This window comes from Choloepus didactylus, chromosome 3 (genome assembly GCF_015220235.1).
Source record: "Choloepus didactylus isolate mChoDid1 chromosome 3, mChoDid1.pri, whole genome shotgun sequence".
Classification (NCBI taxonomy): domain Eukaryota; kingdom Metazoa; phylum Chordata; class Mammalia; order Pilosa; family Megalonychidae; genus Choloepus; species Choloepus didactylus.
Genome location: NC_051309.1, coordinates 48,945,933 through 49,090,111, shown reverse-complemented (window position 1 = coordinate 49,090,111; position 144,179 = coordinate 48,945,933). Strand labels below are relative to the sequence as shown.

Genomic DNA, 144,179 nt, shown 5'->3' with positions numbered 1-144,179 from the left:
ATTCACATGCTTATTCTTGAGACCTAAGCATATGAACTTGATTGCATCAAATACATGTAATAAGACCTTGCTATAGATGTTTAACATATAAATTTCACACATTCATCTTTTGACTTTCGTATTTATAAAAATTTTGAGCATGTTTTAGATATTTTTATTTGCCTTAAATCTAAAATATACTACTAAAAGTCTAATTCATTTAATTATAAATTATCCTTGAAGTTGCTCAGTGATGTATTAAAATAGGTAGATTCAGGTTTAATTTTTGAGACTTTTTAAAAATGTTGACAAAACATAGTCACTCTGCTTTGTCCCAGGTTTTGGACTTTGCAGTTGGTCTTATCTCTGCCTGTCTGTCATGTGTCTCATCATTGCTGGGTTATTCTCATTCAGATCCCCAGATGAAATAGCCACTTCCTCAGGTGCCTCAGATTACCCTGTTTAAAGCTTTATTTAGGTAAAAGTAAAATTGCTGAATCATAGATGTGTATTTAATTTTATCAGAAAATATCAAACCACATTCCAATGTGGCTATAATATTTTATGCTGCAAGCATAATGATTTGGATTATCAATTATTTCTAATTTTCCCCCAAAACTAGTATTATCAGTGTTTTTTTTTTTAATTTAAAACATTTTAGACAGTGTGAAATAATATCTCAAGGTTTTAATTAGGATTTTTGTGATGACAAATTATGTTAAATACATTTTCATGTGCTTTTGGAAAATTGCATATCTTCTTTTGGGAAATTTTGCTCAACATTTGTGGCCTATTTTTTAAAATTTAATTTTATTGAGATTGTTCACATACCATACAATCATCCAAATATGTGAAGTGCACAATCAGTTGCCCATGGAACCATCATACAGCTGTGCATCCATCAGCACAATTATTTTTGTTTTCAATTTTTGGGACATTTTCATTACTCCAGAAAAGAAATAAAGACAAAAAAAAAAAAAAAAAAAACTCAAATCATCCTGTACCCCTAACCACATACCCCCCTCCATTATTGACTCATGGTATTGGTATAGTACATTTGTTACTGTTGATAAAAGAATGTTACAATACTACTAACTGTGGTACATAGTTTGCATTAGGCGTATTTTTTCCCTATATACCCCTCTATTATTAATTTCTAGTTATAGTGTCATACATTTGTTCTAGTTCATGAAAGAGATTTCTAATATTTGTAAAGTTAATCACAGACATTGTCCCCCACAAGATTCATTGTTTTATACATTCCCATCTTTTAACATCCAACTTTCCTTCTGGTGACATGTGTGACTCTAAGCTTCCTCTTTCCACAACATTCCCACACCATTCAGCACTGTTAGCTCTTCTCACAATAACATGCTACCATCACCTCTGCCCATTTCCAAACACTTAAGTTCAAACTAGCTAAACTTTCTGCTCATAATAAGCAACTGCTCCCCATTCAGCCTCGTTCTGTATTGGCATAGCTTTGTTTGTTTTTTTTTTTCAAATTCAATTTTATTAAGATATTTTCACATACTATACAGTCATCCACAGTGTACAATCAATTGTTCATAGTACCATCATCTAGTTGTGCATTCATCACCCCAATCTATTTTTTGAACATTTTCCTTGTACCAGAGAAAAGTGAAAATAGGAATAAAAAATAAAAGTAGTGAATTATACCCAAATCACCCCACCACCACATTTTTCATTTAGTTTTTTTGTCCACATTTTTCTACTCATCCACCCATACACTGGATAAAGGGAGTGTGATCCATAAGGCTTTCACAGTCACACTGTCACCTCTTCTAAGCTACATTGCTATATACTCATCTTCAATAGTCAAGGCTACTGGGTTGCAGTTTGATATTTTCAAGTATTTACTTCTAGCTATTCCAATGCATTAAAACCTAAAAAAGGTTATCTATATAGTGCATAAAAATGTCCACCAGAGTGACCTCTCAACTTCATTTGGAATCTCTCAGCCACTGAAACTGTATTTCATTTCATTTTGCATCCCCTTTTGGTCAAGAAGATATTCTCCATCCCAAGATTTCAGGTCCAGATTCATCCTCAGGAATCATATCGTGCATTGCAGGGAGATTTACACCCATGGGAGTCAGATCTCATGCAGGAGAGAGGACAGTGAGTTCACCCACTGAGTTGTCTTAGCTACAGAGAGAGGGCCACATATGAGCAACAAAGTGGTACTCAGAGGGAGACTCTTAGGCACAATTATAAGCAAGTTTTGCCTTTCCTTTGCAGTAATGAGCTTCATAAGGGTAAGTCCCATGACAGAGGGCTCAGCAAATCAAACCACCAGTCCTCAATGTTTGTGAAAACATCAGAAACAATTCAGGTGAGGAAGCCCTACACCTCTGCATTTCCCCCCAACTTCTCAGGGAGGCCTTCCATATATGTTTTTATTGTTTGTCCAAATTACTTTGGTATGTGTCACTATTTCACAATAACCTTTGCAAACCTACCAGGTCTCACTTCCTATTAAAAGTTCTATGTAATATGGTATTTGAACAAAATGTGCAAGTTATATTGTTTAGAAAATATAGATCTTGCACCAACTAAACATCTCTTCCCTTGGTCTCACATGAAATTTGAAGTTTTAAAATGCAGTCAGTATTGCCTTTACCCTTTGGTCTGTGGCCTATTCTTAATTGGTTTTTTGCTTTTGTATTTTTATAATTGACTAGTAGGAATTCCTTGTGTATTATTTTGTGTGGAGTGCTATAAAGATTGAGATTAACTTTTACCATACACATGCCAATTATCTGGCACCATTAATTAGAAAGCTTTTCCATTCATTGTTGAATGTATCCCCATGATCAAAAATCTGAAAATCAACTGGCTTTATATGAGTGGGTCTATCACCAGACTCTATTTTCACTTTCCCAATTTCTTTGACCTGGACTTTGCATCAATCACTTCTTCAAGATACCTGGTCTCTTTTATTGGAGAGTTATGTTTAGATACCAAAATCTGGGTGCTAGATGGGCCCAGTGATAATGAAGTGTCATGGCTCCTAGGTCATCTCAGTGAATACAGCAAGGAAATACTCATAAAACTTTTATATTCATGTCTATGTCTACCTATCTGAATATATTTCAAAAGCTTGTGCTTATACTGATGTCTTACCCAAAGACAACACCACATACTTTATTCTAGCTTCTTCTCTTACCTTATTTTGACTTATTTCTCTGAAAATGCGAAACCTGACTCTTATTTTATACACACACACACACATATACATATACACATATATATGTATGCTCAATACTAAGATACACATAAATTATTTTAGAAATGCTAATCATTTAATAGCTAGACAACAGTATTTGTTATAGTGCTTTTTGTTTTCAGTTGTACAGTATCCTGTCAAAATTATATTTTCCAAAGTGTCTTGCATTAGTTCTTTGACTACCCATCTACTTTGATATGGTTAAGTTATTCATTTTTAACAGAGTTAAGTTCTATTGACTACCATTTGCATTCCATGTTGGAATCCCTCCATGTTCTGGTTGATTTCAGTTATATATTTATATTTTGGGTATGGGAGCCTCTACTATCATTCTGAGACTGAAAGTTATTAAAAATAATCAAGGAAAAGTTTCTTTGTCTTGATTCCTACTATTTTGTTCCCACCCCCATCACTCTTCTTGAACCTTTTAAACATATACTGAATTGAGGTAGGGGGCAAGTATAACAGTGATGAAGACCAAGGAATCAGGAACATGACCGTTTCAACCCCCCATAGATATAACACCTTGTTCAAGAACTTACACTTTGTCCCAGTTTTCTCATTTGTGAAATAAGCACAATAATAAAGAAGCACTTGTTTGATTTTGGAAGGAATTAAATTAGTTAATAAAGTCCTTTGATCTGTGCCACTAGAGCTGCCCCTGCCTAGCAAAGTAGTGAACCAGAAGCAATACCAGATTTCTGGAGGGATTGCAGAGATTAATGCCACTCTTAAGGACTTGAAGGATGCAGGGGTGGTGATTCCCACCACATCCCCATTCAACTCCTATTTGGCCTGTGCAGAAAACAGATGGGTCTTGGAGGATGACTGTGGATTATCGTAAGCTTACTCAGGTGGTGACTCCAATTGCAGCTGCTGTCCCAGATGTGGTATCATTGCTTGAGCAAATCAACACATCCCCTGGTACCTGGTATGCAGCTATTGACCTGGCAAATGCTTTTTTCTCAATTGCTATCAGCAAGGACCACCAGAAACAGTTTGCATTCAGCTGGCAAGGCCAGCAGTTTACATTCACTGTGCTACCTCAGGGTTATATCAACTCTCCAGCCCTATGTCATAATATCGTCTGCAGGGATCTTGATCATTTCTCCCTCCCACAAGACATCACACTGGTCCATTATATTGATGATATCATGTTGATTGGACCTAGTGAGCAAGAAGTAGCAACTACTTTAGATTTGTTGGTAAGGTATTCACATGGCAGAGGATGGGAGATAAATCCAACAAAAATACAGGGGCCTTCCACCTCAGTAAAATTTCTAGGTGTCCAGTGGTGTGGGGCCTGTCGAGATATTCCTTCTAAGGTGAAGGATAAGCTGCTGCATCTGGCCCCTCCTACAACCAAAAAAGAGGCACAACGCTTAGTTGGCCTCTTTGGGTTTTGGAGACAACATATTCCTCATTTAGGTGTGCTACTCCAGCCCATTTACCGAGTGACTAGAAAGCTTCTAGTTTTGAGTGGGGACTGGGGCAAGATGAGGCTCTGCAACAGGTCCAGGCTGCTGTGCAAGCTGCTCTGCCACTTGGACCATATGATCCAGCTGATCCAATGGTGCTGGAAGTGTCAGTGGCAAATAAAGATGCTGTTTGGAGCCTTTGACAGGCTCCTATAGGAGAATCACAACGCAGGCCCTTAGGATTTTGGAGTAAAGCTTTACCATCCTCTGCAGATAACTACTCTCCATTTGAGAAACAACTGTTGGCCTGCTACTGGGCCTTAGTAGAGACAGAACGCTTAACCATGGGCCACCAAGTTACCATGAGACCTGAGTTACCTATCATGAGCTGGGTGTTATCTGACCCACCAAGCCATAAAGTTGGGCATGCACAGCAGCACTCCATCATAAAATGGAAATGGTATATACGAGATAGAGCTCGAGCGGGTCCTGAAGGTACAAGTACATGAGGAAGTGGCCCAAATACCCATGGCCCCCACTCCTTTCACCTTACCTTCTCTTTCCCAGCCCACAGCTATGGCATCTTGGGGAGTTCCTTACAGTCAGTTGACTGAGGAAGAGAAGACTTGGGCCTGGTTTACAGATGGTTCTGCACGATATGCAGGCACCACCCAAAAGTGGACAGCTGCAGCACTGCAGCCCCTTTCTGGGATATCCCTGAAGGACAGTGGTGAGGGGAAATCCTCCCAGTGGGCAGAACTTCAAGCAGTGCACCGGGTTGTTCACTTTGCTTGGAAGGAGAACTGGCCAGAGGTGCGTCTGTATACTGATTCCTGGGCTGTTGCTAATGGTTTGGCTGAATGGTCAGGGACTTGGAAAGAACATGATTGGAAGATTGGTGACAAAGAAGTCTGGGGAAGGGGTATGTGGATAGACCTTTCTGAGTGGGCAAACAACATGAAGATATTTGTGTCCCATGTGAATGCTCACCAGAGGGTGACTTCAGCAGAAGAAGGTTTTAATAACCAAGTGGATAAAATGACCTGTTTGGTGGATACCAATCAGCCTCTTTTCCCAGAGACTCCTGTCATTGCCCAATGGGCTCATGAACAAAGTGGTCATGGTGGTAGGGATGGAGGTTATGCATGGGCTCAGCAACATGGACTTCCACTCACCAAGGCTGAACTGGCCACAGCCACTGCTGAGTGTCCAATTTGCCAGCAGCAGAGACCCACACTCAGTCCCCGATATGGCACCATTCCTCGGGGTGATCAGCCTGCTACCTGGTGGCAGGTTGATTACATCGGACCACTTCCATCATGGAAAGGGCAGTGATTTGTTCTCACTGGAATAGACACATACTCCGGATATGGGTTTGCCTTCCCTGCATGACATGCTTCTGCCAAAACTATGATACGTGGACTTACAGAATGCCTCATGCACTGTCATGGTATTCCACACAGCATTGCTTCGGACCAAGGAACCCACTTCACAGCAAATGAAGTGAGGGAATGGGCACATGCTCATGGAATTCTGTGTTCTTACCATGTTCCCCATCATCCAGAAGCAGCTGGGTTGATAGAACGGTGGAATGGCCTATTGAAGACTCAATTACGGTGCCAACTAGGTGGCAATACCTTGCAGGGTTGGGGCAGTGTTCTCCAGGAGGCTGTGTATGCTCTGAATCTGTCCACTCTATGGTGCTGTTTCTCCCATAGCCAGGATTCATGGGTCCAGGAATCAAGGGGTGGAAACAGGAGTAGCACCACTCAGTATTACTCCTAGTGATCCACTAGGGAAATTTTTGCTTCCTGTCCCTGCAAGTTTAAGCTCTGCTGGTCTATAAGTCTTGGTTCCAAAAGGAGGAGTGCTTCCACCAGGAAACACAACAATAATCCCATTGAACTGGAAGTTAAGACTGCCACCTGGCCACTTTGGGCTTCTTATGCCTCTGAATCAACAGGCAAGGAAGGGGATTACTGTACTGGCTGGGGTGATTGATCCTGACTATCAAGGGGAAATAGCACTGCAACTACACTTTGGAAGTAAAGAAGAGTTTTCCTGGAATACGGGAGATCCCCTAGGGTTTCTCTTAGTACTACCATGCCCCGTGATTCAAGTCAATGGAAAACTGCAACAACTCAATCCAGGCAGGACTACCAATGGCCAAGAAACTTCAGGAATGAAGGTTTGGGTCACCCCACCAGGCAAAGAACTACAGCCAGCTGAAGTGCTTGCCGAGGGTAAAGGGAACATGGAATGGGTAGTGGAAGAAGGTCGTGATAAATATGAACTATGGCCATGTGACCAGTTACAGAAATGAGGACTGTGATGACATGAATATTTCTTCCTCGTTTTGTTATGATTATGTTTGTATTTGTCTGTAAAGAAAATATTTTTGCTTTCTTCTCTGTCTTATCCCCTTATCATTTTGAAGGTATGGTTTTAGGTGATGTGTACAACTGCCAAGTTGACAAGGGTGGACTGTGATGGTTGGGTTCATTTGTCAACTTGGCTAGCTGGCCTAGCTGTCTGGTCAAGCGGGCACTGGCCTGACGATTGCTGTGAGGATATCTGAGGCTGGTTAATAAACCAATGGGCTGGTTTGTCGGATCATCAGTCAATTGACTGCAGCTGACTGATGACTCATCAAGGGGCGTGCTTCCACAGTGAGAGAATGCAATTGGCTGGATTTGGTGCGGGTGATCAGTTGGAGGCTTATAAGCCGGACGGTTAGAGAACCTTTTTTTTCTTCAGCTGCTCAGTGAAGCATTTCCTGGGGAGCTTGTCGAAGTTGTCGGTTTGTTTCCTGAGTTCGTCAAAGTTGTCAGTTTGTTTCCCGAGGAGTTCGTCGGACAACTTCCTTGGAGTAGACAGCTTGTTGACGGCTCTGCAGAATTTGGACTTGTGCGCTCCCGCAGTTGTGTGAGTCACTTTTACAATTTGATAATCAGAGACATCTCTCATTGATTCTGTTTCCAAGGAGAACCCTAACTAATACATTACGTATGTACTGCTCAACAAATTTTAGCCATTTTCTTCATGGGTTGCAGTTGGTACATATGTTAGACTATCTAGAAATCGACTATTATTTATGATGCTAATCCATTTTAAGCCTCTGTCCTATTTTACTAGATGTCACAGAACTTTAATAACCTAATGCTCATATTTTACAGGTATTTTATAATTTTTTTTAATTACTAGACCCCACTAGAAATCTTCTTGTGGAAGGAAACATCTTTGTCTAGAAAAATATTATTCTAGGCTCATGGGTTAAAGTGTAAATTTGATGGCATGGGACAACAGAAGGTAATTATCCAAAGGAATAGCTAAATCAATTTGCACTAAAGGTGTAATGAAATTTTGAAGGAAAAGAGAGGAAATAAAATAGATAACGTAGAGGCATAAGAGAAGGAAGCAGTTATGAAACTTGTTTTTTATAGGAGGTGGGGCAATTGCTAAAAAGTTCTGTGAGTGCCAAGATAGTTTTATGATCTGAAATATCTAATATGTTAGATTGCCAATTGTTATCTTGACACAGTGTAAAAACCTCCAAAGAAGCTTACCACTTCCAATTTTCAGGAAATTTAAAATCCAAAAAAAATCTCATGTGGGTACTATTTTGTTGAGAAGATAGTAAAGGCATGAGATGCTGTTCATTGTTGCATCTGTATGTTGTGGATCAGAGAGAACAGAGAGAATAGCAAGATGATTCAAAGTCTAGACAGTTTGAGAGTCAGAAGTTATCATGAGCACTTTATTCTTTCTTCTTCCTCCCCCAAATCTTCCGGATTAGAATCCATTGTGCTTTGAAATTCTACCAGGTGGAGAACAACAGCTGCAGCCAAACTTCATCAAGCAACAAGCTGACTCCAGCTGGTGTCTGTATTACATATACATGATTTCAAAATACTTTATTCTGCAACCCCTATTTTTCATACTTTATCCACTGAAAAATCTACTGCATACAGACAGGCATTATCATATGAAGAAAAAATTATCCAATAAGTATTACAGAGTCATAATGATTTGACACAATGAATGATTTGACACTTTGATTTCCATAGACTGTATTTACTATTGAAGAAGAAACATATAAAAAGGGGCAATTGATTATAGGAGATGAGTCTTTGCTTGATAGTCAGCTATATAAAATAGATTGAAAATTGTTAGCAGTTTCTAACAAAACAAATCCAACAATGTGTTTGAAATATTTGACAATATTCCTATTCTCTCAATAGTAGAAAATAAATAATTTTGCAACATGATTTCCTGGAATAATAAATATATTTCATATAGTTCTAGATAGCAGAATTTAAAGTTAAAATAATATACAATTATTAGTAATAGGAAATTAACTAAAAATATATTCTGCAAATGTAAACATTAGACAATTTAATTCAAGAACATAAGGCAAAAAGGTAAAATTATGTCTCACTATTTGAGAAAATAATCTTGAAGTAATAGTTTATTTCAATTACCAGATACTTAAAGAACAGATGTGTACTGAGTAAACAAATCTGTACTTCTTCCATTCTGGTGACTTCTAAAATGTTATTTTGAATTTTGGGGAAAATATGTCAAAGAATTTCAATTTCAGTTGAGTAGGAACATGTTCAGTGAGCACCTATTATGTGTCTGCTGTGGGAGAAAGCAGAAAAAAGAACAGAATCATAGAATCTGAAATATTATGAGGAAGACAAGTATCACAAACACCTCAAAAATAAAATGAATATTAACTTTTCTGAGGAGGAAGCAGAGCATACTGGTGTTGAAAGAATTTGAAAATATGATTGCGTTTCCCCCACACAAGGAAAGTTATGTTGAATAGTGGTCTTTATAAAGTTTGAGGACCATGTGCTGACAAATGAAACCTCATAAAACTGGGTTATATAGAAAGATATCTTTAGATGTGTGTGTGTGTTTGTGCACACATCTTTTTCCCCTTGCCTGCAAAAATTTCCACAAATTCTTTCAAGATATCTACTTAGCCAGACAGTTGTTTTTTTTGGAGAGTGTACAGAATCAATAATAGGCATGAAGTAACAAAATCTGAAATTTGCTAATTATCTATAACTAGAGTGCTTATCACAGCTTTAAAGGCAAAGCCTTCTTCATCCATTGTTATGTAAGGAAATTCTCCTGCTATTCTATATAATAAAGCCAATGTTTTATACTTTATACTTAATTATAGGTTATACTCTGTGAAATTAAGTTCATGTATTATCTTGGCTAGGTTATGGTGTCCATTTGTTTGGTCAAGTTATTTGGCATCCATTTCTTTGGTAAAGCAAGCACTGGCCTGTTTGTTACTGTGAGGATATTTTGTGGATTTAAATCTTCAGTAAGATGATTGCATCTATGGCTGACTACATCTACAATGAACTAAAGAGATGGCCTTCAACAATGAGAAAAGGCTCATACAATCAATTTAGGACTTAAAGGAAGAATTGATGATTTCAGCAGCCAGAAGGAAAAAATTCCATCTCTACTTCAGCCAACCAACATCACCAGGGGAATTCATTGAAAACCTTCCTTGGAGTTTCTAGTTTGCAACCTGCCCTATGGAGTTCAGACTCGTCCATCCCCACAGTCATGTGAACCAATTCCTATAATAAATCTCATTATATATAGTATAAAATTACCTTGTTGGTTCTGTTTTCTTGTAGAACTTTGACTAATACAGGCTAGAAATACACTATTTTATAATATTGGTTAAGAGCAGGCCCTTGGTAAGACACTGATCTGGTTTTAAATGCCGCTGATACAATCTTTGTGACCCTGGACAAGTTTTTAGCTTGTCTAAATCTCAATTTATTCTGTTCTAAAATGGGCATAGCTATAATAACTATTTTATTTTTAATAATAATTATGATAACATATGTTATGTTCTATAACAAAAAACAATTAGCATAGTTACTAAAAAATAGCAAGAATTCAGTAAATTCTAGGTATTTTCCATATTAATATAAAAACTAAAAACACTTAGTTCATGAATTACATGTATAAAATGAATGTGTTATTAACATAGAAATTGAAGAATAGATGACATTGCAAGAGCTTAGAAGAGACAAATTTTCTTATTATACAGCTTTTCTTATCCAGTGGTCCTCAAAGAGCTTATGAGTATATTGTCATAGTGAAAACCCAAATGATCCTCAAGTTACATAAATTGACCCATGAAATACCTGTAGCTATGGTATGATGCTGGCTGTGACATTTTACCTGTCTTTTTACAACCACTTTTCTAATTCTTTACAAAAAAATGGCATTTCTTTTACCAATCTCAAACTCCAGGGTGTCAAACTGGAAATTATTTAAAATTCTGGTGAAGTGAATTATTCCTTATTCAAGATGCTATATATCTACACTTGGGCTTTGTTTATTTTGCTTGCCTTTTATCTAATGCTTTTTATTTCCATTTTTTATAAGAGAAGTTGTAGGTTTACAGAAAAAATCATACATATATCCCTCTTTATTCACATCATTTTGCCTATTATTAATACTTAGATTTAGTGTGGTAATTTTGTAACAATTGATGAAAGAATGTTATTATAGTTGTACTATTAACATAACTCACAGTTTGCATTAGGGTTCACTGTGTTGTAGAGTCCTATGGTTGTTACCAGAATAAAAATTTTATCAATTGTTTTTAAAGTATAAGTATGATGTTAAAAATGGGGCCTTCAGGCATGTTGAGCTTCTGAATTGAAGGTTTTGGGGCATGACTGCAACAAGTTCTGATCAAATAAAACTCCTAATCAATCTTCCCAATTTTAGTTTCACCATTGTACCTCTCTTCCATTTCCTTTCTTTTCTTACCATACTGCCACTACCAGGTTCAAATTCTTACTTCTTTAAACTAAAATATCTTCCAAACATGAAAGGTGACCTATGTACCACACTGCTCAGGGCAATCCTGGTTAAGTTTGATTGCCACCCCCCCCAATATTGCTTATTGTCTATCATTTATTCCAGACAAAAGTGACTGGGATTATTAAAGCATCTGGTCACCCTAGTGAGGGAATTTGTGAAGATGATTTAAAGGAATATGGAGGAGAAAATTGGCTTTCAGGAGGGTGATTGGGGGAAGTAAATGGGAGGATTGAAAGATGACTGAGGGTTCAGCATGAGTTAAGGGACAGTGGTACTTTTGTTTGAGGTAAGACATGCAAGACATTGACTATTGGGAAACAGTAGAATGACGATTCTGCTTCTGGTCATGTTGAACCAGTTTCCTAAGGTAGACCCATATTGTCTTATCCAGAAAGGGAAGCATACGAAAGTCATAGGAAAGTAAGGATGAAAGAGTGGGTGTTTTGATAGTTGGGAAGATCAGCAGATCATAATTATCTCAATACTGGGAAAAAGGTTTTTCAATAATAACAGTGTAAATATTAGTGTTCTTGAATACATTGTATGCAAAAAGTATCTGTCTCATTTAATTTCCATGGTTATTTTATGAGCTAGGAACTTATTTTTTTTCATTTATAGTTAACAAATTATGAGCAAGTTAGGAAAAATATAATACTATCTGAAAATAATTTTAATACATTTGTTTTATATAATTTAAGACAAACAATATCTATTTTACAATTTCTAACTGTCAGCTTATAATTTTTTTTCCCTATAAATGTTTGCAGAGGCTTTCCATATATATTGGATTCTGAAGAGCAGGAAAGATCAGTAGTCAAAAAGAGTATACCATTTCCACTTCAAATCATGTCCTCAATTTTTATTAGAATTCATGGTTTATTACAACATGACTGGTAGGGATTATCCTGAGAATCCATGCAAAATGTTATGCCTAAATAAGCATATACAATTTTCCACATTGAGGATTAGGTTTAAGCATTTTTGCTTAAATTAAATGGCATATTTTACTCTCCTGCTCAGATAACCAGTATACTTTTCCAAAGATGATAAAAATAAATTACCCCTCTACATCCAATTTTTGCTTTATCTATTTACAGTCACACGAAATTTGCTTAAAAAGTTTCACTGAAATGATAGCAAATATTTTAGTAATCAAAATGAGTGCAATGCATTGTCCCTTTGAATCTTAAGTTTTAGTAAATATTTACAAAAAGAAGAACACAATTAGGAAAACAGTAATTAAGAGTATAGAACTCCATTGCCTAATATGGCAGCCACTAGCTTTATGAAGCCATTGTACAATTGAAGAGTGGCAAGTCTGAGTTAAGATATGCTGTTAGTGTAAAGTAAACACTGCTATGAAAAAAAGACTGAGAAACATCTCATTCATGAGTTTTGTATTTATATCATGTTTAAATGGCAGTATGTTGGTTATTTTGTTAAAAAAACTATAATATGAAAATTAATTTCACTTCATTTTTTATATTTCAATGTACTTACTAAAAATGTGAAATCACATATGTGGCTCACACTTGTGACTCACATTATATCTCTAATGGGCAGCACCAGTCTAAAGAGTAGCTGTAAATATAGAACACAACCCCAGGACAAATCCAGCCAAAGGCAAGGAACACATGGACTTAAAATAGCCCTCTGCATCCATTCACAAGGAAGATACAACAGTCATCTATCGGAAATTTTAGAAGAAGGATTTGATGTGACAGCTATTGTGAACATGCTGTGGAGAGGGACACTCAGCTTTACCCATAGAAAAAAGATGCCTGGAGTATCAGTTTCTCTGTAGCCCTTGGTCCCAATGAAAATATAGAGGGGGGGAAAGAAAAATTGTTAACATAGAGTATGATTTTGAAATATACTGATTATCCTAAAGTAGCTAGAACCACCATCCCTCATTCTTTGCCACCAAGCAATAGGTTCCAGATTTTAAATATATATATATTTTTTCATTCTTAATCTACTCAAACAAATCTACATATGCCAGTACATGAAGCATTAAGACATTTGGGCTAGTTTTAAATTAAGTGTAATCAAATGTTTTGAACATACAATGTAAATTTATTGGTTCTAAAAGTGATTTATTATTTCTGTATGAATTAAGTACTTATTGATCCAGTGTCAGTATGAAAGAAAATATTATTCCAAATTATAACACAAACATTAATGATTTTATTATTCAATAAATATGATTCAATGATGGTTCATGTTTATTTTTAATATTAAGATAGATGACTTGGAAAATATGGTCCAGCTTTATAGACTCTGGATTTGCACACAATACATAATAATACTAAGTGAACAGGTTTTAACAAAATTAAAATGAGAAAACATGGCCAGATGATGTTTTGAGATGTGATTTGAAGGATTTATTTATTGGATATTAATCGTCTAATTGTCCATAACAGCATATATTTCCTCCCTGGGGCCACTGTAACATATTTTATTTATAATTAATTATTAAAATTTGAAAATGTATAAATGACTACTTTTGGAAAGATATGGCCTTCTGAACATTACAAATTTTAATTGAGTTAATTTTAGTATGAATGTAATAGGTCATTGAAACACTGAACATTTTGTTGAGAATATTATACTCATCATGCATAGTAAGCAGCTTTTCTTTCAGGTGTAAATTTCAAAGAAACCCATCATACTCTAATGCTACCTGTAAGCACATAGTCTCACCTAGACATTCACATGCTAAAGAAAACAGCAAGTAGTTCACCTAGTATATGTTTAATCTCATTCATCATTTCTTATGCCCTTGTTGTTTGGATTTCCAGTCATGCAAAACAGTGACATCAACAATAGAAAAAGTCTCTGATAGCTAAGATATTCTCAGAGCAGAATGAGCTATCTGAAAAAGGGAATACAGAATGAAAGAAGGAAGGAAGGAAAGAGGGGAAAGAAAAAGATTTACTCCATGTGTTGAAATAAATAAGGAAACTTTCATTGGCTTTTAGAATGAACATTTTTAACTTTACAAATAATTTTTTTAAATTGCAGCCTTTAAGAACAAATTAAAAAGTTGACTTTTAAAATACAAAACATCTGGCAATCCTGTATATTAGAAAACAAAAGCATTCAGTTGAAAACACTAATTTCATAAGGGTGAAGTGCTACATTTCCAACAATAGTTTATTTTCCATTAATATTATTCATCATAGTCATAGTGCATAACTTTGGAGGGGAAATTTTTTCTGAACATAAAAGATCAGTAAAATAACATTAATTTTATATCTGGAATACTGTTTGCAGGCCATTAAAGTGTCAATGCTTTAGAAGCATATTTTTATTATACTTATTTTTTTAAGATCATAAAGTCTTCCATCTGAGCAATTTTGAAGTTTGACATAGATCTAAAAGGGGTGATGACCAAAACTAAAATTTTTCCAAATGTCTGAGAAAATTTCCTATCTTTTAAATTATCCAAGATTAATTTGCCTATGAAATTTGTCATCCATATTGATCCAGATTGATTACTAGGATGATACTCTACGGGGATAGACAAGTATGATCATAGCTATTGTTAAAATAGTAAATTATTTTATTAACTATCTTGTTCCACTCCTTCCACTTCCCAAATTACTTTGACCCATCCATAGGGTACAATATCTCAATGCAGAACCTATAGGTTTTCAAATATTTGGAAAAAAGTTCCAGGTTTGAATGATCTGGTTGGCTATGTGTCTGAATCATTCTTGACATCTCTTTAGGCCTATTTCCAGAAATGCCCACTTGCTTAAATGTCAATGTCTTCATATTAAAAGGGTACAGTTATTCTATAAAGTTAAATAATAATTATATTTGAAGAATAGTCACACTTAAAGAATAATACCTTCATTTATTCAAGTATTCACTTTGCATTTCTGTGCCAAATCCTGTATTTCATGTAAAATATAACATTTAATAATCAAGACTCCTTTCATTATATGACAGATAATATCTCTTGTCTCAATTCAAAGGCAGTTTTCCAAATCCCTGTAACTAGAAATGTTCAGCAGAAAGATAAACAAATTTTCTAACTAATGTTTTTTTTTCTTCTTCATATTCATTAACAGAATAATAGGAAATTATTTTCTGTCTTAAAATTAAAGTAACATTTTACAAATATATAAAAAGCAAATTCATGCCATGACTATCAGTGCCTTTTGATTATTGGAAATAGAGTCTTTAGTGTCTTTGAATCTAATCAGATTAGAGAAACAATTCTAAAAGCCTACAACCAATTAAGAAATATAATACTTAATATTTGTTTCTCAAGAACCACTTCTGGTGCCAAAGCTATATTAGTCAGGGTTTTCTAAGGAAACAGAATCAACAAGAAAAAAAAATTTATATATATATATATATGAATCTCATATGTAAATATTTTTGGACTTTTAAAAGAATTGCCTTACATGACTGTGGGGATAGGAAGACCAAATTCCACAGGGCTGGCCACAAGCTGGGAACTCTGATGGAGGTTTTCAATTAATTTCCCAGGAGAAGTTGGTTCACTGAAGTAGAGACAGGAATTTTCTCTTCTAACTGCTGAAATCATCTCTTCTCCCTTTAAGGTCTTCAGCTGTTTGCATGAGGCTTCTCTCATTATTAAAGGCAGTCTCCTCAATTGATTGTAGATGTAATCAGCTATAGATACAGACAACTTACTGATGATTTAAATGAATAAAATATGCTCACAGTAACAATCAGGCTAGTTCTTTTTGGACCACACAATTGGACACCATAACATAGCCAAGTTGACACATGAACTTAAACAACACATATGCTAAAGAAAAAAATGTCTCATTTTTCTTCTTAAAATACATTTCTACCTTCTAATTAAGCCCTCAATTTTTCAATTCATTGTCTTGGTAAATAAAATATTGTTGAATTTGTAGATGCAGTGCTTGTGTTTGTTACTTATCAGCAACTTAGTACAGTACTTCACTCACAGCGAATAATAAACAAAGGTTTATTGTAGTGGAATCTACTGAAAGATGGAATATATTCAAAACTCCAGAGTTACTCTGAAGGGCTATTTATTATTTAGTTTTTAATGTTATCATTGATGTAGAAAGGTAGAAACCATCAATCCATTTATAGAATCAGAAAACCAACATAACTTTGGGAATTTTTCTGGATTGTCCACATTGATCAAGAAAATGTATATATACAATATATATTCTGTCTACAGGAATCTTCATTTGAACTCATTTGGAAACAGTAATGACTTAAGGACTCACATATTTTAACAAAATTGAAATTGAGGTAGTATTATATTACTTCTAGATTTGGATTTGTTCCCTATCACTTTAATTTCTTCTTTCATATGTTCATCAAGCCAAGTATTTTCTGAATACCTAAAACATAATAAGAATTGCATTTGGGGAACTGCAGTGAGCAAAGAAAAGCTTCTCATTAATGGAAATTGTTTCCTAGTAGGAGAGTTGCACAGTAATCCATCCAATATAGCATGCAGTACCTAGTAAGACAGTAAGTCAAGGGAGGGATGGGACATGATATGCCAGATTTGTGAGAGGAATACCTTCCAGGTAGAGGAAATAGAAGGCACAAATGCCTTAAAGGAGATTGATGTCAGCAACAAAGCACTGCGGGAAAGATTAGAAGGCATGAAATCAGAAAGGCAAGTAGTAATGTTAAGGGCAAGCCACATATGCCCTTATGTTAAGGCACTGATTGATACTGAAATCTACTGAAGGGTAGAGATATGAAAGAGTAATAGTATGACACAATCTTCATTTTTCACAAGATCCTTCTAGATATTGTGTTGGAAACAGAAGTATGGGAGCAGAATGAGGGAGAAGAGGTAGAAGATAATTGGAATCATAATCTAGATGAGAAAAATTAGTGGATTTAATCACAACAGCATAAGTGGAGGTGCTGAGAAGTGGTAGGTCATGAATTCATTTTGAAAGTAGAACAACTATGTTGCTGATGGATTGAAAGTGGTGTGTAAGCAGAAGAGATGATTGAAGACTGACTCAAAGTTTTGGTGCAAGTAATTAGAATTATGGGGTTATTTAAAATTAGAACAGGAAAGACTGGGACAGGAGAAGTTTGGGAAAGATGAAAAGGAGTTTTGCCTTTCTAACATCTCTTAGACACATAAATGGAGCTTTTAAGATGATAATTGGAGTTTAAATAATAGTTCTTAGCTGAGGAGTTTATAACATACTTGGGGAGAAATTAATATTTATACATGAAACAAATGCAGAAAATATAAAATGACTTAAAGAACCTGATAAGTTAGGAGGGAATTATTTTAAAAACAATATATTTTCCCATAGCTCTTTCCTATGAATAAAATGAGTCACTTTCAATGCACTTGTTTTGTCATGTTGAAAATGAAAGTTTAACTTGAAAAAATTCCAGTTTGTGGAAAATTTTCAGATACAAAAAAAAATGGGAATATATTTTTCAACCATGTAAAGCAAATGTAATTTGTATCTATAAAACAATATTTGTAGGTTCAAAAATGTCAAAAAATGCTGAAGAATAGCCTTGGAAAACATATTTCCTCCAAGGGCAAATATTGAATTCATATTGGTTTTTACTTACCCTGGTATGCTCTTCCCACTAAATACTGATTTTAAAAATATAATTGATATGGCAATATTTCAAAACTTTCTCAATGTCTAATGCAGTTCACTCTCAACAAAGTATTTTGAGATATAAAAATTGAGAAAAATAATCAGTTGAATTTATAGCATTTGTGATGTCTAGATGAATGTGGAAAATATTGATGCTTGTCATCATATATATGTATATATATTTTTTATTTTGCAATATTGAAGGGTTATGAAAGTTCATTAGGTAGTTAATGTGTCATCATATTTACATTTTTTCTGCAATTTGACTAATGTTTAGGACTCTAGCCATCTCCTTCATCTCCTCAGTAAACTGCAAACAGAGTATGAGAAGTTACCTGCTCAAGTGCCAAAAATCTATCTGAAATTAATCTTTAGGCCCCAAACTCTATGACCATTATTATATATAACTTATTTATAAAAGCAGATTTCAAAAGAATTCTGGATTTGTTTTTCACTAGAATGCAAAGTCAATTTTACAGTGAAATATTTGTTATGCATGGAACAGATAAAAAGAATATACATTCAGTAATTATTATTTGTAATTGCTTGGAGAGATTTGGTTATCTCTTATACACATTCTATCAAATTCTCCCAGACCAAACTCATGGCAAAATAAAATATGGAGAGCTCAAATCATTTTGCTTAAAGAGATACTATCCATTTAGCGTCACACATGCTTGTTAATACATATAAGAAGATTTTGAGAAGGATTTGAGATAAAAAGAGTTTTAATTATTTAAATTCATTTCACTTTCTACCCCTTCCCTCTTCACAGCATAACACAGTGCCTGATCCATGGTTAATCATCAAAGAGCATTTGCTTTGTATCAGAACAAAGAGAGTTTTGTATCCAAACAGAAATTATGTGAAATCTCTACTAATTGTAAATGCCCCTACAAATTTGACCCAAAGCATGGTGTTCTAGTTTGCTAATGCTGCAGAATACAAAACACCAGAGATGGATAGGCTTTTATAAAACGGGGGTTTATTTCACTACACAGTTATAGTCTTAAGGCCACAAAGCGTCCAAGGTAACACCTCAGCAATCGGGTACCTTCACCGGAGGATGGCCAATGGTGTCCGGAAAACCGTTGTTAGCTGGGAAGGCAGCTGGCGTCTGCTCCAAAGCTCCGGCCTCAAAACGGCTTTCTCCCAGGACGTTCCTCTCTAGCAAGCTTGCTTCTCTTCAAAACATCACTCCCAGCTGCACTCTCTTTTCTCCCCCCAAGTTAGCTCATTTATATAGCTCCACCGATCAAGGCCCACCCCAAATGGGCGGGGCCACGCCTCCATGGGAACATCTCATCAGAATCATCTCCCACAGCTGGGTGGGGCACATTCCAAGCAAATCCAACCAGCACCAAAAACTTCTGCCCCACACAAGACCACAAAGATAATGGCATTTGGGGGACATAATACATTCAAACTGGCACACATGGGTATAGAATATTTTGCTTGTTGCAAGTTCTCAGAGACACAGAGGCATTAGATTCTTAAGGTAGGACAGATTGAGGTAAACTTCATTTCTCATTCATATCTTGCATAGACTCCAGTGAAGATGGCATTATTCCAAAGCAGATTCAAATTCAGAACACAACAGAACACACTGGTGCAACTGTGTTAGTCACATTATTTTATGCAATACTCTTATATGTACATATACACCACATATCAATTCTTAGGGTACTTAGATTAAGATTAGTTTATCTCACACCAGAATATTCTTTAAATATGCTAATACTTTTATAAAGCCAGGATAAAAGAAAACAAAATAAAAGAAGTGAAACAGAAAATTCTAAAAAGTTCCACACTCATACTTTATTTAGTACAGCTGTCTTAAATAAAACAAAAGTTTATTTAACCCAGCAATTGGTTAAGAGAATAAGTATTTAACAGTAAATCCTCCAAATAAGTTTCATTTGAATAGTATACTACTATAGAGTAAATTATATAATATTTAATGAGGTAGATAATGTACAGAAAATATAGTAATTAAGAATAAAAAGTAAATAGAATCCAGTAATAAAATAATGTAATAACAATAGTAGTAATTTTTAATCATTGCAAAAATGCAATAAGGGCCCAATACTAGAAAAATCTCTTAACATAATTCATCATTTTCATAGATGTATATATGATAGTCCATATGGTCATATCAATAAAAATACTAATTTTATAAAAGAACCCATAATAAAATAAAATTATCTAGATACATCCTTGACATGATTAAATAGTGGTGATATAGCCAAAGCATTCCCATCAAAGTTAAGAATAAGAATCTATCACCACCATTATTTAACATTAATTTGGTAGTACTAATTAGCACAGTAAGATGAAACACTATCATAAAGGAATAGTCAGAGTTATTATTAGGTATAGCTGATATTATTGTATGTTTGCAAAGTCTAAGCTATTAAACCAAACAATATAAAACTGGCATAGGAGAGAGGGAAGATGGGGACATAAAGAGGAGTGGAAGCTAAGCAGTCCTCCTGGAACAACTAAAAAATCCCAGAAGCAACTAGTAAATAATCTAGAATAACTGCAGGGGGACAAACGAGACCATCCACTCATCATACACCAACCTGAATTGGGAGGAATGCCTGAGATCACAGCATAAAATCCGTAAGTAAAACCTGCAGATTCAAGTCATAAGACCCCCTCCTCCATAGCCCGAACTGCAAAACCTCGTGGTGCCAGAGAGAATCTCTCTCCCAGCAAGCAAATATAGCTCAGCTGAGCTCCAACTGGGGTTTAAGTAGTGAGTGTGAACTGCTCACTACAGGTACAAATCCCCAAAAAACAGACAGTCTTTGGGTGATGACTGACATTGGGGAGCCGGAGGGTAGCCTTGGACTAGGTCTGAAGGGGACTATCTGTTTCTTTTTCAGCTCAGTGGAGAAAGCCCCAGCCATTTTCAGTTCCCAGGGCTGTGAATCAGAGAAGGGTGGAGATAGCACAAGCAGAGAGAGAGACCATTGAAATGCCAATGACCTCCCCTTAGGGGTTCTATCTTCTCTAAGAGAAAAGGGGTGGGGCCCTTTCCATTCAGAACCAGACCCCAGAGCCTGGGGGAACATGGCCATACCTCCTCACATCAGTCAAGAATTATAGGCTAACAGGTACCACCTGCTGGGCAGAAAAGCACAGTGACCTGAAGCATCAGAGTGTGTACCAATTTTCTAAGACACACCCGCAGGGAAACCAGATACTGAATATTTCTTCCCTCTGGGACCTGAGCTTGTTCTGGTCTGGGAAAACCTCATTGGGGTAGCTAAGGAAAACATGCCTAGACAACAGAAAATTACAACCTACACTAAGAAAAATGAAGTTATGGCCCAGTCAAAGGAACAAACATACACTTCAACTGAGATACAGGAATTTAACAACTAATGCTAAATCAATTCAAAAAGTTTAGAGAAGATTTCACAAAAGAGATAGAGGCTGTAAAGAAAACACTGGGCATACATAAGGCAGAAATTGAAAGTTCAGAAAAACAACTAGCAGAATCTATGGAAATGAAAGGCACAACACAAGAGACAAAAGACACAATGGAAACATACAACAGCAGATATCAAGAGGCAGAAGAAAACACTCAGGAACTGAAGAACAAAATACCTGAAAGCCTGCACACAAAGGAGCAGATGGAGAAAAGAATCAAAAAGTATGAGCAACATCTCTGGGAAGGATGAAACAAAGTACAAGAATGTACATATCATTGGTGTCCCAGAAGGAGAAGAGAACGGAAAAGGGGCAGAAGCAATAATAGAGGAAATAATTAATGAAAATTTCCCATCTCTTATGAAAGACATAAAATTACAGATCCAAGAAGTGCAGCATACTCCAAATAGAATAGATCTGAATAGGCCTATGCCAAGACACTTAATAATCAGATTACCAAATGTCAAAGACAAAGAGAGAATCCTGAAAGCAGCAAGAGAAAAGCAATCTATCACATACAAAGGAAGCTTAATAAGACTATGTGCAGATTTCTCAGCAGAAACCATGGAGGCAAGAAGGAAGTGGGGTGATATATTTAAGATAATGAATGAGGAAAACTGCCAACCAAGAATCCTATATCCAGCAAAGCTGTCCTTCAAATATGAGGGAAAGCTCAAAATATTTTCTGACAACAGACAATGAGAGACTTTGTGAACAAGACACCCGCCCTACAGGAAATACTAAAGGGAGCACAACAGAGTGATCGAAGACAGGAGTGCGTAGTTTGGAACACAACTTTGGGAGACGGTAGCACAACAATTTAAGTACACTGAACAAAGATAACTATGAATACGGTTGAGAGAGGAAGGTTGGGAGCATGTGAGACACCAGAAGAAAGGAGGAAAGATAAAGAATGGGACTGTGTAACTCGGTGAAATCTAGAGTGTTCAACAATTGTGATAAAATGTACAAATATGTTCTTTTACGAGGGAGAACAAGCAAATGTCAACCTTGCAAGGTGTTAACAATGGGGAGGCATTGGGGGAGGGATGCAATCAACGTAAACTAGAGACTGTAACTAACAGAATTATTGTATTATGCTTCCTTTAACGTAACAAAGACAATATAGAAAGGTAAATGCAGATAAGAGGGGGGAATAGGGGAGGCAAGTTAGACACTTGACATTGGTGGTGTTGTCTGACTCTTTACTCTACTTTGATTTAAGGTTATTTTCCTTTTGGTGCTTCCCAGCTGTCATTTTTTTTTCCTCCTTCTTTTGCCTCTCTACCTTCTTTGACTCTCCCTCCTGCCTTGTGGAAGAAATGTAGATGCCCTTATATAGATAGTGGTGAAGGGGTGAACACATAAATATATGACCGTACAGAGAACCATCTATTATTTACTTAAGATGGAATGTATGGTGTGTGAACAAAACCATATTTAAAAAAAAAAAATGGGTTGATGACAAAACCTCAAGGGCAATATACTGAGTGAAATAAGACAGATACATAAGGACAAGTATTGAAGGATCTCACTGATAGGAACTAATTATAATATGTAAACTCATAGACATGAAATATAAGGTACCAAGATATAGGATGAGGCTTAAGAATGGGTAGCAGTTGCTTAGTATGAGCAGAATGTTTGGAAATGAACAGAGGTGTCAGAAGCAAGATGTGAGAATAACTAACAGTGCCAAATGGTGTGTGAATGAGGTGAAAAGGAGAAGTTCAGAGTCATATATGTCACCAGAAGGAAAGTTGGAGATCAAAAGATGGTTATGTATAAAAATGAATCCTATGGTGGGCAATGTCCATGATTAACTGTACAAATATTAGAAATCTCTTCCATGAACCAGAACAAATGTATGACAATACAATTAGAAGTTAATAATAGAGGAGCATATAGGGAAGAAATATATACCTGTTGCAAACTATATACTACAGTTAGTAGTATTTCAACATTTTTTCATAAACAGTAATGAATGTACTCTACCAATACTACAAGTCAACAACTGAGGGGGGTTGGTTAGGGATATGGTAGGATTCGAGTTTCCTTTCCTTTTTTTTTTTTTTTTTCCATCTTTCACTTTATTTCTTGTCTGGAGTAATGAAAAGTTTCTAAAAATTGAACAAAAATTAAGTGTAGTGATGGATGCACAGCTGTCTGTGGGTACTGGGGGCAATGGATTGTACACTTTGGATCTTTGGATAATTGTATGGTATCTGAACAATCCCAATAAAAATTGAAAAGGAAAGAAAAAAATGTCTATTAAAATTTTTCAAATAATTCAGCACTAACCTTTAAACAATGTAGTGTATCATTTTTTGTGAACACCTTAAACTTGGTTAGTTCTCCTATGAAGTGAATGGTTTTATTCTTTGTTTCAATACTTATCTGGTCCTTTTTTCATACCTGCAAATTTAGAAGAAAAAGTCACTCTCAGATAATTAGCAATTTGAAATCTCTGTGATAATATTAATTATTATTTTAATGTTTGAATTCACCCAAATATTTTAATAAATCAGCTATAATTTATTACTATACTTAATTATTTTAAGCAAGTTAAGGCAAAATACACTCTGTAGAACACCAATTCCAGGATGTGCTCTGCAAAACGGTTCTACAGTCAAATAATTTGGAGATCTGTTACATTTTATCAGGCTTAAAGAGACTTTGAAATAAAGAAAACTGTTTAACTTAAAAAAAAAAAAAACTGGCATAGGAATAAAGTGACCATTATCAGTTTAGCAGCAGATACTACATTATTTGATTAACAGTGGTTTAAATGATAATGATATCTGTTATTTACTTAAAATGTCTGGAAGTGGGCTGATTCTGGCTTTTTCCTCCCCATTGTAAGATACCTACCATGACACCAAACATCACATCCTTGACTCCAGCAGACCAGGAAGAAAGGAAAGGGTGGCTGGAAAGAAGGTTTCCTTTCTGTGATGCTCTCTCTTGTGTCAGGAGATGATCTTCAACAGAATCCCGAAGATTTCTTCCAGGGTATCATTTACAGAAGTAGGTCACATGCTTGCCTCTAGTCCAAACACTCACAAAACACTGGGATTGTAGTGATAAATGTAGGCCTATGGAGATTCATCCCTGGATCCTTCCTCACACAATCTTCCTTGTGTAACTCTTGTTCCTAAGGGGGAAAGGCCATAACCCTCTCAGAAGGAAGATGGCATAGTAAAAAAGTTAAACAAGGATCTGGTGTAAGGTCTGAGGGGGCCCATGAAAAAGTGTTTTAAATTAACATGGGAAAGGCAGCCAAGTTTCCAAAACTGTAGTCTCTTTCAGGTCCCAGTAATGATTTGAGCTTTCTTCCCAATATATGGGTAAGCTTTGAAGGGTTCTAAATGATGGTATGTTTGTGCTTTTTAAAAATTACTATGGCTGCACTGTGGAGAAAAGACTAGGGCGGGTTGCATAGTAGTTATGGAAAGACTAATCAATAGCTATTTCCTTTTTTGTGGACTATATTCCTCAAAACACTCCTTGAATCAGCTTTACTTTCATGCTATTTCCCACACAATTTAATGAGCTGAATAAAACAGTGATACATGTTCAATCTATATTACATAAGAGTCATGCTTTTTACGTTTTTGAAAATTATACTGCTGCAGTTTTGGAGGTCTCATCAGAAAGCCAAGGACTCACTGATCGAACTGCCTTGCCTGAGAAGTGCAACTCATGAGCCGAAGTCCAGGCACTTTTTTTTTTTTTTTTTTTTTAATTTCCCTGTCCCTGAATTGAATTCTTACAGGCAATAGAAGATTAGTTCCTCAGGCTCAGTTCCTCTTCTTATTTTTTTTTTCCTGAATTTTTGTGTGTTTGGTTTTTTGTATTTCTTATTCTTAGCCAAGTTAGGTTCTGGCTTGTTTATTGCCAGTTAATTATTTGACATTGGTGACAGCAGTGACAAGGTATCAGGATGTATGGTTTAACCATTTGGTGATTTCTGTCAGGTGGATAATAGGAAACTATTCTATTGTATGAGAAAGAATGAAGGATCTAGTTTGTTAGCATTTTTAGTTTCCTTGATAGGCAGAGTTCTAAGATGGCATCAGTGACCTTTTCCCCCTGGTGTTATGCTGTGATCTTGTTACACTACATGGTGAAAGGAACTTTAAATATGTAATTAAGTTCAATCAGTTACCTTTAAAATAGGAAGATTATCTGAGTGAGCCTAACATAGTCTCTTGAGTCCTTTAGAAACAGAGAGTTTTCTCCTGCTGGTGGAAAAGATAGGTCAGAGAGAATCAAAGCTTGAAAATTATTTGACACTAGAGAAATATTTTGTTGCTAACATTGAAGAGGCTCGAGGACTTGGTAGAAAGTAATGGAGAGCAGCCTCTAAGAGCTGAGAGAAGCCACTGGCTAACAGCCATCGATAAATTAGGGAACTCAGTTCTACAGCAGCAAGGAAACTGATTCTGCCAACTCAAGTGAGCTTGGGAACAGAAGCTTCTGCAGAGCCTCCAGATAAAATTCCAGCCCAGCTGACACCTTGATTTTAGCTTTGTGAGACCCTAAGGAGAGAAACACATTGAGTCAGCCTAGACTTCTCACCTACTGTGAAATAATAAATAGGTTCTTTTTTAAGTGAGAAAGTTTGTGGTGATTTGTTACATAGAAACATTATAGAATAGAAAATTAATACAATTTGTCTATTTAACTATTTGTGGCACAAATCAATTAAGAAAATGCTTTGTGCTTATTGGAAAGGAGAGCAGCTTGACAATATCAGAACCGATATTTTCTGTTTCCTCTCAAGCCTGCCTGAAGCCTCTTGCTATAAACTTCAAGGCATAGAGTGGATATTTGACAAAATACAGTCGGGAGCCTACTAGAAATACGTATCTAGTACTGTAATCATTGGTTCTTCAAAGAATAAAATCTTGGATACAGTTTTCCAAACTAATGACTCTTAGAGAACTTTTCATCTCTATCAGAGAACTGAGTCAGAATTTCCAGGAATCTTTGTAGCCCGGAAGCAACTGTCATGAAAGCAGACTGCTAACTTAAGATTCAGTGACACAAGACATTTTTACATAAGAATGAAGGAATTGAGAAGGATAACTTAATAGTAGATATAATAGTATGTGCTTTGGAATATTATTGGTTTTTTTAAAATCTTCTCTTTTCTGATGAATATATGAGGAAAACTTTCTACTTTCTCCTTGATAAATCTCTAATGATTAATTTGGTAAACTGGGTATTTGTTAACTGAAATGAAACTCTTGAATGGTATATGATTTTCAGTGACCCGTCAAATTTTAGAAACAAGTTATTTTGCTAAGTATGCTTAGTTTTCATGACAATAGTGTAATTTGTTTATGTTCAATATGTTCAATCATATCAGAACATATGAATTGTGCAACTAAGGCCATACCTTATATTTGAGAGTAATTTTTATATAATAAGGTATGACAAGCCATTCATTAAAGAACAAAGGTTGTATTTTAAAAGTAGATTCAATGTTTATAAAGCCTCCTTAGGAAAGCAGAGCTGGTACCTGTTCTATGGATGTAGGGTCCCAGCTTCAGAAGGCAAGAAAGATCCTTTTCAGGCAGGCCAAAAAGCATCAAAATCTGATAAGGATTGCAAAGAGAAAATAATTTATCAAAATCTATAAGATAGGGAGTGAAATCTCAAGGGTAGAGATTATTGAGATTGGTTTCCTAGTTTTAGGATATAAGAGCACATAGGATATGGATAACCCAAGACCAAGCACCCAAATCAAAAGATCAGAAGAGACACAGCACCTAGAGCAGCTACTCAAAGAACTAAAGATGAACAATGAGACCATAGTAAGGGATACAAAGGAGATCAAGAAGACCCTAGAAGACCATAAAGAAGACATTGCAAGACTAAATAAAAAACTAGATGATCTTATGGAAATTAAAGAAACTGTTGACCAAATTAAAAAGATTCTGGATACTCATAGTACAAGACTAGACGAAGTTGAACAACAAATCAGTGACCTGGAAGATGACAGAATGGAAAATGAAAGCATAAAAGAAAGAATGGAGAAAAAAATTGAAAAAATCAAAATGGACCTCAGGGATATGATAGATAATATAAAACATACTAATATAAGACTCATTGGTGTTCCAGAAGGGGAAGAAAAGGGTCCAGGAAGAGTATTCAAAGAAATTGTTGGGGAAAACTTCCCAAATCTTCTAAACAACATAAATACCCAGCGAACTCCAAATAGAATAAATCCAAATAAACCCACTCCGAGATATCTTCTGATCACACTGTCAAACACAGAAGAGAAGGAGCAAGTTCTGAAAGCAGCAAGAGAAAAGCAATTCACCACATACAAAGGAAACAGCATAAGAATAAGTAGTGACTACTCAGCAGCCACCATGGAGGCGAGAAGGCAGTGGCACGATATATTTAAAATTCTGAGTGAGAAAAATTTCCAACCAAGAATACTTTATCCAGCAAAACTCCCCTTCAAATATGAGGGAGAGCTTAAATTTTTCACAGACAAACAAATGCCGAGAGAATTTGCTAACAAGAGACCTGCCCTACTGGAGATACTACAGAGAGCCCTACAGACAGAGAAACAAAGAAAGGACAGAGAGTCTTGGAGAAAGGTTCAGTACAAAAGAGATTCGGTATGGGTACAATAAAGGATATTAATAGAGAGAAGGGAAAAATATATATGACAAACATAAACCAAAGGATAAGATGGCTGATTCAAGAAATGCCTTCACAGTTATAACGTTGAATGGAAATGGATTAAACTCCACAATTAAAAGATATAGATTCACAGAATGTATCAAAAAAAAATGAACCATCAATATGTTGCATACAAGAGACTCATCTTAGACACAGGGACACAAAGAAATTGAAAGTGAAAGGATGGAAAAAAATATTTCATGCAAGCTACAGCCAAAAGAAAGCAGGTATAGCAATATTAATCTCAGATAAAATAGACTTTAAATGCAGGGATGTTTTGAGAGACAAAGAAGGCCACTACATACTAATAAAAGGGGCAATTCAACAAGAAGAAATAACAATCGTAAATGTCTATGCACCCAATCAAGGTGCCACAAAATACATGAGAGAAACACTGGCAAAACTAAAGGAAACAATTGATGTTTCCACAATAATTGTGGGAGACTTCAACACATAACTCTCTCCTATAGATAGATCGACCAGACAGAAGACCAATAAGGAAATTGAAAACCTAAACAATCTGATAAATGAATTAGATTTAACAGACATATACAGAACATTACATCCCAAATCACCAGGATACACATACTTTTCTAGTGCTCATGGAACTTTCTCCAGAATAGATCATATGCTGGGACATAAAACAAGCCTCAATAAATTTAAAAAGATTGAAATTATTCAAAGCACGTTCTCTGACCACAATGGAATAAAATTAGAAGTCTATAACCATCAGAGACTTAGAAACTTCACAAATACCTGGAGGTTAAACAACACACTCCTAAACAATCAGTGGGTTAAAGAAGAAATAGCAAGAGAAATTGCTAAATATATAGAGACGAATGAAAATGAGAACACAACATACCAAAACCTATGGGATGCAGAAAAATCAGTACTGAGGGGGAAATGTATAGCACTAAATGCATATATTAAAAAGGAAGAAAGAGCCAAAATCAAAGAACTAATGGATCAACTGAAGAAGCTAGAAAATGAACAGCCAACCAATCCTAAACCAAGTAGAAGAAAAGAAATAACAAGGATTAAAGCAGAAATAAATGACATAGAGAACAGAAAAACAATAGAGAGGATAAATATCACCAAAAGTTGGTTCTTTGAGAAGATCAACAAGATTGACAAGCCCCTAGCTAGACTGACAAAATCAAAAAGAGAGAAGACCCATATTAACAAAATAATGAATGAAAAAGGTGACATAACTGCAGATCCTGAAGAAATTAAAAAAATTATAAGAGGATATTATGAACAACTGTATGGCAACAAACTGGATAATGTAGAAGAAATGGACAATTTCCTGGAAACATATGAACAACCTAGACTGACCAGAGAAGAAACAGAAGACCTCAATCAACCCATCATAAGCAAAGAGATCCAATCAGTCATCAAAAATCTTCCCATAAATAAATGCCCAGGGCCAGATGGCTTCACAGGGGAATTCTACCAAACTTTCCAGAAAGAACTGACACCAATCTTACTCAAACTCTTTCAAAACATTGAAGAAAATGGAACACTACCTAACTCATTTTATGAAGCTAACATCAATCTAATACCAAAACCAGGCAAAGATGCTACAAAAAAGGAGAACTGCTGGCCAATCTCCCTAATGAATATAGATGCAAAAATCCTCAACAAAATACTTGCAAATCGAATCCAAAGACACATTAAGAAAATCATACACCATGACCAAGTGGGGTTCATTCCAGGCATGCAAGGATGGTTCAACATAAGAAAATCAATCAATGTATTACAACACATTAACAATTCGAAAGGGAAAAATCAAATGATCATCTCAATAGATGCTGAAAAATCATTTGACAAAATCCAACATCTGTTTTTGATAAAAACACTTCAAAAGGTACGAATTGAAGGAAACTTCCTCAATATGATAAAGAGCATATATGAAAAACCCACAGCCAGCATAGTACTCAATGGTGAGAGACTGAAAGCCTTCCCTCTAAGATCAGGAACAAGACAAGGATGCCCACTGTCACCACTGTTATTCAACATTGTGCTGGAAGTGCTAGCCAGGGCACTCTGGCAAGACAAAGAAATAAAAGGCATCCAAATTGGAAAAGAAGAAGTAAAACTGTCATTGTTTGCAGATGATATGATCTTATATCTGGAAAACCCTGAGAAATCAACGATACAGCTACTAGAGCTAATAAACAAATTTAGCAAAGTAGCGGGATACAAGATTAATGCACATAATTCAGTAATGTTTCTAGATGCTAGAAATGAACAAACTGAAGAGACACTCAAGAAAAAGACACCATTTTCAATAGCAACTAAAAAAATCAAGTACCTAGGAATAAACTTAACCAAAGATGTAAAAGACCTATACAAAGAAAACTACATAACTCTACTAAAAGAAATAGAAGGGGACCTTAAAAGATGGAAAAACATTCCATGTACATGGATAGGAAGGCTAAATGTCATTAAGATGTCAATTCTACCCAAACTCATGTACAGATTCAATGCAATCCCAATCAAAATTCCAACAACCTACTTTGCAGACTCGGAAAAGCTAGTTATCAAATTTATTTGGAAAGGGAAGATGCCTCAAATTGCTAAAGACACTCTAAAAAAGAAAAACGAAGTGGGAGGACTTGCACTCCCTGACTTTGAAGCTTATTATAAAGCCACAGTTGTCAAAACAGCATGGTACTGGCACAAAGATAGACATAGAGATCAATGGAATCGAATTGAGAATTCGGAGACAGACCCCCAGATCTATGGCCGACTGATCTTTGATAAGGCCCCCAAAGTCACTGAACTGAGTCATAATGGTCTTTTCAACAAATGGGGCTGGGAGAGTTGGATATCCATATCCAAAAGAATGAAAGAGGACCCCTACCTCACACCCTACATAAAAATTAACTCAAAATGGATGAAAGATCTCAATATAAAGAAAGTACCATAAAACTCCTAGAAGATAATGTAGGAAAACATCTTCAAGACCTTGTATTAGGCGGACACTTCCTAGATTATGCACCCAAAGCACAAGCAACAAAAGAAAAAATAGATAAATGGGAACTCCTCAAGCTTAGAAGTTTCTGCACCTCAAAGGAATTTCTCAAAAAGGTAAAGAGGCAGCCAACTCAATGGGAAAAAATTTTTGGAAACCATGTATCTGACAAAAGACTGATATCTTGCATATATAAAGAAATCCTACAACTCAATGAAAATAGTACAGACAGCCCAATTATAAAATGGGCAAAAGATATGAAAAGACAGTTCTCTGAAGAGGAAATACAAATGGCCAAGAAACACATGAAAAAATGTTCAGCTTCACTAGCTATTAGAGAGATGCAAATTAAGACCACAATGAGATACCATCTAACACCGGTTAGAATGGCTGCCATTAAACAAACAGGAAACTACAAATGCTGGAGGGGATGTGGAGAAATTGGAACTCTTATTCATTGTTGGTGGGACTGTATAATGGTTCAGCCACTCTGGAAGTCAGTCTGGCATTTCCTTAGAAAACTAGATATACAGTTACCATTCGATCCAGTGATTGCACTTCTCGGTATATACCCGGAAGATCAGAAAGCAGTGACACGAACAGATATCTGCATACCAATGTTCATAGCAGCATTATTCACAATTGCCAAAAGATGGAAACAACCCAAATGTCCTTCAACAGATGAGTGGATAAATAAAATGTGGTATATACACACGATGAAATACTACACGGCAGTAAGAAGGAACGATCTCGTGAAACATATGACAACATGGATGAACCTTGAAGACATAATGCTGAGTGAAATAAGCCAGGCACAAAAAGAGAAATATTATATGCTACCACTAATGTGAACTTTGAAAAATGTAGAACAAATGGTTTATAATGTAGAATGTAGGGGAACTAGCGATAGAGAGCAATTAAGGAAGGGGGAACAATAATCCAAGAAAAACAGATAAGCTATTTAATGTTCTGGGGATGCCCAGGAATGACTATGGTCTGTTAATTTCTGATGGGTATAGTAGGAACAAGTTCACAGAAATGTTGCTATATTAGGTAACTTTCTTGGGGTAAAGTAGGAACATGTTGGAAGTAAAGCAGTTATCTTAGGTTAGTTGTCTTTTTCTTACTCCCTTGTTATGGTCTCTTTGAAATGTTCTTTTATTGTATGTTGTTGTTTTTATTAATTTTTTTAATTTTTTTTATTTTTCATACAGTTGATTTAAGAAAAAAAAGTTAAAAAAAAAAAAAAAAAAAAACAAGAAAAAAAATATGTAGAGCCCCCTTGAGGAGCCTGTGGAGAATGCAGGGGCATTGGCCTACCCCACCTTGATGGTTGCTGGTGTGCTCACAGACATAGGGGACTGGTGGTTTGATGGGTTGAGCCCTCTACCATAGGATTTACCCTTGGGAAGATGGTTGCTGTAAAGGAGAGGCTAGGCCTCCCTATAATTGTGCCTAAGAGCCTCCTCCAGAATGCCTCTTTGTTGCTCAGATGTGGCCCTCTCTCTCTAGCTAAGCCAACTTGAAAGGTGAAATCACTGCCCTCCCCACTACATGGGATCAGACATCTAGGGGAGTGAATCTCCCTGGCAACGTGGAATATGACTCCCGGGGAGGAATGTAGACCCGGCATCGTGGGATGGAGAACATCTTCTTGACCAAAAGGGGGATGTGAAAGGAAATGAAATAAGCTTCAGTGGGAGAGAGATTCCAAAAGGAGCCGAGAGGTCACTCTGGTGGGCACTCTTATGTACAATTTAGACAACCCTTTTTAGGTTCTAAAGAATTGGGGTAGCTGGTGGTAGATACCTGAAACTATCAAACTACAACCCAGAACCCATGAATCTCGAAGACAATTGTATAAAAATGTAGCTTATGAGGGGTGACAATGCGATTAGGAAAGCCATAAGGACCACACTCCACTTTGTCTAGTTTATGGATGGATGAGTAGAAAAATAGGGGAAGGAAACAAACAAACAGACAAAGGTACCCAGTGTTCTTTTTTACTTCAATTGCTCTTTTTCACTTTAATTATTATTCTTGTTATTTTTGTGTGTGTGCTAATGAAGGTGTCATGGACTGATTTAGGTGATGAATGTACAACTATGTAATGGTACTGTGAACAATCGAATGTACGATTTATTTTGTATGACTGCGTAGTATGTGAATATATCTCAATAAAATGAAGATTTAAAAAAAAAAAAGAGGACATAGGTGCTTTCTAAAGGTCCAACCCTATATTGCTGAATGAAATTTTCAGACACAAGTTCATTCTCTGCTATCATAGTTGTCCAATATTGTTAGAAATTCATATGACTAACCAACACCTCTTGCTTCAGTTACATAGATTATCAAGTCAAAACATAATGAGATCAGCTTTTAGTGAGAATAATTCTTGGACATTATTTTTGACCAAAAATAAGCAAAATATTAGGAAATATTAAAAATTGATAGTAAAGCATAAAAGGTGGACTCACACCAGGATAATTTAATTAAGGGTTATACTTATGTTGACTTTATATTTACTACTAAGGAATCACATGTAAACTTGTAACTTTCTGTTTACTAGACCACATAACTTCAAAGCTTGCAGTTCTATAACCTTGTAGGATATAAATCAGTTTTATCTGTAACTCAGCAAACCTGCTTCAAAATGCCTTTTTTAGTGAACTCTAAATTCTTATTCCTTAAAAAGCTCTTTGAACAATATTTGACTTCTTACTAGTTCCCTCAATAAATAATGAGCTGACTAAATATTTAACATTTGCTCATTTTATATTTATATGAGAGTATGGTGTTAATGTTTATGAAAAGTATAATATACTGATTTGGTGTGACTGGAGTTGGAGAGAAGCAGATAGGTACAATGACAATTGAGAAGGTAAAATTCAGAGGAATTAATGTTTTATTTGATATGGGGCTTCATGTTGAAGGTGATGCCAAGATGATACTTACATTTGTATAAATGAATGGAAATGAATTCTATTTGGTGAGCTAGGGTCCATTGGAAAATAGGAATAGGGTATGGTTTTGTGGGGATAGTGATAGTGGGAACAGTAGGAATAGGGAAATATGGAAGGAAAAAATTCTTGTCACAGAAATGTTTGGGTTTCAAATGCAATGAAATATTCAAAGATGATAAATATGTAGTTGGCTATGCATCGTTGGTGCTCAATGTAGAGAGCTGGGATGCACGTATAAATTTGCTAGTCATCAGTATCTATGTCTTAATTGAAATTGTGGTCTTTGGTCCGAAAGAGAAGAATGAATCTGGAATATTTCATCCATAGTCTCTCTCTATCATGATACTCTAGTTGAAAGTAAAAAAGGACATTTGTCTGACTTAAGCAAAAAAAAAAAGGGGGGAATTATTTGGATCCAGTGAATTGAATATTCAAAAAAAGAACTGTTTGCGGGAAGGGATTAATTCATACAGTCACATAATATCAGAAATCTATTTTTCAGCTCTGACTTAAACTTTGTTGGCTTTATCTCAAATAGGCATTGTGCATTTGTTGATGAAGATAGCCCTCAGTGGTTCTAGCATTACCTGTGAAATGAAGAAATATGTCCCTTCTTCAACCAAGAATTGGCATTGGAAATATAACTGTGTTTGAGGGTATGGGATAATCAGTCTTGGTCATCTCACAACCCCTGATAGTGGGGCATTCATGACCTCTTCATTGAAAACTCGACCAGATAAATGATGGGAAGTTACTCAGAGAAAAATTGGCTTGTCTTTCCAAAAATAGCAGAAGATACGCTGGGCAGGTAAAAACAGACATACATCATGGATTAATTGAGAATGTCAGAATTCTATGGGATTATATGTTTGGGGGGACAAATGGGAAGCAATTAGGCAAACAGATGTGAAAAAAAAAAACCTCAGCAATTTCAAACACTAAAAATAAAAATTACTTAAAACCAATTGGTATAAATATTGCTATAAATATCTTTGCATTAATAATTTTACTGAGCAAAAAGAAAATTAACCTAATATATTGTAAGTGGATGATTTAAAAGCTAATTTTAATGAATACATATTTTAACTTTTTAAAATATCAGGAACTGCTATTTTTATCTAACTAAATTAAGCAGTCCTATGCTAAAGTTATTAATCACAATTCAGCCTAAAAATGAGGGTGATATATTTATATCATATATATACTGAATAATACAAAAAGTTCCCTTTTCAGTCTATTTCTGAATTTTAGAGAAAGTAAAAATCTGCACATGAAGATGTCAAAGAAAGGTAATTTAAAATCAGAGTGGTAAATTTAATTTAGGATCTGAACTAGCCGAAAATGGTTGAATATACTAGGATAAAAACAAGCCTGAGGCTTCACAGGAACTGTGCAGGAGTGACCAGTCATTTGGCCCATACAAGGATAGGCAGAGGGAATTAGGACTGAGATTCCCCACTGTGGTGGTTTGGAACTTTACATACCCCAGAAAGTCATGTTCTTCAATCTAATACATTCCTGTGGGTGTAAACCCATGGTAAGTAGGAAATTTTGATGAGGTTACTTCAGTTAAGCCATGCCCCAGGGCATCTTAATCCTCTTACTGGAGTCCTTTATAAATGGATTGAATACAGAGAGAAAAGCCACAGAAGCAAGCAGTTGAAAGCAGGGAAATCTGGAAGAGAAGGAAGAGATCAGATACCGCCATGTCCCTTACCATATGGCAGAAGACTCAAGGCTTGCCAGCAGCTGGTGTTTAGGGAGAAAGCATTGTCTGGATGATGCCCTGATTTGGATATTCCCATGGCCAAATACTGTAAGCTAATAAATCCCCGTTGTTTAAAGCCAAATCATTTTATGATATCTCCTTTGAGAAGCCTAGCAAACTAAAACACCTACTTACACAGAAACTCCCTGAAGGGCTAGAGCTTCAGTGAAAGGGTGCAGATACACACACATACACATATTAGTTCACAGGCAAAGAGAGATTACAAACTTATGATACATTTTCTTCCTAAATTCCAGGTGATAAAAAACAAACAAATTAAAATAAAAACAGATTATGACAAAAAAATTAAAACCACAGTCTTGTCTTCATGCAGTTTGTGATATGCATTTGAGACATGCATTTGCAGTACCTAAGAAGTCTGGGGAATCTTAAACTGAAAAATCACTTAAAGGAGCCTGTGTTAAGGGGCTCCTAGGACTCCTGACAGAAATAAGGGAATGGAATAGCAGAATGTATTCTAAATCCAGTAACGAAGTATTTCCAAAGATTGCATTTACTCAAGAAGTTGCTTTGCAGGCTCTCTGGCTTCTTTAAGCCTTAATTGTTCTCTTACTTAATCTCTCTACCCTTTTGTATGTTGTCTATCACCTTGATAATTTATGTGCAATGTAAAACAACTAGGTATGTATCTACGATATAGGACAATAATTGAATATATATTCTATAGGAAATAAACATTCTTCAGCTATTCCCTAATATCCTATGTACTCATGATACTCAACCACAGAGACATGGCTGTGTCTATTTCCTTTCCATTCAAATTTCCTTTCTTACAAAGTAATTGCTTTTGAAGAGAAATTCTGCCAATTTGTATACTAAAAAAAAAAAAAAAAAAAAAGGGTTAAAGCAGAACATCACATTTCTTCTAACTCTAAATTGTCTTTGTTATGGACATCAAAAAAATAACAGGGAAAGTTATAACGACTAGCTAAAATGACAATAATTTTAAAAAGGAGCTGCAGGGTTATTTAATGAAAATTGGTATATTATACCATTTATTTTGATACCCACCTATTGTAAATGCATTAGTACTAACTCAAGTGAAACTGCATTGCTCTTTTTTTAGCTTCAAATGATGGATAAGAAAAATAGCATCATTCAAATCCATAATAGCTGAAATTATAACAGTATGTTCTTCCCTTATATGTGAACTGAAATAATAGAAACGTTGCAGATTTATGACATGGATTTTTCTAAATTAATTTTGCTGTAATATAATTTGAAAAAGTCATGGATTTTTTAGTCAGCAATTAAAGTTTTAATCTCAAATATATGCCAAACACTGTGCTAATGTGCAAGAGATATTCTTCTTTAAGTAAACTATTACTTGTTTCTTCACATTTCTTTCAGTAAGTATACAATTATGAAATGCCAGCAAGGTTGTTTGAGGTATTAGCTCAGAATCTTTATAGGGTTGGGAAAATTAGGTGTTCATCATCATGCATTAGTGCATATTCAAATATCAGTAGAAAGGTTGCAGTGTGGAAAGCAAGTGTATGCTTACTGGGTGTATATTAAATAGAGATATTATTTCTATGGCATAGTGAGATGCAGTTTCATGGGTTAGTAACTTTCACTGGCCATTACGAAGGTTGAATGCAGTTGACACATGAGGAGACTTTGGGGGACTTCATTTGATAACATATTCAAAATAAATCTAGGATGTATAACCTAAGAGTATTCCAAATTATTGAGTTGAGACAGAAGGCACAGTTGGACATTATGAGGGTGTCTCTGGCTCTAGTTAGGCTTATTAGTTTCCCATTGTTGCTGTAACAAAATTAGTGGCTTAAGATAGCACCCAGTGTTGGCTTAAGTGTATATTTATTTGTACTTACATAAATGGTATTCTGCTGTAGTTTTCAATTATCTTGCTTACTTTTTTTTAATACAACACCATTTTCTTAGAGAGCTTTGCCAGAAGTGAAATCTCTGAAATGATATGGCCAGTGTTTGTAATAGCTCCACCATTTAATAGTGATATGAACTTGGGGAAATTACATAACCTCTGTGTGCCTAGGTTATCACATTTGACTGGATATTCAACATTTTACTCTCAACTCTGTTTTGTCATAAACAGTACTATATAAACCTACTTGTACATGTCCTGTTGTGGTCTTGTTCTTGAAATATTCTTTGAGAATAATAAAAAGATTGGGATTCTGGTCCTTATTTTATGTGCATACTTAATTTCAATAACTGATGCTAGTTGGTCTTCAATAGTTTGCTTTCATAGCTAATACAAGAATTCACTGACTCCTTAAGTCCTCATTAACTCTTGAGTCTAAAATACTTTATCCTAGGTCAAACTGATGTGTATATATTGTTGAAATATCATCATTTTTAATTTGTACTTACTCCTAGGCAGTTTAAGTGTTTAGTCAAGTGCATGTTAGCAAGTCAGGGGTTCCTTTATGAGATTTATTTTTGGTAATTTCTTTTTTGGGTTTCTTTCCTGATAGGTGTTTTGTATATTTGGCATCCATTTTGAGAAGTCCTTTCCCACCCTAAGGCCACAAAATGATACACCTACAGTTTCTTCCACTGACTTCACAGTTTTATTCTTCACATTCTGATCTTCATTCTTAGTAAATTGTAGGAAGTAGAACTATGGTTATATTTCTGTATCCATATAGACATAAGCTTTTCTCAACCCTATCTAACAAATATTCTATCTTTCCCCAACTGTTAGGTAATGCCACCTCTACTCTACAGCAATGTCCATTATAGTCATGGTTAGATTTTTTATCTTTTCCTATTATTTTCCATTGGTAAATTTGTTGTCACTGTCTTGGTATATTTCTCAAATTATTTTCATTATTACTGTATCTTTGTAGAAAGTCTCCTTATCTGATAGGGTATGTTTGCTTTTTTTGGTTCTTTTCCAAATGTCTTTTGCAATTCATGAATATTTATTTTTCCAATTAGAATTTTTATTAGAATGGCATTGAATTCAAGATTGATTAAGCAAGAATTAATATGCTTATAATTAAACATCTTTTGGTGATCTTAGGCCTGAAAAAAGTATATTTTCTCATGTATTCAAATTTATTTTACATACTGAAATAGTTTTACATATTTTTGCACCATGATATTAGGAATTTCTCATTAGATTAAAATCAGGCACTCTATTTTATTGCTTATGGGAAAGGTATATTATTTATATTACATTTTCTTGTGTAGAGAAATGCAATTTATTTGTTTAGGTTGGATCAAAGATTTTTATGAACAAATTACTCTGTTAGTAGTTTTCTCATGTATTTTGTTCAGTATTCTGTCTTTCAACTGCAGTAACACTTTTTCTATTCCTTGGAATATTGTTTTGATAAGTTCCCCTTGCAGTATTAGATTTTACCTGATTCCAATCTTAAAGAAATATTCCTGAAAGTCTTCTCATAAGAATATTAGCCATAGGATTTTAGGAAGTTATATTATATTCTTTTATATTCATTTTTGTCATTTAATCCCTGGAATTTTAATCTTAATTTATTAAGTGATTACTCTCAAGAGGTCCACTGATAAACTAAATTACATAATTTTTAACAGTGATATGCTCTGCATTTATCTATAATGAGATTATTTAATGATTATTTAAATATTATTTAAAAATAATGTACATTATGTTAGTTAATAATTTAATTGGGAATTTTGTGTATGTTCATAAGTAAAATTTGACTCACCTTTTATTATTGTGTCCAGTCTTTATCCAGTTGAGGTCCTGGGGATCCACTAACCTTTTTGAGCATGTTTTCTTGTATTTTCTTTCCACTTTGTATGTTTTATGCATACAAAACTAGGATTTAATGACATTCTGGCAAGTTTAGAAACACTTTACTGAAGACAGTGAAACAAGCTAAGCAGTACCAAAAATTCACTCTAAAATAAACAAATATATATCCCGAAAGTGATAAAAATTGAGCTAAGATTCAGTTAGGGCCAGGAAAGCCTGAGGAAAACACTCAGGGCTTCTTTTCCCTGAGATGTTTGCCAATCTGGAAGCAGAGCCTCAGAGGATGAGAGGGTGTACAACAATTTTTATAGCTCTTCAGGGTCTATGAAGATAAAAGTCATATTTTGGTGCTAAGGAATAGGACCAGGGAAAACCTCACTCAATATTGGACCATGAACCCAAAATACTGCAATCAAAGATCAATGTAACAAGAAGAAATCAATCCATTATTTGAATGCATTGAGTTGGGCATAAAAAAATCTGTCATGGGGTGACTTCTTGTCTCTGGGATCCTTATAGAAGCAAATGAAAATCCTTCTTAAAGAAAGATAGCATTATTCTAGGCCTCACATTTTATTAGTAATAACTTTTATCATATAATATTCAGCATAGACTAGTAATATATGGCACAATAACCAGAACCCAACAAGAGAAAAGAACAAGCAATATGAATCAGAGAAAATAACTGAATAGGGTGGGAGCAATTCACTTAATAGAATGATCAGGCATAGTGCTGAAAGGAAATAACTGCTCAATAGCTTCCATAAGCAGCTGAACTATCCTACAAAAATAAAGTTGAAATCAAGCCATTAATAAACATTTTCAGAACTTATTTTCCTCTGAACAGTTGTGATGTTTTGCTATACAATATACTACCTCACTAAAGAAGAATCTTTCTATAGCATTATCATTCAACAGTTTGAGTGTATTATTTTTCAGGTTTTTAAAATAAACAAAAAAATTAGAGTACTTTTAGATTTAAAGAAATGTGGTAAAGATAGTACAGAGAGTTCCCATATACCTCTCACCAAGTTTCCTACATTGTCAATATCGAAACAAAGAAACTGACATTGATATTTTGCCATTAACTAAACAGAAGACTTTATTTGGTTTTACCTGTTTTTCCTTAATGTCCTCTTTTTTTTTTTTTTTTACTTTTTTTTTTTTAATCTTCATTTATTGAGATATATTCACATACCACGCAGTCATACAAAACAAATCGTACTTTCGATTGTTTACAGTACCATTACATAGTGATACATTCATCACCCAAATCAATCCCTGACACCTTCATTAGCATACACACAAAAATAACAAGAATAATAATTAGAGTGAAAAAGAGCAATTGAAGTAAAAAAGAACACTGGGTACCTTTGTCTGTTTCCTTCCCCTATTTTTCTACTCATCCATCCATAAACTAGACAAAGTGGAGCGTGGTCCTTATGGCTTTCCCAATCCCACTGTCACCCCTCATAAGCTACACACTTACACAACTGTCTTCGAGACCCATGGGCTCCTTGCCGTAGCCCGACAGTTTCAGGTATCCACCACCAGCTACCCCAATTCCTTAGAACCCAAAAAGGGTTGTCTAAAGTGTGCATAAGAGTGCCCACCAGAGTGACCTCTCGGCTCCTTTTGGAATCTCTCTGCCACTGAAGCTTATTTCATTTCCTTTCACATCCCCCTTTTGGTCAAGAAGATGTTCTCCGTCCCATAATGCCAGGTCTACATCCTTCACCGGGAGTCGTATTCCACATTGCCAGGGAGATTCACTCCCCTGGGTGTCTGATCCCACGTAGGGGGGAGGGCAGTGATTTCACCTTTCAAGTTGGCTTAGCTAGAGAGACAGGGCCACTCCTTAATGTCCTCTTTCTGTGTTCTGGAATCCAATCAAAGGTACCACATGAAATTAATTATCATATACCCCTACTCTCCTCTCTTGGCAGTTTTTTAGTCTTTGCTTGTTCTTTATGACCTTGAGAGTTGTTTAGACATACTGGTCAGTATGCTGTAGAATGTCCACAATCTGGGTTTGTCTCTTTTTTTCATGGTTAGATCAGGGTTAGGGATTTTTGGAAAGAATACAACACACACAAAGTACTCTTCCAGTCACATTGTTTCTGGGGTGTATGATACCCACATGACATCACTGATAATGCTAACCTTCATAAACTGGGGAAGGTAGTATATACCAAGTAGCCCCATTTCAAAGTTAATAATTTCCCCTTTCTCTAATAAATTATCTCCTATATTCTTTAAGTGATCCTTTGAACTTAGAACTCATGATAAACCTGAAGTTAGGAACTCATTATTCCTGGGAAATGATGAGCAATTAGGCATGTAAAGGTTAAATAGCATGGTCATGCCAAGATTATGGAGTAGAGAAGCAGAAGAGATAGAAAAAATTATTACAGTCATGACAAGGTTATAGAGATATAGAAAAACCAACATTGCCATTCCATCACCAATCCTACATTATAAAAATCTCTCACTTCTGAATTTTAAGATATGACGTTCATTCCATAATGAATGTGGCTCTGCATAGTCGCCATGATTTGATTGGCTACTGCACTAACCAGTGAAGTGTAGCATGGGTTTTCCATTGAGGGTCCATCAGGTAACACATAGAGAGATCCATCATCCCATCATCCACAACAAGCAGCATTTAATCTTTGAAATTTATGAACTGCATTTTTCTTCTTTTGTAGGTTTTAATTTTTATATGTGTGTCAAAATTGTGGCTTCTCATAAAATCAAAAGCTTTTTCCATATTATCAAGGTTAATCTTTTTCATATCATCGACATGAGTTTTTAAGGAGCAAACAGTCAATTATAAAGCACCATCAACAAGTAACAACAAAGAAAAATGAATCAGTTTTTAGTCTATGAAAAATTAATGCAAGGGTAAGGAACAGCGGTCTATCTTACTTTCATATAAAATGTATGTAGTGCAGAAACAAAAAAATACATTAGAAAATACCTGCCTCATTATTTCCATGTAATATAATAAGACATTCATTATTTCCATTAATTAAGAAGATGCTGTTTGGGGAGTCAAAAGATTTTAGGGATTGCATTAAAATGACAGTCATGATTGTCCAATGTAAAAACCTCATCAAGAGTAATGAGTAGAACTGCTGCTGCAGAAAATGCAATTAGAAATTCATAGACACCCTTGAGAAAGACTTCAAAACACAAAAAAATAAAATGGAGATGTTCTCAAAGGAGAGAATGCCAGAAATAAATAAAGTAAAAGTAAAAGGCACATATCTGGGGGAAAATACAAAGTAAATTCAGAGGATGACTATCCTATTATCAGGGAAATTTCACAAAAAAAATATATACATATATATGTACATATATATTTTATGCATACATTTACATTTATATGGACAAAAATAGTTTCTTAATTGAAAAAGAATTCTGAAAATACTGAAAGCAAAATCCAAAGGTACATTTCAAAGAAAGAAACACCAGATTTTTCTCTTCACTTTTTTGTAATATTAGTAGAAAACTTTGAAAAATATTTACAACTTTTAGAGGATATTTTATATCTCTATTAAGACTCAGAAGTAAGAATATTGTGGCTTAGAATTATTTTAAATACTACCAGAATAACCATTCATGAAATATATGGACTATAATTTATAAACAACAAAAATAGTGGGTGGAACCCAACTAATTTAAATGAAGTAGCCAACCTAATCATAACACATAACTAGAAAAAGTGTATGAAATATACAGGCAAATTTTCCCAATGGATTTGGGTGGAAAACTCTGTAATACTATAAAATGGGATTCAGAAGTATATTAAAACATAAAATCACTGTGGCAGAAAACTGTTCATAGACATGTTATTAATAAAATGTATAACATCATTACATCAAATAAGTAAAACAGTCCATATATGTGACACAGCTCACAAATCATTTCTTATAAAATAATTAAAAACTTAGACACAGATGGATTATTAATATGAGAAAATATTGAATTTAATAAACATCTAATAAAAACTAGACATATAAAAAGTATGTCTCAATGAATATAATATTTTTTCAAGGAGTTCTAAATGAAGAATACAAGAATGAGTTAAAACACTTTGAACAGGAGGCAACACAATCAACTCATCATTTAAGAGATGAATTTTGATTTGAAGTTGTGCCTTTAAAAATGTGTTCAAATTCTAGCTTCTATACCTATGCTCTGCGTATCCTAAACCAATACATAGACAATTAGAAAACTTCAGAATGTTGGCTGGATTCTTAATATCATTTTTGACGTGTTAAGTTCAAATTAGCAAATATATCAGAAAACAAGTTCCTTTGATAGCTTATGTTTGATAATACCATCAACAATTATAAAATGCTTATTATTATTGATATATCAATTATACAATACATCACAATCTTACTAAACTGACATAAATTGTAACTGAATGGAAATGCTCACCATATTACTAAGCATTAAGGCTGATTATATATTTCATTAATTCTTTCCATTTAAACACTTAATGGGAAAGTTTTCTTCTTGCATTTTTATTTTGATGGTTTACTTAGTAACAAGTTTCTAAAGCTCATTTGTTAGAATAAAAAGCCAAAAACAAGAGAAAATTTAGGAAATGAGAAAGAAGTATGTAAGGAATGAATTTTCTTGTGGGATGTTAAGTTTTCAAGATTGATAAAAATTATTTGAGACATAATATTCTGTTTTAATACTCAGGAATATTGCAAACAAAATAATAAAATAAGAAGTCATGAACAGCCCAAGACAGAATATTAACAATAACATTGAGGTTCCTTGTGAGCACCTCAATTCCAGACTCTTACCTTATCCCAAAGTTAGAATTAATAACTACTCTAAAATTCATTTTCATATTCCTTTTTTCTTCAAAAAATGAGCACATGGAATGTTAAAATTATCTAATTTAAAATGTATAATACATGGTATTTTCCACTAAGAAATGCTTCTGTGACTTTTTTCCCACTAAACATTGTTTCTAAGATTCATCAAATTTGATGTGGGTAGCCATAGTTGAATAACTGCTGTAATAAGTTTATACTTGATGATGTCATCACAATTTATTTGTCCAGTTTCCTGTAGATGGACATTTGCAATTAGTAATAATGATACACCTGCCTTTTGTTATAAATATGGAAGAGTTAATGAATGTGAAATACTTAGGAATGAATTGCTGGGCTGTACAGTTTGCTGGGTTTGTGTTGTGTGCATGTGTAGGGGAGGTGAACATCTTTAAATTGTTTTCCAAAATTGTTGTATCACTTTACATCACCACCAATGTTATTTTCTGAATTCCTCTTGCTTCATGTCCATAACAATGCTAGATAACCCTAGGCTTTTAAATTTTTGTCATTCTGAAGGGTTTGAAAGTGTATCTCATTATGATTCTATTTTTTTGTTTTGTTTTTGTTTTGTGTATTTTCCTAATTGTGTCTAAAGCTGAACTTCTTTCTTGTTTAATTATTATTTGTGTTCCCTTTTCTGGGAAATACCTATTTGAGGATTTTGCTCATTTTTTTTCCTATTTGATTCTTTCAATGTTCTTATTCATTGTAGAATTCCTTTTTATATTCTACAACCAAATTTTAAACCATTTATTTCAATGACTATCTTTTCCAAGTTTGTGACTAAATGGTTCACTAGATTGCATCATATTTTGAAGAAAAAAGGAATTTTTTCCCTATCCCAAGGAGTAAAGTTTTTCCTTTCTCACATGTCTTTTTATACCTGAATTAAAATTCATATTTAATTTGAGGAAAGGGCTCAACATTTTTTGTTATTGTAATGGCACCGTTTATGTAATAGCTGTATTTACTACACTGAGTATCATGCCATACCAATTAAATACTTTTATATGTACTAGCTGGTTCCTGATGCTTTATCTTGTTACATAAGTCTGTCCATTCCTGGACACAAATCATGCAGTTTTAATTAATGTACTAATTCTGGGACTCTCTGTAGGGCAAGTTGCCCTTCTCCTCCTTCTCCCACTTTATTTCAATTGTGCATTGGATATACATGACATTTTGCTCTTCCCTATAATTAAATATATATATATATAAAATCTTGTCAAGTTCCATAAAAATTGCTGTTGAAAACTAGATGGGAATTGCATTGATTTTTTACTACTATTAAGAGAGACTTGATGTCTTTTTTTATCAACTCACTGTCAATGAACCTTTTAATCTCTCTATGCTTACATGAGTTTAAAAATGTTTATCAATGAGATTTGATAACTTTCTTCATAGAGTTATTGCATATATCTCAGATTTATATTTGGATATTCTTATTCCACTATACATGGCAAGTTTCTTACAAAATTTTATTTTCTTGACCTTTGTTACTCAAATAGAAAGCAATTAATTTTTGAAAGCAATTATTTTTTAATCTTTATATTTAGCAAAATTTCTAATGTATTTTATTAATTCTAAATGATATTTTAGATTATGTGATATAAGTTCATGCTTCAAATAATTACCATTTTAAATTTACATTACAATGAATTGGACATTGAATAATTTGAAAAAAATTATTTTCAGTTTGCATATGCTATTATATTAACATGCTGATAAACATTTATAATGTTTTTGTTACTTGTTAGCAGCCCTTACTTTTATAACATAAACACAACTCTGTTATAATATGCTGAAATTATATTATCTTATACCAAGTTGGGGTAATCTGACTAAAAATTTGTTTAACAATTTTTCATCTGTGTACTGAATGAAATTTGTCTCTAACTTTCTATTCAAATAATATATTTGATTTTTTTGGTTACATGCATATTTGAAGGTTAGAATAAATGAAATGTATTACTGAAGCAACAAGTTGCATTAATGGAATAGGTTTAAATGGGACTTTAATACATATAAATGTTTCATTCATACTTACAGAGTTTTTACAAAATTAAAGAAAAAAAAATTCATTAAATAGTGTTAAGTTATTTACTTTGTGAAATATTGGGATGGGGTGTTTTAGATAGAAAAATTACTATAAATCTTATCTAAAACTAAAATTAATTATGTAAGGTTAAAGAATAAAAAAGAAAAAAACTACAAAGAAGAAAATATAAATAGATATTTATTGGCTCTTTTGAGAGGAGAGATGGGTATATGAGTTTGATTCAAACTACTTCTATTCAACATGGTTAAGCTAACATTCCTCACATTTATTAAAAAACTAACATGACACTATAAATGGTACTCTAGCCCTCATACAAGGTTCAAAACATCCGTCTTCAACCACGTGAGATCTACATCTTTCTGAATATCACTGTTTTCTCTATTGTCCAGCTATTTTGTTATTATGTAGAACTTTATAACATTCCTTAGAGATGATTTACAACTCTTTGTCCTAATTTTGATTTCTCTCATCAACCACAACTAATACTCTTCTTCTGACTGTAAGTATCTTGGGAAAATAAAATCACTCATTCCAGCTTAACTTCAAGTATTATAGGATCTCTCAGCACTTACTGCTATAGAAAACACATTTTTACCAGCCTTTTGAATGAGAGAGGATTATTTGACCATTTATATGATGATGCTAGAGGCAGTTCTTACTGATCATTGAATTTGGCAACTATCATTCAGTCATTACAGTGATCAATATGATAGTAAAGGAGAAATCACAACTTTTGCTGAACCATTAGTGATGAAAATGAAAACAGTCACTATTAATTATGTTCATCCTGATCAGTTTTCAGGGGTTGCAGCTCAGTTTTATGACATTATCAGGCAATTTTTGTTCTACAAATTTTACGAAGTTTTTACGTGAATCTTAAGGGACGAGGCAATGCTAACAAATAAAGCAATGGCAATATATATAATCTCTCTCTCAAATTCAAGTAAGTTTGCATATTTTCCAATGATAAACTTTGTTAACCAATCCTACCCATGGTAGCGTAAGTTAACTGTTAGAATTCAGTGCTAAGACAATTTGTGACAACATAATGTAAATTAATGCTTGCTCCAGGAAATTCTTGCACAGGAAGATAAAAAACCAATTAAAAATTATATAACGGGATTATTGCAAACCATTTCTCCAAGCAAAAAAATTGCTCACTTGAGCAAATAACAGTTTTACTAAGACATTGTTTTCTCTTCTGGACAAAAAAAATTAATAAATAAAGTAAAATAAAAATAAAGTTTATCATAATAAAAAAAAGTTGTTCATCAAAACTCACCTCAAAATCCTCTCCTTGTTTTCACAAACAATCTTAAACATTGTGTTAAAAAAATTGCCCAAACCCAAACACTTTCCTGCCTTAGAAGATATGCTGATTTGGAGCTATTATGTACCCCAGAAAAGACTATGCTTTTTTATCCATTCTTGTGGGGGCAGACCTATTATCGGGTGGGACCTTTCGATTAGGTTGTTTCCATGGAGATGTAACGCACCCAATTTAAAGTGGCTCTTAATCCTTTACTGGGGTCCTTTAAGAGAGCTCACAGAGAGAGGGGAAAACACCCCAGGAGAAAAAAGCAAGGACCCACAGGAGCAGTGAGAGAAATGCCCCAACCCATTTGGAGACAGTCATTGAAACCAGAACCCAGGAGAAGAAGGACCAGCAGACATCACCATGTTCCTCCCCAAGTGACAGAGGACCCCCCCAGATGCCATCAGCCTGACCTCAGAGAAGGTATCTACCTCCTGATGCTTTAATTTGGATATTTTCAGGGCCATAGAACTATAAATTTGCAACATAATGAATCCCCATTGAAAAAGAAAACCCACTTTTGGTATATTGTATTCCAGCAGCTTTGCAAACTGAAATGGAAAACCTGGTTTATAGCACTTTTCTCAGAACCCCAAGTCATAAGTAATCTCTGTTAACTTCCTTCATTTGAGATGCTACTAATATTCGGTGCATATGGTGTTTGTCTCCGTTGCTGTAGAAAGTTTAATAAACTTTACAGCATCTAAGATTCATTCACCTTGCAATCTGAAGAGTTGTTTCTTTTATACATTTGGGGAAATTGTTATTCTTTATCACTACAAATATTGCCTCTTTCTAACTCACTCTCTTTTGCTTTATAAAATTTCTGTGTTTTATTTTTGCTAGCTTTTTCATTATATCATCCATATCTTTTAATCATTTTTAAATATTTTCCTTCCCATTTTATAAATTTTTTTTTCTTTAGTAATTTGTAATTTCCTTAGAATTGTATTCCATATACAATGTACTTTTTATCCATGAATTTATATATCAATATTTATTTATCTATAGGTATAGACAGAGACAGACTCTATGTGTCTGCATGTTTGTGTATAATAGTGTACATTTTTATATAGTAGAACCTTTAAAAACTTTTGTTTTGAACTCTATTTCTTTTTTAATAGTTTCTCTTTTTCCATCCTTATTGTAGGAATATTTTCTTAATTTTTAAATAATTTAAAAATACTTTTTTATAGTTTCATGTTTTTATATATTATTTCATTTCAAACTTTGAGAGTGTTAACAGTATGTTTTATTCATGTTTTTCATTCTTAAAACCAGCTGTTAACTCATTTGAAATCCATGGAGGATCTGATATATTTCTCCTTAAAGAAGAGTTGCAATCAATGCCCTTTCTCAAGAAATGGAAAAATTCTTGTTTTTAGACAGCACAGAATACAGTGTGTATACCTTCAGAGGACAAGGAAATTGTCAGTTTTGCCTGGTCTGTATGCTTTGGGGACACACAAATGCCGTGAACCATTATTCCTATAATCCTAATAGCAGACAGCTATCGTGATGTTTTAGGAGGAGACTGCAATTTAATTAAAAACATTTTGGCCAAAATTAATATCTCAACTTAACTGAAACGAATAAATTCCACAGGTAAAGAGAAAGGAAAATAGATACAAAGTAGGAAAAAAGCAGAAAAAGAAAGCAAAGAATGGGGGGAAATGCAGTAGGCAGTTATCGTTTTAATAAGGGGAGAATCTTTTCTGAAAATCAATCTAAGGCCTTGTAGGTAGGGGGTCTCTATCTCTTGTCTGGACCACCATTGCTCCCTGCTGTTTTTCTCAAGAAAGAGACATTGTGATTTCCAGTGTAATTTCAAAGCTTGTGATATGAGGTCAGAAGTCAGGCCTTCTAGCGTGCTGGCAGATATCACACCTGAATGAAAGGCAGTATCACCTCTGTTTTGAGGTGATGTTATAAGATACACTTTCTCAAGGAAGGATAATACAAAGTCTTACAAACACAAAGCATTGAAAGGTGCTTATTGCATCTTAACTTCACACAATTTTACTGTGTTATGCATAGATAGCAAAGGATGATTAGGAAAAATATCAGAAAATTCGTCAAATTTAATAAAATTAACTGCTAAATAATTTAAAAGAGCTGTCCATATGAATGATAAGGAGGAAGGGTAAATATTGAATGATTGTTTTGAAATTAATAACAGAACAAATTTAATAATCAGTCTCTGAATCTAAGAAAATTAGATTCTTCAGATCTGAACACTGAAAACCAGGAGTTTAGCAATTAGGGGACTCCAATTCACTGAAAGACAGTTTTAAAAAGCTATTTTAAAAGTAAGATTAAAGAATAGTTGTGTCTACTTGTGAATTTGTTCAGACAGCATTGACCCACCAGCTTTTGATATGTCAATTTTAAAAATCAGATTATGGAGAAATTATTTTAATAATTCAAATTTCCTACGCTCCAAAATTCCTCTCCCAAAGTATCCCTAAAAAATCATTTAGATTTTAAGGGTTTACATTTCTTAAATAGAAGCAGTTTATCCAAACTTTTCCTTAGTTTTGTTAGTAAAGAAAGAGTATAATATTATATCTGCTTTATGGGAAATGTATGTTTGGATTGGACAGGAGCTTGCTGTTTAATAAATTTTTAGCTTTGCTTCATTTAATCCAAATATGAATTTCAGGAGTTACTAGCATCTTCATTTTACTAATGAGAGCGTAGAGTCTCACAAAGCAGATGGACTTGTTCAAAGACATAGAACAAATTAAAAGAACCCCAGCAAGTACCCACAGGAATTGATCCCAATAATTTACTAAGTCAGGATTTCCCATCAAACCATAGTTACTCAAGATTTAATGGATGTTCAAGAATAAAATTGGTTTGAAAACCTATCAAACTTGTGAAACTTTGTGTAAATTTTTGTTTCTTAAGTTTTCTAAGCACCTTTAATTTATCAATATATATTATAACTATACCAAATTATTTGATCATGTAGCTCTTTGCTTCCCCCTTGAAGTGTCTTGTCAGTCTGGTATTCAATAAAACATAATCTAGGAAATGTTGAGTATAAGCAATTCATTGATTTATCTAAATTTTATTGAGCACTCACTATGTACCAAGTACAGTGCCAGGCACTAGGAAATCAGTTTCATAAGGAATAGTCCTGGATTTCAAAGAGGTCACAAGCTAGAATTGAAGACTATAAACTCAGTGCTGTAATAATGACAGAAATAAATTCAGGGACCCTAAACCAGCTTGGGGAAATTTAGTGAAGTCTTTATGCAGGAGGTGATGCTTAAGAAAAATCTTAAAGAATAAGCAAAAATGAAGACTCCAGTTACTATATACTTGGTGTAACTAATTTATAAGTATTTCTACTTGGATTTTGATCTTACTGATAATGAATATCACATTAATATTACATGAAAGAGGGAGGCCCAAGTTTGTGCTTACTATATCTTTTTGTTTTCCCATGAATGGAGATGTGAATTTCATAGATATACATAATTTTTCATAAGTAAAATGACTAGTCATCATGATATGCAGTATGAAGTGCTCTTTGTATTATCTTTAATTAATCTATATTATTTTGATACAATGAAATTGTACAAAAGCTCCTATTCATTGCATTCTATGTCACCAAGAACCCTAACAAAAATAAAGCAATTTAGAAGTGAAATTTTGAGCCAGACATATAATGTATAGCATCTATTCATTTCCTTTAATTTATGTTGAAATTTACAATTCTCTTTAAGGGCAGATTATAGTGACCATAGTGGAGTAAAGAGATTCATATATCCTGTCTCCTAACCAACCAAATTGCTGGATATAATTGACAAAAACAACCATTTCAGGGCTCAGGAAATCAGTAAGTGTCAAATAAATTGAGAAGAGTTTATTCTTGCAAAATTCCTTAACTTCTAGGAAGAGCAGTGGGAGGCTGCGGTGCTTTTGCCTTGGGCTTCTCCCATTCCCCACCCCAGTTCAGTGGGTGGAGTTCTACCAGAGTGGGGTTGTCCAGTAAAAGCAAACACTTAGCTAACATAGGGCCTGATTTGATTTTGAGTGTTGAGCAGAAAACTGACACCCAGCAGCAAAAAGAGAAAGTCTGGTGTTCTCCTTCCCTGAAGTTGGGGGGTCTGAGTCAGGGCAAGTGGCTGTGACCTCTTTGAAATCTAGGGCTATGTCTCCTCTAGAGGGAGAAATATTGAATTTAAGTGTTCTATTTCTTTTCAATTCATTTATAATCAGTGATTAAGAAGAGACATGACTCACCTATGTGGTGATATTAGTAAGTGTTTCAGTTTGCTAAAGCTGCCAGAATGCAATATACCAGAAATAGGTTGGCTTTTACAATCCAAATTTGTTAGCTTATAAATTTACAGTTCTAAGGCTGTGAAAATGCCCAAATTAGGGCATCAACAGGACTGATAGCATCTCTGAAGTAAGGCTGCTGGCATCCAGGGTTCCTCTGTCAGACAGCAAGGCCCGTGGCTGGTGTCTGCTGGTGCTTCACTCCAAGGTTCCATTGCTTTCAGCTTCTGGTTCCAGTGGCCACCTCTCTAAGCTTCTTTGGGTCCTCCCTTAGCACCTCAGGGGCCTTTCTCTCCAAGTTCTCTGGGTGTTTCTGTCTCTGTGAGGTCTCTCCAGGTGTTTCTCTCTGAGCTCTCGGGGCTTTTCCTGTCTATTATCCTCATAAAGGACACCAGTAAAGGATTAAGACCCACCTTGAATTGGGTGGGTCCCATCTCAATTGAAACAACCTAATCTAAAGGTCTCACCCACAATAGGTCTGGGCCCAAAGGAATGGATTAAAAAACATGGCATTTTCTGAGGTACATAGTTTCAAATCAGCACAGTGAGAGACTAAATCCACTGAGCCATGTACCTGCTTACTGCATCAAGACTGGGCGATATTGAACCAGTGCAGATTTTTTTTTCTTAGACATATACTCCCCAAGGAGAGCATGAGTCCCTTTCCATTTTGTTCCTTTTTTTTTTTTGTAGTGAGATCTCCCAGGAAAAGCTCCTCATCCACCTCCTATAAAGGAGGATAAACATTTTCAAAATATATGCCTATAAATAGAGAAATTCAAATCAAGGGGCAAATGGTTGGAGGCTTAACTGCATTTTCTAAGTTAAAATTACCAATAACGCAGACATACGTACAACCGCTGATCCTTTATCTGAGTCCTTTAGGCATTTCTCTTTATGTCAGAACCCATCTGGGAGAAAATAGTGAATTTTTGGTATCATCAAACTGCCAGGAATTGGGTACATAAAAAAAAAAATATTAAAATTTGCTTTACTACATCTAATAGTGTTGATAAGCCATTTTTAAATCAAGAAGACAATTACAAAAGGAATAAAGCATTCTATATTTTGCCATAAACTTTTTTTTCCAAACAATTGAAATTGCATTTGTCAATAAATTTCTCAAAGAATGATATATGCTGTAAGGAAATACAAGTAACAATATTCCAATAGAGAGGTGGTATAATATGCACCAAACCTGAGAACTAATTGGTGACACAGTCAGAAACCTCACACAAAATCACTGGCTCTACTTTTCCATATTTATCCATAAAATTAGAATTATTTTCTAAACATAGTCTGCATCCATTTACCCTTCTTCTCCATTAACATATGCTTGATACCACTGCTTTACAATGTGCTATCATTTGAGAACACAAATAGCTCCCCTAAACCTGAACGATTTTAAAACTGATCATCAAAATAAAGCAAAATCTATTTTAGAACAAAATGTATTTTTCACAGTCAAAGGAGATCATGACTGTATCTATGCCATTTTAAAGCAGGGTTTGAGGGTAGAATACAATCAATCTCCAAATTAACCAAACATTTATGAAACTTTTCCATAGCACAGTTTTGCTTTATCTCTGAATGCCATTACTAATTTACCTCTGTTTTCATTTGCTTTTTTTATACAGATTTTTTTAAAAGTTACCTATGTGAATTAATTATCTGAAAATTGAAAAAGAAAAAAAAGAAATAAAAATCATTCCCAATCTCACCACCTAGACTTGTTACAATTATAATTAACATTTTAGATTAAATTGAGATGGTTTTATTAGACCCTCAAGATGTAAGTAAGCCTGGCTTTAACAGCCAATGTCTGTGAATTCTTCCAGAATAGGGTTATATTCCCATGGTTTCCTCTGCCTCTGGGCCCTGTTTCCATACGTCACTTGCTATTTTTGTTCTGCAATCAAGTTTGCAATCTATCAACGCAGATTTGAAAAGTCAATCTTCCCCGCAAAAATTCACTCATGAGGGACATTTTGAGTCCTTTAGACTCAAAGAGTTTGTGCATGTTGGGGACAGCTGGTTTGTAGAATAAGTGGCTTAAGTTATTTTTATATTTTAACAATGCAAATGAATATGATTTCAGTATTATACATTTCCTTTTATTACAGCTCTTTGGAAGATAACGGATAGTGTCATGCATGTTTTACTTTTTTTTTTTTTTTTTTTGCATGTTTTAATTTTATTCTGGTTATGCCATCCCTAGAATGTAGTTCTTCATTTTGATGTTGAGGTACAGTTTTCCCATGATTAATCATGCATTGTGAATTAGTTATTGATAATAATTCATTGTATGTAGGTTCTGAAATATTTATTAGTAAAGTAAACTGGAAAAAGTACAAATGTTGAGTTGAAAATTTATTTGGAAGTTAAATGACCAAGAATAGCCAAGATACTTTGAAGAAGGACAAAGTGGGAGAATTTGTCCTTCAATAAAACATTATTTATTACAAAGCTATTTGTAGTGGGGTTTTGATGCAGACAAAGACAGAAAACCAATGACATACAATGGAAACAGTTCTTTGTACATATGGACTCTTGATATGGGACAAAGATGGTAAACGATCCTTATTAAATGCTGGTAGGGCTAATGGACATTGTTTTGGTTGCCTTCAGTAAAATATTTCACGTTAATAATTTGTTTTATCATGACAGTGATGGTATTTCCATAATCCTTCATTCCACTAAACCTGGAAAGTTTGCTTTTAAAGAATAGATAATATAAATTAGGTGTTATGCTCATTCCGAAACCATCCATGTATAAAGAAGCCATTTTGAGGGGAAGGCAAACAACTTATTACATTTGGAACTTTTAAATGTATACTAATTATCTAAATGTTGCTCTTATATGCACAATTTGTAATTGTAAACAATTTCTACAGTTAAGCATATTATCCCAGCTGAGTTGAGAATTGAAATTAATTTTGAGCCTATAGTTCGGTCATGAGCCAGACAAATTGGTTACCTTCAGAAAAACTTCACCCACCACTATTGTCAAATCATTCTAATTATGATTTCCTTACCATGATCGCTGAGTATGCCTGAATGGCACCAGACACTTTCAATTTGTTTTTTTGACAGTTTTACATTGTGCTCTACCTATGTTTCCCTGATTAAAAAGAAGAGTTGATTTTGGCTTAAATCCTGAAATAGAACTTGTATTTTTCAGATCCTGTTACTCTAGAGTCTAGGGTGTTACATGTAAAAGATAGAGAAATAGCTCCTGGATTTCTATGGTCTGTACAAAAGGGAAGGTGTATTTATTTTGTGTTAATGTAGATAGGCCTATAAGTTCAAGTTCAGTTTATGTTTATATGACTGTCATGATACCACTAATTCCAACCACAAATAATGAATAAATTAGTTTTACCTAATATAGTCTTAAGAGAGTCAATTTGTGGTGATGGGTGAAATTTTTAGAATACCTGAAATGATACCTCCTAATGCACATATTAAAATGTTTTCATTGATGGCAAGTAAAAATAAAAGTATTAAAAGGTATAAACTTAAAGTATAGTTTGAGCTGTAAGGCTTAAAATGGCCCTGAACAAAACAAATTGCCGTGAATATCAAGGAGAGGAACAGAATGCAATGAGAGTTCTTTTCAGTGTCCATACTCATAGTGCTGTCAGGGATATGAGAGATTTTCTTGCCTGGTTCAAAAATATTACTATATAACACAGGTCCTTAGTTACTATATTAATCAGAACCAGAATATGAGTCTGCCAATCTTAATTTATAGCTTTCTTTACAGTATGCTGTTGAAGATCATTTTTATTATGTTATGAATATGTAGTTATTTTCCAGGATTAAAATATATTTTTTTCTAAGCCTGTTTTGTTCTTTTATTGAGAGTTTGTCCCCTCACCTCCACCCTTGGATACAATATGAATTGAAATATCATTTTATCATGCTATAAAATGTTATATAAATGAGTCTTGTCACAACCAAAGATTCTATTCTGAACTCAGACATGATAGTCATACAGAAATAGCATGATGACTCATCACCAGTGGCTCTCCCGAAATGAAGGGAGCTTGTTTAAAAGTTAATAATTTTTTTCACATTATCCTCATTAGTCTTGATTGACAGTCTCCAGCACAATTTCACACAGACTAAAATAGAATGGTGGAAATTTTAAAGGCTGCATGACTAAAGGTAAAACTTGCCAATAAATGCAGAAAGCAAAACCAACCTAGAATAAGGAATGAGATCTTGTAATTCTGTAGAGGTTAATGTAATTTACTGATGCATCCCAGAGTATTTTGGGCAGAAAATAAAAAAAAAAATATGTCTATCTATCTTTCCATAGATCTATCTATATCTATATCTATCTATCACCTATCTGCAAAGTCCACTTGAGGGATGGGGAAAAATGTGGAAATATTAAACTTACCCACCTGGGGAAGCATTAGGAACTCCCAATTTAATAAGTCAAGCCCTTGATCTTGACGTTTGTCCTTATGAAACTTATTCCTCCAAAGAAGCTAAGGCTACTTATAAGTATGCCTAAGAGTTGCCCCCAGAAAACCTCTTTGGTTGCCCAGATGTGGTCTCTCTGTCTCAGTTAACTCTGCAAATAAATTCACTACCCTCCCTGCTATGTGCAACATGACTCTCAGGGGTGTAAGTCTTCCCAGCAATGTGAGACATGACTCCCGGGGATGAGCCTTGCCTTACCACCTTGGGATTGAGAAAGGTTTATTGACCAAAAGGGGGGAAAGAAAGTAACAAAATGAAGTTTCAGCAGCTAAGAGATTTCAAATAGAGTTGAGAGGTCATTCTGGAGGTTATGCTTATGCATTGTATAGATATTCCTTTTTAGTCTCTAATGAATTAGAATAGCTAGAAGGAAACACCTGAATTTGTTGAACTGTAATTCAGTAGACTTTATTCTTGAGAATGACTGTATAAACTATGTAGCTTTTATTATGTGACCATGTTATTGTGAAAACCTTGTGACTGACGTTCCCTTTATCCAGTGTATGGGCAGATAACTAATAAAATAAAGACAAAAATATATAAATAATAGGGAGAGATAAGATGTGTAGGATATTTGGGTGTTATTTTTATTTTCATTTTTTTTCTTTATTTTGGAGTAATGAAAATGTTTGAAAATTGGTTATGGCGATGAATGCACAACTATTTGATGATACTGTGAGCCACTGATTGTATACTTTGGATGGATTACATGGTGTGTGAATATATCTCAATGAAATTGCATTAAAAAAAAAAAAAAAAAAAGAACGCCAAGCCTGCTAGCTTGCAGTATTTATTGAGTGCCTTCTATTGGACAGGTTTTTAAACCCATGAAAATGATGAATGAAATAATTTGGTCCTCAAAGAAAAAAGTTACTAACTAGCATCTGTTGAACTCGTAAAAATTTACTAAGTGGCATAATATGTATCATCTTATTTCATGCTCACTTGTTATATATCTTTATTCCCACTTTACTGATGAGGTAATTGAGGTTCAGAGGATTTAATTAAATTGCCCAAATCAATTAGCTATTATAATTTTTTTTTTTTTTTAGTTTGTTTAGTCCTCACATGTGCAAGGTAGTTAAATATAAAATTGTAATCAGCTCTGCAGATCTTATTTCCTATAATCTGATTTCTTGGAAATCATGAAAATCATTTCTGTTTCTTAGTAATTTAAATAAAAGCCATCAATTAAGGTACCCATCCAAAATTCCCACAAAATACCACTCCCCTGCAAATTTTTCTCTTATTCTGGTATCTCCCTTCAACTTTTATCTGCCTCCTATTCTATGTTATATCCCCAGAGCTGAATGTCACTCATCAGAAAATTTGTCATAGATATTTTAGCCTGAAAGTTACCCAAGAAATTTTTAGTCCTAATATTTTTCTTTCCATTTCTTCAGGTGAGGAGAATAAGCCTAGAAAAGTAAAACACTTTCAGAAGGTGACAGAATTAGACAATTAATGGTAAAAATGGGGTGTGTGTGTGGAGGGAGTGGGAGGAATACAATCTGAGTTCCTGACTTTAAACTGGTACTATATTCCCATGTTTTCTTGCTTCTCAGCTGATGTTATAATAAACTTTTAAACTATTTTCAAAAATAAATCTTGATAGATCGTAGGTATCTATGTTTTTTAGTACTTCTATTTCTATCCAATTTTATTTTCAGAGTATTTAATTTTGCATAGATATATTTTTATTTTCATTTTTATATCTCATCCTTTATTTTGAAATTGATTAATTTAACAAATGTTATTATCCCTCATAATGTACATACTGAATATGTATAGGAATATTTATTTTTTTAAATTAATCGCTAGTTATCTTAAAAATTTGATACCTTAGTTAATATTAGTCCAACTCAGTTGTTATTGCCTTCAAATCCAAATCATAAGAGATATCAATAATGAAGGGTCACTTAAATTTTTAAATATGGAAAATGAGTAGAATTCTATCTTACTAATAATAATAGGTAGAATTCTTTTAGCATATAATAGGTGCTGAGCACATGGTAAACACTTGACAATTTTTTTTCTCATTTATTCCTCAAAACAAGCTTATAGGACTGGTACTGATACTAATTCCAGTTTATAAATTCAGGAATTGAGATTCAGGGAGGTCAAATAATTTGTTAAAGTCCACATGTAGTTTACTAAGATGTAAAAACACAAAGCCTATTATTTTAATAGAAAAATCAAACAGCTGCCTTTGTCTTATTTCTCCAATGAGAGATTATTTTCCACAGACTAATATGTTTACTGACTTAACTGTCTGTTGCTGTTAGCAACAACATGAAATATAGACTGCTTTCTTTAGAGGCATTGCATCATGCGGAAGAATAGAAAATTTTAAACAAGTACAAAGAAAGAGATAGTCGAGCTTCATTACACGGAGCACTGGTGAAGAAAAGCAAATTCTTTGGCAAGTCTTTCTAAACAACTGGCTCTTAAACACAAGCCAGAGGAGAAGAAAGTTTGTCCCAGGCATATGCCAGCCATTGTTGCCAATAAAACATTCAAACAAATAAAATATTCAAATTTAATATCAAGTAGGAAGTGAAAATGAATAAGCAAATCTTATTTCTTTACTGCTTGTCTTTTAAGAAGACGTCGATTTATGTTACCCAATTTGTCACTTACAATAGTCTCCAAGATACAGCACTTTATCTGTATAGCCACAGATCTTCTACAGAAGTCTAAAAAAAAAAGATGTTTTGATAAAATATTCATTAGATGAAAGACTGCAAAAGCATTGGAGAGAGCCATCACAATTAGTGGATTTTGGCTCACAGCTTGAGAAAAGTATTAGGGATTCATAGTTCATTTGCTATATTGGAGTCACTAAATGAAGACATGCTAAGTTGCAATAGTCTTTAGGATTGCGCTCATCAAACCAACTGACACTTAATCAAGCAAAAAAAAATGCAATTAGAAAAATTGATAAAAAATCTGTAGTTTCATCAGACATGGTCTTGATAGGCAAATAGTCATGGAATCAATGGGCATTATTCTTCCACTAATGTCCCTAGCTTGGAAGAGACACAGTGCACAACAGAGAGAAGGTTCTGTGCAATATGTGCAGTGAAAGACAATGGATTAAGGTATAAATTCTCTCTGACTCTTTTACCTGTGTTTATTTACTGTCTATAATGCTTCATTAAGGGCATGACTTGCAGGTTGTATGGAGCTTTCACTGTGGGTTGAAAGTCCCCAGGGACTGCTTTATATAGTTTTTAAAGGGCTTCCTCAACACTGTAAGACAGGGGCTAAAAATTCAATAGACAAAACAAACAAGAAGAGAGGAAGAAAGAGGACTGATAAAAAGTGTAATTTCCTTGTGTGACTCAGGAAAGCACATTTTTCTCTACAGATAAAGAAGGGAAAAATCAGACTTGTAAGGCTTCTTTTATCTGAGAAAAGATGTAATTCTTAAAATTAAATCAGACATTGAAGAAGACATTCAAATAATGGTGCTGAATAATTACAAGTTCCTATTGTCAAGTATTACGATAAAGTGTGGGAACTTGCCTTTTATTTAACACTCTAGCAGAATGAAAGCTTTACATTATCTATCTCTGCAGTAGACACTATTTCAGGCTCTATTTTAATGCTTTATTTTTGAGAATCATAAAAATTATGAAGAGTGGGATTCCCTCTTCCCACACACGTGCTAAGATCTTAGTAATAGAACATACCTCAAAGTTTAAAAAAATAAGTATAAATAATCCTATAACCTGTTATTAAAATGTCTATATTTAAATAGTTAATGAACTTCATTTTTTTTTTAAATAACACTTTAAAATTCTGCTATTTATTTCATAAACCTCATTGGGACATGTACGTAACTAATGCAAGGATAATAAGAACGTAGTATCCAACATACCCGTTTAATGGAGTATTTGACAAATACCGTAATTTGTATGGGATGATTTCATTATCTGCAATTGATATGTTGAACAAGCCCAACTCATGGAGTTAGATAATCAAACAATTTTGTCTCCTCAATGATACTAGTATTTATACTGATTTGAAAGGAAACTCTGGAAGGATCCATACATTTTTGGTCACTTTTATAATATCTATGCTACTAAGAGTTTAGGTTATCAGATTTATTTTCAGAAATAAAAACGTCCAGACTTAGGTGAAAAATAAAAACATTTGGAATTTCACTTAAAGCTGAGTCCTTCCCCCAGGAAGAAAACATAAGAAAGCAGCACTCTGAGATAAGAGAGAAGGGCGTGGGATTGGCTACTTCTGTCTTGTATTCTTTTTGATTGTTTTCCTCTACCCCTGTTATCACTGGTTTCTATCTTCTTGTATTCATAGCAACATAAAAAAAAAAAAAGAGAGAGAAGAGAGGCAGATAACTTATTACTTGCTGAATAGTGTAGTAACCTGGCATCAAATTTTTTTTGCCTAGGAATTGTTTAGTATTTACTCAATTTTTTCTCTCATGGCAGCATTGCCAGATAAAATACAGGTTACCCAATTTAATATGAATTTCAGACAATCAACATTTTTAGTGTAAGTATGCTGTTAATACTGGATGGGGAATATTTATTCTAAAAATGTGTGTGTGTTGTCTAAAATTCAAATTTAACTGTTGTCTGTGTTATTATTTTCTAAATGTATCAATCCTACCTCACGGGCACTGTCTGAAAATGGCCTCCAACACCTGCAAATTCCAAAAACCAGGAATTTCTCACATGCAATAACAACACTACCAACAACACCAAATACTTTTATTTGCTCATTGCTAGAAAATCACCAGTGAGGGAAGCATTAAAAATACATACTCTTCTCAGTGTTGGCAAATCAGTAGTAAGGAAAACATTAAAAACACATTCCTTCCTTAAAGCTTATATTCTAATGGGGGTTGCAAGAACCCTACTGAAGTTAAATCCTCCACTGTTTTGCTTCAAAACTTACAGATCCTTTTTCCTACCCTAAAAATCCTATTTATAGACAGTGATTTACTTCTAGCCTCTTTCTGTTGATGATTTTTTTACCCTGCAGGTAAACCTTTCAGATAACCCCAACCTTCTCCACGATGGGTGTCTTGAACATGTGAACTGTAAATGAACTATGGAAAACATTGACACATGCTATTCCCCTCTAATCTATGGGGGCTTCCCAAGTATTCATTCTTAATTTGTCTATAACAACTAGTCATCTCATCTCTGACCATTCGTGATTCTCATATGAGATACAGACACTAGGTTACTGTGATTCCCAACTGTGAGTGACAAATAGATTGACCTGAAGCCTATTCATGAGGCTCCAGGTAATTTGACAGACAGCACCACACCCTCAGTTGTTAAGAGGTAGGGAATGGATTCATAATACATGAAGAACTTACTCCTAATATATAAAAAAATCTTTAATTTCCACTTTTGATTTTTTATATTCTCAATATACATAAAGGGTTTTAAAGTCATTTAACAAGTACTTGGTCACATATATATTAAGCTATATATGTAATGATTAGTGCCCTTTTAACACTTTTTTGCCTGTATCCCTTAAACAACTGAAAGAATGAAATTATATTGTAGAATTGAAAAATGTAGTATCTTATATGAACAAAGATACAAGAATACATCAGAAGTTGTAATAGCAGACAGGAAATGGTACATTACAGAATTAGTGAATGAGAAGATGGGGCAATAGTAAATATTCAAACTGAAGCAAAGACAATAGTTGGAAATAATAGAACATATAAGAGATATGTGGGGCACAGTCAAAATGCCCAAAATACATGTAATTGGAAGGCCAGTAGAAGAGGCGAGAGAGAAGGGTTAGAAGCAATATTTGAAGATATTTGAAGATACACAGGAGAATAAAGTTAAAATTTTTTAAGGATCTTATATTACTGGGAAAGTGATAAAACTCAAATTTAGTAACATTGGCAAAATCAAGAATGTAAATTGTAATCTCTAGTGTAGCTATTAAAAGAGAATAAAATAATGTATGACTAAAAATCTAATTCCAGCATCTGGACCATTTAAGGATCAGTTTATATTTTCCATTTTACTCTTATCTGTAGGTCACACTTTTCTGTTTTTTTCTTCTCCATTATATTATAAATTTTTATTTTGTACTTGTATTAGTTAGGGTTCTCTAGGGAAACAGAATCAACAAGAGATATCTCTGAATATAAGATTTTATAAAAGTGTCTCATGCAACGGTGGGGATGCATGATTCCAAATTCCATAGGGCAGGCAGCACACTGGCAACTCCAGTGAAGATGTCTGATGAACTCCTCAGGAAATGCTTCACTGGCTAGCAGCAGAAGAAGTAAAGGTCCTTTAACTTTATTGCTTAAAAGTCTTAGACTCATTGGATTAGATGCATCTGATTGAATTCCCTCATTGTGGAAGACATGCTGTCTGTTGATGTAATCTGTCACAGCTGCAGCCAATTGACTGATGATTTAATAAACCAGCCTTCTGGTTTATTAACCAGTCACAAATGTCCTTGTGGTAATGGTAAGACCAGTGCTTGCTTGACCATACAGCTGGACACCATCACCTGGCCAATTAGACACATGAACTTAACCATCACAGTATATAGAAAAATCATATCGTTTTGCAGTCCAGTGGGTGGAATGTGCTGGTTTGGATGTATTATGTCACCCCAAACACCATGTTCTTTAATGCAGCCTTGTGTGGGCAGACATATTAGTGTTGATTAGGTTGGAACCTTTGGATTAGGTTGTTTCTATGGAGAAGTGACCCACCCACCTGTAGGTGATAACTCTGATTAGATAATTTCCATGAAGATGTGGCCCCACCCATTAAGCATGGGCCTTGATCAGTTCAATGGAGTCTTATAAAATCTCACAAGTAGAAGGACCTCAGAGCTGCAGCTGAGACAGGCATTTTGAAGATGGCTGTTGGAAGCTTATGCAGACATTTTGGAGAATGCCATATTGAAATGCAACCTGGGAGCAAGTAGATGCCAGCCATGTGCCTTGCCAGCTAACCGAGGTTTTAGACACCATCAGCCATCCTTCAATGAAGGTACCCTATTGTTGATGATGTACCTTGGACACTTGATGCCTTAAGACTGTAACTTTGTAGCCAAATAAGCCCCCTTTATAAAAGCCAATCCATTTCTGGTATTTTGCATAACAGCAGCATTAGAAAACTGGAACAGATTTTAGTACCAGGAGTGGGAAGGGGAAGAGAAAACTCAGGCCTGGTTTACAGATGGTTCGGCACTATATGCAGGCACCACTCAAAACTGGACAGCTGCAGCACTGTAGCACCTTTTTGGGATGTCCCTGAAGGACCATGGTGAGGAAAAATCCTCCCAGTGGGTGGAACTTCAAGCAGTATACCTGGTTATTCACTTTGCTTGGAAGGAGAACTGGCCCAAGGTGCATTTGTATACTGATTCATTGGCTGTTGCTAATGGTTTGGCTGTATGGTCAGGGACTTGGAAGGAACATGATTGGAAAATTGGTGACAAAGAAGTCTGGGGAAGAGGTATGTGGATAGACCTTTCTGAGTAGGCAAAAAACTTGAAGATATTTGAGTCCCATGTGAATGCTCACCATTGGCATTCAACAGAAGACAATTTTAATAATCAGGTGGATAAAATGACCTATTTGGTGAATACAATCAGCCTCTTTCCCCAGCCACTCTTGCTATGGCCAAAAGGGCTCAAGAACCAAGTGATCATGGTGGTAGGGATGGAGGTTATGCATGGGCTCAGAAACATGGGCTTCCACTCACCAAGGCTGGCGTGGCCACAGCCACTGCTGAGTGCTTAATCTGCCAGCAGCAGAGACCCATATTCAGTCCCTGATATGGCATCATTCCCTGAGGTGATCAGAATGCTACCTGGTGGCAGGTTGATTGCACTGAACAACTTCCATCATGGAAGGGGGTGATGATTTGTTCTCACTGGAATAGACACATACTCTGGATATGGGTTTGCTTTCCCTGCATGCAATGCTTCTGCCAAAACTACCATCCATGGACTTATGAAATGCCTTATCCACTGTCATGGTATTCCACACAGCATTGCTTCTGACCAAGGAACCCACTTCACAGCAAATGAAGTGAGGGAATGGGCACATGCTCATGGAATTCTCTGGTCTTACCATGTTCTCCATCATCCAGAGGCAGCTGGGTTGATAGAATAATGGAATGGCCTGTTGAAGACTCAATTATGGTGCCAACTAGGTGGCAACACCTTGCAGGGCTGGGTCAGTGTTCCCCAGGAAACTGTGTATGCTCTCAATCAGCATCCTCTCTATGGTGCTGTTTCTCCCACAGCCAGGAGTTCCACTTTGCTAATCCTTCCAGAATGCAAAACACCTGAGATCCATTGGCTTCACTGAAGTATGACCAATGGCATCCAAAAATCTCTGTTAGCTGGGAAGGCATGTGGCTGGCATCCACTTGCTCCCAGGTTGTGTTTCAAAATGGCATTCTTCAAAATGTTGCTTTTGGGGCATTTTGTCCTCTCTTAACTGCAACTCCTCTTCAAAATGTCACTCTTAGCTGCTCTGAGGTCCTTCTGTCTGTGAATACATTTATATGGCTCCAGTGATTTAATTCAGACCCACCCTGAATGGGTTGGGTAACACTTCCATGGAAATTGTCTAATCAAAGGTCTTGCCCACATTTGATTGAATCATGTTTCCATGGAAATACTCAATCAAAGGATTCTAACCTAATCAACACTAAGACATCTGCCCCCACAGAATTGCATCACAGAATATTGCTTTTCCTGGGGGACATAATATATCCAAACTGGCAAACCAGTATTCATGGGTCCAGGAATCAGGGTGTGTAAACAGGAGTGGCACCACTCACTATCACTCCTAGTGATCCACTAGGAAAATTTTGCTTCCTATCCCTGCAAGCTTAAGCTCTGCTGGTCTACAAGTCTTAGTTCCAAAAGGAGGAGTGCTTCCATCAGGAAACACAACAATAATTCCATTGAATTGGGAGTTAACAGTGCCACCTGGCCACTTTGGGCTTCTTATGGCTCTGAATCAACAGGCAAGGAAGGGGGTTACTGTACTGGGGTGATTGATCCTGACTATCAAGGGGAAATAGCACTGCAACTTACAAAGACATTTTGAGGACAGCCATTGAAAGCAGAGTTTTGCTGATGCTTTGGAGGTACTAGCCCAGAGTTTGCCCTGAGAAGCTGACACAGAGAAATTTTGGGAAATGCCATTTTGAAACACAACCTGAGAGCAGCTAAGAGTGACATTTTGGAGAGCTGCTGCAGCCTAGAGAGGAACATTCTGGGAGAAAACCTTTTGAAACCCGAACTCCAAAGCGGATGACAGCCATGTGCCTTCCCAGCTAAGAGAGGTTTTCTGGACACCATTGGCCATCATCCAGTAAACGTACCTGATTGTTGATGCCATACCTTGGACACTTTATGACCTTAAGACTCTAACTGTGTACCCCAATAAACACACTTTATAAAAGCCAATCCATTTCTGGTATTTTGCAAATTGGCAGCATTAACAAACCAGAACATTAATGGACACTGACATTAAGAATGATAAGTTATAGAGGCTCTGAATTATCTTGTGCTACTATGGAAAGAGTTGGATTCTGTGAAAGCAGTCTGTTAATTTGGCTTAACAAATATCCAAAAAATAACGCCCTTTTTGGTGGGCAACAAAGTTGCAAAGTCTAGACTGCTCTTTTTTTTTTTTTTTTTTTTTTTTCCCTAGATATCCAGTGTGATCATTCAGTGTTTTACGTGGAAATCATATGCAGTTATTGTAGATTTTGTGATGTGGTTCCTTTGTGGGATTTTCCCCTTAACTTTCCAGCCAGTCTGCCATCTCTGAACATTATACTCTATAACTTCCAAACCTTCAAATAGTCATATTTTGACCAAATTTTGTAATTGCTGTTTACAGTGAAGTTAGTCCCACCATGCCACATCATTATAGAAAGCAAGAAGTCTTCGCTTTATATGTCAAAATTTGCTAAAGTGTTAATGTTTTTGACCAAGTTTACATTATTCCAACTACCTGTAAGAGTTATGATAACCAGATATATATTATCATATAAACTAATGATTTGGATAATAAATTAAACTTTTTACTAACTAAAATTTTTCCCCATCCTATTTGATCAATACTTAAAATTGATACTTAAAATTGATCAACTATATTTGATCTTTGTAAAGTAGCTGATGTGCTGATGTCATGCTTGAGGTAAAGTGGCATTTGCTTTTTAGGCCATATGTGCCACTAGCATGACCATTATGCTTAATTAGGTCCAATTACCAACTTCAAAAAATGGTGTCAATTTATATTCTTGCCTTATAAGGAAGCACATTTTCATGTTTTAATATTGCTGGTATTTGAATATTAGTTATATTTGGTATTAAAAGTAATTTCCCAGGAAAATTGGAAGTTGTGTATATTTGGTGTGTTTCCCAATTTATTAATTTATTGACCTTGTGTACTAATCCATTTGTCACCTGAATTCACTTATTCATACTGGTAGCATCAAGAGGTTTGCTTTAGACTTGAATATGAGTGACTTGTAAGTCTTAAACTCTGACATATCATTGAAATAAAATTAACCAGCATATAGAAATTGTCAGTTGAACACTTGGAAATATTATCAAAGATGGTAAATTGTCAAACACATCAGAATTAGATCTTTCCAAACATGGAAGTTTGGAGCGCCAATTGAATCTGTTTACTGTTGTCTCTTAGGTGCAGAATGCCTTTCCTGCAAAAATAATTTTACCAGATTTTAAAAAATCCTGTTTAACTTTTGCAAAATTTAATTCATTTGAAGAGATCCAGAGATAATAGCCAAACAGAAAATACAGACAAAACCCAGTGTCCTTCATTACACATTAAATTTATAACATTGTTCTTAAGTATGTGAGTCAAGAACATTAAAAAGCCCTCCATTATTATGATGTCATGAACAAACAAAAGTTATTCTGAGAATTTTTAAACTTTGAATATATGAAAAGCTTAAACTCAAATTGTATTACTAAATCTGTGTGCTCCTGTCTAGAACTTCACTCCTTCCTCATTTACAGTACTAGTAACCTCATGGCCATTAATTGATTTGTGATCATCAGAACTAATCTCAGTGTCCCTTTTTACATCAGTTCCAAAATGTACCTGAAATTTCCCAGGTCATTGCTCAGCCTCTGAATTCTGACCCTCTTATAGCTCTATGGGGAAAAAAAAAATTCTCTGGACCCACCCCAGTCCTATTTTATTTTTCTCTAAAACTCCTAAAAGCATATAATATAACTTGTATTTTATTTCTAAAATCTATTTTCTGTTTCTACCCAGAAGGATATAAGGTCAATGAGGGCAAAGTCTATTTTGTTAATTGCTATATTTCCAGAACCTAGTGTAACATATAAGCTGTAATAGGTGCTCAGTTAAATAAATAAATGAATCCTAAGGAAAAATGGTGTGTATTTGCACAGATTAATGCTTATTATTAAATTTCCTTCAATGTACTTTCAATTTAGTGTTTTTTTTTCCTGAAGGAAAGAAAAACCCCTGAAATATTATGCTTCATATAAATTTGCAGTGAATGTTACACAGATTAAACCAAAAGAACAGAGAAAAATGAGCTCAAGAATAGTATATGACTTCAAGTTAAGTGAAAAATTAATAAATTAATGAATATATGTCAACTGGATCCTCTAGGAAGCAGATGCTAAGGTGGAATTAGAAATGCAAAGATGTATTGGGAAGCACTTTAGAAGATGGTGGCATACAGAGGGGTGGAAGTTAGTTAGTTACCCTAGAACAACTAATAAACAACCAGGAACTACTAGTAAATAATCTGGAATAACTGCTGGAGGACAAACATGATGGTCCACACATCATATACCAACCTGGATTGGAGGAATGCCTGAGATCATAAAATCTGTATGTAAAAACTATGACCTGAGCTGAGAGCCCCTCCCCTATGGCAGCCCAAACTGCAAAGCCTCACTGTGCTAAAGAGCAGCACTCTCTGAACAAGTGAATGTACCTCAGCCCAGCTCCAACTGAGGGTTTACTAACAAATATGGACTGCTTAATACATGCTATGACTCTCCAACAAGCAGACAGAGGCTTTTGGTGATGACTGACCTTGGAAAGCTAGAGGACCTCTCTGGGAGGGAGGGAGAGCCCAGAGGACTAGGTGCTATCTCTGGCCAGTGGGTGAAACTGAGGGTGGCCATGGACTGGCCACGAAGGGGGGCTTTCTGTCCCTTTTTTGGCTCAGTGGAGAAAGCCTCAGCCATTTTCAGTTCCCAGTACTCTGACCCAGACAAGGGTAGAGAAGCATAGTCAGAGAGACTATATGAATGCAAAGGATATCTCCCCAGCAGGTGTATCTTCCCTAAGAGGAAAGAGTGGGTGCCAAGGTCTCCTATCTGACTTCCATTCAGAACCAGACCCCAGAGCCTGAGGGAAAACAGCCATGGGCCATACCTCCCTAAAGCAGTCTGGAGTGACAGGCTGACAGGTGCTGTCTGCTGGACAGAAAAGCACAGTGGCTTGAGGTCTCAAAGGGTGTATCAATCTTCTAAGACACACCCTCAGGGAGACCTGAAACTATTGCTTCCTTCTGAAGCCTGAGCCCATTCTGGTCTGGGAAAACCTGATTCGGGTAACCAAGGAAACCAGATGCCTAGATAACAGAAAACTACAACCTACACTAAGAAAAATGAAGTTATGGCCCAAAGGAACAAACTTACACTTCAACTGAGATACAGCAATTGAAACAATTAATGCTAAATCAATTCAAAAAGTTTAGGGAAGATACTGCAAAAGAGATGAAGCATATAATGAAAACACTAGGTGTACATAAGGTAGAAATTGGAACTTCAAAAAAACAACTGGCAGGATCTATGGAAATGAAAGACACAACACAAGAGATGAAAGCCACAACGGAGACATACAACAGCAGATCTCAAGAGGCAGTAGAAAACAATCAGGAAGCAGAGAACAAGAAAACTGAAAGCCTACACACAAAAGAAGAGATAGAGAAAAGAATGAAAAAATATGAGCAATGTCTGTGGGAATTGAATGACAACACAAAATGCAGGGAGGTACAAGTCATGGGTCTCCCAGGAGGAGAAGAAAAGGGAAAAGGGACAGAAGCAATAATAGAGGAAATAATCAATGAAAATTTACCACCTCTTATGAAAGACACAAAATTACAGACCCAAGAAATAAAGAGTATCCCAAACAAAATATATCTGAATAGGCCTATGCCAAGACACTTATTAATCAGATATTCAAACATCAAAGATAAAGAGAGAATCCTGAAAGCAGCAAGAGAAAAGTGATCCATCACTTACAAAGGAAGTTTGATAAGACTGTGCAGATTTCTCGATAGAAACCATGGAGGCAAGGAGAAAATGGGGTGATATATTTAAGATACTGAAAGAGAAAAACCACAAACCAAGAATCCTATATCCAGCAAAACTGTCCTTCAAATATGAGAGAGAGCTTAAATATTCTCTGACAAACAGATAATGACAGAGTTTGTGAACAAGATACCTGATCTACAGGACACACTGAAGGGAACACTGCAGACAGAAGGGAAAAGACAGGTGTGAGAGGTTTGGAACACAATTTTGGGTGATGGTAGCACAGCAATGTAAGTACACTGAACAAAAATGACTGTAAGTATGGATGAAAGAGGAAGATTAAGAGCACGAGGGACACCAGAAAGAAAGAGGAAAGATAAAGACTGGGACTGTATAACTCAGTGAAACCTAGGGTGCTCAATGATTGTGATAAAAGGTACAAATGTTTTTACATGAAGAAGAACAAATGAATGTCAACATTGCAAGGTGTTAAAAATAGGGTGGGATTGGGGGAAAAATGCAGTCAATGCAAACTAGAGACTATAGTTAACAGAAACATTGTATTATGCTTCCTTTAATGTAACAAAGGCAATATATCAAAGCTAAATGCATATGGGGTGGGGCAATAGAGGAGGGATATGGGATTCCTGGCATTGGTTATGCTGTCTGACTGTTTACTCTACTTTGGTTTAATGCTATCTTTCTTTTTGTCACTTCCTAGCTGTCATGTTTTGTTTTGTTTTTTTCCCTCTTTTTTTTTTCTTCTGTCTCTATACCTTCTTTGACTCTTCCTCCCTTTTGGAAGAACTGGAGATGCCCTTATATAGATAATGGTGATGGTGGTGAATATATAAATACTTGACTATAAAGGGAACCATTGATCATTTACTTAGGATGTAATGTATGGTGTGTGAACAAAACCCTCTTAAAAAAAACGGGTTCATGAAGAAACTTTGAGGGCACTATATTGAGTGAAATAAGACAGACACATAAGGACAAATATTGAAGAGTCTCACTGATATGAACTAGTTATAATATTCAACTCATAGACACAAAATATAAGTTACCAGGATATAGAATGGGGCTAAAGAATGGGGAGCAGTTGCCTATTATGAGCAGAATGTTCAACTAGGATGAACTTTAATGTTTGGAAGTGGACAGAGGTGATGGTAGCATGTTGTGAGAATGTCTAACAGTGCTGAATGGTCTGTGAATGTGGTGAAAAGGGTAAGCTCAGAGTCACATATGTCACCACAAGGAAAATTGGAGTTTGAAAGATGGGAATGTATAAAACAGTGAATCTTGTTGTGGACAATGTCCATGATTAACTGTACAAATATTAGAAATCTCTCTCATGAACTAGAGCAAATGTATGACACTATAACTGGAAGTTAATAATAGATGGCACATAAGAAAAATATATATCTATTGCAAACTATATACTACAGTTAGTATTTTAACATTCTTTCAACAGTAACAAATGTACTATACCAAAACTATGAATCAATAATGGAGGGGAGTTGGTTAGGGGTATGGGAGGATTTGAGTTTCCTTTTTTTGTCTTTATTTCTTTTCCATAGTAATGAAAATGTTCTGAAAATTGAAAAAAAAATGTTAATTGTGGTGTTGGATGCATAGCTGTGTGATGGTACCGTGGGCAATTGGTTGTAGACTTTGGATCTTTGGATAATTGTTTGGTTTGTGAACAGTCTCAATTAAAAAAAAAAAAAAAGCACTTTAGAAGTAGTCTCTGCAAAAATTGGTGTGCTAGTTACAGACTATTTTCTTCTTTAAAGTGGTCCATCAAAGAGTCTTGTTAAAGAAACACTATCAGTTAAAAAAAAAAAAAAAAAAAGATGTATTGGGAGTACTACCTATAATAAAAGTTAAGAGGAAAAGGAGTAGGAATGGGCAGGAAAAGCCTTCAGATTGTGAAGCTAGTCTGCTATCACTGAAAGGGGGTGGGGGTGGGATGGGGAGGTGATGAGAATTGGAAGGGAAGGAACTTAAAGTATTTTGCATTATTTTAGTTTCTGTCAGTCCATAGTGGAGCTCTGAACTGGCAAAATATCATAAGCCCTTGTGCCACTGAGGTTCTGTCATTGGCTGGGGTCTTTCCTGGATGCTCCAGTTCTGGCTGGAAAGCTAAGGCAGATGTTAAAGGCAACTACGGTTGGAGACTGTCAGCCAATTTTATATCCCATAGTATGCAATTCTCTCTGTACCCGTTATCTGAAAGGCACACCTATATGTTTGCCAAAGAATCTAAACTTCAGTGGAAGTTCACAATATGGACTTCAGGGATGCATATTTGGATGACCAGGTAACAAAATAAGCCTGCATGACCACCATCCTATCCTAATAGAAGCCTATCAAATGACCATATCTGAAGAAAAAAAAAATGAGCAAGAAGTTCTAAGACTTTAAAATCCCATCATATGTGGAAATCATATATCCCAAACCAAGGTTGGCTTTTATTTAGCATGCACATGCTCAAAGTAAAGTCATTAGTAAGGATTAGGGTTAGATAAATAGTTTGTAATTAGACCATCATTGGGATAAAATTTAAAACTGTTTTTTCTCTAATGCATGCATTTTTTTAATTTTGTCACATGGACTGGCTAAATCATGGCTCTGTCCAACTGTTACGTAAAACTACAGCATATTAAATTTCTATTGCTGCAGTAACAAATTGCCATACATTTCATGGCTTAAAACAATGCAAATCTCACAAACTTCTAGGTCAGAAGTTAGGATCTTACAAAGCCAAAATTAAGATGTTGGCAGAGCTGCCTTCCTTATTGGAGTCCCTGGGGATAATCTTCCAAATTCATTCCAGTTATTGGTCAAATCCTGCCCTTCTGATTGTAGGACTGAGGTCCTCATTTTCTTGCTTCTGGTCAGCCAAAGTTTGGTCTTGCTCTGAAATGTTGCCATATTCATGCTCTGCTTGTGGCTCCCTCCAGGAACTGAGGCAGGACTATCAATCCTCTCTCATGGTTTGCATCTCTCAGAATTCTCCTTCTCCCTTACCTTTTTGACTCCAGCCTAGAATGTTTTATTCCTTTAAGGGTTCATGTGATTATATTGGACCCATTCAGATAAATTCTGGACAATCTCCCAATTTAAGGTCTGTACCTTAACTATAACTGCAAAATCCCTTTTCCCATGTAATGTAACAAATTTACAGTCCTAGGAATTTGAGTCTGGACATTTTTGAGGACCAATCCTGACTACTGCATCCAGCAAAGCCTTGAGTATAATTTTTTTTAAACATAATGAAATTACTCAATCTATATTTGAATTCATGTGAGGTATCTGTATATGCACATATACCCATATTTATACAAATGCATGCATGCATGCATTTCCCCATATTATCTAAAACATTGATGCCAATGTAAATTTCTAATAGATACCAGCTTTCCCATTTACTTCTTAGCTCTTATCCCCAAATTTCATTTCAATGTGTAGAGAAAACATTAAGACATATTTTAATGTCAGACATCTTTGAGTGATTTTTGATTTAGAAAGTCACCAAGGCAATCTCATTAACAAAATTTCTAGTGATAGATATTCATGATGTCTAATTTCAATTTTGTTCCTGTTCCTTGTCATAGACTCAATAACTATTCCATTTTCCATTGAAGGATAAATTAGTTCTTTATGAGTTATGTTTACATTTTACTGTTTAAATCCAGGGAAACAATATTGTTTCAAAATAGGCTTCATTGACCTGTATTGCCCTATGGGAAATTCTGGGAAGAAATGAAAATGATTTTAGCTACTTTAGCACACTACCTACATAAAAATAGAATTATAATTATATTGCAGGTGGCAAACTACTCAAGGTACCTGCAGGGTACAGATAAAGTGTTTCATTGGCCATCCATTTCCCAGGAGGTTTAGCTTAATCTGCAGAATATGTATAATGCATATTAATCCAAACAGTCCTGAACTCCAGCCATTTGGAGAAAGCACACATGAAATCTGACATTAGGAATAGGTTTTGTAATACAGCTTTTTCTGGTTCTAATCATTATAACTGAATATTTTTTTAAAGCTATCTGGAACTCCACATTGTACTCAAAAGCATTTATCCAGAATTTTGCCCTCTGGTATTATCCTAGAAGAAATAGAGTAATGATGCCCTTTCTGTGTGTCATATCAAAAGATGCTTAAAACATCACATCATAGCTAAAAATATGTAAACTCACAGTCTGCATAATTACAGCAGGTAGATGTCTCAAGTTAACGGAAATTTTTCAAAGTGTGTGGCATTCCATCTTTATTTTAAAAAAGGCATTAGTGTCAAATATAAAAGCATAGCTTACCCATTCCTACAGAAACATTTATGGTATCTACTGAACTTTCACATATTTTTAAAGATACTGTGATGTTATACCAGATGGGCTGGTTCATTTGCTCTGTTGATTACACATCATATATGACTGGTTGACAAGTAGCTTAGAACACAAACAGGGTTCAGTCTAACAGCAAACAAATATGAAGTCAACTGCTATTTAGAAATCAATGCTAGTACTAATTCATTGATTTTCACCGATTGGCAAAGTCTTTTTCACAATTTGACTTATTATCTCCAATGCATTTGAGGTCAAATATCTACAAGATTATGTAATGTGCAGTGTCAGTTTTACTATAGAAGATTAACATTTATTGAATCAAGCTATATATTGAGATATACCAAATCAATGTTAACTGCAATCCATTTTATCTGTAAGACAAACTAAATAAAAGTTTCAAATATTTGTAACAGGTTTAATCTATAAATTTTATTCATAAATTATTTTATGACTTATAGTCAAAATAAAACTAAGTGATTTGAATTAGATATGCAAGAAATTTCAACATGAAATTATATTCAAAGACCTGAGAAATTTTATATAACACAAAAACTGTCCATGAATTCCACTAATACATACAAGGACACTTTTGGTTCATATCAGCTATTCTCATTTCCTACAAGACAGTCTTATATTAGGAGGGAAACAAAGCACACTAATGGGCTTGTGATAAACATATACACCATTACTAAATGAATGTAAATTATCAAAGAGGTAAATACTAAAAGGATATCCAGGGAAAGTCTTTCTTTCCTTCATTTGACTTGGGGAAATATATTTATTAGTCTCATTTTATTTTACTTTTTTTTTTTGTCTCTTAAATGGTGGACTTATTTTCTTGGCTAGCATAAATCTCTACCCAGAAAATTAATGGGACATAAAAATGCAATGTTTCAGGTAAGCTCTTTATTCTCTCTTCCTAGGTTAAAGAAAAAATCCCAAACAAAAAAACTGCAGTAGTTATCACATACAATCAGTTGATAAAAGATCCAATGACCATGAAATCTCCAGATATACTTTTATTATAGATTTATATTATCTTTACATTTTAAATAAATTCTACCACTGGAGCACAACAAAAGTAAATATTTATATGATATTGGGAACTATACTGCACATGAATTCATTCTTCCAATGTACAATTTTCATTTTCACATTTTTTAATAATGAAGGAAGTCTCTCAGAAATAGTGAAAAGTTTTGTAATTTTATTCTTGCTGCAAGATTTATGATGTTTATCTGGAAATTCTAGGAAGCTATTAGATTGTCTGTGATGCTTGAGTGATAGTGTGCTCCCTTTATCACTAACTTAAAAAATCACACTTTAGTTGAAATACAAATGTTATCTCTTGAAATAGAGTGTTCACCATTTAAAATTTAATTCACTCAAACTGCTGGAATAAACGTTCTCAATGGAGTTTATTAAGTGGCAAAATTCCAAATTCTAGAACTCTTATGAACACAATTATAGTATTTAAGTATTTCAAAAACACTAAAATTGTCTCCAATGGCTGTATTGAAATCATTATTTTATGGTTTGAATATGTTTCATGGTTTCTGTAAACAATGGCAATGTTTTCTCTATTCACTCGGCCATATTTCAATCCTGTTGATATAGAGACTAGGTTTTAGCCCTTACCTCTTAGATTCAAGAAAGGAATATTTTTAATATCTATTCAATTTTCCTCTTACATCTTATTATATGTAAGCTATACTCAATCTAGACAAAACCTGTACTGATATCTCCACAACAAAAATAAATGTTAAATGAGACAAAAAATGTTGAATACTGTGATGGTTAGATTCATGTGTCAACTTGGCAAGGTGACCCAGCTGTCTGGTCAAGCAAACACTGGCCTAACAATTGCTGTGAGGACGTTTGAGGCTGGTTAATAAACCAACAGGCTGGTTTATTAAATCAACAGTCAATTGACTGTAGCTGTGACTGATGACTCACCAAAGGGCATGCCTTCCACAATGAGAGAATGCAATTGGCTGGATTTAATCCAATTAATCAGTTGAAGACTTATAAGCAAGACAGATAGAGGACCTTCACTTCTTCTTCGGCTGCCCAGTGAAGCATTTCCTGAGGAGTTCATCGAACACATTCGTCGAAGATCCCAGTTCATTTCCTGAGGAGTTCATTGGACATCTTCCTTGGAGTTGACAGTTTGTTGACGGCTCTACAGAATTTGGAATCGTGCATACCCACAGTTGCGTGAGTCACTGTTACAATTTGATAATCAAAGACACCTCTCGTTGATTCTGTTTCCCCAGAGAACCCTAACTAATACAAATACTTATTAATATTTGGAATCTTGGAATGATTTCAATATATCATTATCCAGGACATAGTGCCTGAATCTACTACTCCAGAACTACGAAAGACCAACAAATATACAGGACTCCAAAGAATGGTAGCTTTTAAACACTATTCTTTCTACTCTTTCTGCAGGCATGATTTCCATATAAAACATTTTCTTAGATTGCTTTATGTAGGCCATTATTTTCCTATAGCTTTTATTACTTTAAAAGTTATGCACAAGGAGCCAAGATGGCAGCATAGAGAGGAGTGGAAGACTGTTAGTCCCCTCTGGAACAATCCATAAATGACCAAAAAACTAGTAAATAACCTGGAATAACTGCAGGGAGACAAACGTGACTGTCCAGTCATCATCAACCAACCTGAATTGGGAGGAATGCCCGCAATCACAGCATAAAATCTGTAAGTAAAACTGCAGACCCAAGCTGAGAGCTGAGAGCCAAGAGCCCCTCCCTCATGGAAGCCACGCAGTGCTAGAGAACAACACTCTCTCAGCCAAGCTCCAACAGGGGGCTTTAATGTTAACTGCTCAATACAGACAGTGAATTATCAACAAGCAGATAGAGGCTTTTGGTGACAACTGACCTTGGGAGAGTTTGGAGAACTATCTGTCTCAGGATGGGGAGCCCAGAGGATCAGGTGCTATCTCTGGCTGACGGGTGAACCTGGGAGCTTTTCTGTCCCTTTCTCTGTCTGTGGAGAAAACCTCAGCCATTTTCAACCCAGAGCGCTTTGCAGTAAAGACAGCCTCAACCATTTTAAAATTAAAACACTTTGATCAGCAGAGTCAGAGAAACAAAGAACTTATTGATATGCGGTGACCTCTCTGGAGGGGGCATAGCTTCCCAAGAGGAAAGGGAGGGGCCCAGGTCTATTGTCTGCCTTTCTGGAACCAGACCCCAAAGCCTGGGGGAGGAGAGCCACAGGCCACACCCTCTTACACCAGCCAATGACAGGCTGGCAGGTGTACCTGCCAAGCAGAAAAGCACAGGTGTATCAATCCTCTAAGAAAAACCATCAGGGAAACCAGGTACTGAATATTTCCTCCTTCTGTGACCTGAGCCTGTTCTCATCTGGGAAAACCTGAATGGGGTGGCCTAGGAGGTCAGATGCCTAGACAACACAAAACTACAACCTACACTAAGAAAAATGAAGCTATGGCCCAGTCAGAGGAACAAACATACACTTTGACTGAGATACAGGAATTTAAACAACTAATGCTAAATCAATTCAAAAAGTTTAGAGAATATTTCGCAAAAGATAAAGAGGCTGTAAAGAAACACCGGGCATACATAAGGCAGGAACTGAAAGTTCAAAAAAACAACTAGTAGAATCTATGGAAATGAAAGGCACAACATAAGAGATGAAAGACACAATGGAAACATACAACAGCATATCTCAAGAGGCAGAAGAAAACACTCAAGAACTGGAGAAAAAAAACACCTGAAAGCCTACACGCAAAGGAGCGGATGGAGAAAAGAATGAAAAAATATGAGCAACATCTCCGGGAACTTAAGGATGAAACAAAATACAAGAATGTACATATCATTGGTGTCCCAGGAGGAGAAGAGAAGGGAAAAGGGGCAGAGGCAATAATAGAGGAAATAATCAATGAAAATTTCCCATCTCTTATGAAAGACATAAAATTACACATCCAAGAAGTGCAGCATACTCCAAACAGGATAGATCTGAATAGGCCTATGCCAAGACACTTAATAATCAGATTATCAAATGTCAAAGACAAAGAGAGAATCCTGAAAGCAGGAAGAGAAAAGCAGTCCATCACATACAAAGGAAGCTTAATAAGACTATGTGCGGATCTCTCAGCAGAAACCGTGGAGGCAAGAAGGAAGTGGTGTGATATATTTAAGATACTGAAAGAGAAAAACCACCAATCAAGAAACCTATATCCAGCAAAGCTGTCCTTCAAATATGAGGGAGAGCTCAAAATATTTTCTGACAAACAGACAATGAGAGACTTTGGGAACAAGACACCTGCCCTACAGGAAATACTAAAGGGACCACTACAGAGTGATAGGAGAAGACAGGAGTGTGTGGTTTGGAACACAATTTTGGGAGATGGCAGCACAACAATGTAAGTACACTGAACAAAGATAACTATGAATATGGTTGAGAGAGGAAGGTTGGGAGCATGTGAGACACCAGAAGAAAGGAGGAAAGATAAAGACTGGGACTCTGTAACTTGGTGAAATCTAGAGTGTTCAACAATTGTAATAAAATGTACAAATATGTTCTTTCACAAGGGAGAACAAGCAAATGTCAACCTTTCAAGGTGTTAAAAATGGGGAGGCATTGGGGGAGGGATGCAATCAATGCAAACTAGAGACTGTAACTAACAGAATTATTGTATTATGCTTCCTTTAATGTAACAAAGGCAATAAACCAAGGTAAATGCAGATAAGAGGGGGGGATAGGGGAGGCATGTTAGACACTTGACATTGGTGGTGTTGTCTGACTCTTTACTCTACTTTGATTTAAGGTTATTTTTCCTTTTGCTGCTTCCTAGCTGTCATTTTTTTTCCTCTTTCTTTTGCCTCTCTACCTTCTTTGACTCTCCCTCGTGCCTTGTGGAAGAAATGTAGATGCCCTTACATAGATAGTGGTGAAGGTGGTGAACACATAAATATTGGACCATACAGAGAACCATCGATTATTTACTTAGGATGGAATGTATGGTGTGTGAACAGAAACATCTTAAAAAAAAAAAAAAAATGGGTTGGTGACAAAACCTTGAGGGCAATATACTGAGTGAAATAAGCCAGACACATAAGGACAAATATTGCAGGGTCTCACTGATAGGAACTGATTATAATAGGTAAACTCAAAGACATGAAATATAAGGTACCAAAATATAGGATGAGGCTTAAGAATGGGGAGCAATTGCTTAGTATGAGCAGAATGTTCATCTAGGATGAACTTAAATGTTTGGAAATGAACAGAGGTGTCGGTAGCAAGATGTGAGAATAACTAACAGTGCCAAATGGTGTGTGAATGAGGTGGAAAGGGGAAGCTCAGAGTCATATATGTCACCAGAAGGAAAGTTGGAGGTCAAAAGATGGGAATGCATAAAACTGAATCCTATGGTGGGCAATATCCATGATTAACTGTACAAATATTAGAAAACTCTTCCATGAACCAGAGCAAATGTATGACAATACAACTAGAAGTTAATAATAGAGGGGCATGTAGGGAAGAAATATATACCTATTGTAAACTATATACTACAGTTAGTAGTATTTCAACATTCTTTCATAAACAGTAACAAATGTACTATACCAACACTACTAGTCAACAATTGAGGGGGGTTGGTTAGGGATATGGGAGGATTCAAGTTTCCTTTTCTCTTTTTTTTTTTTCTTTTTTCATCCTTCACTTTATTTCTTGTCTGGAGTAATGCAAAGATTCTAAAAATTGAACAAAAATTAAGTGTGGTGATGGATGCACAGCTGTATGAGGGTACCAGGGGCAACTGATTGTGCACTTTGGATCTTTGGATAATTGTATTGTATCTGAACAATCCCAATAAAAATTAAAAAGAAAAAAAATTATGCACAAAGGAGAGGCTAAACCTGCTTATAATTGTGCCTAAGAGTCTCCCCCTGCGTGCCTCTTTGTTGCTCAGATGTGGCCCTCTCTCTTTAACTAACACACCTTGGCAGGTGATCTCACTGCCCACCCCCTACATGCGACCTGGCTCCCAGGGGTATAAATCTCCCTGGCAACGCAGAACATGACTCCTGGGCATGAATCTGGATCCAGCATCATGGGATTGAGAACATCCTCTTGACCAAAAGGGGGATGCAAAATGAAATGAAATAAAGCTTCAGTGGCTGAGAGATTTCAAATGGAGTCGAGAGGTCACTGTGGTGGACATTCTTATGCACTATATAGATAACACTTTTTAGGTTTTAATGTGTTGGAATAGCTAGAAGTAAATACCTCAAACTACCAAACTCCAACCCAGTAGCCTTGACTAGAAGATGATTGTATAACAATGTAGATTACAAGGGGTAACAGTGTGATTGTGAAAACCTTGTGGACTGTACTCCCTTTAGCCAGTGTATGGATGGAGGAGAAAAAGGGGGACAAAAACTAAATGAAAAATAGGGTGGGATGAGGGGGATGATTTGGGTGTTCTTTTTTATTTTTATTTTTTATTCCTATTCTGATTGTTTCTGGTATAAGGAAAATGTTCAAATATAGATTGGGGTGATGAATGCACAACTATATGATGGTACTGTGAACAGTTAATTGTACACCATGAATGATTGTATGGTATGTGAATATATCTCAATAAAACTGAATTTAAAATAAAAAAGTTATGCACAAAGTATTTGTGAGTGTTTATGATATGATTGCTTTTCTAAATATGTATGTAATTTTAAATATTTCATGTGATTTTATAATTATTGTCACTGTACTATGTGGCTACATCATTCTATTTCTGGGGATTTAAAAAATTGGATCTGAATTAACATTAGAGAATATTTGGTTTTAAGCTTAGTGCATGACCCACAAATTTGGGCCCCCCCCCTTTTTTTTGAAGTTTATTGCTCTATCTTTACATGCAGACAGTGGGGATTATGAACATAAGCTGGGAAGTAAGATAGACGTGGTTCTCTCCCTGCCTCAGTCATGTGCTCACTGAGAATATGTAGACAAGTTAGTGATGACTTTCAGTCTCTGATAATTCCAGTTATACTTGAATTAAGCACTGTGCCAGTTTGAATGTATTATGTCCCCCAAAACACCATTATCTTTGATGCAATCTTGTGTAGGCAGATGTATTAGTGTTGATTAGATTGTAATTCTTTGATTGAGTGTTTCCATGGAGGTGCAACCCTCCCAACTTTAGGTGATAACTCTGACTGGATAACTTCCATAGAGGTGTGGCCCTGCCCATTGGGCATGGGCCTTGATTAGTTTACTAGAGCACTAATATATAAGCTCAGACAGCAGAAGTGAGCTTGCTACAGCCCAAAGGGACACTTAGAAAAATGCCAGGAGCTGAGAGAGGAGCTGCAGCTTACAGAGACATTTTGGAGACAGTCTTTGAAGGCAGACTTTTACTCCAGAGAAGCTAAGAGAGGACAAACACCCCAAGAGCAACTAAGAGTGACATTTTTGAGGAGCTGCAGCCCGGAGAGGAACATCGTGGGAGAAAGGCATTTTGAAGCCAGAACTCCAGAGCAGGCAAAGCCACATGCCTTCCCGGCTAACAGAGGTTTTCCGGATCCATTGGCCATCCTCCAGTGAAGGTACCCAATTGTTGACATCTTATCTTGGCCACTTTATGGCCTTCAGACTGTAACTTTGTAACCAAATAAACCCCCTTTATAAAAGCTGATCCATGCCTGGTATTTTGCATCCTAGCAGCATTAGCAAACTGAAACAAGCATCAAAGGTTGTGCTTAGCCCAAAGTAACTGGGACCAATGTGCCATTACCTCCCTCCCCCATTTAGAGTAGGGGCTTAACAAGGACAAATTATAAAAGAAGGCCTGATCGATATGCTCTCACGATGGGCCCTTTGGGTCCACAAATTAACCTGGTGATCATATCCTGTGTTCCTCAATATATACTCAGGATGGAGGATGCACCAAAGTGGCCGACAGAAAGACTCCTCATCATAAGGAATCTTATATGGAAGTCTTTAAAGCTGACTTTGTTCTGGACTAAAATAGTAAATAAAAAATAAAGCTTCTTTGTGGAATGACAGATATTAGCATCACTCTCAAAGATTTAAAGGATGCAGGGATGGTGATTCCACACTACACCTCTATTTAATTTGCCAGTGTGGTCTCCAAAAAGTAAGATGGATTAGAGTGAGGAAAAATCCTCTCACTGGAAGAACTTCAGGCTGTACATCTATTAATCCACTTTGTAGAGAGAAAAGGTCCAGGCTAAGGATATACTTTGACCAATGGGTGTTGGTGAATGATTTGACTATGTAGCCAGGGGCATGGAAGAAGCAAAAATGGATTATTGAGGTCTAGGCGGTCTGGGGATGAAGTATGCAATTAAACCAATGGGAGTGAGAAGATTATTTGTCTCAAAAACTAATATCCACCAGAGACATTCTCTGCAGAAGAGGTATGGTTGGAAAACCCAAGAAAATGAATGAAAATTACTACAATAAGAGGACAATTTCTAAGGAAATGATACATAAAATTAATATTAGAATTCAATAACTTTCATTTATCCAAACTAGATAGAATACATGAAGAAGAGAAAATGGAAATCAAAGTAGTGTAAGAAAGTTAAACTATCTAAGGATAAACCTAACAAGTTTCCACTGGCTTTATTGTATCTTATGCCATTGCCCCATGGATGTAATATACAATGGCTAATACTGTAATCTAAAGCAAATGAGAGACACATGGAGCAAATTGGCCCCAACCAACCCATAGTCAGCTTCAATGAGAAGTGGAGCCACAACAACCAAACCCAGCCTGGATTAGCTGAACATGAATCCTATAAATTCATGAAAATAAATTATTTTTCTGTTTTGAGCCACTGAGTGTTGTGGAGAAGTATTATACAGCATTTTTGTGGCGCTAGATAGTTCAGACAGAAAGATAGAATGTAATAAAGATTCCCATTCTCTTTGTTTTACAAAATAAATGTGACCCAAAAAAGTAATTAAAAAAAAAATGTAAAAATGTAGATAGCCCATTCTGACATACATATAGGAAAAAAAAAAAAAAGCAAGCAAATATCCAAGAAAGTTCTTCAAAAAAAGAACAACATGGGTGGAGTAGCCAATAATATATTGAAGAATTTAAGCCAGTAATTAAAACAGTTTGAAACTAGCCCATGAAAATGTGGACGTAACAATAGATTCTGATAAAAATACTGAGACGGATGAAAATATATATAAAAACTTATGATATAATAAAGACAACATCTCAAATCATTGAATACTCAACAACAACAACAAAACCAGCTGAAACACAGTAGTTTATAGGCCTCTCTGAAGTCATCACACGAGACCTACAAATATGATACATTTCTTAATAAACTGTGGTCTGTTTAATGTCACACCCATTTGTATGTGCTCTCTTTTCTTTGCTTACTTCCCTTTTTCTTCACTCCTGCTTCCCTGAATTTGCACTTTACCCCCAATAAAATGCTAGAACATAATATTTTTGCCTCAGAAAATGATTTCTAGGTATCTTTGGTTAAGATATAAGGAAATTAGCCTTTTTACCATTATCTGGCAATATCTTGCCTTGTTTTTATAACTTAACATGCATAAGTTTATATTTTTATCTTATCAAACTTATTATGTAAAAGATGTTTTAATTTCTTAAAGATATTATTTGGAATGGATATTCTATAGCAAATGCCATTTTTAGCAACTTGAATAAATACTATGGCTTCTCTTCATTGACATTTTGGGGCAAATTAGATTAATAGATTTTCTAATACTGGGCATGTTTGTTTGCATTCCTTTAATGAATCTATCTTAGGTTTGATGTGTTACTCTCTTAATATAATCTTTGCTATTATTTTATTTTAGGAGTTTTAGGATAGAAATTATTTTCTTTTTTTGTACTATCTTTGTCAGGTTTTGTTATTAATGATATCCTGGATTTACATAAGACAATTTGAATGCTTTTATTCTTTCTCTATTCTCAAGAGGCATTTGAATAGAAGTGGAATTATCTTTTTGTTGAGGTTTTGATAGCATTCAATTATTTGAACATCTGGATCTGGTACTTTCTGGGGAAAGTTTCCTTGTTCCATCCTTAAATGCTTTGTTCCAAAGGCTTTTCTATTTATTGTAATTGGTAAGTTTTGATTTTTTGTCTACTCAGTGTTGCTTTTCTTAGAATCAATTTATATTTCCTTAATTTACTTATTTCCTGAGAGAAGGCAAGAGAGTTATTGGCTTCTTACAAAGCCCCTGATCACTAAACCTTGGTCATATCTTAGAGGAGATAATAATTACAAACCCACAAGGAACTGTGCAAGCCCTTTGCCTTATTCCCTTTTTCAGGAATATAGACAATAAAGGGAAGGAACTCTGGTGGCCCAGCAATTCCTGTGAAACAGTGACTAAATGTTTCTAACTCAGAAGATCTACCTGGCTGAGCAATCAATGCCACCTGCTTCTGCTCTATGACTTCTGTGTGTCTTAATTGATTCCCTAGTTGGGCAGGCAAAGTGGATATACTTTTTTGCCTATCTCTCAAACTCCAATAATTTGAGACTTCAATTTGCACTTAGAGGAATAAGAAATTGCTGTAGTATTTAAAATTTTAGACAATTAAGGCCTACACAATTAAGGTAAAGGAGGCTTGCATTGAGATTTGGTTCCAAAGTTATAGCCAGGAATTAGTGTTCCTTTGTTTTTAGCTGGGTTTGACATTTTCCATTTCCACCTATATGTTCTTATGTTCCTCACAAGGAGGGATGATTGTCTGAGGGCAGGATTCATGTATTCCAGAGTCCCCTGGGTAGCTATCATAGCAATGCTAGCTCAATCTCGCAAATATCTCTAATTTTATAGTTCTGTATTACTATGATTCATTAACAGTAAACTATTAACACTATCTCCACAATGCTAAATTTGCCATTAGACATGAAGATCCATTGTTCGTCTCTCTTTTGCTGGTATTCTGTAACTTTAAACCAGCTAAATATTATCTTTCAGCTCCTTATACCCTTTCAGGTGTCCAAAGCAAGTATTTGGGTTATCTTTTTTTTTTTTTCTTTGAGATTCTGTAATGGGGATGAAGGGATGAAGACAAAACTATCACACAAGTGCTAATCACATTTTTCCAATGGGTTGACATGAAACTCTTCCACATTTCTTAGAAAGACCTAAACTCTACTTTAAAAAGAATCTTTCATTTGAACAAAGCAATTCTATCATTGGAATTAAGACAAAGGCATTTACTTAGGATGGCAGTGAAGAAAATAAAACATTTTTTTCTGGGAAATGTTTCTGTGAAGGGAACCTAGAAATATATGTGTGCCTAAATTGGAAACTACTTATTTGGATTCACATTTCATAGCTATATTTAACCCAAATACTTATGACGGTATCTTACAGAGGTACCTAATTAAAGTTTTTGTTCATAATTCTATACTCTAGAATAAAGTCTAATTGTCACATGATTTAAGAATATATAGATCATCTACATTTCAAGTCAATTTTCACTGGCAGTGGTAGATTTTGTTTGTTTTTGTTTTGTTTTTAATAAAACTTTCTTTTTTACATCAGAAAAAAATTTACAGAAGAAGCATATGGATTATACACCTTTATGGATCATAAATCCACCATCTGATAATGAATCAAGCTTAAAGGACCAACAAAATGATGTATGTATATGGTGTAAAATGGCTCCATATTACAGAAAGGAAGAAAATTAAGTGAGACCCTTCTCCCTATACTTCTCTTCTGATACCCATTTTCTCTCCTTAAAAATGACTACTAACAGTTTTTGAGGGATGCTTGTAGCATTGAAGTTCTAAATAATGCTTGTAGCATTAAAATTCTAAATAAACAAACAAAAAAGCTCACATTATGGTTTTCCCTATTTGATTTTTTGGTTGATTGTATTCTACTTACTGAATAATAGGTGTATTATGACATCATCATAGCCATTGAAATTAATATGCTATGCAGCCTTAAAAACAAAACAAGACAAAACAAATTTGAAGTAAGCTTAAATAGCATCATTTTCTATGCAATAGTCCTATTAGCAATTACGTATAAATATAATAAGAATAGATAAAATAAAAATATATTTAATATTGCTCTTTTGATTCCAATCTCCTTAACCATTATTGGCCTCATAAAGAACTCAGAAGAAAATGGTAATTATTTTTATACACTCATCATCATTGCATAATATGACACCCATTAATAGTCTAATAGTATTAATTACTTTTAATAAATTATGCTGATAGACTTTCATGGTAGGTGTTTTCAGTGCATTGGAGGTAATAATTTTATTCCACTTTCTAGGGAAATAAAAAATAGAGTTACTGTTGATACTGTAACATACAATTCTCAATGTATTTTTCCAACCAATAAATGAAGTGTCCAGGTATATTCACCAGTGCATCTTTATAAATTTGGCATATTATATTTAATTCATGAGTGAGAGCAAGATATGTCATGTGGAAGACAGGTGATATGCATTTCGGCCTTCAGAGTAATCTTTCCAGACGATTCAGAAAATCCTAAGACACCTACATTAATAAGCAATGCAAATATCATGTTTGAAAGGTTGTACTGCTTCAGGCCAAAATATTTGCTATCTGATGTTAAAAAAGGACTTTGATAACAGACTAGAATAAAGATTCTTAACTCAATACACATCAATAAATTTCATGGATTTTGCATTTGCCTGAAATAATTGTATATACTATTTGGATGTGACCTCAAATTGTTAAAATGTATTAGTTCATCTCTATATTCCCAGCATATGTCAAACACTGAATATATATTCATAGGTGATTTTAATTACTTTGCCTCTAATTAATGTGCTCCAATTATTATTTTCCCTATTATAATTATAATACATCTGATGTATATCATATATACATATGTTTATATGTAGTTTTAGACCTGTTTATACTTTATAAAAATGTTACTAAACTCCAACCCCAAGTAAATTTGTTTTTGCATTAATATAAATATCAGAATATTTTAGAATACCTTAAATTGTAAGTGACAGCATCAGAATCTCAAACCATCTTAAGCAAAATCAATTTATTTTCTCTATATAGTATGGCAGAAATGGCCATCAAAAATTTTAGGCTTACAATGTTCTTGTAGCTCACAATTTCAGAATAACGAACGGTAACCTCCTCCCACAGTATCCATCTTTATTGTCCCCAATAGCTTTGCTTCTGTTTGAGTCATATGTAATTCTCTGGACTAATCATGGTAGAGTATTCTGATTGGTCAGCCTGAGTTGGAGTTTCATTTCTGTTGGGCATGTGAGTTAAGTTCCATATCAAGGGGGTGAATGGCACTTTGTGAAACACAGAACAGTGTCTGTTATAAGAAAAAAGGACAGTAAGCATTCCATGCTCCTAAAGTTCAGAATTTTCACAGCTTGACTCTGCCCTGTCAGACTTTGGACTACACCTTGAAGATTGTCATCTCCAAGCATGTACACATATCTCTGACAGTCACGGGAACTCTGGTCTTCCTCATTGACTACTGCTACTTCCAGTATTCAGGCTTTAAGAATGCTACAGGTGTAGAATTCACTTCCTTTGGTTCCAAGGTTGGGAATTCAGTTTCCCCAGCACAGAAGGCCCTTTTGAACATCCATCCCCTTGCTGAAAACCCTGTAATCCTCCGTTTCTCTTAGGATAAGTCATATCACAACCCCATTTCTTTGTTTTCTTTGCTTGTTCTTCTCTGTATCTATCCAGCTTCTTTCAAGAATTCTTCACCCTAAGTTATATTCTTCAGTAATACAAAAAGTTTTTGTTCTTTAAAAGCACTATGCATTTTAATTATACTATTTCACTTAACCTATGTGTATTCAATACCCTCTGTTATCCACCTCCCTCAGTCCCTTCATTAACCCATATCTAGTCACTATTCATCTTTTTTCATATAACATTTACTCTGAGAAGTATGTCCTAGAATAAATATAGCAGCTAATTTGTCAGCCTCTCCTGGTCCCCCCAAAAACTTATCCTGTGTCCTTTATTTCTCCAACATTATTTTTTTTACATTGTGAAATAAAGAAAACACATAAACACATATTAGGGCCAGGAAGTTAAGAAGCTAGAATTTGACACAAGGATCTTCAATGTATCATTGAAAAATTTATGTCATGAAGACAGTTTTATAACTCTACAGGATAAACTATCTCTCGTAAGTCTGGTCAGTGAAAAGTTTGCCTCAGCTTATAAAAATTATGCAAATAGATGAATATTCTTTTAGTTATGCCTTAATGTAATGTTTGGAGTAATACAAAAGCAATATCAAGGTAGGAAAAAGGAGAGGGCAGGTGGGAGAAGCTTCAAGCAAAGCAAAGGCCTATTGCTAATTAGTATGTCCTATTGCTTTCTTTCATCTCCTCTTCATTCTGATATCTTCATACTAGCAAATTTTTTGGAACAATTTCTATGTATGTGTCTGTGCTCTTGTTTTTATATTCTCCATATCCAGTGTAAGATTCCCTTCCCTCATGTCAAACTTACTGACAGTAACACAGTGGGCTTCTTTATTTGGAGACAAATTCATATCTTGATACATTGGCCATTCAGGAGGTATTAAACATCCCTCAAGACTCCTAATAAAATTAAGTGTTCACTCTCCCTTGCAAAAGTATCAGAGTTACAGGCTGGTTCCTCAGCTATGCTCAGGTACATTATTAAGCAAAAAAGTAATGCAAGCTGATCATGATTATTGTTCCACTGTCTTTCCCCAACCATTCTTTTACCCTACACAAAGAGAACGGTTTCATTATTGTTTGTGTCTTTTAATACATGTAGATGTGGGGGTGATTTACAATCAAATTTCAACAATGACAGTGAAAAGTAATGGTAGTGACCCACCAGGAAGCTAAGAAGAAACACCTCTGAGACCAGGTGTTGTTAAGCTCACTGCTTACCCAGCATGTACAACTCTTCAAGATATAGTGTAGAACCAGGCATAAACAGACCATAGTGAAAGGACAAGCCTTACTTTCATCTCTGTTCATTTTGTCCTATCCCCACATTAGGCAATGTGGTGATTTGCTACAAGAACAAATTAAATATGCAACTCATGAAGCATATTTTAAATTTTTTAAATATAATAATATTATTTTAATTGTATAGTTTCATGAGTTTTGATGATATACTCATGATACCACAACCACAATGCAGATATAATGTATCTCCCCCCAAAATTTCCTTATATTGTCATGCAGTCAATCTCTTCCTAATACCTTATTCAGATAATATCTTCTATTTATGACTATGAGTTAGTTTTGCCTCTCCTAGAATTTCACATACACTGTGTATTAAATTCTTGAGGATGCCATAACAATTTACCACAAACTTGGTGATTTAAAACAACAGAAAAGTACTCTCTCATAGTTATGGAGTACAGAAGTCTGAAATCAGTCATCCCCAGGACCCAGGGAAAGAATCTGTTCTTTGCATCTTCCAGCTTCTGGTGTGGCCAGGCATTCCTTGGTTTGTGGCTGCATCACATCCTCTCTGCCTCCTTGGGCACATTGGCTTCTCCTCTTCTGTCTGTCAAATCTTTTGATGTCTCTTATGGACACTTGTCATTACATTTAGGACCCTTTTAGATAATTCAGGATGATATCTTCATCTCAACATCCTCAATATATATTTTTATCCAAATAAGATAATATTCATTGGTGCTGGGACTACGGATGCAGATATATCTTTTGGAGGGGCCACCATACAACCCACTACACATTGAATCATACATGTACTTTTTGTTTCTGGCTTCTTTTCCTCAGTATAATGTTTTAGAGATTCAAGTATTTGTCATGTATCATTTGTGCTTCTTAATGCTTAATGTTTTTCCTTTAAATTATATACCATTGTTTGGTTATCTATTTATCATTGATAGAGATTCAGGTTATTTGCACTTTGGTGCTATTATGAATAAAGTTATTATTTACATGTGTGTGCAAGTCATTGTATGGACATTTGATTTCACATCTGTTGGGTAAACACTTGTGCCAGTTTGGATGTATTATTTCCCCTAAAGTGCCATGTTCTTAAATGCAATCTTAGTGTTGATTAAGTTGGAATCCTTTGAGTGTTTCCATGGGGATGTGACTCAATCAATTGTGAGTGAAATGTTTGACTGGATAATTTCCATGGAGATATGGACCCCACCCATTCAGGGTGGCTCTTAATTAAATCACTGGAGTCCTATATAAGAAGCTCAGACAGAAGGATCTCACTGCTGCAGCCTAGAGAGGAATGTCCTGGGAGAAAGACATTTTGAAACCAGAACTCCAGAGCAGACTCCTGTCACATGCCTTTCCAGCTATCAGAGGTTTTCTGGATGCCATTGTCCATCCTCCATTAAAGTTACCTGATTGTTGATGCCTTATCTTGGACACTTTATGCCCTTAAAACTGTAACTGTGCAATCAAATAACCCCCCTTTTATAAGAGCCAATCCATTTCTGGTGTTTTGCATTCTGGCAGCATTAGCAAACCAGAGCAATATCTAAGGATACATTTTATGGTTTATGCTTAAATTTTTAAGAAATTGAAAAACTACTTTCCAAAGTGGCATAACTTTTAAAATTCCCCACAGCAAAGAATAAGTGTTCCAGTTGCTCCATATCCTTTTTTAAATGTATTATTGTTACATTTAAAGATTTTATTCATTCTAGTGGTTGTAAGTTGTATTTTATTATGGTCTTAAGTTGCATTTCCCTGATAACTAATGATCATAAGAATCATTTTTTTTGCCTATTTGCCATTCATATATCTTTGCAGAATTGTATGTTCAAATCTTTTGAACAGATTGGTTGCATTCTTGTTAGGTTGGAAGCCATTCTTTAAATATTCTGGATATAATTGTTTTGTCAGATATGTATTTTATATTATTTCCCAGCCTGAAACCTGCCTTTTCCGTATTTAATGATCTCTTTGAAAAAGAAAGCCCTGATTCTGTAGGTTAAATTAATATTTTAATTTTTTATTTGTGCATTTTGTGTCTTATTTAAGCAAACTTTGACTACTTTGAGATCTTTAGGATTTAATTTTATTTTCTCCAAGATATTGTATAATTGTAATTTTTACTTTTCAGTCAAGTTAATTTGTGTAATAAAAACATATAGAATGGCAAAATGGATTAAAAAATTGGACCCATCTATATGCTGCCTACAAGAGACTCAATTTAGACACAAGGACAAAATAGGTTGCAAGTGAAAGGTTCAGAAAAGATATTTCATGCAAACAACAACCAGAAAAGAATAGGGGTAGCTATACTAATATCAGACAAATTAGACTTCAAATGTAAAATAATTAAAAGAGACAAAGAAGGACACTATATATTAATAACAGAAACAATTTAACAAGAAGACATAACAATCATAAATATTTATTTCACTGAGCAAGAGTGCCCTAAAATACATGAGGTACTCAGTGACAACACTGAAAGAAGAAGTAGAAACCTCTACAATAATAATTGTATATATAATAATAATAATCTAGATAGTGGATCAATAAGGAAACAGCAATGTTGTTCAGTACAAAAAATGAACTAGACTTACCAGGTATTTATAGAAGACTACATTTTTCTCAAGTGCACATGGAACATTCTCCAGGATTGACCACATATTGGGTCACAAAGCAAGTCTCAATAAATTTAAAAATAGCAATATTATACAAAACACTTTCCCAGATCATAATGGAATGAAGCTGGAAATCAATAACACTTGGAAGGCTGGAAAGTTCAAAAGTATATGGAGGCTGAGCAAACTCTTAAACACCCAGTGTGTCAGGGAAGAAATTGCAAGAGAAATTATTAAATATCTTGAGGCAAATAACAATTAAAACACAAAATATCAAAACTTATGGGGGGTGACATCATCAACATGGTGACATAAACAGCTACTGAAAACTTCTTTCCAGAGAGAAAATGAAAAAAAGAAGAATTCTGAATTGTTTGAAACTCTGGAGGAGGATATAGACTGGAGATGAACCCTGAATACGTTGAACTGAAGAAAGAGGAGAAATATCAGAAATAGAAATGTCCTCTTATAGATTATGGTGGTGAATGCATAACTATGTGAGTATACTGGGTATGGTGGTTTAAAACTGCAATTTCTGTGTGAGATCAAGGGAAGAGATGTTTATTTGATGCAAAATATATATTTTCTATAGCACACAATATAATTCAACTTCCATGGTAAGTTTATTCAACCACCATTATTACATGGAATTTTGAATAGGGAGTGAGATGTGGTTGGCTTGTACAGGTTAGTGTGAAGCCCTGATGCATCCAAGAGTAATCTGGGCAGAGAATAAAATTGTATTTGCAAAGCCCCCTTGAGAGACTGGGGGAAAATGTGGAAATATTAAATTTACCCACCTGGGTAATTGCCAATAATCTCACAAGCATTGGGGAATCTCAATTTGGAAGGCTGAGCCCTCAATCTTGGGGCTTGCCCTTATGAATCTTGTTACTGCAAAAGGGGATAAGCCTGCTTATAACTGAGTCACCCCCAGAGAACCTCTTTTGTTGCTCAGATGCAGCCCCTCTCTCTAAGAAAACACTGCAGATAAACTTACTGCCCTCCCTCCTATATGGGACATAATTCCCAGAGGTATAAATCTCCCTGACAATGTGGGACATGACTTTTGGGAATGAACCTGAGCCCAGCATTGAGAGATTGAGAAAGACTTCTTGACCAAAATGGGGAAGAGAAATGAAGCAAAATAAAGTTTCAGTGGCTGAAAGTTTCAAATGGAATCAGTAGGACATTCTGAAGTTTACTTTTACATGTTATATAGATATCCCTTTTCAGTTTTCAGTGTATTTGAATAGCCAGCAGGAAATACCTGAAACTGTTGAATTGCAACACAATATCCTTGACTATTGAAGATGATTGTATAATTATGTACCTTACACTGTGTGACTGTGTGATTGTGAAAACCTTGTGGCTCCACTCCCTTTGTCCAGTGCATGGACAGATGAGTAGAAAAATGGGGACAAAAAGTAAGCAAATAATAGAGAAGGATGGGTTGCTTTGGGTCTTCTTTTATAATTTAATTCTTATTCATCTTATTACTTCTTGTGGTAATGAAAATTTTCAAAAATTAATTGTGGTGATGAATGTACAACTATATAATGGTACTCTGAACAATTGATTGTATACTTTGGATGATTGTATGGTATGTGAATATATCTCAATAAAATTGAATTAAAAACAGACTTATGGAATGTAGCAAAAGCACTGCTGAGAGGGAAATTTACTACCTTAAATGAGTATATTAAAAAAGAAGAAAGAGCAAAAATTAAGGAATTAACTACCTGGAGGAGCTAGAGAAAGAACAATAAACTAGCCACAAAGCGAACATAAGGAAAGAAAGAACAAAGATTAGAGCAGAAATAAATGAATTGAGAGCATGAACAATAGAGAGAATCAACAAAGCAAGAAGATTTTTCTTTGAGAAAATCAATAAAATTGATGGACCCTTAGCTAGGCTAAAGAGAGAGAGAGGAGAAAGGGAGGGAGGGAGGGAGAGAGAGAGAAAGAGAGAGAGAATGCAAATATATAATATTAGGAATTGGAAAGAGGATATAACAACTGACCTTGCAGAAATAAAGGAGATAATGAGAAGATACTATGAGCAACTATATGATAATAAACTAGACAACTTCATTGAAATGGAGAACTTCCGAGAAAAGCATGAACAAACAACACTGACCTGAGAAGAAATAGATGGCCTCAACACCAATAAAGAGATTGAATCAGTCATAAAAATGCTCTCAGAAAATAAAAGTCCAGGACCAGATGGGTTTACATGTGAATTCTACCATGAGTTCAAGAAAGAATTAGTGCCAGTCCTGCTCAAACTCTTCAAAAACATTGAAGATAAGGGAAAGCTATCTAACTCATTCTATGAAGCCAACATCATCCTAATACCAAAGCCAGACAAAGATACTACAAGAAAAGAAAATTATAGACCAATTACTTTAATGAATACACATGCAAAAATCCTCAAAAAAATACTCACACATTGAATCCAGCAGCACATTAAAAGGATTATACACCATTGCCTAGTGAGTATGCAAGGCTGGTTCAAAACAAGAAAATCAACTAATGTAATATACCACATCAATAAATCAAAGGGGAAAAACCACATGATCATTTCAATTGATGCAGAAAAGGCATTTGACAAAATTCAACATCCTTTTTTGATGAAAACTCTCAAAAAATAGGAATAGAAGGGACCTTCCTCAATATGATAAACACAATACAGGAAAAACCCACAGCTTACTTTGTACTCAGACTGAGAAGACTGAAAGCTTTTCCTGTAAGATCAGGAACAAGACAAGGATGCCCACTGTCACCACTGTTATTCAACATTGTGCTGAATGTTCTAGGTAGAACAATTAGGGGAGAAAAAGAAATAAAAGGCATCCAAATTAGAGACATAAAATTAAAACATTCATTGTTTGCAGATGACATGATCCAACATGTAGAAAAGTCTGAAAAATCCACAGGAATGCTACTGGAACTAGTAAATGAATACAGCAAAGTGGCAGGCTACAAGATCAACATGCAAAAAGCAATAGTGTTTCTATACATTTGTAACGAGCAATCTGAGGAGGAAATCTAGGAAAAAATCCATTTACAATAGTAACTAAAATAATCATATATTTAGGAATAAATTTAACCAAGTACACAAAACACTTACAGAAAGAAAATTAAAAGAAATTGCTAAAAGAAATCTCAGAGATCTATAAATGGAAAGACATACCAAGATCATGGATTGGAAGACTAAATATAGTTAAGATTTCAATTTTACCTAAATTGATTTATAGATGCAATGCCAATTAAAATCCCAACCACTACTTTGCAGAAATATAAACGCAGATAAAGAAATTTATTTGGAAGGGTAGTGTGCCCCAAAAGCCAAAAATACCTTGAGAAAGATGAATGAAGTGGGAGGTCTAACATTACCTGACTTTGGAGCATATTACAAAGCTACAGTGGTCAAAACAGCATGGGACTAGCATAAAGATAGATATACTCACCAATGGAATCAAATTGAGGGTTCAGAAATAGACCCTCTCATCTACAGACAATTGAACTTTGATAAGGCAGTCAAGGCAATGCAATTGAGACAGAGCAGCCTCTTCAATAAATGGTGTTTGGAGAATTGGATATCCATATCCAAAAAAAATGAAAGAGGCCTCCTATCTTACACCTTATACAGAAATTAACTTAAAATGGATCAAAGACCTAATCTTTAGAACTAATACCATAGCTCTTTTAGAAGAAAATGTAGGGAAATACCTTAAATATCTTGTGATAGGAGGTGGTTTTTCTAGACCTTACAACCAAAGCATAAGCCATGAAAAAAGAAATAGATAAATGGGATCTCCTCAAAACTGAACACTTTTGTGCATCAAAGGACTTTGTCAGAAAAGTAAAAAAGGCAGCCTATGCAATGGGAGACTAAATTTGGAAACCACATATCAGATAAGGGTTTAATATCCAAAATATATAAAGAGATCCTACAATTCAACAACAAAAAGACAAACAACCCAATTAAAAAGTGGGCAAAAGACATGGATAGACACTTTTCTGAAGAGGAAATACAAATGGCTCAAAAACATGAGAAGATGCTCAACTTCACTGGCTATTAGGGAAGTGCAAATCAAAACCACAGTCAGATATCTCACACTTACTAGAATGGCCTTTAATTAAAATAACAAAACAAAAACAAACAAAAACAAAACAAAACAAAAAAAAAAACAGAAAATTACAAGTGCTGGAGAGGATGTGGAAAAAGAGGCATACTTATTCACTGTTGGTGGAATGTAGAATGGTGCAACCACTCTGGAAAGCAGTGTGGCAGTTCCTCAGGAAGCTAACCATAGAATTGCCTTTTGATCTAGCAATCAGATTATTAGAGGTCAAGGATGGTGATTATATATGCAAATATAGGAATATTTTTACATGAGCGAGAAAAAATGAATATCAACTTTGCAAGGTATTGAGAAGGAGAGTATTGGGGCAAAATAAAATCAACACAAACTAGAGTCTATAGTTAACAGTAACATTGTAATATGCCTCCACTAATTGTAACAAAGGCAACAGAACAAAGCTAAGTGTCTATAAGAGGGGGATATAAGAAAGGAGTATGGGATTCTTGGTGGTGGTGGTTGTGGTGTCTGAACTTTTAAAAGTATTTTATTTTTATTTTTTTCTTCTATTTTTTTATTCATCATTCTTTCCTTTTCTTTTCTTTTCTTTTGTCTTTTATCTTCTCTTCCTCTTTTTTTTGCAGAAGAAGTGCAAATTTTGGAGATATAGATTGCAGTTGTGAATGTATAAGAATGTGATTGTATCTGGAACCACTGATTGTTTATTTAGGAATGACTGTTTAAAAAATAAACAGAGGATACAAGTGCTGGAGAAAATGTAGAGAGGGGGATATACCTAATCATTCTGGTGGGAAAGTAGAATGGTGCAGCCCATCTGGATGGCAGTGTGGTGTTTCAACAGGAAGCTAAGTATGAGGTTGCCATATGGTCCTGCCAGCCTGTTATTAGATATATACTTGGAAGAACTGAAAGCAGGGACATGAATGGACATTCACATACTGTTGTTTATGGCAGCAGTATTCATGATTCACAGTGGATAGAGGTGACCTAAGGGCACATTGACTGATGAATGGTGAACTGTGGTGTATACATACTATGGAATATTGAGTGGTTGCAAGAAGAAATGAAGTTGTGAGGCATACAACTAGGTAAATGGAACTTGAGGACAGTATTTTGTGCAAAATAAGCCAGAAATGAAAATTATAATGCCTCACTAATATGGAGTAACTATAATGTGCAAACTCTGAGAATTGAATCTGGATGCATAAGTTACCAGGGAAAGGCTTATCATAATAGTTCCTAGACTGTAAAGTTTTACTGCAGTTAACCTCTATTCCTGGGTTGTGATGGTTATTTCTAGATTCTGAGATGCTGAGCTCTTGTGTATAATCTTGTTGGTCCCTGGAACTTCACATATCTCTGTGACACCTGAGACTCAGAGCCAGAGTTTGGTAGCTATGAATATCAACATCACCCCATACAGCAAATGTTAAAGAAGCTGTAAAAAGAGGTCAGACTTCAATTAGAGATATGAACAAAATGGCCTTGGTTAGGAGTAAGGTAAATCAGACTAAGGGGTAGATGATGATATCGACTGTGTTTAAAACTTCAACTTCTGTGTGAGTCCAAAAGTACAAATGTTTATTTGGTAGAAAATCTTTATTTTCTGTAGCATGCTATATAACTTAACTTGTATGGTAGGTGTATTCAAACACCATAATTACATGGAATCTTGAATAGGGAGTGAGATCTGGTTTGTTTGTGCAGGTTAATGTGAAGCCCCAATAAAAACAGAGTAATTTGGGCAGAGGATCAAAAAGCATATGAAAAGCCCCCTTGAGGGACTGGGGAAAAATGTAGAAATATTAAATTTACCCACATGGGGAATTCCTTATATCTTCCCAAACATTGGGGACTACCTATTTAGTAGGCCGAGCCCTCAATCTTGGGACTTGCTCTTATGAAGTCTGTTACTGAAAAGGAGAGGCTAAGCTTACTTATAATTGTGCCTAAGAATCACCCTCAGAGAACCTCTTTTTTTGCTGAGATGTTTCCTCTCTAAGCCAACTTGTCAGGTGGACTCGCAGACCTCTGCCCTACATGGTACATGACTCTCGGAGCATAAATCTCCCTGGCAATGTGGGACATGACTCATGGGAATAAGCCTGGACCTGGAATTTTGGGATTGAGAAAGCCTTATTGACCAAAAGGAGGAAGAGAAATGAAACAAACTAAAGTTTCAGGGGCTTAGTGATTTCAAATGGAGTCAAGAGGTCATTCTGAAGATTGTTCTTATACATTATACAGATATCACATTTTAGTTAGAAGAGCCAGAAGGAAACACCTGAAACTTGAACTGCAACCCAGTAGCCTTGCTTCTTCAAGATGAGTGTATAACTACATAGCTTGTATGGTGTGACCATGTCATTGTAGAAAACCTTGTGGCTCACAGTCCCTTTATACAGTGTATCAACCAATGAGTAGGAAAATGGTGACAAAAAGTAAATAATAGGGGGGATGGAGAATGGGTTGTTTGGGGTGTTCTTTTTTACCTTTATTTTTATTCTCATTTTTATTTTTATTATTTTTTGGAGTAATGAAAATGTTCAAAAATTGACTGTAGCAACAAATACACAACTATATGATGATACTTGTAATAACTGCATACTTGGATGATTGTATATTATGTTGACTATCTCTCAATAAAATTGCAAGGAAACTAAATTGAATCTTAGGTCATTGATTTTAGCTATTTTAATTTCCTTATATAAACATTAGTTCCTTTAAATTTCCTTCAAAGCACCAGTTCAGCTGCATCCCCCAAATATTGATATGTTAGAGCTTCATTTTATTCATTCCAAATATTTTATTAATTTCCCTTGTTTTGTTATTTAACCATTGCAGTACCTAAAATTATGTTGTCTAATTCCAAATATTTTGATATTTCCAGATTTTTTTTCTGTTTTCAATTCCTAATGCAATTCTTTTGTCATCAGAGAACATATTTTGCATGATTCAGTACTTTTAATTACTTAGACTTGTGTCATGACAATAATTGTTCTTTTGGTGAATGTGCCATGTGATTCATGTGTATATAAAAAGAAAGCAATTGAAGGTATTTTCTGCAGATATTTCTTGTAGGGTTCTATAAATATCAATTAGGTTAAGGTGATTGGCAATGTTATTCAGTTTTGCTATATACTCATTGGTTTCCTCTCTGCTTGTCTTAGTCACTGAGAGAAAATTTTGTTGAAAATTCCATTCTATATTCATAGGCCTGTTTCTCTTTTTACTTTCTGTTTTTGTGTAATGACTTTTCTAGCTCTTATATAAGTATATATACACCTTCAGAATTTTTTTATCTTCTTCTGACAAGATTATCACTATGAAATATCCTTTTTATCCCCAGTAATATTTCTTGTCTGAACTATATTTTGCCTGATATTAGTACTGCTTCTCTATCTTTCTTATGAATGTTTTGAGGTTTATCTATCTACAATTATTTTAATTTGAAATCTCTGTTTTCATAGTCAATATGCATCATTTTAACCTACATATTTATGTCTTCTTTTTATTAACAATGCTGGCAATCTGTCTCTTTTAGTGGAAGTGTTATTAATATGTTTGGATGTGATGTCTTACCTTTTGTGCTTTATTTGTCCTATGTTTTCTTCATCTCTTCTGTATTTTCCTCCTGTTTTCTTTTGTTATCAAGTTTATTTTTAAAGTTTTCTATTTTCATCTACATTATTGGTTTAAAACTATAATTCCTTTAATTTTTGTCCAGTTTCCCTCTTTAATTTTTTGCAGTCTACCTTCTATTAATGTTACACCACTTCCCACATAATGTAAAAATCTTACAAGTGGACACTTTCATGTCCCTCTCCTGTCCTTTTTGCTATTCTTGTGCAATGGTTGTTACATATTTTATTGATACATGCTATAAACTCTTGGATACACTGTCATAATTTGTGTTTTAATCATGCATCTATCATTTAATTTTTAATTGAGAAAAAATATTCTATGTTTACCTACATATTTTATATTTTCCGTGTCATTCACTCTCTGTGTTTATCCAATATTTTTTCTGGTACCATTTTTTTTTTTTTCCACCTGAAGAACTTTCTTTAGCAATTCTTGTAGGATAGATCTATGGGTAACAAATTTTCTAGCTTTTGTTTTTTCTGAATATGTCTTTATTTTCACTTCTTTTACCTTCATAATATAGATTTATTCATTAAACATTTTATCATTTATCACTTGCCTATTTTAACAATGTCATTCTATTTAATGTGTTGCTCACATTTTTTCTAAAAGAAATCTGTGATCCTTATCATTGTGCATTGCACCTAATGTATCTTATCTTTCTAGCTGCTGTTAGATTTTTCTCTTTATTACCATTATCCTGACAAAGAATGATATAATGCATCTTGGTGTGGTTTTCTTTGTGTTAATTTTGTTTTGTTTTCTTAAATGCTTAACTCTGTGGGTGTTCAGTGTTCATCAGATTTGGAAAATTTGGGGTCATAACTTATTCTGTTTTTTTTCTATTGCTGTACTCTCATTTTGGAACTCCAATAGGTATGCTAAACCATTTGATATTATTCCACAGAGCTCTCATTCTGGGATTCCGTTGTTTATGCTAGGATCACTTGACATTGTGCAACAGATCAATGAAGCTCTGTTTATATTTATTCAGACTTTTTTCTTCCTCTTTGTACTTCATTTTAAATAGTTTCTATTACTTTATCTTAAAATTTTTAGATTTTTTCTTCTGCAGTGTCTAATATGCAATTATTCCCATCAGTGAATTTTTCATTTCCTATATTGCATTTTCTCATCTCTTCAAGTTTTCATTTGGTACTTTTCCATATCTTCTATGTTTACTTAAACAATTTATGTTGTTTTTAAATCATTGAAAAATTTAAAACAACTTTTTAAAATTCATGTCTGATAATTATATTGCTTCTGTCATTTTTTGTCTGTTTTTTATTAAATTATTTATCTCCTATTTATATGTCATATTTCCTGCATAATTTGCATATTTGATAGTTTTTATTGGATGTTGGACATTGGGAATATGCTATGTTATTGAAACTGGAGTTCATCGTACTCCTTTAAAGAATGTCAGCCTTTGTTCTGCCAGCCACTTAAGCTTTTTAGAGATCAGCTTGATGCTATGCATTATTTTCCTTAGGGGGTTCTACAGTCTCCATTGATCTAATGCCAGTTAATTTACCTTTCAACTAATCTCTGACCAACTGAGATTGCTATTCAATGCTCTACCTGTCCAACTGGATTTCAGACCTCTTCCAATTATTCATGAACTCTTGAATTTTTTTAGCTTTCAACTCCATCAACAGTTTTTGCCCAGATTCAGGTAGTTTTTACCCTATGAATGATGGAGTAGCTCCGTATTCAGCAAAAGACTTATAAAGACATCCAATGTAGATATTCTTATCAATTTCTCTGCATAGTTCTTTTCTGTCTTGTACTACAACTTGCAAATTTTAATTTCCTCACTCTCTCTATTTTCAGTTGCCTCAACTCAGTGTAACTTCTGTGTTCTGCTTGGATTCCCCTTCTTTGCTTCTCTATCTGGAATACACCTCAAGGCAGTATGCTGGGCTGACATAATATATTTATCAGTCTTATATAACATGTTTTCCAACATCTGAAAAGTGTTGTTTAATATATGTGTCCATTTTCCTAATTGCTAATGATGGGAAGTTAAGTGTGATACCAGTTATTCCATGTTTTACCTTGCTAAAGCTTGTGAAATGCAATATACCAGAAATGGACTAGCTTTTAACAATGGCAATTAGCTTACAAATATACAATTCTAAGGCTGTGAAAATGTCCAAATTAAGGCATCAACAGGAAGACACCTTCTTGCCAAAGACTATCAGCGATCTTCAGCTCCAGTGTCACATGGCCAGGCATATGGAGAAGTATATTGGTCTCACCTTTTTCTCCAGGGTTTCATTGCTTCCAGTTTCTGGCTCTAATGGCTTCCTCTCTGAACTTCTGTGTATGTCCTTGTCTCTCAGCTTCTCTGGGGATTTTCTTATGTGTCCTTTCACTGTCTTTTATCCTTTTATAAAAGACTCCACTAAGAGGATTCAGACCCAAGCCTCAACTGTAATAACCTGATCAAAAGCTCCCACACACACTAGGACTACAACCACAGGGATGGATTTAAAGAATATGATATTTTCTGGGGTATATACAGCTTCAAATCATCCTTCCCTCTGGACTGAAAAAGATGTGTTCTTTCCATATGCAAAATACATTCATTCCATCATAATATCCCAAAAGGCTTAAATCATTTTGTTAACAGTATTAAGTACAAAGTCTCATCAAAATCAGTTAGATATGTGGTCTGTCCTGGGGCACAATTCCCCTCCAGTTGTAGACCTGTAAAACTTAGAAGAAGTTATTTGCTTCCAATATATTAAGGAGGGGCAGTCATAGGATAAATATTCCCATTGTCATAGGGAGTAATTGAAGAAATAGGCCTCATCAGTCCCAAGCAGTTCTGAAAACCTGCAAAGCACACTTCATTAGATTCACAGTTGAAGAGTCATCTATAGAATGATGTTTTGTCCTTGGGCTTGATAAAGCAGCAGTCACACCCAATCCTAGAGCTTAAGCAGTGACCCTGCTCTCTCCAAACACTGGGGTGAGGGCTTCAACATCTACAAGCATTGGGGATATGGCCATGCTTTTGGGTACACCCTCTTCAAACATAGAGTTGGCTGCTGGACTTTCTTCAATCTCCAGGGCAGAGATTCAATGCCCTCAGGATAGTGGGGTGGTGGCTAGACTCCATAATCACTGGGCAATGTGCTTCACTCTCTCTGAGGCCTGGATCAGCAGCTCTCTGCAATACTCCAGGCACCCGAGAGGCCTGGTGATAACACTGTTATTAAACAGTGGGATGGAAGACCTGTCTTCTGCAAGCTTTAGGGCCTACTCATCCTTTCCACATATATGGGAGAATCCTCTCTCTCAGCCTGCAATGTCTTTGCTCCAGACATCAACTTCTATGATTCTGCCTTTGAAGTCATTTTTCCTCAATTTGTCCCTTTTCTGTCCCTTTCAGTTCAGGCTGGCTATAGTTCTGTTCATACAGATCTTGCAAAAAAACTTCTCAGTTTCACATATAGTACACAGGCATTCCAACCACCAGACCATGGGACTTCCCAGAAATCCTTTCTGGATAACTTCATTTCCAATCCTCTCACTGAAATGGATGGCTGGGTACAAGTATGGTTAAATCATCACATCGGGCACTATTTTCTGAGCACTTGCTTTCTGGAAGCTCAGAATTTTCCAAACCATCAATTTCTAGTTTTACTGTACCCAAGAGTTCAGCTCTCAGCATATCCCTTTCCTCTCACATTTTTGTATAAGCTGCAAGGAGAAGCCAGGCTGTCTTTCCACATTTAATCTGTAAATGTCCTCAGCTAAAATATCCAAGCTCATCACTTTCAAATTGTGCCTTCCATCTGACACAGGACTCAATTTTGCTAAGTTCTTTGCCACTTTAAAACAAAGATTGCCTTTCTTCCAGTTGGCAATGACACATTCATCATTTCTGTCTAAGGCCTCCTCGGAAGTACCTTTTGCATCCATATTTCTACCAACAGTCTTTTCAAAGAAATGTAGGCTTTTTTCTATCAAGCGCCTACAATTCCTCAGCTAGTCCATTTTAAAAACCATTCCAACATTTTTGGTATTTGCAATCTCATCACCCCACTCTTCTGGTACCAAAATCTGTTTTAGTCAGGGTTCTCTAGGGAAACAGAACTGACAGGAGATTTCTGTAAATATTATGAGATTTTGTAAAATTGTCTCATGCAACTGTGGAGATGCATGAGTCCAAATTCCCTAGGGCAGGCTGCAAGCTGGGAACTCTGATGAAGATTTTTGATAAATTCCCCGGGAGAAGCTAGTCGGCTGAAATAGAGATGAAAATTCTTTCTTCTCTCCTGGGTTTCCTTGCTTCCAACTTCTGGCTTCAGTGGTTTCCTCTCTGAGCTTTTGTATGTGTCCTCTTGTTCAGCTTCTCTGGTTCTCTTAGCTTCTCTGGGGCTTTTTTCTGTGTCTTCTCTCTGTCTTTTACCTTTCATAAAAGACTCCAGAAAGAGGATTAAGACCCTTGCCTCAACTGAAATAACCTAATCAAAAGGTCCTACCCACAATAGGTCTACATCCACAGGAATGGATTTAAAGGACATGATCTTTTCTGGGGAACATGCAGTTTCAAACCATCATAGTCCATCATGTTTAGAAGTGGATATTATATATACACTTCTGTTGTCGTAAAATTAATAAATGCACACTGTGGACATTTTAGGTGACTCAGAAAAGTCAAGGAGAAAAATGTGTCAGTGCAAATAGTCACCATTAGCCTTCTAGGATGTAGATTAATAGAAACATTCACAATGATAATGCTATTTTGGATTTTGCTTTTTCTCCAAAAAAAAGTCATGATTTTCAAACATCAGATAAATATTGAAAATTGCCAATGGTATTTTGTCAGTATTATTCTATATGTGTCAAACCCATATGATATTCATTGACTTATTTATTTTTGGTGTAAAAGACAGAATTCTGAAGATGGTCCCGAGATCGTGTCCCCTGGGTATTCAATCAAAATCTAATCTAGGTTCTGCTGTGAAGGGATTTGCAGATATAATTAAAATTACTAACTACCTGATTTTAAGTTAGGGAACTCATCCTGGACTATCTAGATGGCCCATTCTAGTCACATAAGTCCATCAGTGCAAAAGAGGAAGATAAAACTGTTATCCAGAGAGATCTGAAACTTGAAGGTACTCTATGCTATCATTGTTAGAGTATCACCACATAGAAAGCAGGAGAAAAAACGTGAGAATCCTCTGGGAACCAAGACCAGCTTCTGGATAATCGGCATAAGGAAATGGGGTACTGAGTCTTATTAACTCAAGGAACTTATGCCATCCATAAGAATGAGTCTGGGAGCAGATTCATCTCAGAGCCTCCAGAAAGGAGTATAGCCCTGCTGGGCATTATAAACAGAAGCAGGGAGAATGGGATATATTAGGCATTTGAAGATATACTAACCAGAAATTAGACCATATATTTACTGTGGATTTAAAATGTTTTATCCACTTCCATTCCATGGAAAATCCAGCATTCATTTTCCAAATGCTAAAGGAGAAAAAATAACATAGTAAATTTTGGCTCTAACATACATTTCCTTCTGTCCCACTTTTTCTCACACATTAAATTTTTTCCAAAATATGCCAATAATAGACATGGTGTAGATGAAAAAGGAGCAGAAACAGTGCTTGACTATGTGAACAAAAGGTTAAAATGAAAGAGAGAAAAAAACATATTTGCACAAAATTAACTGTCTGAGGTGATTTATTCACATTGTACAAGTGGTTTTCTTGACTATAATTTATGTATTAGACCGTTAAAAAGGTTTTAAAGACCTTTTCTAACTACCTCATTTTTTGACATTTTAAAATTCATTTTTATTGAGATATATTCATACACCATGCAGTCATACAAAGCGTATATTCAGTTGTTCACAGTACCATTATATAGTTGTGCATTCATCACCAAAATTAATTTTTGAACATTTTCATTACCACACACACAAAAATAATTAGAATAAAAATTAAAGTGAAAAAGAAAAATTAAAGTAAAAAAGAACACTGGGTGCCTTTGTTTGTTTTTTTGTTTTCTGTTTTGTTTTTGCCCCCATTTTTCTACTCATTCATCCATACACTGGACAAGGGGGAGTGTGGTCCATATGGCTTTCCCAATCACATTGTCACCCTTCATAAGCTACATTTTTACACCATCGTCTTCAAGATTCAAGAGTTCTGGATTGTAGTTTGATAGTTTCAGGTATTTACTCCTAGCTATTCCAATTCATTACAACCTAAAAAAGTTTGTTTATATTGTGCATAAGAGTGCCCACCAGAGTGACCTCTCGGCTCTTTTTGGAATCTCTCAGCCACTGAAACTTATTTCATTTCCTTTCACATCCCCCTTTTGGTCAAGAAGATGTTCTCCATCCCACAATGCTGGGTCTAGATTCCTTCCTGGGAGTCATATTCCATGACTACCTACCTCATTATATTAGTGTAGAATTTAAGAGAGAATAGGATATAGTGGTTTACCAAAAATTCTCAGCTAAAAAGTAATATAATCTGTAATAGAACCAAAGGCTGCTTATTTTTAACTGCAAATATCTGTTGCCAATTTAAAAAATTATATGTGTGTGTGTGTGTGTGTGTATATATATATATACATATATATATACACACATAAATTTTATTTCTGTTTTAGTTTCTAACTACTAAACCAAATGCCATACAATGGATTGGCTTAAAGAATGGGAATTTATTGGCTCACTGTTTTGAGGCTGGAGGAAGCCCCAAATTAAGGCATCAGCAAGGTGATTCTTTCTTCCAGAGGACTGTGATATTCTGGGGCTGTTGCCAGCAATCCTTGGTCCTTGGCTTTTCAGCAATGTGGCAGTGCACATGGTGGCATCCTCTTTCTCTTCCAACTCCCAGTGATTTCCAGTTTCTGGCTGTGCCCCATGGCTTCTCCATCTGACTTTCAGCCAATTTATAAAGGACTCCAATAATTGGTATTAAAGCCCAACCTGATTCAGTTGAGCCACATTTTAAAATGGGTCCCCACCTACCAGAATGGGGACCAAGACCAAGAACATGTCCAAACTGGGGTGCACCATTCAATCTACCACAACTTCCATATATTATTTTTGTTGAAGTGAATTGTATTTCTAATCAGTGGTTTATCAAAAAGAGTATGTTATTTTAAATCACATATGGAAATCTGAATATTAATTCAAACTAATCGTTTAAAAATTATCTATAAATAATAGCCATTAATTTTCAACCTGCTATCTGATTCCCTCTTTTACCTGCTTACTGAGCACTATATTTGGTTGTATTGATAGGACACATTATAAAGGTAGTTATAATAATTAGACATAATGTGGCTAATTTGAAAACTAGGCATAGATATAGCAATAATTAGCAAGAGTCCAGAGAACTTAACAATCTTAAATGCAAATGTTGTAAACCTTCACATTTGCTCTAAATTGAATTTAGATGATTAAAAAGTGTGCACAGAAGGGTTTTTCATTAAAGTTATCAGTAGCTTTAATTTTTAAAGATATTGCCCTTCATATGCCAAAGTTATATATTTAAAGGCTTATTAGCCAACATTCACAGCACTGTCAGAATATAGAACAAAAGTGACCTAAACTAACCTTTTGCCATTGCACTGCAGCTGACTGTTAAGTCTCAGTGTGATTAGAGCTTGCAGGAGCTTGTGTATAATTTGTGACTGCTGATAGAAACTCCTGTAAGTTGCCTAAGAAGACTAACATCCTGTTTAAGCAAATTTCTCTGGGAAGATTGGCAGAAATATGAAGAATAAAATGAGTGAAGGAGAATGGAATACAGGGTGAAAAAGGAAAAGGATTAAGAATAAGAAATATAAAACTTTAAATGATTCAGAACAGGGAAATTGAACCAAATAATTTATGGGTTTCAAATTATGTTTGCTGCCATTCAGATCACATCAACATCAGCCTAAAGATGATTAGAAATAAATGGAAGATACTGATTTGAGCAGACTTATGAAAGGTTGATATTTATGATACAGAAACATTACCTTAGGGAATAATATAAATATATAGATAGGTAGTTAAGTAGGTAGATGGATAAATAGATAGATACATAGACAAATAAATAGTTAATAAAACCCTCTAAATAGTGCCTGTGGAGATGGTTCACAAGACACCCTCAAGAATAATATGCTAAATCCCAGGTGAACTTTAATATAAAACGTGACATCAAGACATACTTCAACCAGACAATATAAGTTTTATAACCAGGTATTTATATCACAAACATTGGGTGATTTGGTAAACTTACAGTATGTTGCATTCGATATTCTTAGCTGCTAAAGAGGGAGAATGAGCATGAGAGGACTCCTAAGTACTTCAGAAAAAAGCTAATAAAATGTTGGTTTCCTCTTATTTCATGAATACTCTGGAAATTTCCTTTACATTTTGTCTCATACTCTCCCATCAAGTTCATCTCCCAGAAATTTCCTCAAATACTACAGCCCTGTTTTTTCCTCATATAGTAAATTCTTGTTCTGATATTCTGAGAAACTGATAAAACACTTCAATATAAAATAATTTTTTAGGACACCACATCTATTATATTAAAATTTTAACTAGCTGCTTATTTTATTATTGGTATTACACAAAATTTCAGATCTTATTTGTAGCATGAGTTTTACAAAAGAGAATTATCCAATAATAAATCCAGTCTAGCATTATCTAAAAGCATACCCTCTTATATAAGAGGCCTCTATTCTCTTTCACTATTTTTTTTTTTTTTTTTTTTTTTTTTTTTTTTTGGCAGCAATCAGTAATGAAAAGTTCATGGGATTTGGCCTCAGAAAGCCTGACTTTCTGCCATTCATTTGCTCCACAAATTTGGTCACATTACTTATATTCTTGGAAAATCTGTCCCCTTAAATACAAATTATGGTTAATAAAAACTGAGTTATATGAAGGATTAAATATGTGAAGGAGAAAGTGTGAATGTATGTACTTATTTCCCTTACCTTTTCCTCTCTTCACTAAGAGAAAGAACTCTTGTTATGTATCTCTGAAAGGACATACTCTTTTGACTTATGTGGCCCTTATAATCTTCAGAATTTTATTTTGGGCAGTTGTCCATCTTACTATCATGGAAACATAAGTAAATCTTGGTGTGAAATAGGCTAATAAAAACCATCTGCCTTGAGAAATCAAGAGAAACATTAGAAATAATAAAAAGTCAAAATACTCACTTAACAAATAAATGAAAGTCTTTAAAGCCCTACCGATCATGTGGAGGATTTGAGTTTTAAAGACTTAAACCTGTGCAGCTTGTTATATATGAAGATTCTGCACCTCACTCATGTCTTTTGACTAAATATGGGTGGACTTAGTGGTCAGAAACTGCTTATTGATCAAACCCTGTAACTCTCAAACTTCTAAAGCTGGTGGCCTATAGACTATTTAAGTTAGAAAAAATGGAAAATAAAATGATCTAATATGTATGCATGAAAAACAAAACTTGAACTGCCTAGATGTACTGACTCTTTCTTCTGATTTCAGGTATGGTACTCAAATGGTTAGAATTTTTTCCGGTGCAAAAATTTTCTAAAAGCTGGTGTTCAACATAATCATTCAGGGAGCTTATAAAAAATTTAATGCAATTCCAAAATCACTGAATAATAACCATCAGGAGATCAGGCAAACATCTGAATATTTGTAAATCTTCTCAAATAATTCTGATACTTGTTTAAGGACCAAAAGTCTAGACTAGAGAGTGACTTTTCCAGGATCAAATCTATCACTATAACTGGTTTAATAATATGTTGCCTAAATGTTGACACTCTAACCTCAGGGATGTCTTCATCTGAACAACAAAATAGTAATCTATCAAATCATGTGCTCATATACATTTAGAAATGTTCTCATCAGAATGCATAGTGGATGGGATTGGTAGCGTATTATTCAGAAAAGAAATGACAGAGTGTAGGGTGTTCAACTCACTGACTACACTTCACAGGAAGAAAAATACAAACATCACATTAGAAGTGTTTGATTGGGCTCTTTTGAGCATATATGATGATAACCAGAGAGAAAACTTGCCCAGTCAAATGTGTCTGAAAACATTTGCCAGTAAAAGAATAGTTTCAAAACTACTTTATTGGCTTTGTGTCATAAAAAGAGGGCCTGAAATGAAAAAATATGGTTAAAATTTTGGCAGATTTCATGTCCGTTTTAAGAGAACTTGATACTGCTACTCCTGATTTGGAGCATAAACCAATATTGAAAAAATGGAAATACTGTTATTCAATCAATTATGAATTCTATGACTTCCTCAGTGGTGACCAATTTGTTGGAACAGGACAGTGTATGTTCTAAATCAATATTACAATAATATCAAACCCAACTGAACTAAAAATTGGAGGTATCTGTTTTTCAGTAAAATGGTTTCTATGTTTAAAGAATTATCTTTCTATCTCTTCCTTCATATCAAAGTAATACATAAAATAGATAAAATAACACCAGTTCTGGTTGGTGGTAGACTAGAGGGAAAGAATGAAATGTCCCCTGCTATCCTTTCCTTGCTCCATGATTTGAACAGACTTTGAAACCTTTGAAATGCCTAACTTGTATTAAAATAATATGTTAAATACAAATACACAGTATTTTTGGTATTCAGGGAAATTTAAAACAACTATTTAAGTATTGGGCAGGGACTAAGAAATTCTATGATGTACGTATGTTCCTGTGTTCATGGGTATGTAAATTGTGATATTTTTATATTTGCAATTTTTCATACCTCATCTGAGGCTGTATTGCATGATTGTTTTGCTTAACTAATGAATGAATCTGAACAATGACCATGTTTCAGTAAAGATTTGATCAATTCAACTCATGATTCAATACCTAAAACTAGGATTAAAAGTAAGTTATTAATAATAATAATATTTTTTGAAATCACCCAGAAAATTGAGAAACACTTTTTGCAAGATATGATTGAAAACAGGACAGCAAAGATTCTTAACAAGAATATAGGTTTTGATAAATCTATGACTGAGATAACTCTACATGTTCCATAAATGAATGAAGATAGAAATTCTTTCATGAAGTGTTGTAGTCAATATAAATTGTGCTCATAGTTCAAAAGAGTATAATTTGTGACAGTTGAAAAGATTATTAATGTGTGATACAAGATATACACGGGAAACATGTGATTTTAGTTGGAAATATAATTTAGGAAGAAGCCAGAAGCCTGTAAAAATCTTTCCATATAACGGCAGGTGCTAAAAGTACCAGCATAGCATCTGAAGCAACCAATTTTATGAGCAAAGATTGGTTCAAGAATTTTAAGAAGCATTTTAATTTGCATAATGTAAAGTTAATAGGAACAGAGACATCAGTTGAATACGTAACTGAGAAAGTATTCCCTACCAAGGCAGAAAACATAAGAAGATGAGCCAGAGGCAGAATAAATTTCAGTGAGAATTAATACATTCAATATTGGAAAACATGCATTTCAAAATATTCATTCTTGCTGTCTGTAGTGAACACATACACACATACATGCAAAGATTTCAACAATAATCAAAATCATTTACCATTACCGCTTTTAATTTTGCCAATTCAAATTATGTTCATAATTAATATTAATACAGTAATTATGTGTAATGATACATTAAATTATTAAGCATAGTTTTAGTAGAATAAACTAATTTACTATTAAATTAATTAAAAATCAAATTATATTAATGATTTAGACTTTGCTGTTTTGAGATTTATTTAAAATGTTCATAGGAAATAGTATAACATTTTATGAAGGTAATTATACATTTTAGTGGTTTTCACAAATTTGGAGATCAGCAAATATCTTGTAATATATTGCTCAAAAATGTCTAATGTGCAATATGTCTCAGCAAGAATTTGCTATGTAAATATTGTCGAATATTCATTATTTTAAGATTCTAAATTGGAGATTTCTTCTTTAAATAGTGTGCCATTTTTATTTGGCAGTTTACATAGAGAAAAATATGATTTCAGGAAAGATGTAAGAAGTTCTTAGTTTCCTAACTACATCATGCATTGGGACATTGTTTTACCTTCTTTTCCACTTAAGAATATCACCAGCTCAATGACTGTTTGAATTACGTGGTTAGAGATTCTTTTTCCTGTCAATCATGAGGTCTGGACAGTCCTTCTCGCTCTGAGAAGACTGCCCAACCTCTATCTAAACAATAATTATCAGGACTGATTAGACCCATGCTGTGGTTAAAAAAAAAAAAGAAAAAAGAAAAAAAACCCCAAAAGCTCAGTGACTAAACAAAGAAAAAGTACATTTCTTGCTCTTACCAAGTCCAGTGTGGGTTCAGGTATTTCTCTAAGGAGGCTGTCTTCCATGTGAAAACTCAGTAATTCAAGCCACTGCCATTTTGTTGCTCTGATCTTACAGGATAAAACCTTTTCCTTTCCTTTATGCTCTTGCTGGGGAAAAATTGAAAGGATAGAATTTGCCAGTGAAATTTACTGTCTTAGCCTACATGTGACACATTTCTTCCACTCACATTACATTGACCAGGAAGAAATACACATGTGGCCCCAACTAATTAAAAAGGAATCTTGGAAGTGCAGTCTCTCATTTGTACAAGAAAGAAGGCAGACCCAGATACATTGGTGGGCAATAGTGATCTTTATTGCACCAAAATAGTCATATCTGTATCATCTTGTGTAATAGAGTAAAATCCATCAAATGTCTGGACAAATAAGTGAAGGATTAGACAAAACTACTGTTTGGAAGACTATTTAGTTTACTTACCAAAATGAGTCTAATATTTTGGAGGAAAAAATGAGGGGAAATATTCTATTTTTAAGAAAATTCTGGATCAGATTATTATTGGCTCCTAAATAAAAAAAAAATAATAAAGTTTCCACAAAGCCTCAAAATATTTAAATAAAGCCAAATGTATCCTAGTCTTAGAGATTGATTGGGAGAAACAGATTGTTAAAAACTACAATTTACATGTATATGTAATTAAACACTCCGAAAACAGTTCAAACTCCTGCTTTGTTGCCCTTTTCCAAGTAGGGAAACAACATGAAGAGGAGGCATTATTTGGAATTTGGTGGTTGGTGGTGAAGATAAAGAAGTACAAAAAATGTGGAATATTCAGGAAAAAAAGAATATCACAGCATCAGAAGAAACTGCTTCCTCCCATCCCACCACTCCTCCCAACACAAACAGGAGAAAGGCAACAACTAGTTAAGTAAAAAAAAAAAAAAAAAAAAATGAGAAACAATCACTCAGGTTACCAATAGAATATGATAATCTTGAACTAAGAATCTTAATCGGACATTCAAATAAATAAACCTTATTTAAATGCAATTAACTGTAATTAATGTTTTGCAAAAATAAAAGATACTTTAGAAATACACAGGGAGGTGGGGCAAGATGGCAGCTTAGAGAAGTGTGGAATTTTGTTTGTTCTCTAGGGCAGTTAGTAAATAACCAAGAAATGTCTGGAACATGGTTTGGGGGGCTTCCATGACCAGACACACATTGTACACCAGTCTGGAATGCGTAGAAGGTCTGAGATCACAGTGCAGAAATAAATGGAAATGTTCTCATATAGATTGTGGTGATGAATGCATAACTATGAGATTATATTGATTGCTCACTTAGGATGGGTTGTATGGTGTGTGAATTAAACTGTTTAAACAATAAAAGAAAGACACAAGTGCTAGAGAAGATGTGGAGATAAAGATATACCTATTCACTGTTGTAGGGAAGTAGAATGGTGCAGCCCCTCTGGAGGGCAGGGTGGTGGTTCCACAGGAGGCTAAGTATAAGGTTGCCATATGATCCTGCAACCCAGTTATTTGGTATACACTTGGAAGAACTGGAAGCAGGGACATGAATAGGCATTTGCACACTGGTGTTTATGGTGGCAGCATTCACAATTTGCAATGGATGGAGGTGGCCTAAATGTACATCAACAGGTGAATGGTAGGGTAAACTGTGGTGGACACATACAATGGAATACTGATTGAGTGGCTGCAAGAAGGAATGAAGTTGTGAGGCATGCAACTAGGTGAATGAACCTTGAGGACATTATGTTAAGTGAAATAAGTCAGAAACAAAAGGACAAATATTGTAAGCCCTCACTAATATAAAGTAACTATAATGAGAAAACACTGAGAATTGAATTCAAGAGCATAGGTTATCAGGGGATAGAACAGTGGGCAGAGATTGGGCAATCAATGATACAGGAGTACATGATGTTCAATAAGGCTTATTGTAAAGATTCCTAGATTGCAAGCTCTTAATAGCAGTCACATCTATTCCTGAGTTTTAACTGTTATTTAGGAGATGTTTATTTGGTGCAAAATTTATATTTTCTGTAGTATGCTATATGATTTGGCCTGTATGGCCAGTTTATTTAAACAACATAATTACATGGACCCTAGAAAAGGAAATGAGATCTTGTAATTCTGTAAAAGTTAATATACATCCCAGAGTATCTTGGGCAGAAAATGAAAAAGGATTTGCAAAGTCCCCTTGAAAGACTGGGGAAAAATGTGGAAATATTAAACTTCCCCAACTGGGGAATTCCTGATATTCTTGCAAGCATTAGGGAATCAGGGACTCCCAATTTAATAAGTCAAGCCCCTGATCTTGGGGTTTGCCCTTATGAAACTTATTCCTGCAAAGGAGAAACTAAGCCTGCTTATAAATATGCCTAAGAATTGCCCTCAGAGAACCTCTTTTATTGCTCAGATGTGGACTCTCTCACTCAGCCAACTCTGCATATGCATCCAAACTGGCACAAGTGGCATATCTAAAACAAAGTGATTTGAAAAGTTTAGGATAAAAATGATGGGAAACAGTGTCTTAGATCTATGCAAACAATAAGATAGTAGAAACTGAGATCCTGCATATAGAGCAGATAGCACTCAGGCTTCCAAAGCAATAAATTTGAAAGGAAATTATAAAGAAAATTTTAAAATGGCAAAACTAATAATTCACAATAGACATCAAATAGTTTTGTATATCTGTGCACCAAAATAAAAAGCAGTCATGTTGAGTAAACAAAGTCTACAAAAGATGCAGGGAGAAAGATAAAAACATACTGAACAATAACAGGATTTAACATGCTTTTCTCAATCCCAGATAAATTAAGTAGGCAAATATTAAGGGATGATAGGAAAGGTTTAATAGCATAATCAATAAATTTATATTTTGAGTAGGGAGAACAAACATTCATCAGTAGTGCACATAGAACAGTCACAGAATTTACCATTAATTAGATTACAGAGAAAATGTACTTAATCCCATAAAGTTAAAAATACTACAAGCAACATTCTCTAAAGAAAATTAATTAAAATAATAAATCAACAACAAAAACTAAGAGCACAAGCCCCCTGGAAGTTTAAAACTTATCAAATAACACTTATATCATAAGAAAAACTTCGAAATTGTGGGATTTCTAAAAAAAATAGTAAAAAGTGTATCAAAATTGATGGAATTCTTTTAGAACAGTTAATGGAAGGAAATGCATAGCCTTGAATACTTATATTAATTAAATGAATGAATGAATGAATGTAAATCAACTAAATTCCTGATATAAAATGTTGTGGGGGAAAAAACAATAAAGTAACATAAAAACATGTACACACAAAAAAGAGAGGGAGAAACAAAGATGAAAGTAGAAGTTCATTAAAAAAGAAAAGTAGTCAAATAAAAAAAATCAAAGTACTCATTCTTTTACAAAATAAAAGATAATCAATCATTGACAATTAAGAAAGAAATTAGAAAACAAATTCAGAGGCAATAGTGGGGAAATAATATTGAGTGAGGAAAATTGTAAAAGTTATGAGACATTTGTACAATATTTTGGAAATGAATATGAAAAGCTATAAATTCATATTTTGTAAATAAATATGAAAAGAATAAATTTCTAGAAATACAAAGTTTTTACTGTTCAATTCTCAAAAAAGAATTAAAGAATATTTTAAAAAACCACACCATTAAAAAGCATGAGGCTAGATGTGTCTCAGAAAAATTCTACTAAACCTCAAAGATTAGATAATTCCTATAATACATTTTTCCACAGCTAGAAAACCAAAATTGTCCAGATTCTATTTCTTAAGCAAGTAAAACTTTGATGCCTAAATCTGATAAAGCCTGCACAAATCAGGAAAACATAAAACAATTCAATTTATGAATATTGATGTAAAAATCCTTAGTGGAAAAAAAAAGTAAACAGACTCTAAAATTATAATTTAAAAATACATCCCCTAGCAACTAGGCAATTGTTCAGTTTGATTTTCTGTTCACTCAAGTTTTCTTCTCACTCCAATTTCTCAAGGTATGCAACATTAGCATCTATGCAATATATGGAAGTTCAAGTCTAGGATTCAGGGGTGACTCAGTTACTTTTTTAATATTTGAATGTGGTGCCTTGTGATCGGGTTACCCATGAAGGACCAAAAGAAATTATTAGCCCCAAGTCAGTGCTACATGCACCCAATAACAGTAGTAAAGCAGAAGCTGGTTGCAATTAAAATTCACACTCAAAAAAAAAGAAAGGAAATAATCAGTAATGCACAGCAGTGACTGAACTATAGCAATGATAAAATAATGCTGAATCTAAAATGGGAAGGCTCTCAACCTTGGCATGATGGGATCTTAATTATGCTCAGTGGGAGTAACTCCCCTGTACTGTTCTCCAAAGCCTCTTAATTCTTCCCTCTGGGACTGTTCCTTCTACATTATTCTCTGTGGACACATCAGAAGTGGCTGTTGGGGGATATACCTTTTTTTGTTTGCTTGTTCAGTTTTTATGGTCCACTTCTTACTGACTCAAGTTTAGAAGCTGAGGGTTGATTTTAAGTTCAAATAAGCAAAGACATATATATATAAAGTCTGGTTTGATTTCTTGACAAGACAATTCCCTCAGAAACTTATTGAAATTCTGATCTGTTTTTTTTCTTAACAGTTGTACATACCGGGAGCCACATGCAAAAACATTTCCTAAATTGATTCCTAGGTTATTTCTCTTCTCTTTCTCCATAATGCTGAACATCTTGAGGCTATCTAAGATAATAGGCTTACATAAGTTAGAAAAACCTTTAATCTAATCTTTGCACAAGACTATGTTATTTTGTTCTCTTGAGAAATCTATTGCTCATATCTGTTGCTGAAATCTAACTGTTGGAAATTCAGAAACAGCCAGATTTTTCCAAGCTTTTGAGTCTCCAAGATATTAGGACTCTCCATTTGCTTTCAACATTCTTTGTAAATCACCCAGTTCTTTCCTGAGTTCACCTTGTTCATGATATATCTTTCTGAAAGCATGAAATAAAGTCAACACACATGATCATTCCAATTCTCACATTTCCTAAAGGTAAAGATTTGGTAGCCATGTGGCCAGTCTACTATGCTGTCACAGGCAACAACAGTAACCTTGTATTGCCACTGCCAAAGGATTATATATGTTTCTTGCCTCTGATGCCAATTTCTTAGACACTGTCATCTGATTGCTAAGGCAATCCTACATTCTGTGTGGTTAACTACAGAGTCACTCTTTTTCAAAGTACCATGTCTTCCAAGTACCATCTCTGAGGAAGTGCGGCTGCTTTATACAAACAAAAAAGGTGTAGTGGCTCAATCATAATTGAAGTTTATTTACAGATCATGTAAAATTTACTTGGTGTTCTAGTTTGCTAATGCTGCAGAATGCAAAACACCAGAAATGGATAGGCTTTTATAAAACAGGGGTTTATTTTGCTACAAAGTTACAGTCTTAAGGCCACAAAACGTCCAAGGTAACACCTCAACAATTGGGTACCTTCACCAGAGGATGGCCAATGGCATCCGGAAAACCTCTGCTAGCTAGGAAGGCAGCTGGCGTCTGCTCCAAAGCTCCGGCCTCAAAACGGCTTTCTCCCAGGACGTTCCTCTCCAGCAAGCTTGCTCCTCCTCAAAATGCCACTCACAACTGCACTCACTTCACTCTCTTTGAGTCAGCTCATTTATATGGCTCCACTGATCAAGGCCCACCCTGAATGGGCGGGGCCATGCCTCCATGGGAACATCTCATCAAAATTATCACCCACAGCTGGGTGGGGCACATTCCAAGCAAATCTAACCAGCACCAAAATTTCTGCCCCACACAAGACCACAAAGATAATGGCATTTGGGGAACACAATACACTCAAACCGGCACATTCCACCCCCGGACACCAAAATGACATTATCTTTCCAAATACAAAATATATTCGTCCCACAACAATATCACAGAAACTTACATCATTTCAGTAACAAAAGTTAACTACAAGATCCCATCAAAATCAATTATAGGCGTGGCCAGTCCTAAGGCATAATTTTCCTTTAGCTGTGGATCTGTGAACTTAGAACATGTTATGTGCTCCCAATATACAAAGGACAGACAGTCACAAGATAAACATTTCCATTGCCATAAGAAGAAACAGTAAAGAGAACAGGGTTAACAGGAGCAAAACAGTTCCTAAAACCCGCAGGACAAACTCCATTAGATTTCAAAGTCTGAGAGTCATTTATAGAATGACGTTGCATCTGTGGGGCTTGAGAGAGCGGGAGCCTAACCCTTCCTAAAGGCCTTTGTGGCAGCCCTTTCCTCACCAAATGCTTGGGTGAGTGCTCCAACATATCCACACATTGGGGAGACCACCTTCTCAGCCCCAACCTCCTCAAACATTGGGGCAGCTCCTGGATTCCCTTCCATCTCTGGGACACATGCTCAACCCCTTCAGAACAGTGTGGTGGCAGCCAGGCTCTCCCCAATTCCCTGGGAATGTGCTCCAACCTCTTTGGAACCTGAGGTGGCAAAACTCTTCCAGAGCATCGAGGTGGAATGCCCGCCCTCGACCTCCGGGGCAAACTCACCCTTTCCATGCATGTGGGCTGCTCCGCTCTCCCAGCCCGAGACCTCTTGACTCCAGACCTCACCTCCATGGCTCTGTCTTTGAAGAAATTTTTCCTTTAATTTTTCCCTTGTCTGTCTCCTCCAGTCCAAACCAGCAATGGCTCTGTCTATAAAGATCTCGCAAAAATTCTGTTGGCTTTGCATGAAGCACACAGGGGTCAAAGCCGTCAGACAATAGGACTTTCCACAAATCCTTTCTGGATAATTCCGTCTCCAATCTTGACTTGTACTGAAATGGCGGCTGGGTTCCACATTTGGTCACATACTCACGTTGGGCTGTAGCCTCTGGGATTCCACCCCCTGGAAGCCTGCAATCCTCCAAGCCATCAGCCTCTGGTTTCTTTGAACCCAAGAGTTCAGTTCTAAGTTTATCTCTCTCTGCTTGCATTTTACTATAAGCTGCAAGGAGAAGCCAGGGTACCTCCTCCACATGTAGTCTGGAGATCTCCTCAGCTAAGTATTCCAGGTTGTCGCTTTCAAATTCTTCCTTCCATCTGACACGAGGATTCAATTTTGCCAAATTCTGTGCCACTTTAAAACAAGGATCGCCTTTCTTCCAGTTTGCAACAACATATTGATCATCTCTGTTCAAGGCCTCGTCAGAAGTATCTTTAGAGTCCATATTTCCACAAACAGTCTCTTTAAAGCAGTTTTGGCCTTTTCTATCAAGCTCCTCACAACTCTTCCAGAAACTCCCCATTATCCATTTAAAAAGCCGTTCCAACAAGTTTGGTATTTGCAAACTCAGCAGCAAAAGCAGCCCAATTCTCTGGTATCAAAATTTGTTCTAGTTTGCTAATGCTGCAGAATGCAAAACACCAGCAATGGATAGGCTTTTATAAAACAGGGGTTTATTTTGCCACACAGTTACAGTCTTAAGGCCACAAAACGTCCAGGGTAACACCTCAACAATCGGGTACCTTCACCGGAGGATGGCCAATGGCATCCGGAAAACCTCTGCTAGTTAGGAAGGCAGCTGGCATCTGCTCTAAAGCTCCGGCCTCAAAACGGCTTTCTCCCAGGACGTTCCTCCCCAGCAAGCTTGCTCCTCCTCAAAACACCACTCACAGCTGCACTCACTTCACTCTCTTTGAGTCAGCTCATTTATATAGCTCCACTGATCAAGGCTGACCCTGAATGGGCGGGGCCACATCTCCATGGGAGCATCTCTTCAAAATTATCACCCACAGCTGGTTGGGGCACATTCCAAGCAAATCTAACCAGCACCAAAATTTCTGCCCCACACAAGACCACAAAGATAATGGCATTTGGGGAACACAATACACTCAAACCGGCACACTTGGTATCCCTGCTCTGTTGGTTTTTCTCTTCCAATAAATGACCATGGACTTGGCTCCTACCATCTCTTGGGTCTGCCGTCTTCATCATTCGTCTTCCAAGGTCACTGTACACATTTGTCTCAAGAAAATAGAAGGGAAAGAGAATGGAGAATCCTTTATGGGCAATATTTATGGCCCAATATTAGAAATGACTCCATCCCCTCTGTTGACATAGTATTAGTATGGATTCCACCATCAGCCATTGTTGTTGACTTGTGCTTAGTGTTAGGCCTGGGTGGCAGAAGGTTTTCTCTACATTCTTCACATATCCTCTCTCACTTTCTCAAAAAAAAAAGAAAAAAATCACAAACTCCTATTTCACTCTCATATTACTGAATTTTATCCTGTCATTGCACTATCACAATCATAATCACATGTGTTCATGTATAGGTATACATATATTTGATTGTAAATGTTTGAGTATAAATATATTTGATTGTTTATTACTTCCACAAGATTGCAAAATCCATAATGATGCTTAATTTCTTCTGTGCTATTGTTTTCCTAACAGAACAATACTAAGACTAGGCCCTCAAATAATCATTGAATAAATCAATAAGGGACAGTGATATAAGTTAACTTCAGAAACATAGCACAAAATGATAAAATAACACTGTTTTCATTTACAACATAACAAAGGATTTTAGGCAATTATATTTGAAAGTGGTGTTACAAAAATTAAGTTCAAACTCTTTCTTTTATAAATGAAGAAACAGAGAAATTTTTAAATAGCGCTCCCAAAGTCACGGAACTCATTAGTGGCCAAGCCTGGAATAGAAACTAGAGCTCCTATCTCTAAGTCCATTGCTCTCTTGATTATTGTGCTCTGAAAAAAATGTTTTAAAACATTGATTTATGTCTATAAAAATGCCCACATTGAAAATTAGGGAAACAGGAAGATAAATTTCTAAAATACGACTCTGCCATAATACCCAAACAGATGGCCATGTTGCAGCAACTGTCTCAGGAAAGTTACATTCAGAAAAAGCAATGCATCACCAGGTCTCATACTCCCAAAGGACAGTAAATGATTTCACAGTGTGTCAGGCAGTGCAAGAACCGACATTTCAATATTTCCTTCTGAAGGGAAGATGAATGTAAAATAGCTTTACCTTCATGCTGTAGAGGATGATTGCCCTGCTGCGCCCTTCATAACAGTGGAAAAAAAGAAGGGCATGAGCCCCCCCAGCCACTGCAGGTATTCATATGCCCAGAAAAAAATTCTGAAGTTTCTATTAATATCAAAAACAATAAACAACAATAATAATAATATTAATAGTAATTCCTACCATAAACAGAATGCACTATATATTGATTATTACTTAAAGCTCTCAACCAACAGTCATATCATAGAGGCTTCTTATTTTTTTCTTTTGATTTCTTTTTTTTTTCTTTTTTTTTTCTTTTTTTTCTGTTAATTAAGCTATGGAAAATGTAAGGCTGAGTTAGTATAAAGATCTTGGAGATGTGAGAAGTGGTAGAGATAAAATTCAAATCTGGTTGATCAAGTTTGCTATACTTTACATAAGAAAATGAGATAGAATGGAAAACAGTAAATCAGTTTGTTGAGCTCCAAAATATTATCTGGAAGCATTTGTTATTTTCTGAATTGTCACTATCAAGGTCTGAATTTGGAGCCATAGAGAGAAATCCATTTTTACTTTTCACTCAGGAGTACATGAAACTAGTTCTCAAAGAACTATATGATGATTTTCAAACTCTCATCTCTATCAGAAATCTGCACTAGAAATGTAATGCGAGATACACTTTAAAAATTTAAAAAGAACACTTTAAAAATTTAAAAATTTAAAAAGAAAAAATTTTTAAAAAATTTAAAAAATTAAAAAAAAAATTTTTAAAATTTAAAAATTTAATTTTAGTAATATATTTCATTTAACCCAAAATTTCAAAAACATTATTAATTCAACATGCAATCAAGAAAAGGCTTATCAGTGATGTATTTTACCTTTCTTCATACTAAGTATGTGATATACAGTATATATTTTATACTTAGAGCACATCTCAATTGGGACACAGTATTTTCATTTGAAATACTGATCTGTATTTATGTCACTAAAGATTTACAATTAAAATTTTTTCAGATAACCAAGTGTTACAATCATTCTTAAAAGTTTTCTAATAACTATATTGAGTAGAAAAACATCATTTTCTCTTAATACTCATATCCACATTCACAATACTAGTTCATATTTTTAAAAAAAGAATGTTTGACTTTGAAGCAAAAGAAAGTCTGTTTCTAAATTACATCTGTGCAAGTGAATTCACTCAATCTTCTGTCAACTCTGTAATAAACATCAAATTCAGTGGAATACTGCATAGCTTGAAACTGAATTCTGAATTTGTCAATACCAATAAAACATTGCTCAAATTTTTGTTGTGGTTTTTGCCTCCCAGTTATAATTAAAATATTCTGTACATTGGTTCATTTTAGAAAAGTATGTAAAATGAGCATCATTGATTTGTACAATGAAAAGCTTCTATTTCAACATATATTTTCATATGTATCTAGGTAACAGATAAACTTTTCCTTTACATTCCACAATCATGTTTCAAATTTAATTTGTCCAAATTTACTTTGTGTTTAATTTTTGAATATTTGGCAATCATGTCATCTCCTAAGAAATGCTTGAATTTAAATTAATAATACATAAATATATGTAAAACTCTATCACAACCCAACCAATAAGCATTGATAAAGGACACAATCTCATAAATTAATTGTATTCTATGTCCTTCAACAGTTTCATAAACTGGCAGTAATTCATTGAATCATCATAATATCTATGACACTTTTATACAGTCTGCTTCTAAAAATGGTGACAAATATTTTCAATATCTAATAAGGGAAACATCAGTCTGTTGTTTTAAAATATCAATAAATCTGGATTTTAAACCCATCTTGGTTAGAGTATCACTCAACAATTCATCTTGATGCAAATAATTTTGTTATATCTAGCCTAAATTCTTCTTTAACAGATGTAAAATATTCAAATTTATCACACCATGAGTTCAGTTTTTTAGACCAAGAACTAACATTTACCTTTATTTGGCTATCTAGAAGCAAAATGACACAAAACCAACCGAAAATAGTTATTATCCCCATGCCATCTACACAATCCAACTTGACATTTGGCTATGTTCACGATTGTTAAAATTCTTCTTTCCTGCAATAGATTATAATTGTTCAAATGGGTCATTTGTAATCCCTACATCTACTATCTGAGATGTGTATTTATATTACATGCTGAATACATACATAACAGTCAACTCATTGAGGAAATCACAATTTCCTTTACATTAAGTAATAGAATAAACCATACCATGTGCTTTAATTCTTCAGCTAATCAAGTGACATGCTACGCATGTTGTCTTTTCCTGAATAAACTCTTCTATTCTCCTGCTTTTGATCAATATTTACCTTTTATTTGATATCTTTCAAGAGTTTGTCCATGGCCTCAAAGTTATTTAGACATACTCCAAGACCACTCCCCGCACCAAACCCCATTTGCATAAGTTTCAAACTATCTTTTCTGGCATCCAAAACCCTAGTTCAATTTTATTCTCAGATTCTCTGTATTTTCCTATCTATAATAAATCAATTATTACATTTCATACATCATTTTGGCTCTGATATGAAAATTTTCTGAGACTCCATTATACCAACCACAGTTGTGGGATAATGTTCCCCAGGTTTCGCCTCTGTTAACAAAGCTTTTATTTTTTTTAGGCAAGAGAATCAGATCCTTTAATGTTGTTGATTTGAACAATTTTAGGTTGATGCTCTCTTAAGATTCAGACCAAAATATTCACTGGATTAGATTTCCTTACTAACTTTAGATTAAAAGATTTGTCTTCATATGTGGCAATGTGAGAAATGCTCTCCTATCCTTATTACTACCTTAAAAGCTGCAGGAGTTGATGTTATCCCCATTTTACCAATGTAAGAATTAAGTTTCTTAAATATTAAATAAACTAATCAGTGGAACATAATTAATAAGCAGCAAGTTAAAAACCAAAATTATACCTTGTGATTTCCTAGGGACATCAGGGAAGGTGTCATAAAAGTAGCAAGGCTTGAATTGAGACTGGAAAAGCTTACCAGATGGACAAAATGAACTAAAATGTGTTACCGACAAAAGGTGAACATGCGTGCAAATATGAGAGGGCTGTTTATTTTTCCTAAAATGCTGTTGCCCCCACCTGACTGATTCCTTCTTACCCTTCAGATAACAGCTTAAATGTCTTTTCTGCAAAGGGAACTTCTTTTATTCCCAATCTAGAATATGTGTCCATGTTGTGAGGGTGTGTGTGTCGCAATATGTTGTCCTTTTCTTTTCTTCTTTCTGCCTACCTTAATTCTTGATCACATATATGTAATGTTGTATACTCCATTAAGTATGGGAGCTACATCTATTCAATTAAAAGAGCCAAACTTCTAGGTTATTGAAGATGAGGCATCAATTTTATGAGTTACAGGATTTAATAAGTCAGTTGAGTGATATTTTTCTTTTGGGGATGGAAAATTCTAGCAGTAAAGTGAAGTGTGAAGTTATTATTACATATATTTGAAGACTCCTAAAAAGGAAGAGATGCATGAATATATTTCAAGACTTTAATCTTTAGAAATAAGAGATTATTTTGGTAAGTAGCTGGCTTGCAAGAATTTTTACATTGGACATATTTAGGCACACTTAAATATTCTAATATTGTACTTTTTAAAACTACAGTTACTTTTATCAAGATTATTTATTATAATCTTGCATGGAGAGATGTATTGGACTGTATAATTTATCCTTTTTAGGAGGGAAATAGACTTGGCAAATAACTCCTTGGTCTTTCTTAATTATTATCTTATTTCTTAGCAATAACAATGAGATAAAAATAAAGTTATCTGATAAAGAACAAAGGGAACTTTGAGAACCAAATATCAGAATAAATTAGGAGATGTTGCAGATAATAAGAATATAATCTGGTAAAAGAATTATATCTGAATGAAGAGGTAATGAATGGTGCTATTTACTCTGAGGCTGAGATCAGAATATCAGGTGGTCTGAGGCTTCTCTTCAGAGGTAAGGTGCCAAAGGAAAGTGGAAAAAGAGCAGTATGCTCCAAAGAGGCCAGGATTCTCCAGAGAAGTAGAACCAACAGATTATAGTGATATAGAGATAGATATAGATATAGATATAGATTATAGATATAAATTATAGACACAAATACAAATATGTGTTAAGATATTTATCATAAGGAATTAGCTCACTTGATTTAGGGGGCTTGAGGGTCTAAATTCTGTAGGGTAGGCCAGAAGCTGGAAAGTCCATTAAGAGTGATGTCAAAGCTAGAATCCAAATTCCTTAGGCTGGAAACTCAGGAGAAGATGTTGGAGTCTTAAAGCAGAATTCCTTCTGATCCTTGCAACCCTCAGTTCTCCCTCAAGACTTCAAACTGATGGAATAAGGCCCACCCACATTATTAAGGGTAATCTCCTTTACTTAATGTCAATTGATTGTAAATGCTAATCCCATCTGTGAAATATCTCAACAGCAAAACTAGGTCAGTGTCTGACCAAACAACTGGACAGCATAACCTAGCCAAATTGACATATAAAATTATTCACCATACTTTTAAAACTCATTAGTTAGCTCATACATGGGCAGTGAACCCTATAATTAATGAAGTATATCTTTCAGCATTTGGTTATTGGGAGCTTCATTTGAAAGGACTTCCATATGTCTAGTCTTAGGAACAGGATTTCTTACAAAAATAAATAAAAAATATATAAACCTTGCTGATTATCTCTGGATATCTCTGTGCTTATTTAAGATGCATTTTACTTATTCAGAATAACAAGGTTATCGTATTTTTCTAAAAAAATGGTTCAACCAAGTGTACTAACCAGGACATTCTGAATGACATAGTGGAGATTTTACGATTTGTTTCTATTAAAATGAACAGTCAAAACCATGTTTTTTCCTAGAAATTCCAGAATTTTCCTTTTACTAAATTCCTAAATTAATTTGTGGAGAGAATTATTACAATTGGAGATGAACCCTTCCAAACCTAATGTATACTTATTTGGATTGGAGATAATAAAATTAAACTTGGGGTAAATACAATAGATGACTCCAGCTCAGATTAATGGCTCGATATGTAAAAAGGAAGGCAACAAGGATTTATTTGCAAATAAATATTTTATTAATAATCCTTATTTAGCTTAAAACCAGAGCAAATGATATGATATGTGGTTTTGAAATTCTTGAATACTGAATCTCTTTACAAATAATCTCTTTACTGAGATTTTGCAAGTAGAGTGAAGTCTCAACAAATGGACACATATTATTGGCATAGGTATTAAAGAAATACAACACCATTTTATGAAGTAATTATGGTTTGAATTACCCAATATCTGCTAAATATTTTACTTCATTTGGAATTGAGCTTTAGGGAGCAATATGTAAGATGTACATTTTCCAAATATTGTTCTTCAGAGAATTTATTTTTCCAGAACACATATTATCATTTTAGCACAGACACACAATCCATAAGGTAGAATTGGTGAATGTCACTATAAGAGAAAACTCAAATTCTAGGAATAAGTTTTGAAATTAAATAAAACTTGATAAATAAAATAAAAATGAGATTTTGTATTATTATCCTAATAATTTCCTTCAATAATAAAGGCAAATACATAAGGAATACTAGGTTCTACCAGGAAATTTCTAAATACTTTATATGACTAATCCCATTTTAGAATAAAGACCTGATGAAGAAGATACAACTGCCATGCCCATTTTACAGTGAGAAAGTGAGGCAGAATGAGTGAGGTGATCAGCTAAATATAACACAGGTAGTAAGAATTAGAGTAGGCGCCAAGTTTCATTGCTTAAAATGATTACCATAAATAGGGCAGTAGGAAGGTTAAGAACAAAATCTTCACTTTCATTGTTTTTAATACTATTAAATAAGCAAATAATTTGACCAAATGAAAACTGCCTTAGGACTCAACTTCACATTCAATCAACATTTTGATATCAGAATTTTTTTATTACATTGAAACATTTACTAAGGTAGCCAATCTCCAAGATGACTGCCCAATGTACACTGCCTCCTCGTAGTCACACCATTGTTTAGTTCCCTCCCATACCATATCAGAGTTGGTCTGTGAAATTGATGGAATACAGCAGAATTGACATTTCTGAGATTATTAAAAAGAATAAGTTGATCACTTCTGAGGCTAGATTACAGAAGACACTGTGGCTTCCTTAATGATGATTCTCTTTTTGTTTCCTGGATGACTCTTTGGGGTGCCATTTTGTGAACAACCCTATGGAAAGGACTTTATGACAAAGAACTTCAGCCTCTTGCCAACAGCCTTGAGAACGAGTCATCTTGGACAGGGATTCTAAAATCCCAGCGGATTCTTCAGCTGACCACACTTCTAGCTAATGGCTAGATGGCAACCTCATGAGACACCCAATGTTAATGGGAGTGCATAAAATATTTCTATTATGCTAAAAGAAAACAAACAAACAAACCAGAAACTCAAAATTGACTTTCTGCGAGAACATAAAGATAGTATATACAAAAACCTATATTTGAACCCAGATCTGTTGATCCTTAGTCCAAGAATTTTTCCTTCTGCATGCTTATTGCCCAAGAGATTATGGGAAAAAAATTACATCCATTATCCCCCCTACTCTTTTGTTATTTTTTAAAAAAAACTTATTAAATTGTAATTTGTGTGGTACATGTATATTTATGCCTCTTTTAATCTGTCATGTCTTTTTACCCAATTATCTAACCATATTTTAGTTATAGTCCCAGTTAGGTTTTTCTATTATACCACCACTAATGTGTTGCATTTATATTTAAATATCATCACAATAATAGCATCATTAAAATGAAGACATTGGGAATAAATTTCAAATATATAGTTTTATAGATTTTCCAATAAATCACATTTGAATTCTTTTTACCTGAATATTACATTTTTCATTGCAATATATCTAGTATAAATTCCACCTTTTCTCCTTTCCTTCTTCTAATATATTTTTACGATTAAAAAAAAGTCAATTTTGAATAACACTGCTCTTCTCTCTTCAGATAGGTAGACACTCACACCTACACTACTGTCTGCTATTAAGTGTGATTGTTATTTCCATTACCTGGTGTCTGAGTCATTTTCTGTGTCACTATTCCCTATCGGCTGTGAATACGGTGTTCATTACAATCTACCTGACTTATTTAGCATTGCTTCTTAGCCTCATTAATTTTCAAACTGTGTAGCATATTTATTTCCATACTGTGAAAGTTGTACTGTATTACTACTTACTCTAAATAGTGATTTCTTTCCAAGATGGTGAATCTTCCGTGAAGTTCATTGTTAGTTCTCTTCTGCAATCCCCTTTCAGTTGTTCCTAATATCCTTTTGCCTTCAAATAATTCAATACTTTCAATTAATCATGCATTGTTATATCATAATAGTGCTTGAATATATTTTTGTCATATAACCATATCAGTATGTGCATTTCACTAGAAAAATGCTAAGTTGCTAGAATCACAAAAGGACCTTATCTTTCAACATTCTGGAATGCTGACTTTGCAAAATAATTAAACCTCAATTGTGAATAACTATAAGCCATAAATAAAATACCTCCTATATTGAAATGTAACATAAAGACAAGAAGTATTATCTTTACAGCAAATACTACTACTTCCTAGCAACAAACACAGTGAGTGAGGTAGAAATTGGAATATTGTTTAGTGCTGACCACATTAGGATGCCTAAACTGTTGAATCAAGTGTCACCCATCAGAAAGGAAAAATCAGTCCAATTAAAAAATCCATTTTGTTATCATACTGTGAAGACTATGAAATCCATCTTGTACAATAGGAATTGAATACTCAGACCTAGGATTTATAAACCCATGTTTAAGTATCATTCAACCTCTCTCTCTCTCCTTCTCTCTCTCTTTTTTTTTTTTTTTTTTTTTTTTTTTTGCCATGGTATTGTTTAGTTCTTACTAGAATTATCAAACTTCTAACGTGGTTGCTAAATTTAACAATAGCAACATATATATCCAATGACTTATAAATAAATGCTTAAAACAAAGTTTCAAACCTCAAAGGGAATAGGACAACCATGTGCCTCTGTCACAGCCCATGAGGGCTATGTCAGTCCAGAGGCTAAAGAAGATAACGAGCATTTTCTGATACATGAACTTTTATTCAGGGCTTACTTACAGGGTGAGATGTCATGGAGATCATGAAGGCTCTCTCAGGCCAGGCGGGAATCACATTCGCAGGGAAGTGAACGAGTGATGCAAAGAAGACAGAAAGCCTTTTATAAGGGTTTAAGACAAAAGCCTTCCTAAGGGTGGGGGAAGCATAGATGCAGGAACAGGTCATTCTGACCTGGGGGTTGGTGCAGGAAGGACTAGAATAACACTTGAACAACCACATTTTGCTCTTTTTGTGAGACTAAGAGCCTCTCACTTCCTGCCTGCTTTCTATAAAGTTACATTTTAAGGTCAATTTACTCTTTTTCTCTTTACTGGCTTAGAAAGACAATAGGTTAAACATTTAGCTGCCTAGGTCATGCAGACTGCTGTGCACCAAAGATCTGCAGGCCTATTTTGCTCAGGCCATGGGTTGCCACAGCCTCAAAAATTCTTTGTGAGAAAAATATTGTTATTTCTCCTTTATAAATCAGTTGAGACCATGGAGGCTCCGAAGGCTGACCTAGGACTTGATCTTAGGTCACCTGAATGATCCCAGGTGTGGACTGTTAACTTAATAACACTCAGTCCATGGCACATTGACATTATTAGTTTCATCTTGTGTATTTTCCTTCTTTTTCCCTGATTACCTAATTCCTTCTTCCTGCTCTAAGTAGTATGATAGAAATGAGATGCTTCTCTCAGATTCCCAACCAAGGAAGAATTACGGCCTGGCTGTTGACTTCTTTGGGATCTGATTCACATGAAGTAAGCCCTTTCAGGGAAAGCCAATATTGAATAAACAGTTGAGGAAGGGGTTTAAAGACCTGGATATTTCAGCTCCTAAAAGAAAATTCTTAGGGATTATATATGCTCAAAACTTCTTGTGGATTGTCTGAGGTTTTGTTGGGCTTGCATCTCAATTACACATCTCCCTCAGCCCAATTCTGATTCTGACATTGCTTCCACAAGTTTTGGTCCCTGCATGCCAAACTAAACCACAGCATGTGTTTTTGGTGCACCCAAACTGCTATAACAGATATGAATTTTAATTTATATGATGTATGAGAGTCACTGCCTCCCTCATAGCCTTTCATACAAAATGTGTTGTCACGCTTTCCAATTTTAACCAAACCATGAATATTATTTGTGCAAGTAGGTATCAGGGAATTAGTCAAATCCAGCTGCCAGGTGTAAGTTTTCCTGAAAGTGTTTATAAGATAAAACCTCTCCAGATTGCAGCATATTTTAAAATCCCCACTCAGTTCAAATGACCACTTACAACACTTTATATTTCATACACCCCGTTATAAACATTTGAGACATTAGGCTGACAAATGGAAACAGCATGCTTTCTCATGCAGCCTTTGGTGCTTATGTTCGGAGGTTTTTCCCAGATATACAGGCTTACATTTGAGTGTTTGAGCATTTTTTTCATGTGTTCAAGGATAATTTTTATATCTTTGTAAAATATCTGCTTGAGTCTTTTTCCATTTTTATATCAGTTTTGGGGGGCCTTTGTCCCTCAACCTTTAAAAATGTTTTGTATATTATGGACAGTAGACTTCTTTCTGTAGTATACGTTATGAAGATTTTTTGTCAGTTTGTTTTTTCACATTGTTCATAATGTTTTGTGTTATGCCAAAAATATTGTACTTTTTTCCTTTATTAGAGAACTTGTGGGTTGACAGAACAATCATGCATAAAATACAGGATTCACATATTCCACCCTACTATTAACTTGCATTGGTGTGAAACATTTGTTGCAATTGTTAATAGCATATTTTTATAATTGTACTATTAATTAACATCCATGGTTTAACTTAGGGTTCACTGTTTGTGTAGTGTATTCTCATGAAATTTTTTTTTATTTTTTATTTTGTCATCATATGTAACATTTTCCCCTTTTAGTCACATTCAGATACATATTTCAGTGCTGTTAATTACATTCACAATGCTGTGCTACCAACATCACCATCCATTACTAAAACATTTCCATCATTCCAAATAGGAATGCTGTACATTGCAAACCTTAACTTCCCATTCTTGACCACAACCCCATTCCATGGTAAGCTATAGCCCAGATTCTGACTCTGTAAGTTTGCTTGTTTCAATTATTTCAAATCCATGAGATCATACCACAGGTGTTCTTCTGTGCCTTGCTTATCTCACTCAACATGATGTCTTCAAGGGCCGTCCATTTTTTCACATGTGTCAGAACTTCATTCCTTTTTTTTTTTTTTTAAATCCCTGACATATTTTATTTTCAAGGAAGAAAAGTGAGACTTTCAGATAATTAAATAGAATTCAGTACCACTACATATATGCTTGATTTGGCCATGACTTACAAAGAAATTTCTTCTCATTTTTGTTTGACAGCTGTCCTTGGAGATAATTCTTGCAACCCTCACCAGAATAAAGTTTTTCTGCAGCAGTGTTTCATTCTACTGTACAATTCATTGTTTCCCAATCTGGTTAAGCATTAGAATACTCTGTGGCATTTATTAAAAATACAAAACATTCCCACATTCAGACATCCTGGAGTTACTGGTTTAGGAGGGAGGGTAAGCCCTTTTATGAATACTTTTTGAATATAATAACAAGCATAACCAATTACACTCAAGGGAAATTGGGTTGAAATGTGAATAGTAAATATATAAAAGGCTAGAGTGGTTAAAAGATAATTGCTTCTGTCTAAAAGACTAGACTAATGACCTATACATATAGTAATATAAATTAGATACTTGTCTTTTATGAGTTTCTTATTTTCAGGTAGATTTAGGTGGTAAATTTCATAAGCTATGCCTAAATAAATTTACATTTATGTTTTTATAGGACTGTTGTTTACTGCATTTTTTTTTGGAAATAAATTCAAAGTTATATGAACAGTTGCAAAAACAATACTAGCCCCATACACAGAATTCCATCATACCCTGACCCCCCCTCCCCCGGTAGCTCAATCCACCAACTTTAACTTGCTGTCACATTGCTGTTTCTTTCCCTCCCTCCCACCCTATCATCCAACATCTATTGCTCTGTCGTCTGAACATTTGAGAGCTAGCTGCACACATCCTTGAGCATTCATTATAATTCACGTATACACTTCCCATGAACAAGAACATTCTTTCATGCAATCCCATTAAGCGCAGCTAAGAAGTACAACAGATTCAACAATGATAAAAAGCTTACATTCTATATTTCCTTTTCCTTACGTCTCAACCGTGTCCCTTTGAGCCACCTGTCCTCCATCCTCCTGTCTCATCCAAGTTCATCCTTAGTATTCAATTGTCATCTAGTTAGACTGACTTTTTTTTTTTCAGTTGTGAAAACGTATATACAGACTAAATCTTCCCATTCCACTCCCTCCCTAGCCTTTCATTAGTGGGATTAATCACGTTTAGAATGTTGTAATGTTCTTTCTCACCATCCATTACTAGAAATTTCCCTTCACCTCAAACAGCAACCCTACACTCATTTCTTAACTCCCCATTGCCCCTTCCCCCATTTCTCTTAACCCAAACTCTACTTTTCATTTCTATGGTTATATTCTCTGATAATTTCTTTGTGTTTACTGTGGGGCTTAAAATTATCCTCTTAAATCCATATCAGTCTTGTTTTTCTTTGATACCACCTTCACTTCAATAGGACACATAAACTATGTTCCTATACTCCTTCATTCCCCCACCTTTATATAGTTGTCTAAAATTACATATTTTACATTGAGTTCAAAACCACTGATTTCTCCTTAGAGTTTGTGTATTTTATATCATGTAGGAAGTGACTAGTGGAATTACAGTTAAAAAATTATTGACTTCTATTTGTATTCCATTGTGGTTGGAGAATGTGCTTTGAGTATATTCAATGTTTTTTTTTTTAATTTCTTGAGGCTTGTTTTATGTCCCAGCTTATGGTCCCTTCTTGAGAAAGATCTGTGATCACTAGAGAAAAGTGAGTGTCCTGGTGATTTGGGATGTAAGGTACTATATATGTCTGTTAAAATTCTCTATATCTCTTTCTCCTTTCCCTGTCTCTCCTCCAGCAGGGCTCCCCTCAGAATCTGAAGTAGGGCAGGTTTTTCATTGGCAAAGTCTCTCAGCATTTGTTTGTCTGTGAAAAATTTAAGCTCTCCCTCAAATTTGAAGGAGAGTTTTGCTGGATAAAGTGTTCTTGGTTGGAAATTTTTCTCTCTCAGAGTTTTAAATATGTCATGCCACTGCCTTCTCGCCTCCATGGTGGCCGCTGAGTAGTCACAACTTAGTCTTATGTTGTTTCCTTTGTATGTGGTGAATTGCTTTTCTCTTGCTGCTTTCAGAACTTGCTCCTTCTCTTCAGTATTTGACAGTCTGATCAGAATATGTCTTAGAGTGGGTTTATTTGGATTTATTCTATTTGGAGTTCGCTGGGCATTTATGCTTTGTGTATTTATATTGTGTAGAAGGTTGGGGAAGTTCTCTTTAATTTAGCAATGTTTTGTAGTTTTCTGTGTACAAATCCTTTACATCCTTGGTTAGATTTATTCCTAGATATTTGATTCTTTTGCTATTGTGAATGGAAATTTTCTCTTGATTTCTTCTTCCAAATCCATTGCTTGTATACAAAAACACTACTGATTCTGGGGTGTTGATCACAACACTTTGCTGAATTCATTTATCAGCTTTAGGAGATTTGTTGTGAATTTTTCAGGATTTTATGCATATAGATTCAGGTCATCTGCAAGAAAGGAGACATTTACTTCTTCCTCTCCAATTGAAATTACATTTATTTCTTTTTCTTGCCTAATTTCCCTGACAAGAACTTCCAGTAAAATGTTGAGTAACAGTTGTGATAGTGGGCATTCTTGTCTTTTTCCTAATCTCAGAGGGAAAGCTTTCATTCTTTCACCATTAAGTAAGATGATGCCCATTTCATATGTGCCTGTTATTATGTTCTATTCTTAGTGTTCTAAGTGTTCATATCAAGAAATGGTGTTATAGTTTGTCAAATACCTTCTCTGCATCAATTGAGATGATTACGTGTTTTTTTTCCTTCATTTTGTTTACATGGTATATCACATTAATTGATTTTCTTATGTTGACCCAACCTTCCATAATAAGAATGAATCCCACTTGGTCTTGGTGTATAATTCTTTTAATGTGTTGTTCAGTTTTTTAGTATTTTTTTGAGAATTTTTGCCTCTATATTCATAAGAGATACTGGTCTGTAAATTTATTTTCTTGAGGTATCTATATCTGGCTTTGTTATGAGGGCTTTGTTGGTCTCATAGAATGATTAGGGAGTATTCCCTTGTCTTCAATTTTTGGAAAGGTTGGAACATGATTGGAGTTAAGTCTTATTGGAATGTTTCTTAGAATTCCCCTGTGAAGCCATATGGTTCTGGGTTTTTCTTTGTTGGGAGGTTTTCGATTACTGATTCGATCTCTTTACTAGTAATTGGTTTGTTGTGATCTCCTATTTCTTCTAGAGTCAAGGTAGGTAGTTTGTGTTTTTCTAAGAATTTGTCCATTTCATCTAGGTTTTCTAATTTACTGGTGTACAGCTATTCACAGTATTCACTTATAGTACATTTTATTTCAGTGGAATCAGTAGTAATATTTCCCTTTTCATTTGTGATTTTCATTATTTGTATACTTTCTATTATTTTCTTTGTCAATCCAGCAAAAAAATTGTCAGTTTTGTTGATCTTTTCAAAGAACCAACTTTTGATTGTTGTTTCTCTCTATTGTTTTATTTTTGTTTTCTACTTCATTTATCTCTATTCTAATCTTTGTTATTTCCTGCTGCCTGGTCATGTTTGGTTTAGTTTGCTCTTCCTTTATTAGTTCTTCCAGTTTTGATGTTAGGTCTCTAATTTTATGCCTTTTGTTGTTTTTAACCTAAGCATTTAGAGCTATAAATTTCTCTCTCAGCACTGTTTTTCTTGTATCTCATAAGTTTTGGTAAGTTGTATTTTTATTTTCATTTGCCTCAAGCTATTTCCTAATTTTACTTGTGATTTCTTCTTTAACCCATCAGTTGTTTAGGAGTATGATGGTCAGTTTCCATACAGTTGTGAATTTTCCATTTTTCCCTCTTTTATTGATTTTTAGCTTCATTCCATTGTGGCCAGAGAATATGCATTGTATGATTTCAATATTTTTTAAGTTATTGAGACTTGTTTTGTATCCTAACATGTGTTCTATCCTGGAGAATGATCCATATGTATCCAAGAAGAATCTTTATTCTGTTTCTGTTGACTGAAGTGTTCTATATATGTCCTTTAGCTCTAGTTGTTTTAGAGCACCATTCAAGTCCTCTTCTTCCTTATTCATCTTCTGACTAGATGTTCTATCCATTATTAAATGCAGTGTATTAAAGTCTACTACTATTAATATAGAACTATTAATTTCTTCCTTCAGAACTTTCAGTATTTGCTTCATATATTTGAGACTCTGCTTTTAGGTGCATATATATTTAGAATTGTTACTTCTTCTTGTTGAATTTTCCCTTTATCAGTATATGATGACCATCTTTGTAACAGTGTTTGACTTAAGGTCTATTTTATCAGTTATCAGTGTGGCTACCCCAGCTCTCTTTTTGGCTACTATTTGTATAGTATATCTTTTTCCATCCCTTCACTTTCAACCTACTTGTATGTTTGAATTTAAGTTGAATCCCTTGCAGACAACATATAGCTGTGTCATGCTTTTTTATCCATTCTGCCTCTATCTGCCTTTTGGCTGGAGAGTTTAATCCATTTTCTTTTAAAGTCACAGCTGATAATTCAGGACTTTTGTCTGCCATTTTGCTACTTAGACTTTGTAAATCTTACACCTTTTTTGTGCCTCACTTCTGTTTATGCCTACTTTTACTTTTTTTTTTTTTTTTTTTTTTGCTTTTTTGTGTTGTACCATATTGAGTGAGTTGTCATTTCTATCTGGATATGTTTTTCATCTATTTTCCTTGTGGTTACCATGGGGCTAAAATTTAACATCCTGAATAAGTTACAGCCATATTTGGTTTGATATTAACTTAGCTTCTGTAGCATACACATAAACTTTTCCTATCCTATAACCTTCTGTTCCCCATCTTATTTTGGTACTTGTTACCACTTTTACCTTGTGCATTGTATTTCCAAAAACCAAAGATTTATCATTAATTTTCATGCAATCACATTTAAACACTTGTAGGAAGTAAGAACTGGAGTTACTTGCCAAAACATACACTGCAATAATATTGACATTTATAATTACTCAAATGGTTACCTTCGCCACAGGTCTTTATTTCTTTATGCCACTTTGAAGCACTGTTTAATGTCCTTTCCTTTCTGTCTGAAGAACTCCCTTTAGCATTGCTTGTAGGCTGAGTCAAGTGGCAATGAACTTCCTCAGCTTTTGTTTAGTTGGAAATGTCTTAATCTCACTAATTTTTGAAAGAAAGTCTCACAGGATATAAAATTCTTGGTCAGTGGTTGTCTTCTTTCAGTTACTGTATTCTTGCTTCCATGGTTTCTGATGAGAAATTGACGCTCAATCTAATTAGGACTCTGTTCTACATAACATGTTGCTTTTCTCTTGCAGCATTCAAAACTCTCTCCTTGTCAAATGCTTTTAACAGTATGATCAGTAGATGAGAGGGAGTATTTTTCTTCATGTTTCTCTTGTTTGGTGTTCTCTGGGTTTCTTGGATTGCATATTCATATCTTTTAGTATGTTTGGGAAGTTCTCACTCATTTTTTCTTTGAATATTCCTTCTGCCCCTTTCTTTCTTTCTTTCTTCTCCTTGTGTGGGTCTGATAATGCCTATATTGATGCACTTGATGGTGTCCCAGAGGTGTCTTAGGCTATTTTCACTTTTTATAATTCCTGTCTCTATCTGTTCTTCAGCCTGAAACATTTCAAGTGTTGTGTCTTTGAGTTCACTGAGTGTTCTGCCACCTCCAATCTGCTCTTGAAACCCTACTGGGAATTTTTAATTTTACCTATTGTTGTCTTCAACTCCAGTAGTTCAGTTTGGTTCCTTTTTAAAATTATTTATTTCTCAAAATTTATTTTACTAATTCATTGTTTTTCTGATATCCTTTGGTTCTTTCTCTGTATTATACTTCAATTCCTAGAGCATTTTTAAGATAATTTCTAAAGGCTTTGTTTGGTCTGTCCATATTTTGGTCTTTATTTGTGTTTTCTGGATTTTACTTTACTTTTCTTTTGGATGAATCATCACTTCCTGTTCCTTTGTTCATTATGTACTCTTATTGCACACTGTACATTTTAATATTTTTAAATATTAACTATGGGATTTGCTCCCTGGGATGTCTGTTTTTTGGTATTGTGACCAGCTGGTAATTAGACAGAGATTTTCTTGACCTTCAGCCCTCCTATCAGGAAGGCCTGCCCAAGGCAAATACAGTGTGCAGGGTTTTTCCTTTCTTTGGAGGCCTCTGTCTTGTCCTGAGCTTTTGCTTGTTATTTGTTTTGGAGTTCCTCTGTTTAGGAGTTTGGTTGTCCCCTATGTTTCCCAGGAAACAGATCTTCCTCTCCTGGGTATTTGCAGCTGGGAAACCTTTGCCCCAGTTTCTCTTCCTCTATAGTTTCTTTCACTCTTTTCCTTGTCCCAATCTGCTTTTGCCTGAGGGCAAATTCTGGGAGGAGGGTTACCTAGAAGAGAACTTCTCAAGGCAGTGTTTTCCATCTGAAACAGATCCAGGGGCCCCAGAAGGGGGTTCAGATTGGCTTCAACTTGACCTTGGGAGGGTACCAGGAAGGGTACCAAGAACCTCTTCCACAGGTCCCCAACTCTGAGCTTTCTTTTCCTGCCCAGCAGATGCAGCCCTTCAGCTAACTCCCCCAGCCACACACACATAGCACTGAGGAAAAGCAGCAGCTGCCAGGACTTTTTCTGGGCAGGTTGAAACAATGGCCATTCTCAGAGCTGGTCCCCATAGCTCTGAAATCACTAATCATAAGCCATGATCAGTAATTGGCTGTGTCATCCACTGGTCCTGGGGATGAGGACTTTTATGTCCCTTTCTGTCACCAGTGAGCTAGCCAGGGGCTGGATGCCAAGAGAGACAGACACAAGAATAGTGGGTAGGCACCAGTAGCCAATATGTATAGAGAACAATTTATTCTTGATTGTCATTTGTCAACTTATTCCTCCTGCTCTTCTCTGGCTGCCATGCAGTGTTCTTCTTGCCTCCAGTGTTTCAAAATAGTTGTGCAAACAGTTCCTGCCTATTTAATAGATATTAAAGCCTGGATCTCCCTACTTCTCTATCTTCCCACAATCCATCCCCAAAGTATTATTTTTTGATGTCAAATTTCTCCTCTGGATTTTGAGTCACAGTTAGAAAGCCATTTTTTAACAGCAAAATTAATGCAGAATTCATCAATGTGTTTTCAAGTGTGTACATTAATTCATTTTTATCCCTGAACACCTTGTAGTTATTCTTGTATATAATGTGAGGTGAAAAGTTAAGTAAACATAAGCATTTTCAGTTCTTGTGCTTCTCTTACGAGTTCTGAAATGACTGCTACACGAGGCTCCTAAACATTGCAATGTATATTAGACGGGTTGTTCAGTCCTTGGTTGTTTGATGGAATTCACTAGGGAAAAAAAGGAATCATCTAGGACTAAAGAATTTCAGGGCATGAAATTTTAATTAATTTTTCAATTGCTAAAAACATAATAGCTTTCTCAATATTTCCACTTGTTTTCATGTAGTTTTTGTAATTTATACATAAATTTATTCTCTTCATACATATTTTCCAACTTGCAAGTGTGAAATTTCTGATAATATTCTTTTATCATTTCATAAATCTCTGATGTGTCTGGAGCTATTTTGCATCTTTTATCTTGAATTTTGTTCATTCATATTTTTTCTTTTTTCATTATTAATGTTTTTCAAGACTTATAAATCATATTAAGGATTCCAAAGAACCAGCCTTCAGTTTTATATTGTTATCGTCTTTTCCCTTTTACATTTTATTGAACATATGTGCTTTAGGCTTGAGATGAGGAGGGACCTAATATTACCTCCTATAAGGTGACAATTCTGAAATGTAACATTTTAGTGTCTGTGTGAAATTTAAAGTCTGAGTCAGTATATGTTTAAAAACTGAAATTAAACTGAAATCAAGAGTAGTCTAGCAAAAGTTTAAAAAAAAACATTCAGCAATACCATTAGGCAAAAATTGATTAGGGATGAAATTTTATTGCATTTAGGATAAGCATAATAAATGCCTCTGTTATTAGACATTTTCTTTCTGTTGTCTATTTTTGAATTTTTATGTTTATTTATTATACATAACACACACACTAATAAGAGATAGAGATAGAGAGAAAGAAAGAGAGAATAGGATCAGATTTTTTTTTTCTTTATTAGATAAGTTGTGAGTTACAGAAAAAACATGCATAAAATACAGGATTACCATGTATCATCCCACCACCAACACCTTTCATTGGTGTGGAACATTTGTTACAATTGATGATGCACATTTTTATAATTGTTCTATTAATTATAGTCCATGGTTTAACCTATGGTTCAATATTTGTGTAGTATAGTTCCACAGATTTTTTTCACATTTTATTTTGTCATAAATACAATGTAACATTTTCCCCTTTTAATCACATTCAGATACATATTTCAGTACTGTTAATTACATTCACAGTGTTGTGCTCCTATCACCACCATACATTCCCAAAACATTTCCATTTTTCCAAATAGGAACTCTATACATTTTAAGTTTTAACTTCCCATTCCCACTCTCCATCCTGTCCCCAGGTAACCTATACTCTAGACGTGCTTCTCAAGATAAATTATTAGAGGATAACCTTAGCAAGTGTACGGAGTGCCATTATTTTCTTTCTGTGCAATTTTATATACATCTAAGTTTTCATATTTAAGTTTTAGGTATGTTCTATTGGCCATAAATTCCTATTGTGATTTTAGGCATCTACTATTTTCCATAAATCCTATTGTGATTTCTATGGCCCAAATGTGTCTTCCAAATTTACAGCTTTGGTTTATGGTAATGAGTTTACATGATTATCATCAGTGATCAAGTATTTAATGATTTTCAAGTTTATCAGTTTGCTATGGTTAAATATTTAAACAATTTACAGTATAGGTAAAAAATAAGAGGTAATTATACAAATGTTACCAGAAAACCAATATAGAATAATATACTTTCATGTATATGTCATAAACATCTTTAATACCTTTTTATTTCAGAAGAAAGTGACACTTCTATTAAATATGACATCAAGAGTAAAATTCATGTCTTTTAGATTTATAAGAGATATAAATCATCTACTTACTAGCACCCTTTTCTTCAGCTCTACAAATGAGGTTGCAAGCCTAAAAGACCAAAGCTTATGAGTGGTAGAGATGGGAATAGAACCCATTTCATCCGCTCCCAATTCAGTGCCCCTTAGGCATGGTTTGTACTGTATCTTTTATTATGTGTCCCAGTAAATCTCAAGACTTAAGAACCCAAAGATAATTTTAAAGGTAACACAAAAGGTAACACAAGCCAAGCATTTCCTAATATACTTACATTAAAAAGATGTATATTAATATAGGTTGAAATTAACTTCAAAAAATAAACATTTATTGGGCATTTACTATATGCCAGACACTGTTCTAAGTATTTTAAATGATTAACTCATTTAATCCCCACAAAAGCCCTATGACATGCATACAAATTTTATCCACTATTTACAAATGAAGAAAGTGTGATGCAGAGAGTTGAAATGACTTGCTCATAGTCACCTATTTATTGTATAATAGACGCATAATTTGAGCTGGGAAGTCTGGCTACAAAACCAATTACCTTAACCAGTGTGCTGCATTCCTCATCCTTAAGGGTACTAATTCCAGGGCAACCCATATGATATTCTGAATAAACTTAAGGGTCAAATAAGTCAACATTTTCATTTATTTTATTATTCTATTATTATGAATTGCTATGTTCCTCTCATAAACCAGAAACTGAAAATTTTTCTAAATTCCCTGAACCATGGGCTTAGAATCCCTTAAATTTTAGAATCAGGTAACTTCTTCAAATTGAGGATACATTGAAATATCAACAATAAAATCCTAAGAATGCAATTTACAAATGGAATTTAGAAAATTCGGTGAAAATTTATCCTCCCTTTAAATCTTTCTGAGGCCCTGATTAAAATAATAAGATGTAGGATTTTTCTCCTAATTATTAGGAAATGATTAGTCTTAATTTGAAGCAGTGACAATGGGTGTGCATGGGAAATTATGGGATGCAGCACTAGTCCTTGAGAAAAACAGTTTACTACCTAGGAGGTATGATATATTTTTTAGTGTTACTTGATGGAAACAGTTCTTACAGCCTGTGATTGTGCATGCAAATAATCTTCTCTTGAGAGTGTAAAACTGAGGCCCTTGTTCTTAAAAATTTTGGTTCTAAATTAAAAGGAACTGAGATATTGATGGCTAAGGAGGGAATATTTTCAGTGAAGCATTACATAGAATGGAGCTGCTGGTGAAAGTCTAATATGAGCACATGGCATTTAATTTCCTGAAAGTTTCAATGGTCTGAGTAAAATGTGGCTATGAGGAAAGCAATACAATAAAAGCAGAATGCCATGACAGTAGTGCCCTACTGGGATTCAAGCACCAGCAGTAGAAGGGGCTGTTCCAAGAGCATCTGTCTCTGGCAGAATTCAAAGGCAGCTGCTCCAGTTACTGTCATAATGCGCATGAGATTTTCATTTGATTACAGAAATGATGTCTACCCCCTATTGAGAGACCTGGAGTCATTTCCATGTGCTTTACTTGTGATGCTGGGTTAGTAGTTTAATTGTGTTTGGTGGGAAAAATGCTTCCTGAGAAATCCCAATGAAAAGCTTCAGCAATACCTTACAATTTAGACCTGTCTTTGCCTGTATATATCCTTTGTAAAGGCTCTCATCTTTATTTGTATTCCCCATAGGATGAACAGCAATAGTTGCAAGCCCATAAAATCACTATTCTTACCATACTATGGTCTCTTCTAAGGACTGTCCCTTTTTGAAGTTATCTATTATCTTGCTGACTCTCCTGTCCAATTACTATCTTCTAAAAGATTGATAAGGTAGATGTGCCTGCTATTTCTACAAATATTTAGAAACTTAAGAATTTCTTAGCATACCAGTGTGGAAGACTATAACTAATAGTTTATATAAACTAATGTATCTGTCCTTGTGAGGACACCAGGATCCCACCACCCTCCATTTTGAGAGCAAGTCATGCAGCCTCTTACATTATCAAGACAGACCATAAAAGTCATCAGATCTCCCGGGGTTGGGGGAGAAGAATAGTACTGTAAACAAAGCATTGAAACTCCCCTTCCTTGATCACTGTGAATACCCAAATCTTGGGAGAACCTGCTGTAACTCCCTTGTAACACCCTAAGGACTTAAATCTTTATAAGCCACCCCCTTGGCACCCCTTTCTTTGTTTTCTCACACTTCACTTTCCATGGCTGCCGCAACCATGAGATCATCCTCTCCTGTCAGTAAGTCCAAATTAAACCCATGTCCAATTCTGTGCCTGGTGTGTTCTTCATTCTTAGAGCTAAGCTGAGTTGGAACAACCCCTGAAAGTGATATTCTCAGAGTCTAGTGCATACATTTTACATTTTTACACAGTGAAATGTGTGCAAACTATGGAACCAGAAAATCTGGACTGGAATTGCTATTTTGTTAGTTTTTAGCTGAAGATCTTGGGCAACTCACTTAGCCTTTCTGAGTCCCACTTTTTTCATTTGTAAAATATTGAGATAAGATAGCACAGACATTGAGAATATATAAGGATATACATTAAAGGGTCTACTCCTATTCAGCACTGCCACTATCTTAATTTATATCACATCTATTTCTTCCCTGTAATAGTGTTTTAGCCTTCAAATAAATATCCCCACTCCCAGCTTTCCCCAACTCCCACATATATATTCTCCACACTGTGACTTATTTTTGTTTTGTTTGTTTCAAAGTAAAAATGAAGTCTTTACTAGATTTTAATATCTCCAGTCACTGAAAACCATCTAGACATTTGTGTGAAGCAAAGGTTGGTCAAAACATGCCTAAACTGGTTTCCAATGATTTTCACTGGGAAGTCCATAAGGGATACACAAAGCCAAGCCTATTCAGAGGCCATCAGAAGGTCGGGTGAGGGGGGGGCAAAAGAATTGTATAGATGAAGCATTCAGCCTTCCACTCATGATTCAATCATGACAGTTTTGCAATTATCTGCTTTATATATCATAGTTCTGCACTATTTTTATTGAAGGAAAAAATGTGGAAATGTTTGAAAACCATCAGTATAGCATTTTTTTCCAAATAAAGATTTTTCTCTTATGCTAATTCAATATGTACATGCTTACTACAGAATATCCTAATAAACAAACATATAAAACATCCCATTCCTCCTTGCCCACCCCTAACACTGACCCCCAGAATCCAACATTCCTCCAGGAATTGCTTTTTTCCCCATTTAATTGTACTGGGACTGCTTTCTTTTTTCTCATTAGCAGGTTTAACCTACCCAAATATACAAGTCAACTTCACAATCAATTAACTAATAATATAAGGTTTATTCATTTACCAAATGTATTCTTATTAGATAAACTACAGAAAATTTTCAAAACTGTTAACAAAAATGTACACTCAGAATAGGAACAATTGCTTTTGTAGCTGAATTCCTAAGGGTAGTCCAAATAAGTTAATTTTGTGCTTTTTCTCTTATTATGAAACCAGAAATTCTTTTTTGTTTGTGTATGTGTGCTGAAATTTTGTGTATAATGAACAGCTCCAGGCTAGGAGCACTGGTTATAGATAATACGTTGGTAGGGAATTTTAGAATATTGAGTGCACCATTTTTTCAGTTTTG

The 144,179-nt window shown here is 34.9% G+C and overlaps 1 long non-coding RNA gene across 1 annotated transcript; it reads right to left on the bottom strand.

The window, feature by feature from the left end:
- Nucleotides 1–41,528: 41,528 nt before the first annotated feature.
- On the bottom strand, nucleotides 41,529–129,378 carry LOC119529020. Its single transcript, XR_005215808.1, has 3 exons — nucleotides 129,324–129,378; nucleotides 128,413–128,512; nucleotides 41,529–41,618 (listed from the first exon to the last, which is right to left on the bottom strand). It is a non-coding gene; the product is annotated as an uncharacterized LOC119529020 (long non-coding RNA).
- Between the last annotated feature and the right edge of the window lie 14,801 nt (nucleotides 129,379–144,179).